The 119716-nt window shown below is 38.7% G+C and overlaps 9 protein-coding genes across 12 annotated transcripts; 3 read left to right on the plus strand and 6 right to left on the minus strand.

Moving 5' to 3' along the window:
* Window positions 1-345: 345 nt before the first annotated feature.
* On the minus strand, window positions 346-10572 carry LOC149942842 (structural maintenance of chromosomes flexible hinge domain-containing protein 1-like). Its single transcript, XM_090177582.1, has 44 exons — window positions 10297-10572; window positions 10165-10237; window positions 9936-10094; window positions 9635-9857; window positions 9445-9568; window positions 9254-9373; window positions 9024-9187; window positions 8856-8961; window positions 8569-8779; window positions 8320-8508; window positions 8147-8259; window positions 7765-8076; window positions 7542-7685; window positions 7425-7470; window positions 7263-7364; window positions 7132-7209; window positions 6807-7068; window positions 6645-6744; window positions 6323-6535; window positions 6123-6263; window positions 5902-6064; window positions 5618-5831; window positions 5423-5552; window positions 5281-5361; window positions 5058-5216; window positions 4866-4991; window positions 4675-4757; window positions 4404-4612; window positions 4232-4350; window positions 4118-4173; window positions 3960-4044; window positions 3764-3895; window positions 3542-3697; window positions 3096-3228; window positions 2911-3030; window positions 2750-2835; window positions 2509-2685; window positions 2396-2440; window positions 2255-2343; window positions 2074-2177; window positions 1938-2008; window positions 1714-1885; window positions 1478-1639; window positions 346-709 (listed from the first exon to the last, which is right to left on the minus strand). Exons 1-44 carry the CDS (start codon window positions 10414-10416, stop codon window positions 492-494), a joined length of 6090 nt encoding a protein of 2029 aa, XP_090033708.1. The 5' UTR covers window positions 10417-10572; the 3' UTR covers window positions 346-491.
* A 211-nt stretch (window positions 10573-10783) lies between these two features.
* Window positions 10784-27521, minus strand: LOC149942843 (transport and Golgi organization 2 homolog). Of its 2 annotated transcripts, none has more exons than XM_090177838.1 (7): window positions 26980-27503; window positions 21967-22086; window positions 20863-20977; window positions 20720-20793; window positions 20482-20638; window positions 11220-11327; window positions 10784-11148 (listed from the first exon to the last, which is right to left on the minus strand). In XM_090177838.1, exons 1-7 carry the CDS (start codon window positions 27119-27121, stop codon window positions 10992-10994), a joined length of 873 nt encoding a protein of 290 aa, XP_090033964.1. In that variant the 5' UTR covers window positions 27122-27503; the 3' UTR covers window positions 10784-10991. The 2 variants fall into 2 exon arrangements, with proteins under 2 accessions (XP_090033964.1, XP_090033965.1); XM_090177839.1 differs by having other exon boundaries at window positions 11006-11148; window positions 11224-11327; window positions 26980-27521.
* Window positions 27522-62146: 34625 nt separating this feature from the next.
* LOC149942844 (sialin-like) lies at window positions 62147-65475 on the plus strand. Its single transcript, XM_090178009.1, has 11 exons — window positions 62147-62477; window positions 62569-62702; window positions 63181-63276; window positions 63346-63600; window positions 63653-63836; window positions 63912-64042; window positions 64100-64249; window positions 64587-64719; window positions 64801-64956; window positions 65028-65113; window positions 65180-65475. Exons 1-11 carry the CDS (start codon window positions 62426-62428, stop codon window positions 65300-65302), a joined length of 1500 nt encoding a protein of 499 aa, XP_090034135.1. The 5' UTR covers window positions 62147-62425; the 3' UTR covers window positions 65303-65475.
* A 4569-nt stretch (window positions 65476-70044) lies between these two features.
* On the minus strand, window positions 70045-70556 carry LOC149942845 (uncharacterized). The gene is made up of 2 exons (XM_090179524.1): window positions 70407-70556; window positions 70045-70350 (listed from the first exon to the last, which is right to left on the minus strand). The coding sequence occupies exons 1-2, from the start codon at window positions 70554-70556 to the stop codon at window positions 70045-70047; spliced, it is 456 nt and encodes a 151-aa protein (XP_090035650.1).
* An 8185-nt stretch (window positions 70557-78741) lies between these two features.
* LOC149942846 (uncharacterized) lies at window positions 78742-83832 on the plus strand. Its single transcript, XM_090179526.1, has 3 exons — window positions 78742-79146; window positions 79198-83242; window positions 83366-83832. The coding sequence occupies exons 1-3, from the start codon at window positions 78742-78744 to the stop codon at window positions 83830-83832; spliced, it is 4917 nt and encodes a 1638-aa protein (XP_090035652.1).
* Window positions 83833-87525: 3693 nt separating this feature from the next.
* Window positions 87526-90369, plus strand: LOC149942847 (pyrroline-5-carboxylate reductase 3-like). The gene is made up of 7 exons (XM_090177693.1): window positions 87526-87702; window positions 87967-88031; window positions 88309-88506; window positions 88569-88619; window positions 88682-88840; window positions 88905-88997; window positions 90069-90369. Exons 1-7 carry the CDS (start codon window positions 87624-87626, stop codon window positions 90249-90251), a joined length of 828 nt encoding a protein of 275 aa, XP_090033819.1. The 5' UTR covers window positions 87526-87623; the 3' UTR covers window positions 90252-90369.
* A 55-nt stretch (window positions 90370-90424) lies between these two features.
* vtd (RAD21 cohesin complex component verthandi) lies at window positions 90425-95926 on the minus strand. Of its 3 annotated transcripts, none has more exons than XM_090177261.1 (11): window positions 95508-95926; window positions 94827-95011; window positions 94440-94767; window positions 94140-94379; window positions 93544-94074; window positions 93255-93487; window positions 93066-93186; window positions 92630-93000; window positions 91967-92566; window positions 91743-91898; window positions 90425-91669 (listed from the first exon to the last, which is right to left on the minus strand). In XM_090177261.1, the coding sequence occupies exons 2-11, from the start codon at window positions 94968-94970 to the stop codon at window positions 91547-91549; spliced, it is 2847 nt and encodes a 948-aa protein (XP_090033387.1). In that variant the 5' UTR covers window positions 94971-95011; window positions 95508-95926; the 3' UTR covers window positions 90425-91546. The 3 variants fall into 3 exon arrangements, with proteins under 3 accessions (XP_090033387.1, XP_090033389.1, XP_090033388.1); XM_090177263.1 differs by having other exon boundaries at window positions 93255-93484; window positions 95508-95925; XM_090177262.1 differs by having other exon boundaries at window positions 95764-95924.
* Window positions 95927-96266: 340 nt separating this feature from the next.
* LOC149942849 (17-beta-hydroxysteroid dehydrogenase 13-like) lies at window positions 96267-117779 on the minus strand. Its single transcript, XM_090178897.1, has 7 exons — window positions 117367-117779; window positions 111431-111501; window positions 99452-99691; window positions 98528-98634; window positions 98329-98469; window positions 97610-97735; window positions 96267-96540 (listed from the first exon to the last, which is right to left on the minus strand). The coding sequence occupies exons 1-7, from the start codon at window positions 117530-117532 to the stop codon at window positions 96471-96473; spliced, it is 921 nt and encodes a 306-aa protein (XP_090035023.1). The 5' UTR covers window positions 117533-117779; the 3' UTR covers window positions 96267-96470.
* A 177-nt stretch (window positions 117780-117956) lies between these two features.
* On the minus strand, window positions 117957-119446 carry Spf30 (survival of motor neuron-related-splicing factor 30). Its single transcript, XM_090177571.1, has 5 exons — window positions 119345-119446; window positions 119062-119127; window positions 118765-118989; window positions 118506-118697; window positions 117957-118287 (listed from the first exon to the last, which is right to left on the minus strand). The coding sequence occupies exons 1-5, from the start codon at window positions 119405-119407 to the stop codon at window positions 118075-118077; spliced, it is 759 nt and encodes a 252-aa protein (XP_090033697.1). The 5' UTR covers window positions 119408-119446; the 3' UTR covers window positions 117957-118074.
* Between the last annotated feature and the right edge of the window lie 270 nt (window positions 119447-119716).

Genomic DNA, 119716 nt, shown 5'->3' on the forward strand with positions numbered 1-119716 from the left:
GAGAACCCAGATTTCGATTAATTTTAGAAGTTAGAGCATTTATTTTAGTAGTTAAATTGGGGATGTACCATAACCCCAACGAAAAATACTCACAAAGCCAACTGCCCATAAGAGCAACTGCTCATTACACCATCCGAAATTTTTTTCTCAATATAGGATTAATTAATATGTAATAGTGACAGCTGGTCTCTTAGTTGTCTGTTTCTTTGTCATTAGAGAAAATGCTGCATGTTAATTATTTATGGAAAAGAGCTGTACTGGAAAGCTACTACAACAAAAAACTATAATAAACATTTTTTCCATCATTTTTCCATGTTTATTTTTTGTAATATTAACAAGCACTCGCAATTTTATCACCAATTTATTTTCTTTACAAAGAAAGTATGGATAAAAAATAAATTTTTACAAAAGATTGAGTTCAATCCTTAAAGTGCTTAAAGTGTTTTACTTTAAAATTAACGAAATAATATAGTTTATATAAACGCCAAAAATTATACTTTTCGCTTTTTACGAGTTTGGGGGCTAACGTCAAGTGCTTGAGATTTCAATTTGGTCATTTGACTCCTGGTTAATCCCAATCCACCTAATCCATTAAGAGTGAAATCACCGTCTTCAACTCTCTCTTTTGTAGATTCCAGCCTTTTCAAGGTTTGAGACATTGTATTACCATTTGACAGACGCTTTGACCCCTTAACTACAGGGCTTGTTTCTGCAAATTAGAGAGAGGAAATAGTAATAATAATAAGATAATTTGACGGCTTTTAAAATTCATTTTGCGCGTGACAATACCTCTACATGTTATGGTCAAAAAATCAAGCAAATAAGGCTGTGTGCCCAAGACATGTACCTGTAGTGTCGCGCGCTAAAACGTCATTTCAAAATCCGTCAATTATAAAAAGTTACGGTGTTGTCATGTTGAGTGATATTGTAAGCTAACCACTACAGAAAATTGATACCCTTACTAAATATCAACCAATTTCCAAAAGTGCCTTCTACTGTTGCAGAAATTGGTTTCAAATAATTCGTAAACATTAGGCAGCTTGAAGCTTGAAACGCTTTAGTTGAAAAGCTCAAAAATCGAGGCCTAGGCTTAACTTTCGAGTACTCAAAACCCCCCTTTATAAAGCTAAGCCTAATTATTCGAATACTGGAAACCCTTTTTTGTTTAAGCTAAGCACCTAATTATTCGAGTACTGGAAACCACTTTTAGCCTAAGCCTAAAAGCTCTATAAAATTTTAAAGCTCGGCTTGATACTCGAAAAGTAAAATTTTTCATACTCGAAGCTTGGCTCGAAAACCAAAAATCAAAGCTAGCACATGCCTAGTAAACATTGGTTAAATTATGTATTATTAACTTTTCATGATTAATGTTAAAAATCAGTAATTTTGAAGTGAACCAATTTTTCAGTAATATCACCACATCACTCGCATATTGATTTATATCTGTCATTATAAAATGTAGAAAATCAAGAAATACCCAAAAGCTTGTTTTCAATGTCCTTCAATTGTTTTTGAGCTGCGTGAAATTCTTTGACTTTCTCCAGCATAATTGAAGAGTTTTCTTGTCTCTGTTGTTCATGCAACTCTTTTCTTGTTTGTATACTTTTGGCCACTGCTATTTTCAGCGATTCAAGTAATTCTAAATTAGGTAGAAACATGAGTAAAACTATAAATCTGAATCTTCTTTATCCAAAAATATAAAATATGTATTACCTATTTGTTGCTGAATTTCTTCAAACTGATTCTGAGGTGGCTCACCAAACACAAGGCCTCTAAGTTTGTCAATTGGAGGAGCTTTATTTTGCTGACCTCCAAATTTACCATTACTACGTATGCGTTCTCCCGTGCGCGTTAAAAGTGTTGGGCAAAACATGTGTTTTACAATCTAAATCAGGAAAATTAATTCAAGTTTTAAAGTGGTACTTTTAGTTATTTACCATTTCACGATAGTGAGTAGCTTCCTCTAAAGTGTCCAAAATAATGGTGTCACCAAGTAACATTCCAAAAACTAAAAAAAATGTTAGATCTGCGTAACAACAATTTACTTATTTCTATACATAAGCAACAACTTACCAAGTTTACAATTTTCTGGTTCTTTTGAGAAAATTAGGCAATCACGAGCATAAACTGGATTGCCAGTAGGGCGATAGTTCCTGATTTTGGTGTGTATCAAAGGCCTTTAAAAATAATTAGCTCAAGATATCTGAATAATGAAAAAAAAAACCATCTAAACTTGTTGGCTGAAAATAGTTACCTTGACCAATCAGGAAGATTTCGTTTGTATATACTATCTAACGGTAAAAGTTGCATTCGTCCACCCATCCTTCTATGAAGCTCCCTTGCCTAAAACAACATATGTTAAAATTAAATCCAAAATTAAAATGCAAAATATTACCTTTTCCATAGCATGAGTTACAACGCAATCTATGTCTGACTGCATCTACAAATTAAAACAAGATAAAGATTGAAAGTGGAATAAGAGAAACAAAATAATTCTTTGAGTCTTACATGCCAAGACAATACTTTTGCCACATCATCGTCAACAATGTAAGCTAACTGACCAATCTTTCCAAGTACTCCAGGTTCATCAGGTGCAAGTGTCATTCCAAAAACTCTTTTAGGAGCCCTAATTAATTTACTCCTGTTTTGTGTTAATTTTGCTATTGTTTGATTAACTTTTTCCATCTAAAAATAAATTATTAAAAAATTAAATTTAATTATTTCGGAATAAATTAAAGTAATTTCATACTGATGTCAATGAAGTTGCATTCAAATTAACATGTCTCAACTCATCTTTGATTCTGTTCTCTTCCACTGCAGCGCTACTTGCAGCTTCTATGTAGTGAAAATTGAAAAATACAGTCTAAAACTTGCATAAATTTCTTAAATCAAAGTAATCTCGTAAATCACCTTCTAATTCTTTTAGTAGTTGTCGAGAAGTATCAAATAAGGTTTGATAAGTTTTGATTACTGATAAAAGGTTGTCTCGTTCTTTAGACATTTGGGAGAATTCAGCTTGTTTATTTGAATCTGAAAATAATAGTACAAACTAGTTAATATCACTGATGTAGAAGCACTTTTCCCCAAGAGCTTACCATTACAAAATAAGAACCTAACATCGTACGGAGCTACATCAACGTCCGAAGATGCATTTCTAAATTTTGGTGTGCAACGTAAAATGTATTCTTTTCCATCAATTCCAGGAGAATTTTCCTCAATCATTACATTCTACAAATAAAAAAATGGGGCTTGAAAATTTTATTTTAAAAATATTATTAAAGGCCAAGAGCAGAGATTCCATTTCCTCCTACAAGAATTTTAAACCCAAAATTATGGCCATACTGGATTTTTTTTGGAAATGACAGCTTAACCTACGGGTAAAACTGTTGAATAGAATATACAAATCAAACATTGACGAAAGAGGTAAGGTACAATATCCCGAACAACCTGTCTATGCAGACACTCATCAAAAAATGGGTAAGAGAGAAGAAAAGTAGGAAATCGCTCTATTCTAAGTTTTTAAAGACTGAGAATTATCTACTTGTAAATTGCATCGCCCATGTACAATAGGAACTTCAATGGAGGTAACGTTACCAGCCATTTTGGGTAATTCTAATTTTGGACTATGATCTTTGGACATAATTTGTACATGAAGGGTCCCACTGAGTTTATTTCCGGTTACATTATCTTTAGCATCCTATTAGAAAAATGCATAAAATTGTTGAATCTTGGTTTTTATATACAAAATAAACAGCGATTATACTTCAAAATGAAGTTTCAAAAGATTGATTAAACATCTACTGGCAAATTTGGCTGTGTTAGATACAGCAGGCAAACCAGGATCCTGTTCAGCTACTAATTTTCGAGCAGGACCAGGAACAACCGTGACTTGAATCTTACAAAGAAGGAAAACCAATTAATATTAGAATATAATAAATTTCAAGTTCCAATTAACTCACTTCTTCACTAGTAAGAGACAAGGTATTCGTGGTGTATGTAAAATCAATATTGTAAACTCCAACTTGGGCTGGTACATGTTTTTTCCTAAATAATGATAACAATTCAAAATGAAAATTTTTCTAAAAAAATGTTTAGTTTGAAGTTGTTAAACACATACTTAAAGAAGAATAGGGAATTACTCTCTCGTGTATCTGTTGGCGGGTATACTATAACCTATGAAAAAGGAAAAAAAATAGAGTACACTGAATTGTTAAAGACAATAAATACTTACTCTGGTAGGAGTGTTGGAGGGCTTGACTAATTTTAAAGGATTTATTCTCATTTTTAGTTGAGTATTCTTAATAATTTTAATGGGATTGCCATCCTCTGAGATTACAGAAACAACAAAATCTGAAATTTACATAGATTAAAGAATTGATTTGTAGGAAAATTTAAGACATTACCGGGAAATTCTTTGTTAACTTCAAATGTTTTATCCCTAAATTCATATTCCACTTTAATTGAAACTGCTTTACAGGGATCACAAGGTATATGTAGCTTTAGCAGAGGTCCGATTATGGGTGACTTATTGTACACAGCTTTGGCGCACAATGAGTAAACACCTCGACAGGCGCTAGGGCAGATTAAAGCGGGGCATTTTGGTAATAATTGACTGGAAACCAAATAATCAGTTTAGAATTTTAAGATAAAAAAGGTAGCTCAATTTCATTATACTTTTGCTTAAGTGCCACTTTAATTTCTCCAAAATCAACTTGTCCTAGCTCGTTGGTTTTTGATGCGTGTACTATAGGATTTATCTAAAAGTACAAGACAATAAATTTAATTAGGGCAGCCTAGACAAATGTTGAGTAGCTACAGCATGCACCAACTTGAACCTTGACCAAAATCAAATTTGATTAAAAAACCTTAAGTGCTTCGTCAGTTCCTAGTTGAACTTTAATTCCGGACATTTTAACAGGATGGTCGTGTACGTCACTAAGTTGCACAATGACTGGGTACGGCAGAAAAGAATCTCCACGCAGTGATACAAACTATGGTTGAAAGGGAAAACAATTAAAAAAATTTAACTGATTGACAGAAGTGTACTTGTGATTTACCTCTTTAGGATTGTAATTTAGATAGAAAATTTTGGAAGGAGAGCCAGCGATCACTTCCAAATGTACTGTATCTTTTAGGTCATTCCATTTAAAGAGCAATTCTTTATCACCCAGTTTTCCATCAGTAAATTTTATATTTTTAACCAAAAATGAAGATTTCTAATACAAGAAATAACAATAAAAAATGCGTAAATGAAAATTAATTTATGAAAAATTTATCTACCTTTCCTGGATATTTTTCTACACTAGTAACATCAAGATTTTCACAAATAATTTGCAAGTTTGCCAATGATTTTGATGTTATCTGTAATTAATGAATCAAAAATTAAAAAATACTTAAAATATATATATATTTTTAAATTTACCTTTGAGACTTTATTAGAATGCTTATCAAGTACATCAATTAAAATGTTAGAACAGAGTGTTTCACCTAGGCGAAGCTCAGATGTTGTTTCGCAATAAGCTTTTATCGCAAATTCAGGTCCAGGAACTGGCCTGTTGATTGAAATGTTTTAGAATTATTCCAAAATAATTAAAATAATTAGATAAAATATACCAACTTTATAGTAAAACCAAAATCAATAATATTGGCTTCTGAAAGTGTAACGTTACAAAACATCGACTGAGATACGGACATGGGGGTTGTTATTTCGGGTAATTTCCCAGCCATAAATAAGTCTTTCACTCCGCGGGAAACCCAATTAACCTTCAACTTGGATGCTATCGATTGGGTAATTTTAATTGGTCTTCCTCCTTCGTCATAAACCAAGAATTCTAAAGCCAAAATATTTTTTAGAGTTTCAAAAAAGCTAAATATCTGTAAAATAAATTTTTAACAAAATACCTAATCCTCTGATAAGTTCACCAGCCAACCAAGTCACTTCACAGTCAGGTTCCAAGTCAGTTTTGCTACCATCATCACCTGTATAGGTTATTCTCAATGAAGATGCTCGCCTACTGGGTTGAACGAGTATTTTCTTCTGAACAACTTCAATTTCTTGCCGATTCTTCAAAAATATTTACATTAAGAATGGTATATCAAAAAAGAATGTCATATAAACGTACCACAACTTGAACTTTAGCTACTACTAATTCATTTCCACTAAAATTTTGCAACAACAAGGGTGGGCCAGTTAAAACTCCTTTACCACTCGAAGAAATATCTATTTTATAACTTGGCAGATCTTTTTGATTTTTACACGCAAACTTCAAATAGATAAATAATATAACTACATGAACTATACTTATAATAGTTGCACACATACTTTGCAGGTAACAATGAGTTTAGGTTCAACTGCAACATTTGCAGATGCATCAACACAAACTATATCAAATGATATGGGACTGCCATTTTCAATTTCAATCATCTCAGATTCAGGCTTGACCATCAAAACCACAGGAGGTCCAGGAAGCAGCCTCATTTTCATAGTGTGAGATTCTTTCTCCAAACCCAAAACTTTTACAGTTAATTGAAAATTCTAAGGGAAAATTATTCAATTAACATGTATCAAGATATACAAATAAGCAAGAAGTCATTTAAAATATTCAAGGAAGTGTTGTTGTGTTCAACAACTTGCACGAACTTACTTTTCCAGTTTGGCTCTCTACTAATGCTAGAGCTGTAACTGCTTTCACAAGTAATGTGTTGCTCTTAATAGCTACACTCTCAAAATCCAAACTTGCACCACTGATTAAAAAAAACTTGCATTAATTATGTGGATATTAAAACCAAAAATAACACAAACGTACGGTGCATGGAGTAAAGGTCGAAATGTTTCATTAGGCTTTGCTGTGTTACCGTATTTATCGTGAAATTCTAATGGAATGTTAAACGGTACACCAACTTTAAAGGGGCCTTCTAGAAGTCCAATTGAAAACTTTTCTGGGGGACCTTCTGTTACGCAGAAATTTATTCCGTACGAAGGTAAAACTTTCCCGACAATCTCAGTTTCATTATCATTAACTACGGCTTGAAGAATAAGCGAATATGTACCCAATTCTTTAACATTCTCTGTAATACTAAAATTTATAAGAAAATGGTAGGAGAAATAAAAATAAATATAAGTATGCGTACCCATTTTTCTAAACCAATAAGGCCATGTCTTCGCATGTGATGAGAGGAAATGTGACAAGACAACGTCTCCCTTTGGAGCTTGAAAAAAATATTTTGAAACTATTACTCAAATATGAATTTACCCAACTTACAATGCCACTTCAATTTCAAATCAATCAGTAGTTTTTTATTGGTTCCGGGAACTTTACTGATTAATTCCCCCTTTTTGTTTGAAATTTCTACTTTTATTGCTCCTGATGAAAAAACGTTATTAGAAAATAAAATTAAAATACTAAATAATTCACAATTACTACCAATGGTTTTTCCAGCTGGTCTCCGTTCATTTGCATAGAGCTGGTCCTGAAAATTAAAATTCACTTTGTTTTAATACAAAATGTTTAAAACTGAAGTAACCAATAAAAAATATTTACTCCTTCAGGCCAATTAACAATTAATCTATGAGGAAGTTTATCTTCTTCATTTTCCAAAGCTTTTTTGATAGTTGCATCATCAGCTTTACGATCCAATTTGGATAAAGGAAAGCTTTTAGATTCGGAAAACATGGACAGTGGTTCCTATAGAGAGAGAACTTCACATCAATCAAGGTTCATACGTCACTAAAACTTAGAAAATCCAAAACACCTTAGAACTTACCAACTGAATTTCAAAATCCCCACCAGTGGCAAATACATCATTGTTGTCATATTCCCCGTAGAGATAGAACCGTCTAATTGTTCCTAGTACAACTGGCAAAGTTCTTTGGGTTCTAACTCTTTGACCTTTTGCAAACATTCGACCATCCCATTCAATTGAATTAAAAACTGCCCATGGAAATTGACGGAGTTTCGGCTGATCAGCTCTAGCAATATGTCCTTGAAAGTCCTTGAATAAGATCTGTTTATCGCACTTCTCATGACAAATTACCAACCATTCATTAAATTGCTTCTCAATAAGGCCTCTTTTCTCCTAAATATAACAATAATTGAAAGGTTTTTAACTTTTTATATACACATAGATATATTTGTATAAAATTAACCTGTCCATTAATAATACGATGAAAAACTGTGGAACTATCTTTCATCCTATTTTCCAAGTCTAAAAAGGTGAGCTTGTTAGTGCTGACCTGAAAGTCATCATTCGTCCACAAAACTAAACAACCAAAATTTATCAAAAGTTGATACATGTGATCAAAATTCATCTATTACGTGCCTCCCGAAATCCGATTGTAACATTCAGGTGGAATCTGATTACGTTGCTTTTTCGAAGGCATGCACCATTCAAAATCTCTAACGGGTGTATACGGAATAAGACGTCCATTCCAAAAACATTCAAAAATTGCTCTGCGACCTCTAGCCGGATAAATATCAGCTTGGTTCAAATTTTCATCATCCGGAATCACTGAAAAGTAAGATTTTCAATAAAATTATTTAATAAGAAATGAAAAACTGATAAAATTACTTTTCTTTTCAAAAGGATCAGAGGGATAAGTTTCCTGATCGTACAAAAACGGGTGATAGCGAATAATTCCTTCAACATATTTACAACCTTCCACAGATGCTTTAAACTCAAACGCTGAATGAGAAGTCTGGATGTATTTAGTTTGCATATCATCGTCAATATTTCTCAGATTTTTTTCTTCTGTTTCCCTTCCTTTAATCACTAACTGCACCTAAAATATTTTTAAGTAAGTTTATACAAAAATCCCAAAAATTTGATTAATACAAACTAAGTTTGAGATACTCCACCTGAATGTCTATATTCCTGAGCTGCAAAGGCAATATTTTATCGCACTCTCTGTTCGTATTTAAATCATTTCCATTGGGCCCGTGGATATAGTAATGGTAAATGTGACTAATATAATAAGTAATTCTGTTAAAAAATTATCTTAGATTCACCAATAAATATCCACTTACGCGAGTTGAGTGCATAATGTGTCATAATGCTGTTTGAGGTAAACAATGTGTTCCACAGCAATGCCAGTAATGACAACACAAGTGAAGTTTTCTTTTCCTTCTTCTTCCTCTATTATATTTTTGAGAATGACATCATCATCTGATATATGAGATGAATCAGCAGGCTACAGAGTGAATAATAAATTTAATAATTCAATTTGGAATAAACTTGTTGGAAAGAAACATTGTACTCTGCGATTTCTAATTTCTCCACTGTAAACAAACTCCTTCTGTTGTTCTTTCTGCTCAAATTGTTCTTTGGAAATGCATAATTCATGAACGTCTAATGAATCTTTTGGTTTTGTAATCATCTATGAAAATTATATGCAGAATAGTGAACTACTTCAAAACAACAACAAAACTGGAATATTAGCAGACTAACCCTAGTTCCATTTCCTATGAAAAATATAGCTTGCTTTCCACCAACACCAAAATAAGAAATTTCACTATTAAGAGATCGTGGAATTGTTTTCTTTGGACTCGTAGGAGACTGTGGAATGTCATTTCTAAGTAAATATTTTATTTTAATTAAACAAGGTCATAAAGATATATAGACGCAAATATTAACACACTGAGATTTAAAACTTTTATCTTGTCTGATAAATTTAGACAGCCTGTAAATTGCCCAATTATTGAGCTGCCAAGACGTCATACCCCGACCATTATCAATAACAAAAATTAGGCTTTTTTCTGGGTTTTGCTCATCTAACATCAGCCTAAGTCGAATATCACGATTTCCAATATTGTTGGCAGTGGCGGCCAAGGAATTATCAATCAACTCGGCAAAAGCATATGCTACATAAAAAAGGTTAAAGGTTAGTAATGAGTTAAACAATTTTGAAATTCAAAATTAAGTTCTTTAAATCATATTACGTAATGGATTCTGTCCTTCTGAGTTATAGTACTCATACATTCCACTTTTAACCAGTGTATCATAATGAGGAAGGAATTGTACTTTTTGCTTGGTTTGCGAAACCAACTCTTGGTCCAATTTATGAAGGAGATATAACATATCTCCATCATCGAGTAAAGCTTAACCAAGACAATAACTGTTACTTTACGATTAAACTTTACATTTCCAATGAGAAAAAACATCACATACAAACAACTTCATCATTAGTGATTTCATCTCGATTTGTGGTTGATATTACAAATGCAGAATCACAAGAAAAATTCTATAAAATATTAGTAACCACTTTTTAAATTCTTAAACGTTTACTTTGAAACATCTTACCTTAATAATCTCGCCCTTCAAATCCTCGTAACTAGCATTTGTTGGCAAATTAATAACTTTCACCGATTCATCTTCGTCTCTTTGATCATAAACACAAATTTCGCGGTCGCCAAGGCCCATTGTGCACCAATGTCACAAAAGAAACCAATTTTTAACTATTTGAGTCTTGTCATAATTATATTCTTTAGAATAAAGAACAAACGGATAATGTATGCCAGATCATAAAAATATTAACTTCGAAATTACTTTAAATTAATCTTACGTTGAAAAATGAGGAAAAAATCAGACTTCCGAAGTTCCGAGATTAGAACGAAAAGCGTAAACAACAAGGCTTCCATACAAATATTCAAAAAGAAGCAAAAAGAAGGCTACGTCTGAAGGGCTATAAAACGTATGATAGCATACTATTCATTCAATTCATTTAAAGAAATAAAATGAAACTGTAAAATGAGTTTATTGAATAAAATAACACCTATACTAGACTTAAAAAATAGTTACATCAATTGCTAAATTTATCACCGCGTCTGTTTCTTGGGGACATTAACCTTATAAAATCGTATAAAATAGTCAAAACAATTATCAATAATGAAAACAGCGATTATCACAGTTTCGACTTCTTTTTCCATAAATTTTGAGTACTTTTAACAGCAGATATCTAAAATAATAACAGAGCGAAAAATCGTTATTTACTATTCTTAAAGCCGGGAAACAATTTGGCTTTGTCGATCGTCAATGGTGAACTGATATCTACTGTCGACCCAGTTCTCCAGACGAGGGTTCACTGGTTCCTTCATCGTCTTTTCGACAAATTCCGCTTTGCCATTGGCATCCACCAAAATTAGGCTATGAGTCCTTAATATAAAAAGCATCGGTTACATTCCCGAAATTCCGTGATTTAGTACAAACTTTAAAAAGTACTTTACCTACTGCCAAAATCCCCGTCGATGTTGATAAAAACCGAACTAAGTCCTTTTCGATAGTCTTCGGGCCAACCGTCGGCGTCCGCTTGTAGTTGAGGATCTGGATAATATCTTCAAAACGACAAGAAATACATTTAATAAAAGTCAAACTTTGTAATTATAATGCTTGAAAAGATAGTATAAATTTTTCTATTTAAGGCGCATCACCCACATTTTAGTTCCACATCGATATATATATATATAGAGTGGGACTATTGCTATGACTATAACTATTAATGAAGTTGTAGTAGTAGTAGGCTTGTGCCGCGACAGCATTAGTGATGAGTGAATATAAATGGTTTTAAAACTAGACTCAGCGGGTTTCGATCCGCAGCCTCTCCGCGGGCGAGACGGAGAGCTTACGCTCACGGCCAAAGAGAAATAATAGCCAGGTTAAAGGGAATATAACCTCAGGTATTTGGTGTGGAACACCAACGCTTGCAGCTCTGGCCACTCTGGCCTTTGGCTTTAAAAATGTTTGGCGCCACTGTACAGGGAGATTTGAAAAATTGAATGGGTCTTCCATAAAGATTGTTTTGCAGGTTATATTCCCTTTAAGCAAAGCGCTCTAGAAGATTTAACAACAACGTCAGGAGTACCTCGACGTTCAAGGAGAACCATTTTTTTAAAATCAGTTAAGCGCGCTTTCAGAAGTTTCAGTTCGCCGGCTAACGAAATCAAGTACGTTTGCAATCGAATTTTAACTAATTACACACCTTTCGCTAACCCAGGGTACACGAATAATTAAAAATTTAGTTTTATCAATACTAAAACAGGCTTTATGAATGGGTATGACTCGTGTTGTCGAAGTACAATTACTTATTTCTTCGTGTGCCCAGGTGTACCGTGAACCGGCGAACGTCTCTCTTTATATACTCGTACTTATTTCGCCAAATTCGTCATACTTGTACAACTCCTATAGCGTATTTCAATTCAAACAACTATTTACATTTTTATCTCTCCGAGGGAATAAATTTGCGGTTGGGTTGGGTTCGGTTGGTTTTTTTTTCGTTAACGCTCACCGTCGCGACGGTTTCAACTCAGTTTTATTGGAAATTTTGTTATTGTTGAGTTTGTGTTATGGCGGTTGTGAGTGTTGAGTTTGTTGTGTTTGCGTTTTGTATGTATGGTTGTTTTCTCTCCATCTTCTTCTTATTGACTTTTGGGACGGACCGAGTGCTGAGGGTTACGGTAAACGCTTCAACGTCCAAATGGCAGGGTTTCCACCAATTGTTCACGGTATGGGAGAGTTTCGTTTGGCCGACCACAAAATACACGTTACGCCGACTTTCCATTTGACCATCTGAACATTTGGCTGACTGCCCATTTGAACGTCTGCTCATTTGGCCGACTGCTCGTTTGGCCGACTGAAAAGTCGGCAAAATGAGCTGTCGGGCAAATGGGCATTCGGAAATATGAACAGTCGGCCAAATGAGGAGTCGGCCAAAAGGAGAGTCAGCCAAATGCACCTCACCCCACGGTATTCGTCTTAGTATCATATTGCGATTGCATCGAGCGGGATCCGAACCCGAGTTCACCTGAATGACAGGCAGACGTTCTACCACAGAACCAACATTACTTGTTACGCTTTATTGAAAATTATAAACTCAGCTTAGCGGAAGAGTATATTAATACTTTTTTAAGTCTACATTTTATACGTATGAAATTTTAAAGGTCAAATATTGTTTTAGCGCAGTCAGCAGAGATAAGATGGTTAAAGGGTAGAACCCGTGGGTGGTCCACTTAGTTAGTTTTTGTAATGTATTTACGGGTTTTTACCTCTCCGAGGGGACTTTGTACCCTAGGAGGGGTTATACAACCACCGAGTCTGTGTGTGGGTGGGTCTGTCTGTCTGTCGGGCCTGCGAACGCGTTCGCATTTTCGGGGTAAAGGGTAATCACTGCGTACCCAGTTTCTTAGAATCAGGGAAAAGGTTTTTCCAAAAGCGCCCTCTTTTTTGCCATTGGGTGTAGTACAATTTTTTAATCGGCCGGGATCCGAACCCGAGCCCTCTTGCACGACAGGTGAGCGTTCTACCGCAGAACCACGGATACAGTTACGCTTCACTGAAAATTAAAAACTCTTCCGAGGAGAGGTATATTTTGGCTTGCCAACTTGTCTTATCGACTTAGATATAGTTGTATTAATGTGGTGGCGTTGGTTTAACGTTTATTGATATACGAGCTGTCGTTTAATCAAGTGGCTTTCTGTGCTTTGTTAATGGTAAGGTTTTTGCTTCTTGTTTTGTTTTGCTTACTTAACTCGTAACTTCGTAATTTATTTTACTTGTTTTCTTATCGGCTTTAAATGTGTGATACCAGGGCTGGACTGGCTAGTAGTTGGTCCCACCGGCTATGCAATCGTGTTGGCCTCATTTCCCATTAATGCCAAATTTTCCCCAAGTTTTTTCCCAATCGCCGGTCAGATCGGGGCCAGTCCGGGCCTGTGTGATACATGTTCATTAATGTGGTTACGTTGGTTTTATTTATTTTGAGGCAAATTCTTCCGAGGAGAGGTATATTTTGGCAAGCTTGCCAACTTGTTAACAAGTACGCTGCTAGATAAATAATAAGTTGTGGAAAATTATAATTATCAGTATTTTGATTTAAAAACCGCTATAGAGGGCCGCGTTGCCCAACGGGGGCGCATCTCTGATACTCGTTTTTGGAGAGAACCTTGCGCGTTGCCAACGTACGAAAACTGTCGTCCCTGTCGATAATAACGAACCGATTTTCCGGACGTACAATGTTTTGGAAATTAATTTTCAATATATTCTGTGACTCTATCATAGCCGGACACTTAACGTGCCAGGACAATCAACAGACATTGTATCATTTATGATGGTTCTTTGAACATAAATTAACTATTATACTCGTTATTAGTGCTTAATCTAATACTTAAATAGTCAAATATAATGATACAGTTTTAAACAAGTATCACTTTAATAGCTGTCATAAAACCAACCCCCAGGCAGTCCTAGAAGTCTTGCCTATCATATTTTACAATAGGTGGCGACCCCTAGTGGTAATAATTTTAACTAATAATAATATTGCTACATCTTTTCCCTTAGATTATTACTTTAACCAATAACATATTTTTCATATATATTTTAAACTTTAAAATATTTTACTTTAAACTAACATTCATTTAGTAACTTAACTTCAGAGTTATTTTAAGATTATAAATATTTAACACAATAGTCTTTAAAGGTTAAGTCTCTTCACTGGCTTAATTTGCCTTTTCGATCGTCTTGCCCCTAGGGTGCTTTCTCGTGTATTCGTCGGTGTGAGATTTTCCTGAACGTGGAATTCACCGTCTTGTAATTGTCTTGGTGAACGAATAGGAACGTTTATTTGAGATGATCCCGAATTGTTCTGAAGCTGTCCGGAAGGAGTAGCTGTTTTGTTTTCATGTCTTTTTTGAAGACTATTTGGTGGAATTATATCTTCTCTTGGCCTAAGTAAAGGAGGCGGCGTTTCTGTTGTAGGTGGTTCTAGCACGGTTCTTAGCTGCTGTCTATTCCGTCGTAGTGTGGTTCCGTCCTCAGTTTCAACAATATAAGACCTTGGCGCTGTCTCTTTTACGACTTGCGCTTTCTTATCCCATTCTCCTCTTTGGTTCTGTATACGCACTACCTCCGTTTTATGTAGTTGGGATAGCTGCTTCCTCGCTGTAGTTTGCTTGCGTTTAGAGATAGATACTGTCCCGTTGGCTTTCCCGATTTGTGGAAGACGAGTTCGCAGAGAACGTCCTATTAAAAGTTGCGCTGGCGACTTCCCATGGTCTAACGGCGTATTTCGATAACTCAAGAGACCCAAGGCTATGTCATGTTGAGCGTCTTTCGCTTTCTTTAGCAATCGTTTGGCGATTTGAACCCCCTTTTCGGCAAGCCCATTCGATTTTGGATACTTGGGACTCGAAGTGGTAGTTTCGAAATCATACATCTTAGCGAAATCTATAAAGTCATGGGAATCAAACGGTACATTGTCCGATAGCACCTCCAATGGTATTCCGTGTCGGCCAAAAAGATTTTTCAATATTTTTATGACTGTTGGAGCGCCCAAAGACGATAACTGCTCTATCTTCAAATAATTGGAGTAGGCGTCAATAAGAACAAGGTAGTCCCTATCCGCAAAGTGAAATAGATCAGTCCCGACGCGTTGCCAAGGACCTTGCGGTATATCTCGCATCAGTAGGGGCTCACTTTGTTGAGTATACTGAAATTTATTGCACGTTGGGCAACTCTTGCAAATCTTTTCCACATCGGCATTCAAATTTGGCCAATAAACGGCTTGTCGAGCTCTACGTCGACACTTTTCTATTCCAAGATGTCCATCGTGTATATATTCTAGGATTTTGGAACGTAGGGACGCTGGTACGACTATTCTTGATCCTTTGAGCACAAGACCATTTACTTCGGTGAGTTCACCTTGTAGTGTTGCGTACGTCGATGTTAAATTATTTACGGACGACCACCCTTTTCGGGTTTGGTCCTTGACTTCTGATAGAACTGGATCTTTTTCGGTTTCTTTCTTTATGAGTTCAAGAACACTGCTGCTAACTGGTAATGCTCGTACTATTGAATTTATGTGCAGCTGCAGTTCTTCGCTGACTTCCTCTTGTAAGTCCTTCTCGTCGTCAGACAACGGCAAACTTGCCCTTGATAAAGCGTCCGCGATCGTCAAATCTTTTCCAGGTTTGTATTCCATTGAATACTGATATTTTGTCAGTTTTAAAAATAACCTTTGAAGTCGTGGTGGGATTTCGGCAAGTACACGCTTCGTCATGGCCAACAAAGGCTTATGATCGGTCTCCAGTCGAAACGGTTGTCCATATATGTAATTATGGAACCTTTGGCATCCATACACAAGACCAAGAGTCTCTTTTTCCACTTGGGCGTATCTCGTCTCAGCGTCTGTCAATGCGCGTGACGCGTAAGCGACCGGTTTCCAGTCACCTCCGTGTTGCTGTAGTAAAACACAACCCAACCCACTACTTGAGGCGTCGGATGAAATTTTCGTAGAAAGAGACGGATCGTAAAATTGCAGAACTGGATTGCACGAAAGTGCGTCCTTAATGTATTTCCATTCCACGTCGTGTTCTGGAAGCCATTGTTGCGCAGACTCGTTCTTTAGTAAGCTTCGAAGGTGTTCTGTGTTTGTATATTTACCGATAAAATTGACCAATCCTAAAGCGCGTTGTACGTCAGATTTGGTCTTCGGTGTTGGCATTTCTTTAACCGCTTTGACTTTACACGGATCAGGCCTCATTCCTTCGTGTGAGATTATTTCGCCCATATATTTAACTGCTTTGGCGCGAAAAACACATTTTTTCTTGTTAAGAGTCCCGTTGGCTCGATTTAGAAGTTCCAAAGAGCATCGTAGCCGTTTGTCGTGTTCTTCCAAGGAGCGTCCAAATATCAATACGTCATCATGTAGTGTACGTGTGCCTTCTGCTGTTTCAAATATTTGACTGAAACTTTTGAAAAATATCTCAGGCACCGAGGCAATGCCAAATGGTAATCTCAAAAAACAGAATCTGCCCCATGGCGTGTTAAACGTCGTTAGTATTTGACTACTATCATCCAGAGGGATTTGGTAAAACGCCGATGCCGCGTCGAGCTTTGAAAAATAGCAGGCTCCTGCTAATTCGGCTTGGATTTCCTCTTTTGTAGGAATTTGAAAATGTTCTCTTCGAATGTTTTCGTTCAACGTTTTCGGGTCAAGACATAGACGCAAACTTCGGTCTGGTTTTTCTATAATCACAAGTGGACTAACCCATCGAGTAGGTTCACTCACTTTACGAATGATACCTATATTTTCTAATCGTGTTAACTCTTCCTTTAGCGTAAGGTATACGTCTGGGCGGAACTATTACGGGAATAGCCGCTGGTTCTAATTCAATACGGCACTCTGTTTTTAACAGCCAATTCCTTTAAACACCTTTGGAAATTCATCTATTATTTTCATCTTGAAAACCTCATCACCGTTTAACGGTACTACTTGTTTTCCAGAGTTATCACCCTTTCCCAAATGGTTCAAGTCGGTAGAATATATTCGGCTGATCAAACCCATTTCCTCGCATGTTTTTAGACCTATTATGGGAACTAGATTTTCCTCGACTAAAACAAATGCTGTATGGATTTTTCTTGATTTGAAGGATATATCCAAATGTATTGTTCCTAAACTTTTAATTGGGAATCCTCCATACGCTCTCAAACATGTTCTTCCTTTGTGTATCTTTGACTTTGGTTTTATCCCGCAATAGATATTTATAGGAAGCAGATTTGTTTGGGCTCCTGTGTCGATTTTACAAGGTACCTTTTTGTTTTGAATAGATACAACTTCGACCCAATCTTTGTCAACTTTCCCAATTGTAATTTCTCTGTTAGAAATAGATCCTATGACGAAATCGTCATCACTCGTACCAGCCTCTATTTCGACTACTGCAGTTTTAGTTTTACAAGCTTTAGCCCAATGTCCTTTACCGTGACATTTGTGACATTCATCTTTATACGCCAGACATTTTAATTTTTCATGTTTACCCAAACAACGAAAACATTTTTCCATCCATTGTTTTTTATCTTCCGGTTTGGAACGTTTTTGCTTTGTAGGTTTGCAAGTTTGGTTCTGTTTCCCTTTATCGACGACCCCTTTCCTTTCGGGTTTCGAGAATTGGACTCTATTTAAAGCATCTACTTGTACATGCGCTGATGTTGATCCATTGTCAGACCAAGTTTTTAATTGCTTCGTTAAATTTTCCGAAGCCTGACAGAGAGCCATCGCCCGTTGGTAGGTCAGATCCACTTCCGCCAATAGCTGTTTACGAACTTTATTATTGCGCACTCCAAAGACAATTTGGTCCCTTATAATGGACTCTTCCAGTGTACCGTAGTTGCACGATTTTGCTTTGAGTCGGAGGTCAACCACATACTGTTCTATAGACTCTCCTTCGTTTTGTACGCGACAACGAAATACGTAGCGTTCATGAGCCTCGTTAGTCTTCGGTGTCCAATAAGCCTTGAACTCTGCCACTACATTGTTGTAGGTCTTATCAGCAGGCGTAGCAAACGTAAATGTGTTATATACATCAATGGCCTCTTGCCCCGCAATTGTCAAAAATAAAGCCAATTTTTGCTTATCTGATCTCGGCGTCGAAGGTTCCGTGGCCATCTCGTAAAGCTCGAAACGTTGAAGAAACTCTCGCCATGCGTGATCCACGTTGCCCGATTTCAATCGTAGCTCCGGCGGATATTTTATATTTTCAGCCATTTTAATCGCGTGAATTACCTATAATTCTGGCACCATGTATCATTTATGATGGTTCTTTGAACATAAATTAACTATTATACTCGTTATTAGTGCTTAATCTAATACTTAAATAGTCAAATATAACGAGACAGTTTTAAACAAGTATCACTTTAATAGCTGTCATAAAACCAACCCCCAGGCAGTCCTAGAAGTCTTGCCTATCATATTTTACAATATGATATATATATACATATATATATATATATATATATATAAATCGCGAGTTAGTTGCGGTGGGATACACTCTTTTTTTGGGGATTTTGCTGGTCGCGTTCATGTTGAGTTTACCGCCCTTCACCCCCATTCTCCATATCCTGGGACCAAAGACCCGAGCCTAGACCCCCCCACCGGTGGTTCCAGGTAATGGCCGACTGGCGAGCGGGCAAAAAGAGGGGTCGAAAAGACCGCGAAAAAGAGTGTATAGGTCACCATTGCTACCTTATTTCTCAAAAAATTCGGAGTCCAAAATAATGTCAATTAAAGCGTTCGATTTTCGCTATCTTATTTCTAAAACCAGGTATGTAAAACAATTCAGTTTGATTAATGATCATTTAAATTTAAAAACGGCTCTGTCGCGATACCCATTGGGGCCCTAGGGGGCTTGTATATATGGGTCCTTGATTTCTCAGCGACCACTGAGTCCACAAATATAAACGATACGTCCATTTATGTGTGATTAAATTTGATCTCCATCGCGATACCCATTGGGGCCCTCGAAGGCCCTTAAATTTGGTAAATTGATTTCTTGGAAATCGCCGAGACCCCGCCCATATATAAATTTATTAGGAATAAAATTTTCTCTCGATAGCGATGCCCATTTGGGGGCCTAATTGGGAGCCCATACATTTGTCCGATGTGGAACTAATATTTACCAGAAGGGGTTACTGGCGCCAGTTCCGTTAAAACACTTCATAGCGCGTGCTAGCATGGTGTTAGCAGACAATTTTTCGATTTATAATATACTATCTTTAGAGGTCCACAGAATCGTTTGAAAATTCGGGACGAATTTCCTGTAGCTCCTTCCGTTTGAGATAACAGATCCAACGAATGATAATTGGTCATTTTACAAACTCTATGTCGGAAATTCAAATGATTCGGTGGCCATATAACTATAGTAGAAGTCGAAGTTATAACGGAAGTGTATACCGAGGGGCTAACCACTCTTAGAAAGTCTGTACACCGGATTACGCTTAGATTAGCACTGCCAAAGGCAGAGACTTCAAAGATTACGCGTAATCCCATTAGTTTACGCGGAGTGATCAGCCCCTCGGTGTATACTATATCACTACAAGAAAAGTATTCATGTTATTCGCTTGAAAGATGTACCTTTGCCAGCTTTCGTTAAACAGACATTTCAGATGGCCAAATAATGTACGGTGAAATGCATCATATATAGTGAGTTTCTAAAACAATTACATCGATAAAATATGCTTTATAAATAAGTACATATACCTAGCTATGGTAAAATTGATACATTTAAATTTGCGGCCATTGGAATCTGCGTTTCATTTTAATGGATACTTCCCTCGTAAGATATATATAGTATCATAATGAGATAGCCCTTGTTTAACACGGTATATAATCAAGAATGTATTTATTTCTACTCAGGGAGAATGAATATGTCGAGACTATCGACGGACACGTTGAGGGGGGGGGGAGGAAAAAAGGAGGGGGTCTTATTTTTTGCGTCCTCGCAGCAGCGTTAACGCGTCAAAAAACGTAATTTTTAAGAACCAATGAGATTGCAGTATTATTTGATTTTATTAAAGCGGAGGGGCATACCGGGGGGCCCAACGGGTGGAATTGGAGAAACGCTAAAAATAATCTCGACATATTCATTCTCCCTGAGTATAAATAAATACATTCTTGATATAATATAAAAAAATAAATATATAGCTGAAAAAAGGCGGGCCTACGGTTTCTTATCCATCAGGAATTCGAATAAATCGCGAATGAGTTGTTCCTTCTTCAGGACTGATTTGCTCTTGGCCACGATATGGGCGAAACGCCTTCTGGAAGCCTTGACCTTCATCCAAGGTTTCTTCGGGGAACAGTTACCGAAAGCGTGGATTCCTGGTTCGGAAGAGGAAAAAAACGGGTAATTTTCCTTCTAAACGAAAAAACCTCCGATTGTACTCGTGTGAAAAAATTTACCTTGTTTCAGTATAGTCGGTTGTTCATTCTCCACATTGGAATAATAGGAAGCTCTCGCTTGGCCAAGACTCGGGCTTTGAAGAATGTTTTCAATTGTTAGTATTTAGGGAATAGTATTTGTTTTCGTTTAAGTATGCGGCTACCTAATGTCTAAGGTTACCAACAAGAACGCACTGTAGTCGCTCGCTTCTCTTTTCAGAGATTTCAAGTAGTTAGGACCGTTGAAGCTGCTTTCTAGAAAATCCACGGCTAAAAAACCTGGTCGCAATTTAGGGTGAAATAATCTTTTTGAATTTTTATAAACAGAGGAAACCTTGCCTTAATTATCGAGTAGTTCAAAACAATAATTAGGGCTTCTAACCGACATATCAAATATTAGTTTTATTATCGAATTAAGTTATTTGATCTTGTATCATAGATTATCAGCTACACGATTGTCAGAAGCATTGACAATACGGCTGTCCCATGGCAAAACCTTTTAACCAACACGATCGTAGTTTTGAGATATTTGACTTTTTCAAAACCTAAGTTATAAGATTTTAACGTGGTTTTTAATGCGAAAATTATAAAATCCAAAACCATTTTTTAAGTCATAAATAGTTAAATATTTATAACTTTTACCTGAAACTTTTACAGTTCTTTTGTACATGTCTTAGTAATACTGATGCGTAAAAATCTAATTTTTCAAAAATTTGGTGGTTAAAAGGTTTTGCCATGGGGCAGCCGAATAATGTTTTAAATATTTTCTAGCCCGAGTTTGTAAAATTCAAGTTGCAATATATAGCTGTTAGGGAATAGCCACTTTCTAGGGATTGTTCTGGATGATTCCTATGTCGAGACGATACGAATTTCAAAGTACGTAATTCTTACTTAAAAAAACCTATAAATTATTAACCTTTTATATGAATGAACCTTTGTTTCCAATCCTTATGATTTCCGGAATCCTAATTTAATTGAGGTTAAGTAGATTGAGGTAAAGTTCAACGGGAGAGGAGATCGTAAACAATTGTACGCCCAAGACGCATTTAGTCTATAGACGCGATAAAACCCGTTGTCAATTATACAGAAGCGAGCTTAGTAGTACCAAGGGTTGTTCACCCGTTTTCATTTTGCGTTTTAAATAGCAAAGAAAGAACGTAGATAGAGCCACCGTTTCCTAAACACCTCCGCTTTCCCCCGGCACTGGAAAGTGTGCCAAACTATACCCCGGTTTTTACGTAGGAAATACAAAAAAAAACGACGCATACCTCGGCTGCGATGTCCGACGCCGTAACAATTGATCGGTCGCATGACATTGAGTAACGAACCTATTTTCCCTTCCGTACTCATGGCCAACCACGTTCCTCCTGATATCTCGGCGTCCGTACCTATACAAATGAAAAGTACACCATTTCTATGGTTTTATTTACGTACGATTTTTATCATGAAAGCGAATTGGAAATAGTTTCCGTGAGCGAATCGCGAGCTATCACTGACGGCATTCCATAGCTTATCAAGAATCTAGTTACATTTGAAAACTCACTCTTCATAGGTATCTTAAAACTCGCTCCAAAGGCGATACAAGTGTTAAAAAATTAAAAAGACATTCCAAAAAGGGTTATACCGAGTAGATTAAATATTATTAAAATCAAATCTGTACCTATGGCTGTATAAAGATCAAAATTAATTAAATTTTGAATCTTGATTATTTGGACAACCTCTAACAGAGTAATTTGCTACACGGGCTGTACCCAATAGTCATGGTTCTCAAGTGAAATTTTTAACAAAATATCTGTATATCTGTTAAAACACTCCCCTAAAATTAATTTTCATTTAATAAAATAATAAATAAAGACTATATAATAAATTTCGAACTAATTTTAATTTTTAAGAATATGCGCGGAGATTTTATGGAATGGAAATCAAATTAGAAGAAGTGTTGTAGCAGATGTTGGTAAAACATTCACTCTGTATCTAACGAAAAATGGTACCTCTTTCAGCGAATCTAGTTCATTCAAGTAGGATAAAATTTGCACTGGAATTCTGCAACTTAGAGAATTTAATTCAATTTACGGCGAAATTTTAGTTATAAGGAACATAGTGTACTCAAGCACCATCATAAGTCCTACTTCATTTCAGTTGTAATAATTATTGTCATTCTTAAGTTAAAAATTAATATTACAGAGAATAAACCCACGTAGGTAGAACGTGTAAACTGTAAACAATCGTTTTCTGGTTTAACCTCCCCGTGAGTTAGGTGCATTTAATACGTGACTTTTATATATGGGCATTATTTGCATGGTTGCACCCTTTCAGAAAGATAATACGTTATTGAATAAAGACGATGAAAATAAAAGGAAAAAGAGCCGCCCGGTACTTTTCCTTTTTTTCCGATTTTCGGTGTATAATTTTCCTGGTACGTTTCAAGTTCAGTGTTAGGAAAGTTCGACTTCCTTTGGTTTTTCGTTTCCGCCAAAGATATTTAATAAAGGGCTGACGACGGAGATCCGGGCCAAATGATTGACGATCAAGCTACGCCGAATCGCGTATAAGATTATAATCTGGGTCCTCACAAATTTCAACGCAATGAATCGAAATCGAGGTACAATAATTGGCTGGCAAATTACGACTCAATCGGACACCCAAATCTAAAAACATCAATTAAATAATTATCATAAAAAACGTAAAAATGTAATTGGGTTTTATTTTAATATCTTAGATCAAATATTTTGAACCAACTCTGCAAACATTTATAATTCAATTCGTTCGTATTTACGTATCTCCAATAATCTTTAAGCAAGAAAAATTTATTTAATTATATCTAAATTATATAATATATTTATATCTGTAAAAATACCGCTTCCTTTTCAAGTCACGCCAGCCGTGTCTACAAACGCACAAGCAGTCCCTCTAAAAATTCTTTAGTCCATTATTAGGGTAGTTTTGTGATTTTTTTTAAATTCTCAAAATTTATTTATTTGATTTATATCGGATTTTAATCGTTTTTTTTTCTCTGAAGATCGCTTGATATTTTGATTGTATTAGCCACGTAAATTGAACTTTCAATTAATCTTGATTTAATTTAATTAGTATTTGTAATTAAATTTTCATACATATAAGTATACAATAGGCGATTTAAATCGTAGATTGTTTTTTTTTTAAATCTGGCAACGCTGTCCGTGATATTCCAAAGCCATCACAGCGCAACTCCCACGAGTAACGTGCAATAAAGTATAGAATCTAAAACTTCCTAGGACGTGAAAAATTGTGGCCGATATATGTTTATAAATATCGTAGTGTTATATTTATAATCGCAATCGGCGAAGCGAGACCTCCCGAGTGAAAATGGGATTGCAAACATGGAAGACTGTTCTTTTCGGCGGAGAGAAAAAAATGAAAACTTAAAACACCGAGGCTTCCCCGCCGCTTTCTTTTTTAATTTTTAAATAAATATAAATTTAAAAGGTTTTTCTTTGTTGTATATTTAGAACGGTTCCTTCGATTAAGAAAGCAGGAAGAGACTTTCACTGACGGGCATTGTTCGGCCGCTTCTCTATTTGACGGGCTTCATTTTCTATCCGTTGCCATTATTGAGTGGTTCTCGCTTTGGGAAAAATGGAAAGTGCTTCGAAATCGGGGTCAATTCCCGTTATCGAAATAAAACTAGGAAGTGCAATCGCGGGAAAGGTCACTCGCGCAAAAACCACCTCCACCGGAGACTTATATGTCGACATTATTCACAGATTGTGATTACTGGAGACTTATTTGTTGTCATTATACACGTAGAGTGATTACTGGAGACTTATTTGTTGTCATTATACACGTAGAGTGATTACTGGAGACTTATTTGTTGTCATTATACACGTAGAGTGATTACTGGAGAGTTATTTGTTGAAATTATTGACGTAGTGATTACCGGAGAGTTATTTGTTAAAATTATTCACGTAGTGATTACCGGAGAGTTATTTGTTAAAATTATTCACGTAGTGATTACCGGAGAGTTATTTGTTGAAATTATTCACGTAGTGATTACCGGAGAGTTATTTGTTAAAATTATTCACGTAGTGATTACCGGAGAGTTATTTGTTAAAATTATTCACGTAGTGATTACCGGAGAGTTATTTGTTAAAATTATTCACGTAGTGATTACCGGAGAGTTATTTGTTAAGATTATTCACGTAGTGATTACCGGAGAGTTATTTGTTAAAATTATTCACGTAGTGATTACCGGAAAGTTATTTGTTGAAATTATTAACGTAGTGATTACTGGAGAGATATTTGTTAAAATTATTTACAAATAGTGATCATCGGAGATTTATTTATTGGCATTATTCAACTTAATTGTTGACACTCTACACCGTTAACTAGGAGACCAGACGTAACCTTGTACATAAACAAATGTGCGACTTAAAAATAGAGAGATTAGACAGGTTAAGCAAGCCTTCGCAATCGTGTAGGAGGATAAATTAAGACGATAAGAATGCTTTCATTGATGGGATTACTTCTACTCTTTAACGCTTCTTAAAGCATATGGGCTTAATAAACAGGTTAAGCTAGAGCTAGAAAACGCGTTAAGGGAACATGAAGGATAAACAGTCTGTCCTCAAGTTCCCCTTTCGAGTGTTCTGCCGCGGGCTTAATTCGTTTATTCATTCGTCTAAATTTGACCAACGTACGTTAAGTTTTCAAATGTAGTTGCAATGCCGGAATACAATAAACTTACAAGTACGTGGCTGTTAAATAAGTCTAGTAGCGTTTTTGTTTTACAGCTTTCCCGGTACGCAAACATCCAGCAGACACCTATGAGGGGGAATTACATTTTCGCAAACATACTCTAAAATTTCACCGCGAAGTGACATAGATTCTCTTCTGACTTTATCGCGTTGCACGTAGTTATTTCAACCATAAATCATCTCTGTTTTATTAATAAAATGTAAAAAACCAAAGGAGCTGGCACAGTACGGAACTGGCGTTTCGACAATCGGAGAAACGCTCCGACAGAAAGGGTAAATAAGACTAGAGTGTTATCTAGGTCTCTCTCCCTCTTTCTTCGTGGATTTAAAATAACACGAACAATAGAGCGGTACGGACGACGGTGAAACTACGTTTACTTGGTTCGCCATCCTTGTCGCGAGAACAATGCTCGGATTGGAATTGATAAATTTGTACCTGTTCCGACGCGTTAAACTAACCAAAAACCCGGCTAAGCACGAAATTATTTTATAGTAAAGCTGGTTTCACACTCGACGGAAAATTAGCAGCGTAAAGTTGAACGTTAGCGGTATATCGAATGGGAATCAATTTTCAGCTCGGCGTTTATTATCGTCTTTCCGGCATATTTTCCGTCGAGTGTGAAACCAGCTTAATGGTTATTATTAGTTGAAATATGTTAACTTGGTTATCACACGTTGTTGCGAAACAAACGTATCATTTGCCATTCTGTTTTCGGGTTAGTTTTTCTTAGTTTCCGGAGATAGATGCGAAAATCAGTTAGAAATTTAGCATAAAAAGAAAAAAAAAAACAGAAATCAACATGAAAATTGTATTCTTAAATCTCAAAATCAGTTTCGGATTTTCTATATCACTTATGAGATTCAAAATCCCGTTAACGGAATTTGCGAGAGTCAGAATTCTCAAGTTAATTTTCGAGGCATCGAGGAAGGTTGTCTACCTTTCTTTACGGGTTACGTTAATAGCAATATAGACATGATTTAACTAAGCCTTTGCAGCACGTAAAAAGCATCCTACTAACGCGTATTCTTATTTGAATATTTCCCCAAAATAATTTAATTTGGTACGTGCTTAACTATATTGACGCTAATTGTCTTAGATTATCGAGAGTGGGTTATATTAAGGTTATCCCTTTTTCCTCGCGATTGTCATCATAGTTTCCAGGTAGAAAGTAAATAATGCTATAAAACATGTCAATCAAAAGTTAAACGCGGAACAATTTCGATATAAGCAAATTATTAAATTAAACTCTCTTTAAATCAATTTAAGGTTCAACGTAATTTGGTTTTCACTTTTAGTTTTAAATAATTATTATAATAAGCTTTTTTTAAGAGTATAATGAAAAAAATTATAATTAGAAAGAATAAAAAGTCGAAACATTTATAAATTGATCATAAAAAGGGAATGGACGGGTCAAAATTCACCCGTGGGACTGTTATTGGTACTTCCATGGTACTACTGCCATAAAGTATTGAAAGACCCAAAATAAAAACCAATATCAACTCTCAAATGTTAGAAATTTTGAATCTTAGAGAAAAAAAAGGTCTTACCTCCGATGAAATTGGGATTTCGCTCCCAAAACTGGCACTGTTTACTGGGTCTCTGATAAAACTCATCGCGAACATTGGCCAAAATCAAAAGGTATCCGTCGGGCGCCGGGTTCGGGTTCAAATAGAGAAAGAGCATGCACATAATGGCTCGCTCCAATTATGACCAATCCGCGACAATCAAAATTCTTTCCAGAGTTTCGGATTTTTGTCGAGAATAACTCGCCGAGAGGCTAAAAAAGGCAGAACGATATTCCTTTAGTTTTGAGTGTTTTTTTTTAAACCGCGAAAAGGGTAGCTTCTGAAACTAAACGTAACGTCGTTTAAGCGAACTCCACCCTCCGTATCCCCTTTTTTGGACTTTTGGGGTTATTGGGAAGATTGGTGCCAACGATGGCAACTAATTACTCCCAAAAAGCGACTCTCCGGAAAAATGTTTACGGAGACTTTCTCGCTAATTCTAACGCTAGATAGCTTTGAAAAGAAGTTCGGAAACCGACAGAAGAGATTCGTATAGTAAAATCTCTAACAGTTAAGATTTTACAGCCTCGCTTATCCGAGAATCTGGAAGAAATTAAGTCGAGCGAATCTGAACGCTTGGGACTTATATACCGAGATTCACTAAATTTATTTTATGCGTTTTCACTTTTAATACATATTAATCTCTAATCTGTTTGGTTTGTCGATGACGCGATCGGTTAAGCAACCAATGAACGGTAAGACGCCGACCGAATCTCCTCCCCCCCTCCCTCCCATTGTCCTACCCGTTTGAAAGTGTATTCTAGGATCTTCATTTTTTCTCTCACCTCAATGTTATAAATAAAATTGTATATACGGCGTTGGTTACAACTTTTAAAAAAATATTTTTATTACCACAGAACACGTGGGGGATAAAATTTCATTTGAAAAGAACTAATTTCAATTGTTTTCTATATGAAATAACTCTCGAGTTAAACTTAAACATTCTAAAAGCGATATATGATATATTAAGTAATATTTGACCCAAATTTGTGGTTTTTGACAACGCGTTTCAATTAAACCATGGTTCAGGGCAAAGCCGGCGCCACGATTTTTGGGTTAGGCAGACCAGGTATAAGTAAGGCGGGGGGGATTTTTAATTTTTGGAACCTTAGAAGGGTTTTCTGGCGCCAGGGGTCCGATTCTACAACTCCTTAATTTATGATTCGTAAGAATCAAAAATTGTCCTTATAAATTGAAATAATCCTTATACTCTAAATTTCGTATTCTACACTTATCCTTGAGAACAATTGTCCTTAATTAGGAGCGAAAATAGTCCTTAAGAAAAAACGTAAGGATCAAAAATTATTTTTATTTGGCTCACATTTTAAGATGACCGTCTTGATAAATATTGAGATTTTATAATTAGCTGTTATAGCGATTACACATTGCTAACTTTACCAATTATTGAAATAAACATTGAACTCAAATAAATAAAAATTCATCAGACGTCGTGACTAGATTTTATAAATTTCCCTATATTTCGATATCTATTTTGTTCATAAATAAATGAATAAGGTATTCATGTACCAACGTTTATCCCGTAAATACTCTTCTTTCCACCGCCGTCACAAGCGATTGCTGACACTTTCCCCGGGACGTAGTCTTTCTTCGATGCCCCTTTGGTTTACCGGAATGTGAGCTTCCGCTATTCGCAACGGAGGCAAATCTGTCAACCTTTTTCCCGTTATGAAATGCGCTGGAGTTATCGGGCTGGGCTCGTTCGGGTCGCTATACGTGTAACTAATTGGTCGTGAATTAATTACCGCTTCTATTTCCGTCAAAATCGTTTCCATCTCCTGATATTTTAGCGTAGCGGGTCCGAGGACCTTCCTTAATATTGTCTTGGTCAGCGTTGCCAGAAGCCTCAAAATGAATTATCGTACGAACTTTGTAAAAATATCGTACATAATGAAAAATTATCGTACACTAGGTATATGGCGTAGCTCGCAACCGAAACGGTTCTAGGTGGCGCTGAAGGTTTCATATCACTTCTTGGGTGTGTAGCGTCTGCTAGAATGGAAAATGCGTAAATCGGGTAGTGAATGCTTTTCTTTATTGTATTGTAATAATAAAGTAAGTTATTTCAACGGATAAAAATATATTTTCATATATTTCCGCGAAAGTTTTAAAACTTTGATTGTCAGTAACGTCTGCTTATACGCTAGCTCTTACTGTAGCTAAAAGAGGGCGTATGCGTAGTAAAATCGTGCAGTCCAGGGTGAGAAATATCGATTTTTTTAAAACTGGACCTGTGGCCAGTTACCACTTTTAACCTTGCAAAATCAGGCTTTCATAATTTATGGTCAAATTACCTATTCTTGACAATATGTGCTATAGACCCGACCCGAACAAGCCTACTGAGAGAGAGACTGTTTATATTTCTTTTTGCTTACTGCTACATTCGCTTCTTCTATAATGTAGAGTAGACAGACTCCCCTAGTCAACCATGCATACACACAATTGACATAAGGCCAAGCACACAGCATAGAAGCAAAGACCAAACAATTTTAGGGATTAATATAGAATTTTTATAATGAACTAAAATCTTGAAGGGAAAAAACTTTGAATTAATAAAGTGGTCACCAGGGCGATTGGCCTGTGATAGTGCCTTATTTCTCACACTGGTGCAGGCACCCACTGACCGGTGTTTGAAAAATTCACCCAGAAAATCAGGTAGCAGACGACGTGTCGAAGCTTTCCCTATGTCCGTAATTCGCGGGAAACTGACGAAATACAAACGCCGGTGGAGCCCTTTAAGCTTGGCCTATTCGAAAGTGTCCAAATTAAGTTTATAGTGTGAACTCGGCTGTAAATTAACCTATAATATGTGGTCCACGTTCAACATTGTTAAAAGGAAAGGCACTACCAGGAGTTTCGATTGGTGCTCTAAGTGTTCAAAGAGGCTGGCCACGTTGACGCCACTCCATAGGTTTGCCCATACAGGACCATCATGACTGTATTTTTTTTTCATTAAGAAAAAGTAATCGCTACGTTCTCTGACGACCTCATGCCAAGTAAAAATTACGGAAAATATTTAGAAGAGGTTCCCTCTCGAATATTAGATAATAGAACTGGAGTTTCGATTCCATCTAGACCAGATTTGTATGAAAGTTTCAAACTCACGACCAGTGGAATTATTCGAAAAAAAATTGAAAATTAGTAGGTGCGAAATTTTTGGGGTGACATTTTTAAATTTTTCAAAAAATAAAACTTTCTACCTCTATAGGGTAACTTGCACGTGGCCTAGCGAACACTAAAGCCGGCCTAACGTTCTAGGCGTAGGCTCGTCGAGATTTGCATTGTAAATATATATTTTAATGTTATTGTTAAAATAACTAATAATATACCGTTTATCTTATTGGTTTAATTATCTAAATAAATGTTTTACTTCTTAAACGGCTTCTATGACGTTATATATGATTAACTTACCGTTGCTCAAATAAAATAGTCCGGATAAAGATCCAAGCATGGAAGTTGGGGAATTTGGTGGGGCGATGTGTAAGCCAAAACATTACCCATAAGCCTTTGGTATCCGGTAGGCGCGTGTAAGTGGCGCCACGTTTCGGAAATATCCGTACATTACCGTTTCATAGGGGTCAGCTAAAGCGCTAGGTATTCTGGGAGTTCTTCGGCATTCGGCTTCTAGATGGGGAAAGAGTTCGCGATAGACATATGGAATTTTCCCCTGCAGGCTCCATCCTTCACTGCGCGCGTAGAAAATAACGGCAACGGCAGAAGAAACACGATTATATGCCCAAGCCTTTTCTACTCCTAATTTTATCATATGTGGTGTTGTAACAGCGTAAAAATAATTTGGAAAATATAGACAAAATTATCGTACTTTCGCGTACGATAATACATTTTACATCGTACATCGTACCTGAAACGGAATTCGCGTACGTGTACGATAATTATCGTACGTCTGGCATCGCTGGACTCTTGGTAGACTATATACTTCTAGACGATGCCGCGGTCTCAGTGTTGCCAATGTTCGAGACTCGAAAATCCCACACTTACCATTTAAAAACAGCCCAATGCCCATACCCCCTTCCATTCATGAAAACCATAGAAATCTCATAGGTAACTAGAATGCTGCCGCCTACGGCCGAGCTTGACGCCAGTTCGCCTTGAACCTTCAGCCAATGAGAGGCCGTAGAGTGGTTCCGCCAAGGAGGATAATAATCCTCCTTGGATCCGCTACTATAGCGGGAGATAGGTGACGTCATTCTCTCTGGTGACATTAAATTCTTGGCAGAACCACTCTTTGAGCTCTGATTGGCTGAGATCTGGCAATCGTCTGCCACGACGTTTGGCCCATTTGCCAGTTACACGGCAGCATTCTAGTTACCTATGAGATTTCTATGATGAAAACTCCTCGGAAAATAGGCACAAGGTTTTGAGACATAAATAATTTTGGTTTTTATATAGATTTTACTTTAAAAAATTTTTATGGAATATTTTAGAGCTATGCAGTTCAAAATAACAAGGTTGTGGTTTGAAGTTGGAAAAGTTCAATTGACCCACGAAAATTCCTCAAAAAATGGAAAATCCCTTGATACCCTTTAAATTTGTTAAAAATCCCTTAATCCCATTTCCCAAAAATAGCCATTAAAATCACACGATATGGGATTTATCCCACGATTTGGCAACACTGCGTGGTCTCCGTGTGTCCGTGGTTACAGTTAGTCTCTTCTATTTCACGAGCACGTGCAGAAAGTCATTTATTAGTTTTAGTTAGATTGATATTAATTAGAGTCACGTTGAATTGAATTAAGATGTCCGAGAAAAAGAAGCATTCTGGTTCTTTTAATAAAAAAAGGAAATGGAGAGAAGCCGTTGAAGCAGAAAAGCCAGCGACAGCTTTAAAAAAGTCCATAAGTGTAGGCCTTAAAAAATCCCGCAAAATAGTGTTTTAATTAAGTTGTTAAGAACAACCCGTGAGTTAAAAATAAAAATATACATTATTATTATCTTTAACTCACGGGTTCTTCGTAAACTTAATTATTTTATTTCACATATATTAAAGTTCTAAAGTTCTAAAGTATTTTAATTCCGACAAAAGGCGATGCTCATCACGTCAGAGTAAAAGAGAAGGTCAGCTTAGAGCAGGGTTCGAATTAAAAAAACCCAGCCCAATAAAACCCATGGGTTTTTTTGGGTATTACCCACTTAAACAAACCCACTTAAAAAAACCCACATTCAAAGTTTAGAATTTTAAAAAACACGAGTGGAAAATTTTTAGATGTTTATTATTTTAGAAATTTAAAAATATTCTTACAACTTGTTAAGAGCTTAAAAAGACTAACTTACTAACAAGGAGACTACCCGAGGTGTTTATCTCCAATTTTGTTCAAACTCGGGTGGTAAGTAGACCTTCATGTAACTTGAAAATCCCTAAAAGGGTGGACAAGAATGGGCTTTCGTTTTGCCATGGCAACCAAAAATGTTTTTAACAACTTAAAAACTGATTACTCGTATTTACCCAATATATGTATATTTTCTCATATTTACCAAAATTGACGTATATTGGTCCAAAGGTACCAGATTTAGCCATGATCTGAATTATGTATCTAATTGATGAACCTTTTTTAATTTTTTGAAAAATATTGTTAGGGGGGACCCTTAAAATCTTTTCCCATGTTAATTTTCATAGAGAAAATCATTTTTTAATTTGTGAAAAACATTTTTGGTTGCCATGGCAATATGAAAGCACATTCTTGTCCACCCTTTTAGGCATTTTCAAGTTACATGAAGGTCTACTTACCACCCGAGTTTGAACAAAATTGGAGATAAACACCTCGGGTAGTCTCCTTGTAAGAGTAAGATTTTTATTACTTTTATTATCTAAACAACCTCATATCTAAATCTTTATAGAGTAATGGCACTGTGACGTCCTAGTACGTCACCCATGCTCTTTCCTATAGATAAAAATTTGCCAGTGTTTTGGTTCAGCGCGGAAATATATATAGACTTTCACAAGTTTCATTGCCTTTTCACATCTAAAATTGTAAAATTAAATTGTTTCTTGGCCATTCGCTTTATGGATGATGGAGTTTATCGCCACAAGACGTTTGATGCGGCGACGCGACGCGAGAGTGGGCCAGTTAACATTCTTAAGTTAAGTAATAATAATAATAATTATAATAATAATCAGCTAGGCTAATACCCAAGGCACCACTTTAGGCCTAAGTCATCATGCGACTTTTGAAGCCATTAATTCAGGTGGCCGGGTTACAATGCGTAGGAGGGTGGAGGCAAGCCCTGCAAGCCAACAGCTCCCTACACTAACTATTACCGTTAACCTCAACAAGGTTTTATGGAAGGGGAAACCGAAGATCTTGGGGGAAAACCCCTTAAACAAGGGGGGAGAGAACTTGCAAACTCAACGCAGAAGGAGTTGTTCCGAGTTTTCACCCAGTGCCACAAGCTGCGATCGAACCCGGCTCCGCTTGCTGCGAGGCGAAAGTGCTAACCACTCCGCCACCCCACCTATTAACTTGTGAGATATTGATGTCCCACGAATACCCGACCCATGTGGCAAAACGGATGGCTTTTTGTTGAACCATTTCGAGTTTCTGGGTTTCCGCCGCGGTGTGTGGGGACCACACGGCCGAGCAGTACTCCAAAATCGGAGTGACGTAGGTTTTTATGGCCGATGCTTTCGTGGGAAAGGAGTAGCCGCGGAGGGTTCGGCGGAGGAAGCCGAGAGCTCGGTGAGCCCTAGAGACAGTCATAGAAATGTGGACATCCCAGGAGAGCGTGGCAGTTAACTGAACACCGAGATACTTGAACTCTTGAACGTGATCGATGGCCGTGCCTTCAACTTGGTACCCGAAGGAGGTGTGTTTAAACCCTGGGCGGTGAAGGCTTAGCACTTTGCATTTTTTGGAGTTTAGTTTCAGCTTCCAGTGGCAGCCCCAGAGCATGATTTGTTCGAGGTCCAGCTGCAAGGTGTCGTGATCGCCTGGCAGCAAATTGACAGGGCGACGTCGTTGCCGTAAATGGACAAACGAAAGAATACACCAGAGCCTACGTCATTGACATAAGTTGTGAAGAGAAGAGGGCAGGCCCGTAGCCAGAGGGGCGCCAGTACGGGCGGTGCCCTTACTGGGATCTCTTTCGCCTGACCTAGCCTTTTCTGCAACTCAACTCCGACGCCCCCTTTTGGGACAATTCTCCCCTCCTAAAGTATGGTTCGCCCGCTCTATATCGATGTCCTGTTCCTGGAAGAGGGCCAAGTACTGAGCCCTGTTGTACGCCTGAAGTGACGGGATACCAATCTGACTCGGCACCAAGAAGGACTACACGGAACTCACGCCCCTCCAGGTAGGAGGCTAGCCACCGTAGAGTGGGGCCGCGTAAGCCGTAGTTTCGAAAGAAGAAGCTGATGAGGCACCGTGTCAAATGCCTTTCTGAAGTCTAGGAAGACCACATCCACTTGGAGGGCGGTCTCCAGACCGGTGGACCAAGCGTCCACGCTGGAGAGGAGCTGGGTTCGGTACTGTAACCGCGGCGGGAGCCGTGCTGGGCTGGAGTAATGGCATTATGGAGCTCCAAGTGGGTGGTGACAGAGGAGGTGACAACGTGTTCAGCAACCTTTAGGAGTTGGGTCAACAGGGAGATTTGTCTGTATTCCTCAGGATCATCTGGGGGCCCTTCCTTTGGAATCGGCGTTACATTGGCGCGCTTCCAGTCCTGGGGGAGTGTGTCTGTGGAGAGCGAGCAAGCAATCATGTCCGCCACCGGAGAGGCCAGCGGTCCCACGCAACGTTTCAGGGTTGCCGGGTGAAGTCCATCGGGCCCTGGTGCTTTATGGGGATTTAGCTGCTGAAGGAGCTTTAGGATTCCCGTGCTTGAGAGTGTGATATCTTCCATAGGGGGCAGCCCGGGGGAGAAGGGGGACACCGAATCTGGATGAGATGTTGCGTGAGGGGTGTGACGTAAGACCGCCTCAGAGAGGGTAGCCTTAACAGTGTCCCACTTGTCACACATATCTTGGTTTGGGAGGCCAAGTAACTGGAGTTCAGCGGAGATAGCTTCAGTATCCGCTTTGCCGATCGCTAGGCAGGTGCCGGGGGGTAGTCTAGGTAGTGAGTGGAGAGCTGGCAGAGGGAATTGAAGGAACTCGTGGTCTCCGAGACCTGGGTGGTGTATCACGTCGCCAATAACTCCTGCGGGAGACGAGAGCGCTAAGTCGAGAATGCTTTCACAGGAAGACAAAGTTCTGGTAGCACTAAGAAAGTGCTGCGTGTAGTTGCACGAGAGCACAAGAACTTCGAATCGAGAGTTAAAGGGGTTTGTAACAGATCCCAGTCTATGGGTTTATAGTTGAAATCGCCAACTACTAGGATATCAGAGTCACCCTGGAACAGCTTTTCAAGTAAGGCGTTGACCCGGGCGGAATAAGACTTATTGGATGAGGGGGGGGGGGCGATAGACGCAAGCGACCCTCAGACATTTGGAGCCCATAGTAAGTCGCACCACAACCGCCTCAACGGTATCCTCGGAGTGCATTGGATACGATTTTATGCTATTGGCGACCGCGATCAGGATACCACAACCGTGACGGTATACGGCAAAGTCCGAGCCAAATATTTCCGAGGAATTTATCGAGGAGTTCAGATTTGTCTCAGTTAACGCGACAATAGTAGGGCGGAGAGTTGAGAGGTAACCTTGGAAGGCAGAGCGATTCCATGTTGGCGTAAAGGAGAGTCAGTGGAGACCGTCATACGGAGGCCGGCGCCCCACAGCAGGCTACCCAATCCGCCGAGGCGGCCAGTTTGCACGGACCCTCTCCGTTAGCCTGAGCCGAAGCTCAGTATCCAGCCCCTACCTGACCGGAGGTGGAGATAGGACCATTTGACCAGAGCTAACATCTTCCAGTGCGCCACCGCCCTTATGGGTTACAAGAGCCGGACCCCGACTCCCCGGTAAAGCCACCAGTTATGGCACACTCTGACCCGTTAAGGGCCACGGTCAGGCCGACACGGTCGCTGAATTGGAAGTGTTTTTTCCGCTGATACTATTCAGTATGGACATTATAATTAATGTACTTAAGGTATACTAGTCTTGCCACCTTATCTAGAGTTTCAAGCTCCATGTAAAATGACTATGTACCATAAAGAACGTATTAAATATGTTTACACATAATATTTAGAAAGTGATTAAAGGTATTATTTATTGTTATGAAAACCGTAAATTTATATCATGGACATGGGACATGGTAATGTTTTTTTACGGGGGGGGGGGGTGAGTTTAATTTAGTTTCAAAATAACAGGGGCGCCAAAAATACCCCTTGCCCGGGTGAAACAAATTACTTGAGCCGGCCCTGCGAGCTTGTCACTCCGAATGGTACTCTGGCCATTTAAAGTACCGTGAATTCGTTTACCATGACTTTGCCCTTGGTATCTTCCTTGGCCCATAGGAATCTGACGCTGCTTTTCTCCTCTTCTTGTAATCCCACCTGGAGAAACGCCTTTTCGATGTCCGATACAATGGCTACGAGGTGGTTTCGGAATCGTAGTAGGAGTTTCAAGAGATCTGGGTTCAGATTTGGTCCACCTGACAAGCAGTCGTTGAGAGAATTTTCGCCCTTTCTTTTGGCCAACGCATCGTAAACAATTCGTAGTTTCGTCGTAGAGCTCGCTTCACGACGTATGGGCTGATGCGGTAGGTAGTACGTCCCGGGCGGCATCTGGTGTTCATTCTGGACGGGCTCCACTATTCCTAGCGTCATCTGTTCGTCGATAATCGCTTTGTACCGCGTGTAGAGGACTGGGTCTGCGTTGAACCTTCTTACTAAGCTCTGCATTATCTTGGTAGCCATAGGTAAATTGTTGGAGAGTCTCTCCTTCGGTGAATTCCAGGGAAATTTAACGTAATATCGGTTGTCTTGAAATACGACGCTGTCTCGAAATTCTTGTATTACGTCCACTTCCGCGACGTCTTGTTCTTGGTCCGTTTTTATTCCAAGCGTGTCAAGTTCCCAGAATTATTGCAGCGTTTCCGAAATTTTGACGTCTTCCACGCTAACCTTCATGACGTTTACGATATTGCTTCCGATTCCTCCGTAAGCTGTAGCTGGACCTTGTATCGCCCACCCTAACTTCGTTTCTAGGGCGACGAACGAATTTCCAAATCGCTCCATTTTTCCGCTCACGATTTCCCAATAGAAATCTCCTCCTACGAGAATGCCGATGCTTGAACTTCCGGGCGCTCCATTGGTTAGTTCTTCCGCTAACTGAATGTCTCTGGACTGGGCGAATTTCTCGATTTCTCGGCAGCTGGCTGCGGTGATGGCGTTGCAAAGGTATGGAACGACGATGGCGGATATTTCGATTCTTGATCGGGGATTCTTGGCGTTTACGATCGATACGCGGACGATTTTCCTTTTAACTTCTTCGGGCTGATTGTTGGCGAAGCTGTGGATTGAGATGACTTTCTCTCCTACGACGGGTATAGCTTTAATTTCTGGGCGATTTCTTCTTTTATGAAGGATGCTTGGCTCCCGGTGTCTAGAAAACATCGAACGCGCTCTTTGGCTTCCGGGTAGGCGGAGTTCACGGCAAATGCGTGGGCGGTTTGTAACAACACGGTTTTTTCGCACGTGACTTGGGCTACGACTCTTGCGGCGAGTTGATCCTACTGTTTTTCGCTTGATTTCGGCTCGGTATTACCCGAATTCGCGCAGTTTTTATTTTCAGGTTTATGACACCTGTTTTTAGGGCACAAGGCGACGTTGTGCTTCCTCCGGCAAATTTTACACGAGATCAATCTTTGGCCGCAATCGCGAGTTGCGTGGTTTAATCGAATACACGCGTAACATTAATAACATAAATTAAGTTAATAACATAAATTATTCTTCTCCTCTAACGTGAACCTGTCGCAATAGGAAGTGGCATGCGCGTCTGCGTTACAAAGCACACAAAATAACTTTTTCTCGCCTACTTGGGTCGCGAGAGTCGAGGTCGTTGACGGGTACACTCTACGGCACGCGCCGCTTTCGTAATCACGTTTTTCCGAATAAAGGGAATTTTGCCGAAAACCTTCTGACTCGCGGTCTCTTTTCGAATCACTATTACCCAACATGTGACAGTTTTCTCTACCTTCTACTTGTAATCTTAAAAACCTGATTTTCCGCGACGCATACTGTAATTTAGCCTGATATCATGGGGCAAACAAATTACTAAATGGGAACAAATCGAGTCGCTATTGTGAGATACATTTTCACCTATAGTTCTTTAGTTCTTTAGTTCAGTTTACGCCCAACAAAGGGTTATAAACCCATCACGTCGAGACAAGGAGGAGCTAGTCGTACAGGTTCAGGTACGCAGCAAGGGCCTTTCGGAATTGGGCCCTGTTGGGGATATCTTTGAGATAATCAGGAAGGGAATTCGACTCCTGAACGGAGGAGGGAAGAAATGAATGCTTGCGCACAGATAGTCGGAAGCCTGGAAGAATCATGGAGGCGACACGATTTCCCCTGGGAGGGCGACGCCAGTCGGACAGGGCCGCCGAGAGGGGAGCAAGCGCACCACAGGAGCGGTGAACCACACTGTTTACGATGACGATACGCTATAACCGACGTCGCAAAGAAAGAGTGTCCCATTTTTTGTTCTTGAGTACCTTGGTCATAGATGAACTCCACGCGAAACCAACACTGGCCGCGAAGCGAAGGGCACGGCGCTGTATAGTGTCAACCGCGTGGGCGCCACTCACTGTTGACGGAGACCAGACTGCTGAGAAATACTCCAAAATAGGGAATACATAAATATGAACTCCCAATGACTTTGTCGCAAAGGAACAGTGGGACAAGTGGCGGCGGATGAAGCCCAGGGCCCTGGCGGCCTTGGCAGTGACGCGAGAAATGTGGGTGGACCACTCCAGGGTTTCAGTTAGGGTCACACCGAGATACTGCTGAGAGGAGACAGAACGAAGGTCAGCCCCTAGGAGGGCATATTTCACTGGGTGAACAGGCTGCCCAACTCTGCGAAGAGAGAGAACGGAGCACTTGGCTGAATTTAGCGGAAGCTGCCACTGCTCGCTCCAGTCGCCGATGGTGTTTAGGTCAGATTGGAGGACAACGCAGTCCTGTGGTGAGAAGATCATCCTGGAGAGCGCTACATCGTCCACAAAGATGTAAAGTGTGGAGACGACATTTTCTCCGATGTCGTTAATGTAGATAATGAAGAGGAGCGGCCCCAGGACCGAGCCTTGTGGGACGCCAGAAGAAGCCGGAAGACAGTCGGTAGAGGTGCCGGGCAGCACCACTCGAAATTGCCTGTTTTCAAGGTAGGCAGATAGCCAGTTAAGGGTACGACCCCGGACTCCGTATGAGTGAAGTTTGGCCTTGAGGAGCTCATGCGGAACCGAGTCAAAGGCTTTGCGGAAGTCGAGAAATATGATGTCGACACGGCCAGCTTGTTCTAGCCCAGAAGTCCAGTCTTCGACACAACAGAGGAGCTGGGTTTCCGTACTGAACCCACTATGGAAGCCATGCTGGGACGGACTCATAAGGTTGTGCTGGATAAAGTGGGCCGAGATTGAAGAAGCATTTACGTGCTCATCAGCTTTTAGGACCTGCGACAGGAGTGCAATCGGACGGTACTCCGCTGGATTTGACTTGTCACCACCCTTCGGGATCGGCGTGACGTTTTCCCGAAGCCAGTCCTCCGGAATTTCGCCCGTATCATAGGAGAGCTGGAAAAGGGTAGTCAGAGGAGCGGCTAACGCATTAGCACACCTGCGCAGGATGACCGCATGGATGCCGTCAGGGCCCGGAGCTTTATGCGGTTTGACCTTTTTGAGGAGTTGATGAATTCTTTGAACCGAGAAACTAATGTCAGGCATTGGCAGGGCCCGGGATTTCAAGAGGGGAACGGTCTCCACAGCATATGCTGGAAAGGAGCGTTGGAAGGTGGAAGCCAGGAGATTGGCTTTATCGGTTGCAGTGGAGTAAGTTCGCCCGGAGTCGGAGAGGTCAGGAACTCCAGTCACCTTCCCTTTCTTGGTTACGAGCTGGTAGAATTGTTTCCTGTGGGTCGTGAGGTTGGAAGCCACCTTGTCCACGTGATGGGTTCGTGCAGCACGGAGGGCGTATTTGACAATGGTCCGATGCCGAGTGAAGGCTTGCGTGTTGGCAGCTTGGTAATTCGCATCAGACGCCGGAGAGCCGAGCCTACCCACGGAAGATTGTGCCTGCAGGAGAGCTGCTTCATCGGAACATGAGCCTCAACCACCCGGGCGATGGCCGAAGTTAGATCGCTCCAAGCCGCAGCAATAGAAGTGGCTTTCCTCAGGTTGACAGCCGCCAACGAGTCCGCTATCGCAGTGAAGTCGGCCTTGTTAAAATTGGGAACGGAGCGAGGGATGGTTCGAGGCTGTGGGCGAACGCCATGGATATTGAGTAAGAGAAAGTCATGATCGCTGACCCCAGGAAGATGGGAGACGTCTTCGGCGAGGCTATCATCAGAGACTAGTACCAGGTCGAGAATGTTGGCGATGGAGTCCTTGGTTCGGGTGGGTGCTGTGACACGTTGAGTGAGATGAGAGACCAAAATTGTGTGGAGAAAGCTGGAAGCCTCTGACGAGAGACTCTCGAGCGTAGGCCAGTCAATGCTGGGAAAGTTGAAGTCTCCGACTATGATGAGGTCAGACTGGCTCTCAGTGAGGCACCTAAGCAGAGAGTTAAGTCGCTTGGTGTAGGAAGCCTTGGCTGACGGGGGCCGATAGATGCAGCACAGTCTGAGGCAGGAGGGACCAATGTTCACCCTGGCGGCGACCGCTTCGACGTCGGTGTTTAGGTCCAGGGGGTAACTCTTGAAGTCCCTGCTGATTGCCAGACAAACACCACCGCCTTTCAGGTTTCTGTCCTTGCGGTACACTTCAAAATCAATAGAGATGTATCACGTCGTCTGCTCTCCCTAGCTTTACCAGTGGAAAAGGCCGCCATGTGACGTCACTAAAATATCTCTATAGCTTTTAGGCTTGGAATGTTAATTTCGACAGAATCGTAAAATTTACGCAACGCTTGAAAATTATTAGAGTTCGGAATAGGTTGCAATTGTTCTAGTCTCTTAAAAACTTTATGGCTAACCAAGTCGTTACGATCGTACCCACTCTCTAAAATGTCCAAAGCTACGTCATAATTTTCATCGGACGCGGTCATTTCGATCAACAAATATTTTGGATCTCCTTCCCAATATGAAATTAAATAGTCAAACTTATCTACCTTTGGAATGTTTTTGTTGTCGACCGCTGACTTGAATTGGCTCATGAATCCTTTACACTTGGTTACGTCACCGTTGAAGTGTTTAATCGCCAGGGTTTGTAGTCGAGACTGGAGAAGTGATGCGCTGATCGCCGCGCCGATGTCCGTCTCCGAGGTGTGGCTGCCGCTGGATCCGGTGCCTCTCGCTCCTGGTTTCCGCAACTTCCGGTTGGCTCGAGTTTTCGCCACCAAGATTTCCTCTCAAAGCGCTTGCACGATTGATACCTCCTTCTCGATCTCTTCCCCGGATGCCTCGATGAGTAATTCCCAGATGTTTTCGTCCAGATGCTCCAGGTCGACTTCCTTGATCCTCAGCAACTCTAGCTCCAATTCTATGTCGTCTTCACTTGGTCTGACCTCCGCGAAGAGTTTCTTTAATTCCCTTAAAATCCTGCACGTATTCGTACGGGTAGTCTTTCTGACCGCTACTAGTCGATTGTATTCGTTCTGCTTTTGTTTCGATAACGGCTTCGATAGAATCTGTATCTCGAAATCTGAAGAAGGCCTTTCGTCGATCCTCGTCCCGTCGCTCCTTTCCGTGGTCTTATCTGCGGGGATCTCGTTTCCCGTCATCACTTTTAGTCCGAACTTAAACTCGTTTCCGTAATCCCAATTAATTAAGCACTTCACTCAAGTTCAATGTCCCTCGTTCCCGGGTTTCGCTGCACCATGAAGAAAAGGTAGATCTACTGGGTGGGAGAGGGTTGATCTAAATTTGGGAGAGCTGATTTAATCCTAACGCCAACGGAAAAACATTAGATTTATTTTGGTTAGCGAGACTCCTTTTTAAAACGATCACAACTAAGTTTATTTCTTTACTACGACACAATACTTCGTGTCTTAAATTCCTCTAAACTTGCACTATACGGCGTGCTACAAACTTTTTTGGACTGAAAACGTGGTCTATGCGTCGACCTACGCTCCTTCAATCTTTTCGTACATACTGTATATTATTTTTTCTTTTCTTAGGGGTCTCTTCGCTGACCACTTTTCTTACATTAATTTTGGAAACTTTCCGTTGTACGTCACGGGTTTTATTTTGGGGATTTTACCCAAACGCTCGCTCTAGGCCAAGCCCTCTCCGATACAATGGAGAGAAGCTGCGATCTCGCATCTGCCAGGGGGGTCAAACCCCAATATCCTGTTTTACCATCTTTCGCTGTGATTACAACAAGGGTTGAAATGCAATACAATAAACTTTTCCCTACCCTAGATACATTTAGGGTTTTACAAGTTAAAATTTCGCTACACTGAATACAAACACTACCAAAGGTAAATCATCAAAAGTATACATAAAAAACAAGTTGGCAAGCCAAAATATACCTCTCCTCGGAGGAGTTTTTAATTTTCAATGAAGCGTAACTGTATCCGTGGTTCTGCGTTAGAACGCTCACCTGTCGTACAGGAGGGCTCGGGTTCGAATCTCAGCCTAAGAAACTATTATACTACACCCAATGGCAAAAAGAGGGTGTTTTTGGAAAAACCTTTTCCCTGATTCTAAGAAACTGCGTACGCAGCGATTACACTTTGCTCCGAAAATGCGTTCGCAGCTCAGACAGACAGACCCACAGACAGACAGACAGACACGGTGGTTGTATAACCCCTCCTAGGGTACAAAGTCCCCTCGGAGAGGTAAAAACCACAAAGAAATACAAACCAAATCAATACAATTTCGATAATAAGACATTCAAAATAACAAAAAACATAATACACTCAAAACAAACACTAATAAAATTGGAGCTACTTAGACCCAATAAGCCTATACGCGAGCTATACAAATCAAGAAATCAAATTCTAAATACCCTTAATGGGGGAAAAATAGGGGACGCGTTTCAACTTTTTAACAGTCAGGATATCGATTATGATCCACCATCCGACTACCAATACGACTAACGTCGTAAGTAAAACTAATTTCATAATCACCCTTTTTACCTCTCCGAGGGGACTATGTCCCCTAGGAGGGGTTATACAATCACCGTGTCTGTCTGTGTGTGTGTGTGTGTGTCTGTCTGTGTGTGTGTAATGTGTACGCGTTCGCAATTTTGGTGCAAAGCGTAATCACTGCGTACGCAGTTTCTTTGATTCTAAAGTGTGGCAAAACTGCCGTGACGGTGAGCGTTAACGGATGATAGTTGCGTTTTGGGTTTTTTTGGTGTTTTGTTCGTCAACGCTCACTGCCGCGACAGATGAGACTTAGTAGTCATTTTCGTTATGTTGCTATTGTAATGTTAATGTATATTGTGCATTTGTGACGTGTTGTGTTTTTGTGTGATGTTTGTGTTGCGATTATAATGTTCATGTATATAGTGCATTTGTGAAATGTCGTGTAGTGATGTTGATGTATATTGTGCATTTGTGACGTGTTGTGTTTTTGTGATGTTTGTGTTTCGTATGTATTCTACTTTCCAACGTCTATGTAATGACTTTTCGAACGGACCGAATGCTGAGGGTTACGATAAACGTCTCAACGTCCATGAGGCAGGGTTTCTATTATCAATTTGCGATTTATTGTCGCCGGCCGGGATCGAACCCGGGTCTGCTGCTGCGTCAATTTATTTTACAACATTTTATACATTGTTAAAATATATTAAACTTACAATTAATTAATTATTTTATCTTAATTTTAATCTAAATTATGAACGCGTCAAGGAATCAAACCCGGGTTCTTCGGGTAGGAAACGGACATCCTACCGTTGAGCCATTGACTCTCAAGTGACTATAATGAAAATACAACATGTCGTAGGCAAACTTTTGAAGGAAAAATAGCGATTAAAAAAAGGCCGGTAAAAGTTCAAATCTAAATTGGCTTTTTATATTTGGATATGGATCTAATAAAATGTTAGGCCTGGGAAACGACTTATTTTACCTCTGTTGACCTTTGTTTAATGATCCAGATAACGATTTGTTTTATTTTCCATTTTTTGATATGATTGTTTTTTTTTCAGCTATTCTATTAAATTGTAAAGCGAATTTATTATTTATTATTTTTTAAACGTATTTAATTTTTCCGCGAAATAACTGATTTTTGCAGAAACATTCTATTTGGCTACTTCGATATTTTTCCAGTTATCTAATCGACTTAAAATTTGTGATATAATTTTATTTTAGCGGCGAAGCGAATTATTAATGGTAAGATGTTTTTATTGAAGTTGGCTTGATTTTCAAGTATTTGAATTAATATGCTGCTTGATTGCGGTGAAGAGTCACGCTGCGGAGATGATGGAGGAACTGAGCTTTGGCGTCGTTGAGCGTGGTAACGACCAGAAAAGTTGTTTGTGTGTGCTCGAAAGGTATCTTAGACTGGACGATATCCATGGACTTGTTTCTGGGCTTGAAGATCTCGTCGGCCTTGCGAGCAGAAAAAGGGTTAAATTCAATTGTGCATTGTGTTAGTAAGTCTAACTCGCTGTTGTAACTACTTAATTTATAATATTCTGAATAAATTAAACTCGGTTGTTTCGTCTCAATAATTTAAATTAAAATTAAAACTTTATACCGGGCAGCGATTGAACCGAGAATACGTTTTTCGTAAATAACTCTGAATTGCGGAGACATCTTTGGGTGTCGTGTCGAGATATTATTACCACTAGGGACCATTCTTCCGAGGAGAGGTATATTTTGGCTTGCCAACTTGTTTATTATTTTCATCCGTATGTAATGGTAATTTAAATGTGTGTAGTTCAGATGCAGAAACTCTACCGTACGCCCCGAGTCCATCGTTCTTAGACCCCGTCCAGCATCCCATACCACCAGTTCCAAATGAGCTACCAATAAATAATATGAATGCCAATGACATAACGTATGTTCACATATTCGCTATAAGTCGTCCAAATAAATATAACAATTTGTATTTATTTATTTATTTATGTATTTTTAAATAGGCTCATAAACGCTATTATCTCGTTTATGAGACCCATGATTGGGGCACCCGGGGACAGAGTGGACGAGTCAATGCTGTCGTTAATTGCGGAAATCTCTGATATTTTAACAACTACCAGGTATGGTTTATAGTATGTCGATGTTAGGGAATACATATTAAAATTTGTTTAGTCATTTCAACAGTGTAGACGAAGCTGATGCATAAGATTTCCCACCTCCCAACGTACATGGCACATAGAATGTTTCTTAAAATAGTTATTGAAGATCCTTTTTTTAAATATTATAATACTTTTAGTGTTATTGACCATATGTGGAGGGTCATCATGGAAGGTAGGTGGTTGCTTAGACACCTGGAGGAACATATTATCGAGAGGGAAAATTGATTTGTAAAAGATAATTTCCACATTGTATATGAAAATATGATGTCAAATATTGATTTTTGAAAATAAATAGAGGATTAAATCGTAACCTCTTTTTCATATTCCATAGTTTGTAAGCCTATAGTTGTCCACTAAGTTCCGATGTAGTTGCAAAGTTCAATTATCTGTCCTCTCAGTACCGATATCAAAAACATAGTAGATTCTGTTCCCTAAGTACGACATACGCTCATAGTAAGTACTGTGCTGTATACAAAATAGACTGAAGAAATACATAAGTAACCCTATCCACATGGGGGATGACGTGAACAATCGTTTCACCAATTCGCACTGGTTTAATTTGAGTTTCAGTATCCGCCATTGCCTAATTTATCTGTCCTTTAAATCAGCCTCGTATAGGTCAAAATTCAGTTCTCTGTCCAATAAGTACCCATAAGCCACATCTTATATCAGCCTCCGAAATATTAAATATATAATTTACTCTATCCTCATGCGGGATGACGTAAACAATCGTTTCGACAAATCACACGTGTCTACTTTTAGTTTCAGTATCCTCCGCAAAATTTACCCTATCTTCAAATGGAATGACGTAAACAGTCGTTTCACCAAATCACACGCGTCTTCTTTTTGTTTTGTTATTTTCCATTAGAGTTTAGTTATCTGTCCTCTAAGTACCGATGGATATTTTGTCCATGTCCTCTAAGTACCGATGGATATTTTTCTCAGTCCTCTAACTACCGATGAAAAATTAAATGACGTTCAACCCTAATGTAGGTAAGCTATGAAAAATCCAAATAGTCGACATCCCTAAGCTCCAGTATAGGTTCGTACACGCATTTTATTCGCAGTGTAAACAAACAAGACTGACGATAAGAATAATTTACTCTATCATCAAATGGAATGTCGTAGTGGCATTTGGATTTTTTGACGTATTAGGTTTTCCCCACCCAACGCGTACGTTTCACAATGTTTATTTTGGAAATACCAGTCACGTGTTGAAAAGGTTTACAAACACTGGTTTTACCCATACGTTCTAGTTTAAGTTTCAGTATTGGTTTCAGTATAAGGTTCTTACACGCATTTTATTCGCTGTGTAAACAAAATAGACTGACGATTGTGAGGAAATACATAATTTACCCTATCCTCATATGGAATGATGTAAACAATCGTGTCGCCAAACCACACGTGACTACTTTAAGTTTCAGTATACTCCATTGCATAAGTTATCAGTCCTCTAAGTACCAATAAGCGTATTCTTATATCAGCCTCATCTAGGTCAAAGTTCAGTTCTCTGTCCTATAAGTACCATTAAACTTTATCAGTAGGGTCAACATGCCGGTCCCAGGGAGTATACAATGGGAGGCAACACCCGTCCCGACGTCCCGCCCGTTCCACCCGCACCGCCATCCCGCCCGTCCCACACGCACCGCCATCCCAACCGTCCCACCCGCACCGCCATCCCAACCGTCCCGCCCATCCCGCCCACGAGTACAGTGGTGGTGAACAGCCAAAGGTAGGGTGAACTAGCAAAGTTATGTTTAACGAAAGAGTGACGCAATACTTAGGTGGTGAACGTACAAAGGCAGGGCGAACTAGCAAAGCTATGTTTAACGAAAGAGTAACGCAATACTTAGGTGGTGAACGTACAAAGGCAGGGCGGCGTCGGCAATGAACAGCCAAAGCTACACGGTTGAGTGGTGAACGTGTAAAGGCAGCAGCCTTTTTGTGTATTAATGGTTGACGCTCATCTCTTTACCCCCTCGTCCAAAAGAAGGGTTATAATCCTGACTGACAATCCCCGCTTTCGTTGGACGGTGAACGTGTAACGCTATAGAGAGTGGTGCATAAGAAAACGTAAAGACTGTACCCCGCTAAAATGAAAGGTTTATAGAAGGTAGCAGCCTTTCTCTGTATTATAGATAGAAGGTCCCCACCTGCAGAAAGAAGAGTTTTAATCCTGATTGACAATCCCCGCTTTTTCACCACCGATATGAAACGCGTACGTTTCTCCATTACTATCATACGAGTTCTACCGTAAGAAGACCGTGTAAATTAGGAATTAAGAAATAAACATAATTTTAATATGCAAATTAGATTTTGGTCCATTCTTGGTTACACCAGAAAAGCAGTTGGAAAAACGAAGAGCCGTAATTTTACCACACCTCCACCCCAATATCTATAATTCCAAGTAATGCTTTTTCACTCTTACTTTGATCTTTCAATCCTCTCTATAATTTAGTGGATACAAGGTTATATCAAATGAATGTGAAAAAAAATGGATTGAAGGTGTGGAATAAGTAAACGTTATCTGAAACACTCCGGTAAAACGGTATATATTATTCCTTGCGAGGATAGAGTTAACAACGATATAAGAAATAAACCTTATTTTAATTTGCAAATTAAATTAAAATTTTAACCGTTAATTTCGCCAGTTTTATTTCAATGGCAAAGAAGTTACAAGGAGGCTGTGTGATTCTCCGTTACAGTGTTTAGATTGTTACTAATTCTTGCGCAATGTAATAGTATAAATAGCCGAGAAATCATTATCGAAAAAACATTCAAACGCATTCAAAGATGGAACCAACAAGCTATACATAAGTATATTTTCATTTAGATATTATATTTTCCGAAAACGTACTTGAGTGAATGTACTAAAATTTATTTTTATAGGAATAAAAAATCTATTGTTATTGACTTCGAATTTCGAATGGACGTACTGGAGAGATAGAGATAAAAGAGTCACGGTGACTTTGGTAGCTTTTAGGGTACATTTGGTACTAAAACTTGATATATTTATTTTAACAAAATGCTTGTGATGTTGGCTAAAGAGCCACTTCGGTGTATAGACACTTAATGATATTAAATGGAGTTTATGATTAATTTGATTCTCTTTAACAAAACATTTGTGCCGTAGTAGAGAGAAGGGTCTTTCAGACGACCTAAATTTCTGAACTTTTTATATTCATTATGTTTTGTTACTTATAACCATATGGATTTCAATACATTTGAAGAAGCGAGTAAAATAGTGGAAGAGTATAATGTGACGTGGCTAGATGTGCAAGAAATAAGAAAGCATTTGGAGGAAATGGAAAAGCATATTGAAGAGTGGAAATTTAAGCTAGAAGAAGCTAGTCAGAGAGAAATGGTACTGAGAAGTAAAGTTAAAGATATAAAAACAGATATAATTGGATTGAAAATATTACAAGATAGTTGGAAGAGAGCAGAAAACTAGAAAGAAAAAGTGAAACACGCGAACTAGTTTAAACAGTCTCTCAGTTCGAAACGAAATCTAGAATAATTGACATCGTGAATCAGTACCATTAGAACTTTTTGCAATGTTGTATACCATTGACTGGCTTAACTCCTGTTAAAATTGTGCGATTTAATATTAACATAATAATAATAATATATCAATATTGAAATACGTATAGAAATAAATGGTGACTATTGTAGAAAAAAAAAGATCTTATTTAAAACATTTCTTAATTTATTTATTGATTTAAAATATTATTTTGTGTAACGTCTTAGTTTGTATATGAGTTAGTGAACAATTCCTCGCTGGGTGAAATAATAATAATAATAATCAGCTAGGCTAATACCCAAGGCACCACCTTAGGCCTAAGTCATCATGCGACTTTTGAAGCCCTTAATTAAGGTGGCCGGGTTACAACGCGTAGGAGGGTGGTGGCAAGCCCTGCATGCCACGAGATCGAGCCAACAGCTCCCTACACTAACTATTACCGTTAACCTAAACAAGTTTTTATGGAAGGGGAAACCGAAGAACTCGGGGGAAAACCCCTTAAACCAGTGGGGAGAGAACTTGCAAACTCAACGCAGAAGGATTTGTTCCGAGTTTTCACCCAGTGCCACAAGCTGGGATCGAACCCGGCTCCTCTTGCTGCGAGGCGAAAGTGCTAACCACTCCGCCACCCCACCTATAGCCAATTGGAGATAATTTCTGTACAAATTTACAATATTTAAAAATTTTCCGAATGCACTTCTTCTAGGACAGCGGTTCCCATTTAATATTGGAATATTTATAGTAATAAAAGTTAACTATTCCGGAAAATAAAAGATATTTTAATTAAAACATATCTTAATTTCTTTATTGTCTTAAAATATTTACAATATTTACACATTTTATTTCGTTTAACGTCTTTCATTTTTATAAATGTAATTTCTTGACTTAAATAAAGCGTGAAAAATTATTAGTTTCAAAATGATATTTACAAATCTTATCCACACTAATTTTATTTTATTTTCATTTTTGAGTTTTTATGGTATCATTCTGACTATATTTGTGTATGAGATTTGTATTTTACCCTATTTTAAATATGGGTAAGTTGTTTATATTTATATTTACATATTGGAATTGTATTTTACGATAATAAAAGTAGAAAAAGAGATTTTTGGCGATATGTTTCCACCTATTTACATATCGGAAATAGATTTTATTGGATTTAAAGTAGAGTAATGATGTTTCTTGTGTGTAGGTTTAGGTTACTATTCTTGTTTGCACTTCAAAAAATATTTATGAATAAATTATATTAAAATAAACTTTATCGCCCGGGTTAGAAAATATTAATCGAGAAAACTTCTACTTATAGGTACTATGGGTAACGTGAATGACAGAATCTCTAAAAACGGGGAAATTTTTTCTCATTCTTTGAAAACATGCAATCAACTAACATCACACAGTGTGCGATTTCACAGAGAATAAAATGTTATTTCCAAATATACAAAAAATATTGATACGCTAAATTTTTTAAATATAAGAATTATTTTAAATAAATAATCTGTACATGAAATATAAGAATTATTTTATAGTATATAAATCGGGGTATTTTAAGAACCTTCGCGTTATTGTCAATGGGAAATACTATTTTCAACGGTAAATTGCGCAACATGGACTACTTGGGGAAATCGGGGACCTAACTCCACTGTGTTGCGACACCTTACGCCGGTTTTTCCGAGACTCACTGACCATGTCAAAGTTTAGGTATACGTAAGCTTAACAAAATGAGAGTTTAGAAAAACTATGAATCCAAAAATTGCATCATGTTGTATAAAAAGGGTCAGAATGTTATGTTAAGGACACATTCGACCTCTTGATGTTTTCCTGTACAATTTCCTTTGCCGTTTTCAACCATAAGCCAAGTCTAGTTCTCCATGTTAATTCTATACACGGTAATATAAATTTATCATGTTCCGTTTGCGTAAAGTCTTTTAAGCGAAATGATAATTGGGTTGGAGGAGTGGTAAAATTACGGTTCTTCGTTTTTCCAACTGCTTTTCTACCAAAAATGGACCAAATTGGACCAAATGTACCCTAAAAGCTACCAAAGTCACCGTGACTCTTTTATCTCTATCTCTCCAGTACGTCCATTCGAAATTCAAAGTCAATAACAATAGATTTTTTATTCCTATAAAAATAAATTTTAGTACATTCACTCAAGTACGTTTTCGAAAAATATAATCTCTAAATGAAAATATACTTATGTATAGCTTGTTGGTTCCATCTTTGAATGCGTTTGAATGTTTTTTCGATAATGATTTCTCGGCTATTTATACTATTACATTGCGAAAGAATTAGTAACAATCTAAACACTGTAACGGAGAATCACACAGCCTCCTTGTAACTTCTTTGCCATTGAAATAAAACTGGCGAAATTAACGGTTAAAATTTTAATTTAATTTGCAAATTAAAATAAGGTTTATTTCTTATATCGTAGTTAACTCTATCCTCGCAAGGAATAATATATACCGTTTTACCGGATGGTTTCAGATAACGTTTACTTATTCCACACCTTCAATCCATTTTTTTTCACATTAATTTGATATAACCTTGTATCCACTAAATTATAGAGAGGATTTAAAGATCATAGTTAGAGTGAAAAAGCATTACTTGGAATTATAGATATTAGGGTGGAGGTGTGGTAAAATTATGGCTCTTCGTTTTTCCAACTGCTTTTCTGGTGTAACCAAGAATGGACCAAAATCTAATTTGCATATTAAAATTATGTTTATTTCTTAATTCCTAATTTACACGGTCTTCTTACGGTAGAACGCGTATGATAGTAATGGAGAAACGTACGCGTTTCATATCGGTGGTGAAAAAGCGGGGATTGTCAATCAGGATTAAAACTCTTCTTTCTGCAGGTGGGGACCTTCTATCTATAATACAGAGAAAGGCTGCTACCTTCTATAAACCTTTCATTTTAGCGGGGTACAGTCTTTACGTTTTCTTATGCACCACTCTCTATAGCGTTACACGTTCACCGTCCAACGAAAGCGGGGATTGTCAGTCAGGATTATAACCCTTCTTTTGGACGAGGGGGTAAAGAGATGAGCGTCAACCATTAATACACAAAAAGGCTGCTGCCTTTACACGTTCACCACTCAACCGTGTAGCTTTGGCTGTTCATTGCCGACGCCGCCCTGCCTTTGTACGTTCACCACCTAAGTATTGCGTCACTCTTTCGTTAAACATAACTTTGCTAGTTCACCCTACCTTTGGCTGTTCACCACCACTGTACTCGCGGGCGGGACGGGCGGGACGGGTGGTAGCCTTCCACTGTATACTCCCTGGTTCCCACTGTCCTATCTAGTGGTGTGATGGGGTCACTAAAGCCTGTGGGGGGCTCCATACCCGGCTCTCAAGGTCCTGTGATCGGGGCGCTGGGTCACTGGAACCTCATGGGTGTTCCACACTCGTCATTCTGTGACCTACTAAGGAGGGTTTGCAGTGGAAGAGGAAGCCACTCTAGTCCTCAGCTGTGCGAGGGTGGGTCTCGGGCAGCCCATGGTGTCGCCTTTTGTTGGGTCGTGATGAGGGCGTTTGTTTGCTATATGTGAGGCGGTCAAAATGGCTGTCTCACTGGCCGAACGTTGTTTCTCAAAGCGCACTTTTGTCCGGGGCTGGTTGTTTTAGGTGGCCGCTGTAGTGCTTAAGGCGGAGCAGCGGGGTACAAATACATATAATTATGTATACTCCCTGGGACCGGCATGTTGACCCTACTTTTATCTATATCAACCTCGTCTAGGTAAGCTAAACAAACCAAGCTCCAATGGGCTCCAACGGCTTCAACGGCTCCAATCAGCTCCAATGGCAATGGACGACGTTAGAGGTTTTTCCCATACGTTACAACACTCTTGGGTTTTATTTCATTGTCGAAATATTGAATAATAATAATAATAATAATAATAATAATAATAATAATTGGGAACACCAGACACGTCGTAGTTTGGTATTTTTCCATTCGTTCTAGTTTCACGTTTGGTTTCAGTGTCTAAATATTTATTTAAACCACGTGGTGCTAAAATCTTAATGATTATCAACATGGTTTTTCCTCATATGTTAAAATTTTTGCTTCAGTATCGGATTTAGTATTGGTTCGTATATGCATTGTATTCGCAATTTAAACAAACAAGACTGACCAAGTACGTAATTTATCCTATCTTCGTATGGGATGATGTAAGCAGTCGTTTCACCAAATCGTAAGTGTCTACTTTTATTTTCAGGTTACACCATTGCATAAAGTTCAGTTCTACCTTTATTTATAGTAACAAATGATTTTAAAAAGAGTATACATTAATTAAATATGATATTAATTTCTTGTTATTCTTTTTCACTGAAACCTTTTAGGTTTCGCTATAACAGCTAATTATAAAATCTCAATATTTATCAAGACGGTCATCTTAAAATGTGAGCCAAATAAAAATAATTTTTGATCCTTACGTTTTTTCTTAAGGACTATTTTCGCTCCTAATTAAGGACAATTGTTCTCAAGGATAAGTGTAGAATACGAAATTTAGAGTATAAGGATTATTTCAATTTATAAGGACAATTTTTGATTCTTACGAATCATAAATTAAGGAGTTGTAGAATCGGACCCTGGCGCCAGAAAACTCTTCTAAGGTTCCAATGAGCACCAACGGCACCAATGGGCATCAACAGCACCAATGGGCATCAACGGCACCAACGGCACCAATATCGGCAAAATCTTACTACTCTCCGAGATCTATAATTTTAGTGTAATTTTCAGATAATAATAATAATAATAATGAACACATGATCAAGCTACGGGGGTAAGTTAGGGAAACGCTATTAGCTTAAAATAGGCAACGTGGTAAAGTTTTTGTTTTGGTCCTTGGTGTACATAGGCAAATGGATATTTATTAAACTAATTGTAGAAGATATTTGAGGTACCTAGTGACATCGCACCTACTGTAACCGCACCTAATACCTAGTGACATCGTATCTAGTGACATTGATGTCACTATATAATGCTTTCTGGGCCTTCTCCAATCTTCCTTGCCCCCTACATCCTCTAGCCAGGCTTAGGTAGTTAGCGCCGTCTAGTGATAGGTTAAATTAATTCTTTTTAACAATATTATAACTATTATAACAATCGTCAGGGCGAATATCTCAGAAACCGTTTTCTCTAGGAATTTAATTTTTTTATGTTAAGTAGCACGTGCAGGGGGCCAAAGAAGAATGATATCCTCGATGATCTTGAACCATGTCTTCAAGGTCATCCAGAAACTATCTCGAGAGCCGTAAGTGTTAGAAAGTTGGTTTCAATTAGAAAAGTGTTCCCCGTCACGTTGTATGTCATCGAGGTTATCATTCTTCTTTGCCCCCTGCACGTGCTACTTAACTTTAAAAAAATTCCCAGAGAAAACGGTTTCTGAGATATTCGCCCTGGGTCGTTGTTTAGTGGACACCCTGTATAACAAAATTTCAGAAAAATATTTGTTTACATAGATCAAGGCTAGATTATTAAGCACTTTTTGGCCACATGCATTACCAAGGTATTTTAGGCCATCTAGATCAGCGGTTCCCATTTTTTTTGCTATGGAACCCTAAATTATCCACCTAATTTTGGCGGAACCCCAACTAATTTTTTTTACTTATCTTAAAAGACTCTTTGACACAAACAAAGACGGGCGCGCTGCGTATTCTCGGAACCACTGTGACACTTCTACGGAACACCTTTTGGGAGCCGCTGATCTAGATAATTGAAAAAGAGCACGAAGTCAATTTTATTCCTATTTCATCTTAATGTTACCTGCATCTTCAATATCAAAATAACATCTGTAAAAAGACCGAATTCTGAGAGTGATATTATAAATTTTTCCCTGATTGCTATTTATCCCCAATTTTAATCCTGTGGGGCCTCTGCCCCCGTATGTTTTTCCCCTGTGGAGGCTCGAGCCCCGGAGCCCCCACGGGATCGCCGCCAGTGCGATCGACTAGAAAATTTGACTTAATATGCTTTAAAAATAAATAAATATCAAGGGAGCTGATACTTCATGGATATAAAATGTATTTATAAAAATTTTCGGGAGCTTTCAGACCGTGGTCCTTCGTCAGCCGTTACATCGTTAATACTCTTAATGTGGATATGTAACCGACTCTTAAATTACTATTGTCTGAATCTGAAATGACTATTGGCCGACTTCAAGTAGACACATTAACGACTCCGAAACGACGTTGGGCCGACGTCAAATCTAGCAAATTAGCAGTATTTCCTCGAGTATTTCCGACTGGGACTCAAAAAAAAATACCAATTTGATGACCTAAAAGATATTTCAGCTACGCTAACACCCAAGGCCCCACCTTAGGCCCAAGTCACCTAGCGACTTATTATGCCTTTAAACAGGTGGCCGGGTTACAATGCGTAGGAAGGTGGTAGCAAGCCTACATGCCTATAACTCCTTACACTAACTATAACCGTGTTTTAATTGTTAATACTTTTTTATGAATTTGTAAACATAAATCAACGATTTATCGTAATTCCAAAGAACTAAAATAAAAAAGACAAACTGTTTTAGTAGTGCTTGGCGAACTACATAGAATATTAATGCTCGCAATCAAAGACTATATATATAAATAAACTGGCGTGTTCAATGGCTCAACCTGCATACGATAGCAGCGGCTGGTCAAAATTTTCCCCGCGCTTCAGAGTCAAAGGCTTCTTCCGTGTTTCGAAAGTGCTCACAGATTTTTAGTATGGAGACGACTGTCTAGTAAGCATAGCAAATATAGTCTTTGCTCGCGATACATGTCCACGGCGAGCGGTCCACGGTATTACTTTCTCTTGTTAAGTCTGAAAAATAATTAAAAACATATTCTATAAACTTTTAGAAACCCTTAACCCCCCTTGCATCTTCATTAAGAATATGTTTCCCTGACATATTTAATTACGCGAATGTGACCTACGGCACTCCGAGGGGCTGATCACTCCCCGTAATCGGTGTACAGCCCTGTAGCCAGGCCCGTATTAAGGCATGAGCCCAGGGCCTCCAAATCCGAGGGGCCCGCAAAAGGTCGCCAATACCTATATAAAACACGCGTTGGTATAGGTCAATTTTCCAACTCCTATATAGGGGCCCCCTCGGCTCACCGGGGCCAGGGCCCCCAAATAGGTTAATCCGGGCCTGCCTGTAGCTTTAACTGCACTAAAATGATTACGTAAGTGAGTACCGATTTAGCACTACCAAAGGCTGTTCTCATTTTCATATTTATGTAATCGGTGTACAGATTTTCAGAGAGTGGTTAGCCCCTCGCGGCACTCAACGCTATACCGTCATATTCGGTCCATAATTCGGAGCATCCTCCTAATAACGTAATCCCGGTCCTATCCCGACAGGTAGAATATTTTTTATTATAATTAAAATAAATATTACAAATGGTATTGCCCTAAACAAATTTAAAATATCAATAGAACAAAAAACCAACTTTAGACCAGAAATGTTATAAAATTAACAAAGCAACAAAAATAAGAAATAGAAAATACAAAATTAACAATTGACGGCTTTTAAAATTTATTTTGCACGTGAAAATACCTCTACATGATATGGTCAAAAAAGCACGCAAACAAGGCTGTGTGCCCAAGACATGTACCTGTAGTGTCGCGCGCTAAAACGTCATTTCAAAATCCGTCAATTATTACAACTCTCACGAAACGTAAAATATACGTGCGAGAAACTATTTTAAAGACAAAAACCAACCCATTGTATTATAGGTCTTAAACAATCAAATTTATATGGAAAACAAAAGTGATTGCACTTTGCCCCGGTGACTAATAACCGTTTAAGAAATTAAAAAACGCGAGTTGCACATCTTATTGGGTGCATTTCCATTTTCTCAATTTTTTAGGAGTTAGTTTTTAATGTGAAAAAAACGTTTATAATTAAAATTATCTAGTGAAGCGAAATCTAATTCACTGTCACTTTCGCAGCTAGACTCCTCTTCTGACATTTTTGTTTCTCAGACACACACACACACAGCACAAACACGGAAATGTTGTCTCGTTGATTACTCAAATTTGGTTCTCTATGTTAATTTTTTCTTCTTAAATTCTTTACACATGATTTCCGAGGAATTGATATATTTCAATAGTTCTTCATCTCTATTCAAATCTGTACCCAAGTCAGACATTCCGAGTATTGCGGCTTGTTATATAAATTGTAAACGCACGTATAATTCTTTTGAGCATAATTAAAAAAAAATTAATTTGACAACACCCTTTTTTTATATGCAAAAGGTATACGGGAATATTAAATTGTACTATAATTAACGTTCGATATGTGATACACTAGTTATGTATGATTATAATATAAAAAATAATTTGAGAAAATTAATTTTATTCTAGTGAGATATTCCCATTTTTACCTCTCCGAGGGGACATAGTCCCCTAGGAGGAATATTACAATCACCGTATCTGTCGGTGTGTGTGTCTGTGGGTTCGGGCTGCGAACGCGGTCGCATTTTTGGAGCAAAGTGTAATCGCTGCGTACGCAGTTTCTTGGAATTAGGGAAGAGGTTTTTCCAAAAGCGCCCTCTTTTGTCATGGGGTGTATTATAATTTTCTTTTGCGAATTGTGATTGTACATGAATAATCTTTGAAGTTTGGGACGGACCGAGTGCTGAGGGTTAGGGTAAACGTCTCAACGTTCAAATGGCCGGGTTTCCACCAAATGTTCACGGTATACGTCTTTTTTTTCAATTTGCGATAGAATCGGGCGGGAATTGAACCCGAGCCCTCCTGCATGACAGGCGAGTTTTCTACCACAAAACCAACGATACATGTTACTCTTCATTGAAAATTATAAACTCAGCTTAGCGTAAGAGTATATTAATAGTTTTTAAAGTCTACATTTTTACGTAAAGGTCAAATCTTGTTTTAGCGCAGTCCGCAGAGATTAGAGGGTTAAAGGGTAGAACCCGTGGGTGGTCCACTTAGTTAGTTTTTTGTAATTTATTTACGGGTTTTATTATCGACTTAGATATAGTTGTATTAATTCGGTAGCGTTGGTTTGACGTTTATTGATATACGAGCTGTCGTTTAGTCAAGTGGCTTTTTGTGCTTTGTTAATGGTAAGGTTTTAGCTTCTTGTTAATACATTTTATATTGGTGTGGATATTTGGATATCTACAATTCCTAATGCAGTCATTGATTTCCTGGGTGTATGATGTTGGAAATTGGACGGCATTGGTCTTTTTCATGCGGTATGTGTCACAACGTCAACAGGAAGTCTACGAGTCGTCCACTACCAGATGTCGAATATAGCTATTCTAAGGTATCTTCATCAAGGGCGAGTGTTGAAATAAAATGAGCGTTAAAGATACGGCAAGTATTTCGTAAGCGAGAAAAATACAAATACCCTCCAGTTGTTGATTAAAATTGGCTTGGTATTATATTTAACTGATAAACTTGTACTGTAAATAGGGTTAAATTCAATTGCGCATTGTTTTAGTACGTCTAACTCACTGTTGTAAATACTTAATTGATAATATTCTGAATAAATTAAACTCGGTTGTTTCGTCTCAATTATTTTAATTATAATTAAAATTTTATAACGGGCGAGATTGAACCGGGATTACGTTTTCAGTAAATAACTCTGAATTGCGGATATATCTTTAAGGGTCATCTCGAGAATAGTTCTTTTTATAAAATAACCTTGGCCATCTTGTTGAAATGTTGCCTCCCCGCTTCAGCTGTGGATCCGTTTTCTCTCCCACTAAAGAGTTTATGAACTCATTCTTAGGCATTGGCTGAACTATTTCAGGGCAACATTTCAACAAGTTGGGCAAGCGTAAAGATATTTTATAAAATCATCTATTTAATACCACTAGGGAAATTCTTCTGAGGAGAGGTATATTTTGGCTTGCCAACTTGTTGCTTTTTACCTCTCCTAGGGGACTATAACCTCGGAGGGGTATTACAATCACCGTGTCTGTCTGGGCTGCGAACGCAGTTTCGGGGCAAAGTTAATTTTTTGGGATTTGGTAAAACACCTTTATTTCCAAAACCACGTATCTCTTTTTTTGCGGTTTGCGTACATAGTTATGCGCTTAAGTGGTTTTAGAAATACAGAAGCGCTTTTTACACACAATCCTAAGGATTTGTGTGTATTAGTTTCACGTACAGTGTAGCCGATGCCGATGCCGATGCCGCCGTGTCGCGCATATCTCTTCAACGGTTAGGGCTAGAAGAGTCAATGATATCTCGTTCGAGTGTACATATCTCGCCATTGATAGCCTTTCATAAATTTTTGAAATCGAAGCCCAAGAAGTTGGGCATTTGCCCATTTTACCGTTTTCGGTTATTTGGCTTTGTGTGGTAGATATTTTGTTAAAAATTAAGCCCGGTAACGTTAAAAAAATATTTTTGGTGAGGTTAGGATTCAGCGTAACTATCCCTTCGGTTATATCAGTAAATATTAATGTTAAATATGGTTTTCGGGGTAATTTAAGGGACTCAAATTTTCGTAGTTTTATATTTCCGCCTGAAAGTCGACATACCGTTCCTTAATTTAAGTCCGATTTTCATGAAAGTTATATTTTTGAATAGCTGTGGTTTCCATATAACCTATATTTGCAATTACGTTGCTTAATTTTAATTCTAAGTAAGGTTTTTTGGACAGCGTATACGTACCCCCTCAACTTCCAACATTGTAAATACGCGTGGTTATAGAGACTATACGAGAATTTCTCTGGCACAGAGTTGCCAGAATAATATTTTAGATCACGCACAAACCAACTTTAAAACCAGCCCAAATTCCCACACAAGTCAAAATCGGATTAACCCCAAAATAGCCCAAATTTACGCCCAAGAAAAATTACCGATTTCTGCTATAGAACGGGAATTGGCGCGTTATTTGAAAATAATTTTGGACGCGTTATTCAGTAAAAATACTAATTTATTGAAAAAAACACCGTTTGCAAAGCTGGTTCCAGCTTATGTGTAAACATCAAAATTCAGATACCAGTATCACTAAAGAATATATTCAAGTAATTATCGAATAAGTAGATTAGTCCATTATGAAAAGGGATAATAAAGCTAAACCCTAAACAAATGTGAAGAAATTTGAAAACTTACTAATAGCTCGTACCGTAATATACAAAACATAAACAGCAGAAAATTGTACTTAATTAGTTAGTTTTACAAAGAAATCATTTATTTTTCGTACATATTACTGTTAAAAGAGTTTTACAATTCTTTTGGTGGAATAAATTTGGAGGACGTCACACCCATTCTAGACAATCCAAATCTAATATAGATAATGCTATCTAATAGGGCTAGCCCCATTCGATTTCTATGTTCGTCTTTTACAATATTAACCTGGGAAAACTCCCTTTCAACATGAGCATTTCAAATTGGTAAACATAGCGTATGAAGGGCCCCTTGCGCAATTCCCCTCAAAATATATTCTCCAGAAGCATCTTTGAACATGTATTACACTTCTTTCCAGAACTCTGCCGCGTCTGTTTTATTATTCCAAACTAGGCAATTAATAATTCTAGCCTGACTTTCAGGATCTGATAAAGAACGATTTTTAAAGAACGGTTTCGGAAAGTCTTTAACACCGAGGGGACGTTTTATAAGTACGTTATCAGGAGATATGCTTTTCAATTTCCTAACCAAATTTGGTAAACGTTTTTGACATTGTGTGCAAATCTCCTTTAAATACATTTAACATCTTTGCTGAACTTCATTTTTTTTATCTTCTGGTAAATTACTTTGTTTTAAAAAAAATAAACCAAAAATCATTTAACCTAGGAAGGACGGTTTTAATTCGCATTTCCTAAGGGGAAGGGAAACCACACCTGAACTTTCCGAAATCCCAATTAATGATGCTGCTGGTGATCCAGAATACTGATTCTGATTCGCTTGATACTGATTCGTTCATGTTGTCAGAATTTATAGCCCGCTGTACTGGTAAAATCAAGAAACCACACCAGCGGAGGCCTATCATCAGAATGCCCTACGCCAGCGTCCACAAGCCCGGACAGGTGACAAAACCAGCATGGGTAGCAGAGCCCCACTACTGATGGTCGCACTGATTCGTTCAGTGGCCCTGATAGTGACGATGTGGGCGCTCCTCCCAGGGCCGTCTTTAACCTATTGGAGGCCCTGGGCACATTAGGATAATGGGGCCCCTATGACCATGACAAAGCACTATTTTTTTAGAATAGACTAGTATAATATTTCGGTAATAAATATCGGTTTTCCTTTGATGATCTGGCAGAAACTAGGGGGCCCCTATCGATCGCGGGGCCCTGGGCACGTGCCCAGAGTGCCCAGTGGGAAAGAGGGGCCTGGCTCCTCCTCATTTCAACTTCAACCTTGAACATTTATTAGGTCGTTACTACATAGAGGAATAACTGACAGAATACAATATTTTTATAGTATTTTTTTATATTAAACAGCACTTTTATATTTATTTGTTATACATTAAAATGTATAATAGTATTTTCTATTCTTTTTGTAAATAAAAATCTTTTTGTTTTTAATAAATAACCAATATATTATCTATCTCATTTATTTGCTTCATAAAAACCAAAATTTCAACTTTGATTTATAACTAGTTTAAAAAAAATTAATTTAATGTAGCTATTAAATTACTTATGGTCACACTTATTCCTTTCGCGCACTGCGGCTTTCTCTCCCTACCAACCTGCGCGATAATTATCGTTTTGTAGGGTGCTTTGGCCTTCCGTACTTTCAACACGGTGGCGCCATCTTTCATCGCGCATTGTAGTTGTAACGTAAGCTCTTGTCTAACAAAATGTCGCTGTTGTTAACCCATTTTTACACACTTTCACCAGAAGTAAATGAACCGAAGTTATTGGAATTGACCTGAAAACTGGAAGGCATTTTCCTTATGGAAATCTAGTTTAAACAAAGCTGATGTCCAGCCCCATCTTCTACCACGAGAAACTGCACTAAAGAAATAATTGTGGTTACTATAATTATTATAGCCTCTTCCAAAGCGGGAGTAAAGATAGTAGACTGATAAAATTGTCTATTTAACCAGTTTTTACATTGTATAATGGCCATCGGCAGCCAATTTGGCAAAACGTTTTTACCCCAACTCTATCTATTCGCTACCGCAGAATCGGAGTAAAATGACGTCATAGGGTTACTCTTCTAAGTTCTTATCCTTTTCCTCAATACCAGAACAGGCGGAAAGTATCCACTTATTGTAACCTTCTCTTATAACAAATATGTTATTAACTTTTGTTTACGTAAAATCGTAAATTTTGGTCACCGCTCGCTTGGTAGAGGCTGCTATAAAAATGCAGTTGAATTTAATGAAATAAATAAATAGACAACCTTGAAAATAGTTGCGCTCCCAACTAGAAATACGGTTGCAAATGGTAGGGGTACATTCGTAGGGTTTTGCTTAGTGCCTGCAATTCGGTAAACACGGCCTTGTTTAGAACAACTACTTCGATGGATACCAATAAACGCGGATTCCCAAACCGACACACGCAACGAAAGCTAAAAAACTTGCCAAGTAGATATTATTAGACAGGTGTCACGCGAAACGATTATAAGTTAGTCGAAATTCCGTCAGCATTCGTACGAATGGTGTACATTGATAACAATGGCGAATCGTAGAAAAATAGAAGACTACGGAACAGTCGATAATATTTCGGGTAATCAAATTTCAATTTCCATTATTTTTAAATTATGGTGATTAGGGAATATCCGTACTGGGTGTGAAAACTGCTGTAATTTTCCTTATAGGCGTCGAGGGCTATAATCGGCGCTGGATTTCGGTGCGATTTTCGATTTTGGTGCTGGTTTTTGTGGGGATGATTAACTACTACACCCTGAGGGTCAACATTTCAATAACAATTCTGGAAATGGTTAATCGCCAGGTACTACGATTATGGTGATTTTGTATTTGCGCGTGATGATAAGTATAGTTGAGTAACGGATAACAACTGGTTATATTATTGGGGTATTCTAAACGCATTATGTCCGAAGGATAATTATTTCTACATCTGTTTTTTACAAGGGCGTCTTTTCGCAATTTAAATCGAAAGCCAATGTTTAAAACCAAGTATAGTTTCGCGAGATATTTTCAACGTAGAAGTTAGATTTTATTTAATAGTAATTTCAAAATATATTTTGTTAATCGTGATTTTATCGACATAGCCTTTGAAGTAACATATTATAGCACCTAACATTTAAATCCTATCCTAATAATTGAAAATTACTATTATTATTTGCGATGATAATTTTACCTCGTGTTTTTCGATTTTTTTTACGGGTACTTTAAAACCCATTTATATTAACGAAATATTGCAATTTCGCGTACATAAAAAGTATTTATTTTCTATCCGATTGATGAAGTCAGTGAGCGAAGGTCATCCGACCGGAGGAGAGTGCGCGTTGCCGTCAACAGAATCAATTAACACATCAATCCAAGTCCTAAACGAAACGTATCTAGTAAGTTTATAAAATTTTCGGTGGTCCGCGTGATTTTATGACTTCAAGGTTTGTTACGGGTCACTATAGAACGAAGATGAGAATCAGGGTCCCGAACGTTTCAACTGGAACGCGCGAGATCAAGGATTGGTGTTGGGATCCTTCTTCTACGGATACGTGGTATCCAACCTTTTTGGAGGACGCGTAGCCGAAATCTTCGGCGCCAAATGGGTCTTCGGCCTGGGCATTCTCGGCACTTCGGTTCTGACTCTGCTGACGCCACTGGCAGCGTACCATTCCTTGGGATCCACCATCGTAGTTCGAATCACGCAAGGCTTTTTAGAAGTTTGTCTTCTAATCGTGATCTCCCATTAGAAATAATCGAATGTTCTCTCAGGGTTTCAGTTACCCGGCCATGAACACGATCGTCAGCAGATGGGTGCCGATCAACGAGAGGAGTTTCTCCTTCGCTTTTATTTATTCCGGATCCAGACTGGGTTCTGTCGTCGCCTACCCGATCGCCGGGGCACTGTCTCAGTACTTACCCTTGGGAGGATGGCCTACGACATTCTACTTTTTCGGCAAGTATTGGTTCTCGTTCTTTCGCTAAAAGCGATAGGACTTTAACGGAGCCTAATTTGACTTTAACGAAACAGGGACGGTGGGTATCGTTTGGGTCGTTTTCTTTTTCTTCCTGTACCACGAAATGCCAGAGGACCATCCTTACATATCCAAAGCGGAATTACAGTACATTCTCAAGAACCAGGGCGAAGAAAAAGCGCACAAAGTAAATACAATAACAATGGGGATTTTTGCTCTATACCTATGTTTATTTACATTACAGAGTGTGAAAGCTCCTTGGAAATTAATATTTACTTCCGTTGGGGTGTGGATTATCGCCTTGACTGATTTCTGCAGCGGCTGGGGATTCAATACCGTCCTGAGTGATCTTCCGACCTATATGTCTAACATATTGCACTTTGACACGAGAAAAGTTAGTTTAATCTTGGACGAATAAATTACTGGACCCGAATCCTGATGGCGCGCTTGGTTCTTTTAAAGCAGCGCAACGGTGTCTGATATTGGAAAGATTTCCACCCAATACTAAAGACGCGTGCAATATATAATAAGCCAACGACGTTAGGCGTAATATCTTTACTTTTACGCGGGTGATATGTATTTGAGTGGAAATGTTTCGCGATTATCTCGATAGGAGCACCGGTGGCCGATGCAATTTGAAAAATTTGGTTTTGGCTTACAATTCGGGTCCACTAGTTTTTTCGTCCAAGGTTTATTTGCGGACGGCGAAATTAATTATGGTTATTTTGCAGAGTGGATTAATGATGGCTCTACCGTATTTGTTGCAAGTACTTATATCGTGGCTTAGCGCCATGATGGCCGATTACATGATTACTAAGAAAGTCCTGAGTCGGACCAACATTAGAAAATTGAACACCGCTATTGGTACGAGCTGTATAAGGCTATGATAGGGTTACGGAAGGAATCGTGTTTGGGTACGAGAAAAGAACTGTACATTCATTTCAGGAGAGTTTGTCCCGGCCGCTTGCATCCTGGGGGCCATTTTCTCAAGATGCGAACAGTTGCCCAATGTCATATTTTTCATTTTGGCCGTGGGTTTCAACGGATTCTCGTCACCTGGCTACAAATGCGCCATCATCGACATGGCGCCGGACTACTCGGGTTGGTCATTACCGGCCAGAATGGCTACTAATTCGATTTCCATAAAATAGCTAATTATTTTCATTTTGAAGGTTGCATATTGGGTTTAACCAACGCGATTGGAAGTCTTCCTGGTTTTATAACACCGAGTGTAACAGGAGCTTTCACGATACACGGGGTATAAATCTTGATTTCCAATGACACTGAGCCGTTTTTACTTATCAAAACCGTTTTTCGCGCGTAGGAAACGTTGCAAAATTGGCATAAAACGTTTTGGTTGTCTTTCGCCTTTTACGTTTTAGGTGGCTTTTTATTTTTATTCGGTGGAACGGCTGAGCTTCAACCCTGGGGTGTGAACGCGAAATAATTATTTCGTTCATTCTACTTCCATAAAGAAGCGTCATTCGGTACGCCACTGTTCAAAAATACTAAAAATGGTCATTAAAAATTTTAAAGACAGACATTGATTAGAGTGGAAAACAATAGACTAAAAAATTGGTCTACACCACCGAATTAAGAAAGGGAAATAATATTTTTACACTGAAAAAATTTACTAACTAGTGTTGTTAATTTTCCGGAAAAATAAAATGCGGAAAAAAAAATTGAAACATAAAATAATTTTTAAAGGTTTTTAATGTTTTTAACTTTTTATCGATATAAAATGTCTAATATCAGTAAACATACTAAAACAGTAATAGTGTTACATTGTTAATCAATTTAAACTAGTCTAGAGGTTTAGTGTTACTTTTAGATTCGAAAAAATAAGGCGAAAATGCCGCTTTTTACACACAATCCTAAGGATTTGTGTGTATTAGTCTCACGTACAGTGTTGCCGTTGCCGATGCCGCCGTGTCACGCATACCTCTTCAACGGTTAGGGCTATAGAGTCAATGATATCTCGTTCGAATGTACAAACATCGCCCTTGATAGCCTTTCATAAAGTTTTCAAATCGGAGCCCGAGAAGTTGGGCATTTGCCCAATTTACTATTTTCGGTGATTTCCTTTATGTGGTAGATATTTTCTTTAAAATTAAGTCCGATAACGTTAAAAAAAATATTATTGGATAGGTTAGGATTCACTTGAAATACAACTTCGGTTATATCAGTAAATATTTAAGTATAGTTTTCGGGGTTATTTACCGGACCCCAATGTTCGTGGTTTTATATTTCCACCTGAAAGTCGACATAACGTTCCTTAATTTAAGTCCGATTTTCATGAAAGTTATATTTTTGAATAGCTGTGGTTTACACTTAACCTAGAATTGCAAATACGTTCCTTAAATTTAATTCTCAGTAAGGTTTTTTGGGCAGCGTTAGTGTTCGTACGGGGTCAAAATAAAGTCGGGGTCGGGGTCGGGGTCGGGGTCGGGGTGGGTCTAACCCCGCGAAAAACAAGTCGGGGTCGGGGTCGGGGATGGAAAATTCTTTGTATTTATTAAGAATAGAAAAATTATAAAAATACCCCAATTTTACGGGTTAAGATTAGATAGTGTATCTTGTGTAAGCCAGCCTTTGAGCCTAGGGACTATTAGTAATAGTCTTAGTCGATAGCTATGCCGCAAAATTTTCGTTTTCAAAACGAAAACATTTGAGAGTTGGTTGTTTTCGATCTATCGAAATCTGGCAGCCTTGCTTGCCTTCTGGCCTGTATCTCCATACCGAAAATGGCCGACGATTACGCCACCGAAAATATTTTACAAAACTGATCGGCGGCTTTTTTTACCGTTATTTTGAATTATCGACTAGGACTATACAAAAAATAGATAAGATAGGTAGATTTTAAAATAGAGGTCTCTAGCTTAGGCATTGTAATTGTTTAAATAAGTTGTTTTATAAATTCACAAGTTATTTCCAAACGTTGTAACTCCACACTCCTTAGCTGAGACTGAGAGAGTCTGAAACAACGGCAATTATGAAACTAAAACTTAAAAAAGTGACTCAAGTCGGAGTCAAGCGTCAGGCGAGAGCTACGTCAGCGGCATCAGCCGAAGGTCATTCGGATCATTCTATTGTCGCCCACGAAAAAAAAAGAGAGAAGGAACCTATCTATTTTATATTTTTAGGATTTTAGCGGGGTGCGTCGGCGCGAAAATTTAAAATTACACTACGAAAACATAACCCCGAAAAATGGAAAACCCCGACTTGATTTGCGACAGTCGGGGTCGGGGTCGGGGTCGGGGTCGGGGTCGGGGTCGGGGTCGGGGTCGGGGTCGGGGTCGGGGACAAAAGTCGGGGATCCCCGACTTTCGGGGTCGGGGTCGGGGTCCCCGTACGAACACTAGGCAGCGTATACGGACCCCCGCAATTTCCAACATTGTAAATCCGCGTGTTTATAGAGGTCAACGCGCCCGTTTCCCTCTGGCGTTTTTCAAGGCCGTTCAGAGTGGGCCCCACTTTCAACGTATGAGCAGAAGAAACAATTAAGTATGACACTGATCGGCCTAGTCTTCGGCGTATGACCAGAAGTAACAAATAAGTGTGATCAAAAGTAACTAATAAATGTGATCAGAAGTAACTAATAAGTTACTAGAAAAAATAAGTGTGATCAGAAGTAACTAATAACTTATTAGAAGAAATAAGTGTGACACTCAACGGCTGACTAGTAGTAACAAATAAGTGTGATCAGAAGTAAAAAATAAAAGTGACACTGATCGAAGAAATTTTCGATGCTTTCCAAGTATGACTAGAAGTAACAAATAAGTGTAAATATGTTTATATGTGTGACCGTGGATATATTTTGGTTGCGATACCGGCGTTGCAGGTTGCTGTGAATAGCTCAAACAAACTTAACACATTAGAAGGATTATGTGTATTCCGACCGTCGTACGTCTTGTTTAAATTTGCAAAACAATATAATCATGGAATGAAAATTTTCCGACTTACAACACTAAAATTTACAAATATCGCTTTTAGAATTGTGGAACATCAGTTATCAACAGATTAGTTATTGAAAAAGTTATTTAGTAAAAATACTCCGTGCGCATTGGCGACGGCCGCCATTTTGGAGCAATAGGGGTTTCTATAAAATACGGGAGGTCACGTGTAAATAACTAGAGCGCGCGCTCGAATCGATAAAGATTTTCGAATTTCAAGTCCACGTGTGAAACGCGAGTGTCAATAAAATTCTAAAAAGCTTAAGCTCGTGACGTGGGTAAAAACATTTTACACTTTAATTTATTTTATGAACAGCTATTCTTTTTCTCTTAATAAAAAAGGTACCGTTAAGTCATGTCACTAATAAGAACTTATTTCGTTAACTGAGAATGTTCGAGTCCGGCACGTTTACAGAAGGACGCCTGACCATATACCACTACCCCATGAGGGACATGTATCGCTAGTAGTAATTTAAAAAGCCAACGTTGAACCTAGCAGCAACGGCCTCAATCTCAATGTGCAGATCCAGCGGATAAGAGGGGAACCGATTGTCAATGGCGAGACAGACCCCACCCCCGTGCTTGTTACGGTCCTTTCGGAAAACGTTGAATAAACAACCGGAGAGTTCATTGGAAGATAATGTAGAATCCAGGTGCGTGTCCGTGAGGGCAATTATAAAGGGCTGGAGCGTGTCAGTGAAGGCTCGGAGGGCGAAATGCTTGTTTGCGAGGAACCCGAGGTTTGTGTAAAGCAGAGGTCTCCAACCAGTCCCATTATTGGTCGGGTGGACGGGGCTGGAATAGTCAGCCCGCTGCTGGTCGGGTGGTGGAGGGCTACGGTGATCCCATTGGCCTATTTGCGGCATCACTACGTTTACATACAGGCAGATAGAACGATCTTAAGTAGAACGTTCTTCGCAAGAACGATCTAGCAGCATGTAAACAGGTTGGAACGATAGTTGGATCATGATTGACAAAAACGATAAAACGAGGTAGTCCAGCGCACTTACAAGGAGAGTACCCGAGGTGTTTATTGCCGATTTTGTTAAAAGTCGGGCGTAATGTAGACCTATATGAGATATGAAATTTCCCAAAAGGAGACGTTGCACTACCCATTCGATTTACTATAGCAACCGAAAATGTTTTTGATCACTTAAAACGATAAAATCTCCATTTAAAAAAGCATGGGAAAATTTTGAAAATCACGAAATGTGTAATTTGGACCACATTTAGGTAAATTTCATCAAGTTTGGGTAAATTGAAACATTTTTAGGGTAAATTTGTAACAAATTTTGGGTAAAATAAGGAAAAAATCTTATTTTGGTTGTAAGTAATTAAAAACATTTTCGGTTGCCATGGCAAATCCAATGGGTAGTGCAACGTCTCCTTTTGGGAAATTTCATATCTCATATAGGTCCACATTACGGCCGACTTTGAACTAAATCGGCAATAAACACCTCGGGTACTCTCCTTGTTAGAACGATCTAAGAAATACATGTAAACAGCTTGGATCGTTCTTGGAAAGAAATTTAGGGGGTTTAGAGGTTTTCTTCCTCCTGTTTTCTATGATAAAATTAAAATGTGTAACAAAATAAATATAAATTATATTCTAAGCTCTATTCCACAACTAAACATTGACTAAATACTTAATTAAAATTATATTTGAATTTAGCTGGTAACTTACACCTTAGATTATTTTTAATTTATCTGTGTGATAATGAACAAGAATATTGTCTTCATTATTAAGCGGGGCTTGTTGCGCATACCAGCCCAGTAAGTGACAGAAATAATAACTCACGACTTTAAAGTACCGAACAGTAATTTATTGATTAATCATGTCTACTTCGGATATTAAACAATACTGCCCATAAATTGAAAGGCCATGATATTTATAGAGAAAATCGGAATATAAAAAATTAAGTTTAGATAACAATCATCTTACCCTACGATTAAAAAACACATGACAAATAATAAAAACGTGTAGTTGCGAACATCCCGGTGTCCCTAAAATCTCATTTTAACTATTCAGAGGACTTATCATTATTCCATTGGTAGTAAGCAAAATTTATTGATGGGTGGCTGCAGCACACGGTCAGTTGTCTTGACGGTGACCACTTCTACACAACCGTCTGCGCCAGGATGTATCTCCTGTATTCTGCACAGCTTCCATTTGTAAGTTTAGATTAACTGAAAGCCATTTAGGGCGTTGTTGTAATCGGGTGAGGTATTCATTGTTCTATCTATGCCAAAAGTACTGAATGATTTGTTGTCCCAACTGCCATCGTGTGAGACGGTTTGTTTTGTTAGTCGTTATTTCAGGTTCTGGGATTGCAGTCAAGGCGTCACCAATCAGGAAATATCCGGTTGTGAAAGCCACAAGGCTGTCGGGATCAGTTGATAATGCTGACAAGGGTCTAGAATTCAGGCACGCTTCGATTTGGCATAGTAAGGTATTCATCTCTTCGAACGTCCCACGATTCGCCTTAGAAAGAACTTCATTGATCGTACTCCAGCCTCCCAGAGACCTCCAAAGGTTGGCGCGCTGGGTGGATTAAAGTGCCAGCGAATACCTTCATTCGATGTCCACCGTGAAATTACACTGCAACTACTCGGTGTTGTCTTGAACTTTAGAAATTCCTTAAGTTCTCGATTTGCACCGTGGAAGTTGGACCCACAGTCGCTATAGATGTCGGAGCTCTTTCCTCCTAGAGCTGTGAATCGTCTCAAGGCAGCTTGGAAGGCAGTCATGTCGCTGACAATTTCAAGGTGAATCGCTCGGGTTACAAAACCAACGAAGAAAGCTACATACGCCTAGAAAGACCTCTGTCCACGAATTTTCATGGCCTTAAGGAAAATGGTCCGGCGTAATTCCCACCGCTTCGTAAGAAAGCTCTGGCTGGGTTGACGCGTGCTGCTGGTAAATCTGCCATTTGTTGCTGGAGGGTGGTCACTTTCGGTCGAACACATGGCACGCAACGTCGAATATGAAATCTGACCGCATCTCGAATGCCGAATACCCAGAAACGTCTCTGAATGACTGATATAAGCAGCTGCGATCCGGCATGTAAGTGCCTTTAATGTTCATGAACAAGTATCATATCTGTTAATTTGTTTCTTCGTGGTAAGATCATCGGATGGAGTCGATCGGTATTCATTTTTGCTCTTCGAATGCGACCTCCAACTCGAAGTAATTCATCTGGATCAAGAAATGCATTTAATTACAGTAATTTACTTTTTGACGGAATTGCTGAAGATGTCTAAAGACATCTTATTTCTTCACTGAAGTCGATTTTGTTGCAGATAACGGACCAGTTGTCCTGTTAGGTTTGGACGTTCGAGTGTTTTTCAGAAATCGATGGATGTACGTCGTAACTCGGAGAAACACGGACAATGATGAGTAATTATCAAGTAAGGACGTATCTACCTTACCCAGCGTAGAAAGTGCAGGGATAGGTCGAGCTTCGAGTAGGCACTCTTCAGTTTCGTCTGGAATGACTTGATGGTGGGATTCCGTAGCCTGATTAAGCCAAGACGGCCCATTCCACCATAATGAATAATTGTGGAGTTCAACGGCGGACATACCCCTAGAGGCGCAGTCAGCTGGGATGTGTTCACCTTTGACCTGATGCCATTGTACTCCAGTGACCGAACCTATTGGATCTCTGATACTCGGTTAGCGATAAACGTCTTCCAACGTTGTGGTGGTGAAGCAAGCCATCCCAAGACCGTCATCGAGTCTGTCCAACAGTGAGTTTCTAAGGTGGTTTTCTTAAGTGCGTCATGGATTGTCTTGACTAGACGAATGAGAAGCACGGCGCCACAAAGTTCGAGCTTCGGTAATGACACTTGTTTCAGGGGTGCTAAGTTGGTTTTTGCTGCGATCAAATGCGTTTGTACTTTAGCATCCTGATTTCTGGTCCGTAAGTATACTGACACAGCGTTAACCTTCTTGGACACATCGCAGAAACCTTGGAGACTAAATTCTTGAGCTCGCTGTTGCGAGATGTGACGCTGAACGTGTAATCGTTTGATATTCTTCAGGTCTATCTGAAACGCCTTCCAATTTTGGTTAACACCATCACAAGATGATCGTCCCAATTCAACTTGAGTTTCCATAAATCTTGAAGTAAGAGTTTCGTTTTGATGATTATCGGGGCTAAGAGTCCCATCGGATCAAAGATCTTAGCTTCTTCAGAAAGAATGACTCGTTTAGTTATAATTGGTTTGTCTGTATTTACCGTGACTGAGAACGAGAATGTATCTGTTGCCGGTGTCCATAGAAGACCTAGTGTTTTGAAGCATTCGGTGTTATCAAGCGTTAGTGGACCATGGATTTCGCACATCTGTGCAGGTAGTGCTGAAAAAAGTTCAGGGTCTTTAGAAGCCCATTTTCGAAGCTGAAATCCGGCTTCAGTTGAGGCATGCACGGGCTCGTTGTTCTAAAAACATGGTTCGCTCTTTGAATGTCGGTCTATTGGTACTCGTGAGTGATAGTTCCCATTGCTTCCTCGATTCGGAATCCAATTTTTCCTTAACTACATGGAGAAGAGGTGCGTCACAGGAAGCTACTGGTTCGTTCAGGGCTCGTAAGGATCTAACACATTCAGTAGCGGTGTCAATCAGTAAACGAATGGCTGTTGCTGATTCGTCCTTGATCTCTGGCTGATGAAACAGTCTTTTCATGTGCGCATCAATTACTTCTCTGGGCTTGTTGTAGCGGTTTAAAAGAATAGTCCAGGCTTCGTTGTAATTGGCATCGGTGATCAAAATTAATTGAATCAGAAGGGCTGCTTCTCCACGAAATGACGACTTCCGGTATTGCAGTTTTTGCGCTCCGGACAATGGTGAATTGTGCACTGTAGCGGTAAATAAGTCATGAAATTTAAACCAATCGGTATATTTACCACTAAAGATAGGCAGTTCCATTTTTGGAAGTCTGATGTCTGCTACAGTCGGTGTCGTTATTGCTGGCTAGGTTTGTAGTGCTGGTGCGGCAGTTCGCTGAGCCAAAGGATCTTTAAAGAATATGATAAGTGTCTGTGCCCTTCCGATCAGTTCGTTGAACTCAGTTTCATTTGTGTCGAAATCTATTGCAGTACTGGCTAATATAATAGACGTTTGAAGCATTTCCAACTCATGTGCAACTCTCTCCGCTTTGCCTTGGTATAGTTTTATTGCGGTGTCCGTGAGTGGTTGAATTGCGTGACCGGTGACGATTCCTTCAAGTCTTGTTAACTAACCCTTGATGCCACGTCGTTTGTTGAGAGTAAGATGACTATCACTAACCGAACTGTTCCACACGTCAGGATTAGAAGACAAGATTCCTCAGTTTGATGTAACGAGGATCCGGCTCGACGGACCAATAACGTTGCGCATACCAGCCCAGGAAGTGACAGAAATAATAACTCACGAATTAAAAGTACCGAACAGTAATTAATTGATTAATCATGTCTACTTCGAATATTAAACAATACTGCCCATAAATTGAAAGGCCATGATATTTATAGAGAAAATCGGAATATAAAAAATTAAGTTTAGATAACAATCATCTTACTCTACGATTAAAAAACACATGACAAATAATAAAAACGTGTAGTTGCGAACATCCCGGTGTCCCTAAAATCTCATTTTTACTAATAAAATAATAATCAGCTAGGCTAACAACCAAGGCACCACCTTAGGCCTAAGTCATCGAGCGACCTTTAAAGATTTTAATTCAGGTGGCCGGGTTACAATGCGTAGGACGGTGGTGGTAAGCCCTGCAAGCCCCGCGAGCCAACAGCTCCCTACATAATTAATATTAAGTTTTATTTTTATATACAATTGAAGTGTTCATAAATTAAGATTTATATTTGTGATTTTTCGAAATACGACTAATTAAGAAAATATTTTTTAATCATCAGCTAGTCCTATTCGCAACTACACGTTTTTATTATTTGTCATGTGTTTTTTAATCGCAGAGTAAGATGATTGTTATCTAAACTTAATTTTTTATATTCCGATTTTCTCTATAAATATCATGGCCTTTCAATTCATGGGCAGTATTGTTTAATATCCGAAGTAGACATGATCAATCAATCAATCAATCAATCAATCAATCAATCAATTACTGTACGGTACTTTTAATTCGTGAGTTATTATTTCTGTCACTGGGCTGGTATGTGCAACAAGCCCCGCTTAATAATCAAGACAATATTCTTGTTCATTGTCACACAGATAAATTAAAAGTAATCTAAGGTGTAAGTTACCAGCTAAATTCAAATATAATTTTAATTAAGTATTTAGTCAATGTTTAGTTGTGGAATAGAGCTTAGAATATAATTTATATTTACTTTGTTACACATTTTAATTTTATCATAGAAAACAGGAGGAAAAAAACCTCTAAACCCCCTAAATTTATTTCCAAGAACGATCCAAGCTGTTTACATGTATTTCTTAGATCGTTCTAAGTGCGTTGGACTACCTCGTTTTATCGTTTTTGCCAATCACGATCCAACTATCGTTCCAACCTGTTTACATGCTGCTAGATCGTTCTTTCGAGGAAGCATCATCGTTCGACCCCAGAAAGCCGATGGACGTTGACCTTCGTCCTTTACACTGCGGGTGACAATGGTCTCAATAGGTCACTTTTCAAGATCAAGGATAGGTAATTCGTCATTAGGAGTGACATCAGAGAATGCCGTCTGAAAAACGGTCTTTCGAAGGGTAAACAAGCGTACGTCGGACGGAGTGATGCCCAGGGTGCTCACGAAGGATTCAAAGTCGTTACTGCTGACAGCCGGATGAGATATATAGATAGTCGAGGCGGCGACCGCAGCGAGAAGGTCACTTGACATCGCCGTGGAAGCTATTCCAGTGATAGCGCTGCCCCGGGCTCTGTTTGAAGCAGACTTTTGACGGCTCGTGGCCGGCTTCGTACGTCCTATTCTGTGGGGGAGTGCTGCTGGACCCAAGAACACAAAGACGAAGAAGACTGCGCAAGTACCCCATGATCCGAAACAGCCAGTTGCGGGAGGTAGGAGGTGGGGGAGTTCGGCAGACAGATGTAACACAGTCGCGGAGGAATGCTGCGCTGATGGAGACAAGGAGGAAATAGTACGGCGAAGCTCTTTATTTTCCGCTTCATGGGCTTGAATCCTTTTAAACATGGCGGCTGGGTATTTCTCCAGCGTTGTTAGTTTTTTATTGAGTAGGAACGCATCTGTTACACGCCCAAAAGCCGTAGACGTTGACCCGCGGATGAAAACCGCTACATCAAGTTCAAGTTCAAGTTTATTGTTATTTCATGGTGAATTTACAATATTTGGTTACGGGCCAAGTCATGTCATGTGAAACCCGCGGTGGCAGTACGCACAGTGAAGCATTATGCGGGGCTTCGGCAGTTCTTAACCCACAGGTGAAACAAAACATTTCCACCCGATCGCTACGCCCCCATTTTATGCCTACAAGATTTCTGGCTTCAACGAATCACCATAATTTCCACGGTAATGAGTATAATATGAAAAAAAAATAATATTTACAATGACGGATACTAAAATTCTTTTATTTATAATAAAATCGAGGGAACATTCGAGCCGTGGGTCCTTCTCAAGCTTTAACCACGAAGTATCCGTCCTTGTATTATTTTTTATAAGTCGACATAAGTGACTTTAGAAAGAAATGAGGGAAACAACAAGGAAAAAATATGAATCGCCTCGGGTTTCTACAGTACTCATTACTCTTATTTTCCCCTTTTCTTAGTATATTATTATTAGATTATTATTGAAATTATTCTAGATGTAAAACTAACAAGTTTCTATCAAATCGAGGTTTTTAGACTGGCTTGACTTATGCTCTCAAGTAGCGCCATAGAAATCTCATAGGTAACTAGAATGCTGCCGCCTACGGCCGAGCTTGACGCCAGTTCGCCTTGAACCTTCAGCCAATGAGAGGCCGTAGAGTGGTTCCGCCAAGGAGGATAATAATCCTCCTTGGATCCGCTACTATAGCGGGAGGTAGGTGACGTCATTCTCTCTGGTGACATTAAATTCTTGGCAGAACCACTCTTTGAGCTCTGATTGGCTGAGATCTGGCAATCGTCGTTTGGCCCATTTGCAGCATTCTAGTTACCTATGAGATTTCTATGAGTAGCGCAGTGTAAAAATACGCAACTTCTGCGGTTTTTACCTCTCCGAGGGGACTTTGTACAACCACCGTGTCTGTCTGTCTGTCTGTGGGTCTGTGTGTCACGCCTGCGAACGCGTTCGCATTTTCGGGGCAAAGGGTAATCATTGCGCAGTTTCTTGGATCACTGCGTACGCAGTCGAATAACCGTTTTAGCAGTTTAAAGGTTGGCAAAACCACCGTGTGATGGTAAGCGTTAACGGCTAAATTTGTGATTACGTTGCGTTTGGTTGCATTTGTTTTTCATTAACCCTCACCGTCGCGCCAGTTGTTATGGGTTCGTTCTCTCCAACTCCTTCTTATTGACTTTGGGACGGACCGAGTGTTGAGTGTTATGGCAAACTCTCAACGTCCAATGGCAGGGTTTCCACCAATTGTTCACGGTATTCGTCTTAGTATCAATTTGCGATCGCATCGGGCGGGTTTCGAACCCGAGACCGCCTGCTTGACAGGCGGACGTTTTACCACAGAACCACCGACGCTTATTACGCTTCATTGAAAAGTAGACCTTCAGCTTTATCGGAAGCGTATTTAATAGAGTATGAAATTTTGGTTTAATTGAAATAGAACAAGATTTCGTGTAAGATTTAAATTATTTTAATATAATATGTATTTGGGTTTTAGGCAAAGGAAGGGTCGTATGTTATTTTTACTGATCGAGATAATGTTGTTTTTTGTCTATTCTTTGATCTTAAATTTTTATCTTTGGTTTTTTGAGATTATTTTGTTTCCACGAAAACGTCCAGTTTTGGAGGAGACTTTATAGTGTGTAGGTCGTGTTGTTTAGCTTATCCGGTTTCATGATAAGAACGTCGAAAATTCCTGTTTGTTAATGGTAAGGTGTCGCACTAACTATTCCGTCTACGGTCATTTATTGATATACGAGCTGTGGTTTAGTCAAGTGGCTTTCTGTGCTTTGTGAGGGTAAGTTTTTCGCTTCTTGTTAATACATTTTTTATTGGTGTGGATATTTGGACATCTACGATTCCTAATGCAGTCATTGATTTCCTGGGTGTGCGAGTCATTATATGATATTGGAAATTGGACGGTATTGGTCTTTTTCATGCGGTATGTGTCACAACGTCAACAGGAAGTCTACGAGTCGTCCACTACCATCTTCATCGAGGGCGAGTGTTGAAATAAAATGAGCGTTAAAAATGCGGCAAGTATTTCGTAAGCGAGAAAAATACAAATACCCTCTGTAGATATTTCTTTCATTAAAATTTGCTTCGTATTATTTACTGATAAACTTGTTCTGTAAATAGGGTTAAATTTAATTGTGCATTGTTTTAGTAAGTCTAACTCGCTGTTGTAACTACTTAATTTATAATATTCTGAATAAATTAAACTCGGTTGTTTCGTCTCAACTATTTAAATTAAAATTAAAATTTTATACCGGGCAGGGATTGAACCGAGATTACGTTTTTAGTAAATAACTCATAAGGGTCATCTCGAGAAATTAATACATGCACTAGGGACCATTCTTCCGAGGAGAGGTATATTTTGGCTTGCCAACTTGTTTTCTTTAGTCTGTTCCAAAACTGCCTTAAAAAATATGTAGTATTTTATAAACGTTGCTGAACATAGGTAGATATCGATGTGGAACTAAAAATTGGGCCCCAATGCAATCTGCCCTCTTTATTTACGTCACTACCAGCTAGGAGTAACAAACACAACAGCCTCACGCTTAAAACGACGTTTTTATGCTTCGTTTATATCAATGTACTCTATTACTCAGGGGCGGCTCCACTTTTCTAGTACTGTAAGTAGTATTACGGTGCATGGGTATACAAATCCACAAGTGTCCGTTTTTTATGTCTTAAAAAAATCTACGACGGTGCCCCCCCCCCCCAAATATTTGTCTGGAGCCGCTGCTATTACTTATTAAAGTTAGAAATGTCGGCCTTACATATATTATAGACAAATGTTCACTCTATCGATTGGTTATATATACGATCTTTTCTGACAACGGAATAATTAATTATGACTATCCAAATTTGATTAAATTTTTCCCTCACTTGTCAGCCTTTCATCCAGCAAATTTGTAAAACCATCAAACGAATCGGGTTGTGCAGTACGTCATTTTACTTGAAACAATTTGATGTATGATTTGAGTACTTTGTTATTCGGATATCTTTATTACTTTTAAAGATAATTAAATTTAAAGTTAAATCTAGAAAGATCTCTTATTGTCTTCGAAGTTGTTAGCGGCAGTATCAAGGTGCCGGGTACGGCCCGTGCGTAGAGCGAATTTGACCATGGCACGTTGGTGTCTGAATTCTGCGGAGTTGGCAGGGTTTAGGTGTCTCCTACTGTTTAGTATTGTATATATAACTTTATAATCTCCAAACACATGTACCTAAAGTTTTCGTATTTTTATCCACCGCGCGATCTTACATTTATATCACGCACGTTTTAAAAATGCGAGGATAAAATCGCGTGTATTTTTGGCTAACGTTTTTTAGTTTTTAAAAGAGAGACAAAATGTTTCTCTTTCAAATAAGAAGTGTAGATTTTTGATTCTCCATAAAATTCCGTTATAATTAAAGGTTTACTGTTTTATTGGCAAGGAACGCGTCTATTATTTCGCTATTCACGACATTTTTTGGTCCGTCGAGCCGGATCGTCGCCAACTAGTTTACACCATCGAACTAATCGTCGAATCGGCAAAACATTTCCGTGGGCTATAGTGAAGTACGGACGAGGATTCGCCTTTCAAGCTCTCTAAAACCAACAACGTAAATAACGATTTTTTTGGAGTTTCAACATTATGGATGCTCATGTGAGAAAAAGACAAGCTGTCAAAGGTCAAGTCACAAGAATTGAGAATGCAGTAGGTCAAACAGCGGACCATTTATCTGATGTTGCATTGAAGCTGTACGTGGATAGAGTGGAGAAGTTTTCGAAAGATTTGGACGAATCTCACGAAGGCATAGCTAAAACCATTGATCCAGCAGGTGACTTCGATCCTCACGAAACCGAGTACAACGCCATTGTCGCTCGGGTTGAGCAATTAAATGTCTTGTTGGTCACTGAAGCCAACACAAGAGCAGCCAATGCACCAGTTAGGCCAGGCAGGCCAGTTAGCGAAGTTCGATTACCGAAGTTGGAGCTTCCTACCTTCAGCGGAGGTTTCATCGATTGGTTACCGTTCCACGATCTTTTTACGGCAACCGTACACAACAACGAATCGCTAACGGGAGCTCAGAAGTTTCAATACTTGAAGTCATCATTACGAAACGAAGCAGCACTCCTCATTCAATCTATCCCGGTAACTGACGCTAATTACTTGGAAGCTTGGGATATTTTGGACAATCGTTTTAACAACAAACGAGAAATCATCGACGCACACGTAAGACGTCTTTTCAATCAACCTAACGTCTCACAAGAATCATCGTCAGCCTTGAGAACACTCATTGACACCACAGCCGAATGCATAAGAGCACTCAAGGTTCTACAAGAACCAGTTCAACATTGGGACGCCATCCTACTACACCTTATAAAAGAAAAACTCGATTCAGAATCTCGCCGACAATGGGAACTATCCCTGAAGGGGAACGGAATGCCAAATTTCGATGAACTCGTAACATTCCTGGATCAACGGGCCAGAGCGTTGGCAGCAGCCCCGCCAGCACCTACGAATATCGCAATCACCAAATCCAAGGCTCCAATACATCAGAGGCCGAGTACAAAAGCTCATCATGGTACTCTGAGTGAGTCTTGCAACTTTTGTAACGAAAACCATTCAACGTACCGATGTACAAAATTTCTGAACGCATCTTCAGCCGAGCGCTGGAACATGGTCAAGAATAATTCCATGTGTTTCAACTGCTTACGAACTGACCATCAAAGCAACGAATGCAAATCTGGCCATTGTAGAAAGTGTAAATTCAGACATAATACGCTTTTACATCCAGACGTACAAGAGAAGGAACCGCCAAAAACGAAGGCTATCTCTGGCATCGTTTCATGCCCTTCTCGAGACCTAAACGGAACCTCTCAAGTGATTTTGGCAACGGCAATAGTCCAAGTCAAGGGTTTCGGTGATCAACTATTTCCAGCCCGAGCATTGCTGGACTCAGGATCGCAAGCCAGTTTCATAACGGAACAATTCACGCAGCAACTACAGCTGAAACGAAAACGCTTCAACGCTTCAGTTGACGGAATTGGTGGAACCGGAGTGAACACCTCTCGAGGCAGTATCATATTGAACATCAGCTCAAACCTCAGCAACACATCGGAGGTGACGGTCGAGGCAATCATTCTGAACAAGATCACGGACAAGCTACCGAACAGTCCGTTCGACCCGAGAACCTGCGAGCATTTAAAGGGCTTGAATCTCGCAGACCCGACGTTTCATATCCCCGGACACGTGGATATTCTACTAGGTGCGGACGTGTACCTAAGTCTCTTGCAAGATGGAATTTGCAAGGGCAAAGAAGATCTTCCCGGTGCCTTTAACACTCGTTTCGGATGGGCAATTTCCGGTCCACTACTCATAAAAGGAAGAAGTCCGACGATAAAGGTCCACTATTGCAAATTGGAAGATGAATTGAAGAATCTTTGGGAGCTGGAAGACATCCACCCTCGAAGAATGTTAACACCAACTGAAACCCAATGCGAACAGCATTTCGAAGAATCGCATACGCGTGACTCGACAGGAAGATTCACCGTACGATTGCCAATGAAGAAGAACCCTCCAATTCTAGGGGAATCCAGGCACATGGCCGTTCGTCGGTTCTTACAAACAGAACGACGTTTACAATTCAACGCAGGCCTCTATGATGAGTACCGCAAGTTCATGGGAGAATACCTGGCTCTGGGACACATGGAAATCATTCCAGACGATGTCAAAAACAGAATCACAAATCAACCGTACTACTTACCACATCACGCGGTATTCAAAGAAGATAGTACCACCACAAAAGTCCGAGTCGTGTTCGACGCATCAGCCAAATCTACATCGGGCGTTTCATTAAACGACACGCTTCTGGTAGGACCGAAACTTCAAGATGACCTGGTCAATCTGCTTATTCGATTTCGTCAACATCGTATTGTCATGAAAGCGGATCTTACCAAGATGTTTCGGCAAATTTGGGTACACCCGGATGACAGGGATTACCAGAGAATTGTATGGCGAACTAACCCCAACGAACCTTTGCAAGATTATCGGTTGCTAACAGTCACATATGGAACCACATCAGCGCCATACTTGGCAACGAAAGTCTTAAAGCAACTCAGTCAGTACATTAAGGACGAACTCCCACTGGCGTCTTCAGCTTTGGAAAATGACTTTTACATGGATGATTTGATGTCCGGTGAAGAAACAATGCAAAAGGCCTTGAAACTTCAAGCTGAAATCATTCAAGCTACGTCTCAAGGTGGTTTTGAGATACGTAAATGGGCATCCAATGAAGCGGCATTATTGGATCCATTCCCCGCAAACCTAAAAGAGCTTCAAAAACCACTATCAATCGAGAACGACGAATCAGTGAAGACCCTTGGTCTCTTTTGGACTCCTTCTACTGACCACTTTTCGTTCGTGGTTACTTCTCCTCAATCAAGAAGTTCAATCACCAAGCGAACAATTCTATCGGATACGGCCAGAGTATTTGATCCTCTGGGACTACTCACTCCAGTTACAATTCGAGCCAAACTTCTCCTACAGGAAATGTGGCAGATCAAATTAAATTGGGACGAACCTCTTCCCCAATCACTCGAAAATAAATGGAGGTCATTTCGAACAGATTTACCAAAAATCGAAAACATAACCGTACAACGACACATTTCACAAGCGAACGCTACACAAGCTAGCTTACATGGATTTTGTGACGCTTCGGAGAAGGCCTACGCAGCGACGGTTTATCTGAAGACCTTAAACGCCCAAGGAAGCGTCAAGGTGCAAATAATCGCTGCAAAAACAAAGGTCGCTCCGTTAAAACAAATCACCCTGCCAAGGTTGGAACTTTGTGGAGCATCACTTCTCGCCTCTCTGATGCAACTTGTCAGAGAGTCTCTGAAAATGGAAATTACTGACGTTCATTGTTGGTGGGACTCAACAATCGTCCTAGCATGGTTGAAGTCTGCACCTCAACGTTGGAAAACATTCGTGGCTAATCGGGTTTCCGAAATACACGAAAAGCTACCGAAGGCTCAATGGCATCACATTGCCGGAGACAAAAACCCAGCTGACTGTGCCTCACGAGGAATCTCCGCTAACGAGCTTGCTCAAAATGAGTTGTGGTGGCATGGACCTGACGACTTGGATTCTCTTCTAACAACAAGAGAACAGAACGATAACCAACAAGAGCCAATGAACTGCTTGTCAGAAGAAAGACGAGTAGTCGCGTTGGTGACGCATTGTCAAATGGAATCAACCTTACTAACAAAATATTCGTCGCTAAGCAAACTCCTTCACGTCACCGCTTACATACTGCGGTTCATTTTCAATTGTTTCCACGTGAAAGAAGAACGAATTTCTGGTGCTCTATCAAGAGAAGAAAACGAAAAGGCCTTATTTCATTGGATTAGAGTCGTTCAAAACAACAGTTTTGGCGAAGAGATAAGCCGCCTCAAACAAAACAAGAAACTACCAACGAAAAGCAAAATTCTATCGTTACAACCATACCTCAACGAGAAAGGAATTCTACGTGTTGGTGGCCGACTGCGTCACTCCAACCTATCGTATGAACAAATGCACCCAGCAATGCTACCAAGACACAGCAAATTGACCGACCTCCTAATTCAACACGAGCACGAGAAACATTTTCACGGAGGTGCTCAGTTGCTAGCAACTACCTTGCAAAAGCGTTTTTGGATCGTTGGACTTCGCGATGCCATACGTTTCCACATTCGAAGATGTATTCCGTGCGTTCGTCAACAGGCCATCACGGCGAAACAACTAATGGGTGATCTACCCCAGGCCAGGGTAAATCCAGCACGAGCCTTTTTGAAGTGCGGCGTTGACTACGCAGGCCCATTCACCCTTAAACTCATGAAAGGACGAAGCCATCTCCGGTTTAAGGGCTACATTGCGGTTTTCGTCTGCTTTACCACGCGAGCGATTCATTTGGAATTGGTCAGCGACATGACCACCGACGCATTTCTCGCAGCCTTAAAACGCTTTGTCGCTCGACGAGGGAAATGCTCGGATATCTACAGCGACTGCGGAACAAATTTCGTTGGAGCGGACCGAGAGATGAAAGCATTCATTAAATTCATCGTCTCCGCGAACAACAACGAACAAGTGTCAAGATGGCTCGCTGACGAAGGTACGAGCTGGCACTTCAACCCGCCTACCGCTCCCCATTTTGGAGGTCTTTGGGAAGCAGGAGTGAAGTCAGTGAAGTATCACTTGAAACGAGTTCTTGGCACTACAATTCTTAACTTTGAAGAAATGCAAACGCTTCTATGCCAAATAGAAGCTTGCCTAAATTCGCGTCCATTGACGGCGTTAAGCTCGGACCCATCCGACTTCGCCGCTTTAACACCCGGACATTTCTTAATCGGAGATGCGCTTACCGCCATCCCAGAACCCGACTTGACTTCAGAAAAGGTCAATCGTCTTTCGCGTTGGCAGTTGGGCCAACAAATCCTACAACACTTCTGGAAACGCTGGAGAAGTGAATATTTGTCGCGCCTTCAACAAAGACCGAAATGGACAACACCTAAGCCAAATCTACGCGTCGATGAACTAGTGCTGCTTAAGGATGAAGACCTTCCTCCTACCAAGTGGAGAATGGGAAGAATAACGCAACTTCATCCCGGAGAAGACAACCACGTTCGAGTAGTTTCAGTCAGAACAGCTGACAAAATATTAAAAAGGCCCGTCGTAAAATTATGTCAATTGCCCCTAGACTAAATCTTTTCTTAAACATTTTTGTAAATTGAAATCAATTATTTCAAGGCGGGCGGAATGTTTAGTATTGTATATATAACTTTATAATCTCCAAACACATGTACCTAAAGTTTTCGTATTTTTATCCACCGCGCGATCTTACATTTATATCACGCACGTTTTAAAAATGCGAGGATAAAATCGCGTGTATTTTTGGCTAACGTTTTTTAGTTTTTAAAAGAGAGACAAAATGTTTCTCTTTCAAATAAGAAGTGTAGATTTTTGATTCTAAATAAAATTCCGTTATAATTAAAGGTTTACTGTTTTATTGGCAAGGAACGCGTCTATTATTTCGCTATTCACGACACCTACTGCGGCGGTAGCGGCGTTGAGTTTTGCGTATGGGTCGTTTCATTGCAGGAGTGACCCAAGGGAGGTTAAATCTGGTGGTGATAGTCCGCACCGGCGTGTGTCTGAGGACCGAGGCCGAGAGAGCAGATTTCAGTATTTCCCAGTTGGCGGATAGAGTGTTTCCGTCGTGACCCAGTAATTGCATGTCGAGGGCTATTGTATCAGTATCCTCTTTCCCGATGACAAGACAAGTGTGGGGGCAATTCGTCGCTGAGGGGCGAGGTTCGCTATAGCAATTTGCAAAAAGTCATGGTCACCAAGCCCAGGACGGTGAACCCCGTCTCTGACCACCCTCACGGGAGAAGAGAGCGCCAGGTCAAGGATACTACTACACGTTAAAGTAGTACGAGTCGGGCTAAGCACGTGCTGCGTGTAATTGCAGGAAAGGACCGTATTGAGAAATTCAGAGTCCAGAGTGATGGGAGTTTGTAGCAGAAGCCAGTCAATTGATCGGAAGTTGAAGTCGCCCACTATTAAGATGTCAGACTTGCCCTTAGAGAGCTGTTCCAGTGACGCGTTCACACGAGTAGAGTACGACCGCACTGACGAGGGGGGGGGGTATACACAAACAATCCTTAGACTGGAGGAGAAAATCACTAGGTGCACCACGACAGCTTCGACCGAGACGTCAGTGGTGACAAGGTAGGATTTTAGGTGACGTGGTAGACGAAAAGCATACTCAAAAACCTTTCATGGAATTGGTATGGTGGAAATCGGACATTTCGTCACTGAAATAATTGGTCATGAAAAACAAACAAAATTGAAACTTTCCGTCTACCATGTAGCGTTTAAAAACTAACACTTCTAAAACCGTTAAAAATTTCTCGATTTTTCAGAAATTTACAAATAACAACGATCTCCCCCGAGAGAGTACGTACTGAAAATTTCACATTTCTAGAAAGTATAGTTTTTGAGGAAAGTGCCTGGACCGATCAAATGCAGACACCCTGTATATATTTAAACCATTTGATCTTTCGGTATCTATCTGATATATAATGAACTTCAAATTAAAACAAATTAATGTTTTCGGGGATTTTAAATATTTCTATAATTTCAATATTTAGTTTCACATCGAATATATTGTAACGTCCCCCAAAGAAACACAGCCCGACCATTCAAATCCTCAAACAGAGAGAGGATTGTGCGACACTCCTCTCTCTGAGGTCCGCGCTCCGAATATAAGTAGAGGGGCTGCAGCCGAGAGTGGTCAGACGCACTCCAGTCTCAGACCTAGTCGAGTCACTCACGGAGCCGCTCTAAGTCAACGACCAGAACATAGACTAAATATGCATATTTAGTCTATGGTCCTATGGACCAGAACTACTTGACTGCTCTACGCAGCCGCCCACCGATCAAGACGTACAGCCGCCCGCCGACCCAGACGTACAGCCGCCCGCCGACCCAGACGTACAGCCGCCCGCCGACCCAGACGTACAGCCGCCCGCCGACCCAGACGTACAGCCGCCCGCCGACTCAGACGTACAGCCGACCACCGATCCAGACGTACAGCTGCCAGCCGATCAACCCGTTCGACCTGCCCGCTACAGTCTTCGGCCCCGAACCGTGCGCCCAAATTATCGCGACATTTAACCTGTAAATAGATTTGAATAAAAACCTTTGGCTTTGGAACCAAACGACTTGTTTCACTGGTGGAGGCGCCGGTTCGAACCCGAGCTACGATGTCCCTCACGCTGCACCCGTTCACGGGCGATCCTACCGACGATATCAACACATGGCTCGATGGAGCTGCGAAAAATAATTTATAATATTGACGACACCGGGATTCGAACCGAGATTTCTAACCGCGTAGTCTCCAAAACCGAGGCCTTATTCAAGTCCTCGAATTTTTGTTTGAACTTTTAGCCTTGAACACAGAACACTTTTATAGTTTGTATAGTTGGTCCAGAGATCTCGCTCTTGTCCGAAAGTTTCGTCACGTTTTTTTGTTTCAATATTTTGGCGGGAAGTTTGAATTAAACACGGGTCTCCTGCGGGTGGGCGGGTTGGTCTCATTTGATAGAACTCTTTTTTCCGCCCCCCTAAAGGGACAGTGATCGAATAAAACAGGTTGGTCTCATTCGATTGAACTCTTTGACGCGCACAATAGAACTCTTTGACGCTCAAGCAGTGCCGTTAATTTCCACCCCCTCCGACCAACCCCCTTAAAGGGAGAGTCACCGAATGGTACGATATCGTTACGATATTATCGTACGCCACGAAAATTGTAATACGCCCTATAAACCCGGATGTTTCCTCCAAAACGAAACTAAAAGTGGGCAAAAAACCTCTGACCCCCCGCAAACACGTGGAGCCAACGAAAGGCGACCTTTCTGACGCGTGAATCTCGTCATCATAGCTTCCACAGGTTGGACACCTTCTTTCCTCCAAGGGTCAAGTCTCATTTTTCGCGCCGAACGATACCCTTCCGCATCTGTATTCCAAAAATTACTACACCTATATTACTTCTGTACCTCTAAACTGTGTGCAAGTTTCAGCTCTGTCAGGTAAACAGGGGGCGCAATGTTTCAGCTCTGTCAGGTAAACAGAGGGTGCAATAGCCCCCCTTTTTCTATTTTGATTTACTTTTAAATTCTGTTTCACTTTTCTTATTACTAACATTACAAAAATTAAAACAATTGTTTTGTCGTTTCTTCAAAGTTTTATTATTTATTTAAAAAATTTATAATTCCCAACATAAATTTCATTTTACTATCGTCATTCCGTTCACGACGACCGGAGTCGTCCGGGACGCCTTTGACGGCGACGTTGGCGATGTGAGTCGTCCGGCCTTTGACGGCGAGGCCCATGTTCATCTTGACATCCATTTCGAGGTCGTTAGGATGACAATTTATATATCAAACGATAAGAAATCACGTAGCCTCAACAGCTTTTGTATTAGTTTGCCTACCTGTGTCTACTAAGGGTGTATGGGTATATAGACCTTTTCTTAAGGGGACCTTATGATAGGCTTATGGTAGCAGATCCGAGCACGCAAATGGAACATAAAATTTTGATCAGAGCGATCTAGAGCAGTCAAATGGAAAACGCTATTAGCTACGCCACTGGGCTCAGAGTAAATCGGATTTTGTCGTCTGTTAGCCAGAATTTATCTGCTAAAATGTCCACAAGCACTGGGCAGTCATTTTGGAAAAAGTTTTTTACTCCGACCCAAACTATTCGCAAAATAACGTCATAGCGTTACACTTCTTACCCTACTCCGAAATCCCAGAACAAGCGAAAAAAACCACCTTCAATGGCCTGCTTCATATTTTCAGTCAATGACACTTCGCTACGGTAGGACCACGTGGTATTGATTGAAAATCTTCTGCGGCGTAGAAAGCCTTTTACGAACAAGTATTTTGAAGTCCGCTAACTCCGCTTGGTAATTTGCTGAACCTCTCACAATGGATTGTAAAAGGAATGTAGGATTTATTGGAGCTGGAAATATGGCCACGGCACTGGCAATCGGAGTGGCCAAATCAGGTCCTATTTAAATTTTTAATTTTAACATTTTTAAGTTTTAACTTAAGTAAGTTAAAGTAACCGGCAAGTCCGAGGCTTAAATTAAAATGATTCACATATTCATTGAATAAATATAAAAAAATCGCCATTCTAACACTTGTTGATAATTTAAAATCCTTTTTCGTCTATTAAATTAATTCTGAGAAAGAAAAATGCTGACAAAACGTATCACTTATAGAAAAACTGTACTAAACAAACTTATTAAACAAAAATGAATATTTCTAGGAATTTACAAAGCAGAAAACATATGGCTGAGTGCGCCATCTGATAGAAATTTGAAAAAGCTTGAGGTACCCTAACTTTGAATATCAACTTCGCTTGACAATAGCCCTGCTAGAAAATTTTTAGGGGAACGTGTAGAGTAGCTTTATCGTGCACAAGCAGCAAAATCGTTTCTTTAACCGTTTAGTCTTGGAAGCTTCTCTACTCCAAGGTTTAGTGTCTTTTTCCTCTCCCCAATCAAATATGAAAGGGCGAAATTACTACTTCAATAGAGGGCGCTGTGCCAAGTGAAGTTGATAGATTTTATAATAATTTGGCCCAAATTTAAATAAAAATATTTTGCAGGAGCATGGTTTCACAACTACCCATTCGAATAATGATTTATGTGACAAATGCGATGTTGTATTTCTTTGCGTTAAACCTCATTTGATTGAAGCAGTTTTGAAAAAACTTCAGTCAGAAGCTACACCACAAAATTTACTCGGAGGAACTCATCTATTTATCTCAGTTATTGCTGGTGTCACATTATCAACTCTTCAACCTGTAAATGGTTTTAACCAAAATTAAATTAAAAAATAATATGAACAATTATTTTGTTTCAATAGCTATTACCAGGATGTCGTCTCATTCGGACAATGCCAAATACTCCATGCATGGTATAATAAGTCATATCAAAAATGAAAAAAAAAATTAATGTGGTAAAATTTAAATGAAATAGATTGGTTCAGGAGTAATCCTTTACACAAGGGGACGCAATGCAACGTTTTCCGATTGCGATTTGCTTTGCAAATTAATGAGGGCCAGTGCATTGTGCGAAGAAGTTCCGGAAAGCCTTATGAATACAGCGGGTGCATTGAGCGGTTGTGGACCGGCTTTTGTAATTACAATTTTTAGGGGAATTATTATAATTATACTAGATAAATGAAATATTTTTTCCTAAGGTTTTTACCGTAATACAAGGATTGGCAGATGGTGCAGTTAAATTGGGCACTCCAAGGGATCTAGCCATCAAATTAGCAGCCCAGACTTTGATTGTAAGAACTGACTGTTTATATATTATCAGAAGTAAATGAACCGAAGTTATTGAAATAGAGCTCAGAAACGGAGGGCATTTTCCTTATGAAAATGATGATAAAATCATGTCAAATAAAAGCTAATTTCCATCCCCATCCTTTGACGCGATAAATTGCACTTGGAAATTGTGGGTATAGCTATTTCTATGAATAAAAAATGGTTTCATAAAAACTAAAACGTTTCTTTTTGCCAAGGAGCGGGCAAAATTTAAAATTCGAGGTCAAAGTGTAACTTCATAAGGAAAACGCCTCCATAACTGATAACTTCGGTTCATTTACTTTTGATATTACTATCAGAAATTTATAATATATCTCGTATTAGAGAAGTATCCATATATGACCTTGAGGCAGTTTAAAATGGTTGTGTATTTTGTACTAAACCCTTTAAAAGGTGTTTCTATAAAATACGGGAGGTCAAGTGTAAATGGTTTTTTTTCTGCGTCACTAACTACAGTTTTTGAAGATAGAGAGCGCTTGCTGGAGTTGATAAAGATTTTGAAATTTGAAGTCCTCGTTTGGGTGTGTTATAATCAAAGTAATAATAAAATCAGGGTAATCATGATTTAATCGGATTTAAACATTCAAATCATGATTAAATCAGATTTAATCATTTGAGGGGTGTGACCCGGCCCTGGAGTTCATAAGTGAAACGCGCTTGCCAATTAAGTACTAAAAAGCTTAAGCTCGTGACGCAGATAAAAACATTTTATACAATTAATATTTTGGTTTATTTTATGGAAATGCCTTTTAGATAGTTTTATTTTTTATGGGAGCCTACCAAAAGCACCCATGGTACACTCTCCCCCCTTTAAATTTAATGCTGTCTACGCCATTGTGCAGAAGCTAATAATATATAGCTAACGTTACTTCATTAAATGATGAAAATTTTCAGTGTAGATTTTCTTCCCATGGCTATTTTTAAAATCAGTGGGAGTATGTTAATGTTTCAAGCAACTAACATTAGCAAGATAGATGGATTCTTCTCTCTTAAAATATCTATATACTTCAATTATTAAACTTCTATCATATAAGGGTGCTTCTAAAATGGTCTTGGACACTGGAAAGAATCCAATTGAATTAAGAGACCAAGTTTGCTCTCCTGGAGGGTCAACTATTGAAGGAGTTCAAGTTTTAGAAAATGGGGGTGTTAAGGGTGTGTTAATGAACGCGGTTGAAGCATCTGCCAAAAAAAATCTTCTTTTGGGTCAAAATTGAAAGAATCTCTCCCCCATCTATTGTTCCTATATTTTTGTACTCAAATAGGCATTTATTCATGTTTAGTATCAAAAATGAGTATACGTATTTTGATTGAAATATAATAAAATATAAACCCTGTTAATTCATAACTGGAGCTTTCTTCCATAATAGTAATTTAGAATTTTGTCGTGAAACATGAAACTTTTATTACAAAAGTACATCTCTGGTCTTCGAAGATGATTATAATTTTTTGTCCTCATAAATACACAGAACGCTTCTTAAACAATTTATAAAACACAGGTGAACGTAAGAAAGAGTAATGGGGGGATGTGTTTTGAATATAATGTTCCAAGAAATTCATAGTTTAAATCGCAGATTAACATTTTTAAGCTGAATTAAAAAACCGAGGTTTCCAAATAATCTCTAGCTTTCAATTTAACAAAAGGCTAATCAACGACTCTGTAACTTATTGCTATGTAAGAAATATTCTCAGTTAATTTTTTTGTGAAAAAGAATATTTCCAACATCGCAGAAAAACCTTTTCTCTGAAGTTATAACATTATACTTTTTTTTTAATATAATTTTAAAAACATTTTTTTGGGAAAAAGGGCATATTTACAAAGGTAACAATGCTTTATATTTACACGTGGGAGAAAAACCAGCGTCTTTCCTGAACAATTAATAGCCTTTTCCCCCGTTTAATTAAATTTTAATGGTATACACATGCACCCTTTTTTTAATATTTTTAATTATTTTAGAATTTTATGTTAAATTAAAGTCTTTCAAATTAGGTCCTAAGGACGACCCCTTCAATTTCCCTAACGCAGAATTTTGTCCTTCCATAACAGCTCAACGAGGAACCTTTTTCTATGCCAAACTACATTATTTACAATTTGCAGAGTTCTTTCTACCTAGACTTATAGCCTCAAACAAGTTTCAAAAACTGCGAAAAGTATAAACCCAATTTTTTTATTTGATTATATCAGTGCGAAATAAATTGTGGGAAAAACTAGCTTTGACTAGGCCGCATTTAATAAAGAATAAAACTTACGATATCTTAAATATATATAAAAATATGTGAGCATTGCACATATATTCTTTAAAAAAAATATAGAGACAAGCAAAAGAAAGTTACTGAACTGAAAGTGTAAGCTTTAACTCAAACTTCAACCAATAAAAATGCCAATTTTTAAGAGAAACGTTTTTAGGGGCCCTTGTTTTAAAATATACTTAAAAAAGACTAACTATCTTCCTGGTTTTCCTCCCATTATTGAAAAGTGGCGATTTTTTGCTTAGCTACATTTTCAAATGTTTTAATAGGCAGTGCTGTATTTAGCCCCTTTGGTGATAACCAGAGGTCCATAAGGTTCGTCTTGTTGCAGTTCTACAGCTTGTTGTTTCTTGAGAACCAGGAAAGTATAAAATTTTTGGGCCACCTAAAAGGAACGCAAACAAAAACTTAAAAAATTAGCATATTTCATGAAGTGGTGAGAATTTTAACATTCTTACCTGTTTTCTGTTGTTTCCTCTTACAAGATCGTGGAAATTCACTTCGGAATCCTCATCTAGCCTATGCTGAATCATATTTAACATATGTGTTGTTCTCTTGTTAATTATTCTCTCTTCAAATTGCTCATACGTTTCATCCGCCGCTTGTTCATCAGGCTAAGCCAAAATATCATTAAATTTTATAAATACTTTATATTTGAACACTCAAATATCCAAAAACCTACCAATCCAACGCTAGCGGGTGCACCATAATCATCATCATCATCATAATTGAAGTTATTTTGTTGATTTTCAATGTGATTCGTCCTATTTTCCTCATATTCTAATTGATGATTGCTAATATTAACATTTTCCAACTGTTGGTCAAAAAGTTTGTCCCGTGGGTCAACGGATGGAGGATTGTAGGCCGAGAATGATGGTGGAGGTTCTTGGATAGTTTCATCATCATCCATAACTTTAGATTGTTCCTCATGAGCCACGGAAAGGTGATTCGGTGTCCCTTGTAGCCTTTGCTCAACTTCTTCGTGAATAAGTGACTCTTCAATAGGAGCTTGGGGGGTTTCCAGGTGAGTTTCTTCCACAATCGGTGGTTGTGGTCCATGATTCATGGTGCCATCAGGTATCGTCATATTGGTTCCATCTAATAAAGTTCGTGCACCAGTCATATCTGTTGCTTCGAGCAGAGTACTTCTGGCATCAGTCATATCTTGACCAGGCCTAGCTACCGTTATATCTATAGATGGTCTACCAATAGTGATATCTAATGAAGATGTATCACTTATTGGTGGTATACTATGAAGAGTCGTATCTTGTACTGGAGGATACTAAAAAATACTTGACATTTCAATAAAAGCTCCAGCTATCATCTTTTTTTTTAACAAAATTACCATAAATGAATTTGGAAGTGGGGTTTCAGGTCCTATGGGCAATTGATGTTCCATGAGATTGTGGGGAGTCGGTTGTTGATGGCTTATGTTCATGAGTGATGGATCGGGAGTCGTAATACGGTTTTTGCTCAAGTTAATGCGGATAGGCGGTACCAACGGAACACTCGTATTCATATCATGACGAGCAATTTCTGGTTGAAGGGGTGGTAATTGTATGGGAGGAGGCAAAACCAAGCCTGATGGCCCAGAAATATTCAGTGATAAGTCATTTTGCATGTGATGAGAATTCATCATTTGATGTGGCATAGGACTCATTGGGTCTTCTTCAATAACTGGCATTGTCTTCCTTCTCTTTGGTGGTGGTTGAATGGCTAAAATGACAAGCAAATTAGGTCCAAACTGTCGCAAAATGAATAATTTCTAAGTAAAGAATTACGTTGTTGAATTTCTTCCTCCAACATCTGTTCCGTATCTTCATCCATGGCAATAACTGGTTGCTGTGGCTGTTCTTCAATTTCGTGACTAACTGGTCTGGTTATCAAATGCCGTTGATACAGCTAATAACAGAAAAATAATGTGTATAAATAAATAGGTCTTAAAATAGAAGTAATTTTTTTTATGTTACTTTGGAGAGGGTCTTGGATAAAAGTGGACGACCAGGAAGGGCAAAGAGTTTTTCAACGCCTCCCGTTTCTTTCCAATGCATTAATCGCTTAGTTGGTGGGGCCAAATCAAGAGTGGTAACAATGTCAGTTGTATCGGAGAGTTGGGACTTCATTTCTTCTCCGGAAATATTCTTAACTTCATCAACAATCAACTTCCTTTTTCTCTTGGTTTTGGTTCTTTCAACACCAACTGCTTGAAAGGGATTACCATTAACTGAGAATAACGATGATAAGTAAATTTCAACTAACCTCCAAGTGGTAAAGCTGACGAGTCTACAGGGACCAGCGCAAAACTTTCCTCTTCATTGTGGATCAAAGTGGTTTGGTCAATCGTAGACTGGGCAGGTTTGTTAAACTCTTGTTGCGTGGGCAGTGTTGGAAAAGGTGGAGGAGGCATTTCAGGAGGTGGCATGCTCATTCCCAATTGATCTGCTAAATTCATCGGTGGTGGTAGAAGATTACGTTCAACTTCTGGTCCAGGAAGAGGTTCCATAGGTGGCACTTCAGGTATATGAGGTTCCACTGGAGGAGGAATTGGATCAGATTCAGCCATAGGTGGAGATCCCGGACTGGATGGTGGAGAGGGGCATCCCATTGAAGCTGGGCCCATATCATACATGTCATCATCATCACTATCATCACGGTTCTCCATGTTGTTCAAAGGAGCTGGTTCGGCTAAGCTTGAAGGTTCTGTAGTTGTGTCTAAGGGAACACTGACGTGTACCATGGGTGCATCATTGAACAAATCACCAGGCTCAAATAAACCCGCCCCACTTGAAGCTAATATTTGAAAAGGAATTATTATAAACTAAACCAAAATAAAAATATAAATGTTTTGAACTAACCCATCAGTCCATTGTTGTCATCAGATTGATCAAACTCGTGTTCTTTCAATTGTATCGTGGCATCATCATCTTTGTGACTCGTTGAAGGCTCATCCAAATCAATTCTGGAAGATTGGGAATTTTGATTTTCCTCTTCTTGACTGTTTTTCTCTTCTCCCAATAATAGTGAGGCATGATCAAAACCCTCATCGATATTCGTAGCATCTCTTGCCATTTCAGGATCATCGAAACTCATATCACCTAAAAATATTTTAATAAAAATACCAGTCTATCTAAAATTAAATTATACATGCTAATTACCAAAATTATCATCGGCTATGAGATTTAACGTTCCGTAATCTTCTTTGAGTGTGATATCTTCAGCGCGACTTTGATTTAAAGTCAGTGGGGCATCCACATCCATTTCCGGCATTGCGGAATCAAAATCATGGAAAACCTCAGGTAACGTAATAGTCGCAACTGCCGCTTCTCTATTAGCTTCAGGCAAGTCAACAACTCCTGGCCTAAACGCAATTTTAATTTTGATGAAAGCTTCATTACAGTCTGCTAAGAGATATTTGGCTTTGCGACTGTAAATTCTGACAATGCCCAGGAGCAAATGTCCAGATGTTCTTAGAGCCATTTTTACCTGAAAAAAAATCAATCATTAAGATTTAATGTAAAAATTTTACTTTTTAAAAAACTTACTTTTGGTTGAAGAATTCCCTCCACACTGCTTTCAATGTTTGTCTCAAATACATGTGCTTTGGTTAATTTCTTATCCCAGTGGGCAGCTAACCAAATTCGAGCCAACGGCCCCTTTTTAGCAAGTACAAAATGCGCGTAAAACATCTTGAAATATGAATTTCCAGTGTTTCAATGAGAATCTGAAACTGGAGACAAATTGTTGTACAAATTTGTATTAATTTATTTATAATATTTATTTGTAACTCAATGTAGTTAAAATAAACGAAAACGAACAGTTTAAAAAAGGAGAAATAACTGTCATCTCTGCATAAAAGTATTCCCGTTTCCCGCCTATGATCCTGATCTGAAATCAGAGTATTTCCCGCTTTTTTTTTCTTTGACACTAGACACACTACCGTTACTACCCCGCAGCATTCCCTTCATTCAAAATGAAAGCCTTCAAAACTCAATATTGAAATATGCAAAGCTAAAATCATCTACAAACACTGTCTTTAAAGAAACTGAAACCATTTCTCGTAAGCGTTTTCATATTTTCGTAAAAAAACTAATATAGCCTAACTGATAGTGTTGTCGTAAAAAGCTAGATGTCATGAGTGGCTCGGCAAAAGTCGTTATTTACCAAAACAGCCCGATACCAAACGATATTTTATAAATTTTTATAAATTGTAAAGAACCGCTTACCAACAAAAAATGTGTCAGTCCCGTCTACGGAAACTCTCCTTTCGGATTTCGTCAAAATTGCCGACAAATAATCATAATAACTAGCGATTTAAACACTAAATTCATTACGAGAGTTACGAATAAACTTTCCACTCCCAAAATGGCGGCGAATTTATTTCCCTTACGATTTTCGCGCCAAATTCTCTATTCAAACCCGCCCTTTCACGCCGCTTTACATTCGCACAGTAAAATAGTTCGTCGCCAAAATTGTACTTACTCCGTTAAATGCGCATTTTGGCAACTCGGAAGATAATAATTACTTAAACGGACCTATTTATTTAGTCATTTTGCAAAAATTGCCATTCTGAATCAAAACATTATTTAATTAGATCACGTGAACGTATTAGTTTCATTCAATTCCGTCAGAGACCGCTAGTCATCCGGGAGGCCGAAAATGCGACTCTTTCGCAGACGTGTTTTAGGCTACAGTTGACCAAATGACGTCAATGGGCGGGTTTATCCTCTGAAAAACGGGGGATACTATTGGGGGACGAAAATCATTCAACAAGGAAGGGAAACGAACCCCGTAGGCCAAGGTCTGTTGGAAATTCGACGGCTTGAATCAATACTTATTCTTTTCCCCATTTTTTCAACTTACAAGCAAGGAAACAGCCAAAATTATTATTATCCGTATAATTTATTAGGAAAATACAAAAACATTACGAACTTTGTAGGCATGGTATTTCTTATGAATAAAAAATTATATTAAAAAAACATTAGTAGGGGTTAAATGTTTTATTAAAACGTATAAAAATATTTGGAAGACGAATTAAAAAAAAAACAAAAGTTGACGTTCCAAAGTGGCCGTACAAAATTATACAAAAATGGATGAATTCGAAATGATCGTGAACGTTTAGCGCCAAAATTCACTGGCTTGAAAAACAGAATTCCATTGAAATCATATTCACAACATTTTCATTAAAGTTAATTGTGCGCCATGGATTCGTAATCCATGAAATTATGTACCATCTGCTTCACGTCCTTCGGAAATAAACTGAGAAACGGGAAATTATTATAAGCATCAATTGTTCACAAAAGCTAGATAGCTAACAGGGCTGCCACTGTTATTTTAGATTCAAATACCCCGACTTTTTTTAAATCAAAATTTGAATAATTTCAAAATTTCTTTTAGTACCAAAAGTAAATTCCATATTCTTTCTACTATTCCTTGGTTGTTATAGATTTTCCAGGTATTGTGGCCACCCGGGATAAAATAGGCCCTTCAATAAAACATCTTCAAGGAAATCGCACAGAAATAATGTTTCCGAGAGCAAGGACTTGCAAGTTACCGTTTATATGGGGCTTGGTGAAATAATGGAAACTTTTCACCTGTACGGTATGCAACAAGTGTTTCCTTTTAACCAGGTAGCTTTTTTGATATATTAAGGCTTCACTCCCATGATTAAATCTGCACTCTTGGTTGATTAAATCTGATTAAATTTAATATCTGTAGCTTTGGCTGTATGAAATTTAATCCGATTACATTTTTAACCTTGATTAATTCTGCACCCTGCGAAGGAGTGAACTGCCCCTCGGTATAAACACGACTTTCTGTTTAAAGGTGAAATGTTTCCATTATTTCAACAAGCACAAAATAAACAGTATCTTGAAAGGTCCTGGCTCTTTGATATATTACTTCCTGGCGATTTCCTAGAAGATGTTTTATTGAAGCACCTATTGGGGGTTGGGTATGCAAAATAATAAATGATAAAATAGAAATTTACCGCTTTAAACTATTTAAAGTTGCCATTTGAATTAATAAACAGGTTAAGCCTACGATAGATAACGCGTACAGGTATTGTGTGGGATTGTAGACACAGCTTTAGTATGCACAGACTGTTTACCCTAGACGTTTTCCGTACGCAATTTCTATCGCGTGCTTAACTCTGTCAGTCTATCGGCGACGCAAAAATTCGCCATTTTCGGTGTGTATTAACAGCGTTGCCAGGCAAACGTTTCTCAGACAACAACAAATATTTAGCAGCGTTGGCAAATTATTTTGTTTAAAATATACAGAAAACGGCCGACTTTCGTAAGAAATTAATATTTAGTGGTGTACGTACTCTTGGAAAGTCAAAGCGGTGCCGACTCTGGCTGGAACAACCACGAGGTCCTGATTTCGGAGGACGGCTTCTACAGCCGCGGTAGCCACTTCGGAAGTTTCGAGAATGGGCATTAAGCTAGGGAACCTAGTTAAAATTTGAATAAAAACGGCACCAATAATTTAAAATTCATTGTTAGTTTTTCGTATCATAGTCTTAGTCGATAATTTAAAATAACTGAACGTTAAGTAAATTATTTTCGGCGGCGTAATCGTCGGCCATTTTAGGTCTGGAGATACCATAGAAATCGCATAGGTAACTAGAATGCTGCCGTGTAACTGGCAAATGGACCAAACGCCGTGGCAGACGATAGCCAGATCTCAGCCAATCAGAGCTCAGAGTGGTTCTGCCAAGAATTTAATGTGACCAGAGAGAATGACGTCACCCATCTCCCATTATAGTAGCAGAATCAAGAAGGATTATTATCCTCCTTGGCGGAACCACTCTACGGCCTCTCATTGGCTGAAGGTTCAAAATGAACTGGCGTCAAGCTCGGCCGTAGGCGGCAGCATTCTAGTTACCTATGAGATTTCTATGGGAGATACAGGCCGGAAGGCAGGCAAGGCTGCCAGATTTCGATAGACCGAAAACGGCCAACTCTCTCAAATGTTTTAGTTTTGAAAACGAAAATTTTGCGGCGTAGCTATCAACTAAGACTATTGGTTATGGTTTAAACGGACCTTGTTTTGGGTCTCTTAGCTAAGCCCGTGTTGAAGGTCAGGGGGCAAACGGTGGTCAAGTGGATGACCTTGCCTTTTCCCGTGGCGTGAAGTTCTTTCGATAGAGACTCCATGAAACCACGAACCCCAAATTTGGAGCCGCTGAAATCAAACAATTAATCGTCTGCGAGTTACTTTCTGAGGGATTGATCCATCTTACCAATAATCGGTCATGTTGACCTGTCCTACTAAACTGGCCACGGATCCAACGGCGACAATGTGACCGCGACCCAACTCCAGCATTCTAGGTAAAAATTGGCGAACGGTCTACGCGAGTTAATCATTTAAATATCCATTAGTTAAAATACAGTTCACTTTATCGATAACTTTATCGCAGTGGCGCACCAAAATTGTATTTATTTCTATTTATAATGACAATTTTTAGAGTTGCCCCAATCACCTCCCCCCCCCCAGAAAGATAAGATCGGGTAAAAGACATTTACCTAGACTTAAAATTTCAATTTACACACTTTTTAAATTGAAACCATTTCTCTAAATCCATTGGTTCTCGAGATAAACTTTGAATGACCTTGAACCATAAGTTGAATGCCATCCGAGTTTGCAAATTCTAAAGACTTCCTATTTGATGAGTATGTCTAGCAAATTGAGTGAATAGCCCTTCAACCTGGTCTCTGGTACATTATTTTCATCACGACCTTCCTGTTTTTGTTTCAATTCCCTAGACTTATTATTGGTCAAATTAGGTGGTATCAAGGCTATTGAGACCTCAAATGTGACGGGGAACAGTTTTCTAATTGAAACCAACTTTTTATCTCTAATGGTTGTGAGATAAATTTTAAATGACCTTGAGAACATGGAAATTTCCGTTGTCAAGTGACCCCCTGGTTTTCGAGATACATTTTAAATGACCTTGAGAACATGGTTCAAGGTCATGGAAATTTCCGTTGTCAAGTGACCCCCTGCACGTTCTATGTGTCCTGAAAATGTCAAATTCCTAGCTAAAACACAAATTGAGTTATTGGCCCTGTATCGTTTTTTGGTTAACATCCTGTAAGCCATCTGGGTTCGCCACTGCCTTATTGGATTTAGTCACTGTAATGTTATTTGGTCACTAGTTGCTTACCCAGAAATGGGCCAAGAGGTTGACCTCGAAGGTCCTGCGGATTTGTTGGTTGTTAAGGCACATGAGGGGTTGACAATGCAGAATTCCGGCGTTGTTGACCAGGATGGAGACGTCACCGACCTCTCTCCGGACCTGGGCGGCCACTCGTTCGACCATGGTTTCGTCGGTCACGTCGCAAACGTAGTGATACGCCTTGCCGCCTTCCTTCTTAATTTCGTCCGCGACATTGCGCACGTTTTCCTAAATACACCAGAATTATAAACATTTTTATGTTTTCTAAAAGAAACTTCAAGTCTTTGACGCCTATCATACACAGTAATGGGCGCGTTAAAAAAACGAAAATGTATCCACGTTAAAACAAAAGGCAAAATATGTCCGAGTTAAAACAAAAGGCAAAATGTTAAAAAAAAGAGTGAAATTTAGTTAAAATTTGACCGTTCAGAGACCAAATAGGTCAAAATAAATGTATACCTTGCTGGATTAAGGACTAGACCTACTCAGCACCGACCTATGGGGCCCCACCAACGGCAAAATTGGTTTTTGTGTACTTTAATAGAAAAAACCAGAATATCTTATTATCTGCCCTGTTTTATTTGTAGCCGACATCTCTTAGTTTTTGAAAAATCAGCGGTCTCTAACTGAAAAATCAGCGGTCTCTAACTGAAAAATCAGCGGTCTCTAACTGAAAAATCAGCGGTCTCTAACTGAAAAATCAGCGGTCTCTAACTGAAAAATCAGCGGTCTCTAACTGAAAAATCAGCGGTCTCTAACTGAAAAATCAGCGGTCTCTAACTGAAAAATCAGCGGTCTCTAACTGAAAAATCAGCGGTCTCTAACTGAAAAATCAGCGGTCTCTAACTGAAAAATCAGCGGTCTCTAACTGAAAAATCAGCGGTCTCTAACTGAAAAATCAGCGGTCTCTAACTGAAAAATCAGCGGTCTCTAACTGAAAAATCAGCGGTCTCTAACTGAAAAATCAGCGGTCTCTAACTGAAAAATCAGCGGTCTCTAACTGAAAAATCAGCGGTCTCTAACTGAAAAATCAGCGGTCTCTAACTGAAAAATCAGCGGTCTCTAACTGAAAAATCAGCGGTCTCTAACTGAAAAATCAGCGGTCTCTAACTGAAAAATCAGCGGTCTCTAACTGAAAAATCAGCGGTCTCTAACTGAAAAATCAGCGGTCTCTAACTGAAAAATCAGCGGTCTCTAACTGAAAAATCAGCGGTCTCTAACTGAAAAATCAGCGGTCTCTAACTGAAAAATCAGCGGTCTCTAACTGAAAAATCAGCGGTCTCTAACTGAAAAATCAGCGGTCTCTAACTGAAAAATCAGCGGTCTCTAACTGAAAAATCAGCGGTCTCTAACTGAAAAATCAGCGGTCTCTAACTGAAAAATCAGCGGTCTCTAACTGAAAAATCAGCGGTCTCTAACTGAAAAATCAGCGGTCTCTAACTGAAAAATCAGCGGTCTCTAACTGAAAAATCAGCGGTCTCTAACTGAAAAATCAGCGGTCTCTAACTGAAAAATCAGCGGTCTCTAACTGAAAAATCAGCGGTCTCTAACTGAAAAATCAGCGGTCTCTAACTGAAAAATCAGCGGTCTCTAACTGAAAAATCAGCGGTCTCTAACTGAAAAATCAGCGGTCTCTAACTGAAAAATCAGCGGTCTCTAACTGAAAAATCAGCGGTCTCTAACTGAAAAATCAGCGGTCTCTAACTGAAAAATCAGCGGTCTCTAACTGAAAAATCAGCGGTCTCTAACTGAAAAATCAGCGGTCTCTAACTGAAAAATCAGCGGTCTCTAACTGAAAAATCAGCGGTCTCTAACTGAAAAATCAGCGGTCTCTAACTGAAAAATCAGCGGTCTCTAACTGAAAAATCAGCGGTCTCTAACTGAAAAATCAGCGGTCTCTAACTGAAAAATCAGCGGTCTCTAACTGAAAAATCAGCGGTCTCTAACTGAAAAATCAGCGGTCTCTAACTGAAAAATCAGCGGTCTCTAACTGAAAAATCAGCGGTCTCTAACTGAAAAATCAGCGGTCTCTAACTGAAAAATCAGCGGTCTCTAACTGAAAAATCAGCGGTCTCTAACTGAAAAATCAGCGGTCTCTAACTGAAAAATCAGCGGTCTCTAACTGAAAAATCAGCGGTCTCTAACTGAAAAATCAGCGGTCTCTAACTGAAAAATCAGCGGTCTCTAACTGAAAAATCAGCGGTCTCTAACTGAAAAATCAGCGGTCTCTAACTGAAAAATCAGCGGTCTCTAACTGAAAAATCAGCGGTCTCTAACTGAAAAATCAGCGGTCTTGTTTTGCAGTGAAAATTTCACTCACTGATGAAATCAAGGGATTTTTCACTGATTCGGCTTAAGAGAAAAACATATCAGGCTTGTTGCTTTATTATTTAAAACATCATTATTCTCGTGACATAAGCTCATCTTCAGGTATCGCGAGTTTTGCGTTTTTACGCTTTCCTTACATAGGCCCCCACCAAAATCTGCCTAGGGCCCCACCTTCAGAAAATCCTGTGCTAAATGTATCGAATCAAGGCACACCTTTTGTTTATAAAATAACGCGTATTCTAACGATGTATCAAATTTGCATTCTTCGAAATAAAAATTTGTGAATTTACCTTGTACATGTACGTCACATTTTATGTTTTAAAAGATTTCAATATGTTAAATCTCGGAAATAATTTTATCAATACAGTTTATGTCAACGCGATAAAACGCGAACGGGGAAACTTGTAACTTTATTCTGTACAATCTAAACTCAGCTACAAGTTCGCCTTCTACACGTTTTCGACCGGGTGGCTTAACCTCTCCCTATGATCATAAAAGGGTTTTTAATAAAAAGAGAACTGCCAATTAAATATTTCCAACCTTTTTTTCGCATAAGCCTTAAGGTTTCAGAGTTTTAAAAGTAGTGAAATAGTAGATTATCTTCAACGGGTCATAATATTTTTACAATATATTCAATTCCAAAAATGAAATAGGAGGAAAATAGTTGCCATCTTTGAAACGCAAAATCATTTCAAAATGACCTTGTTTTTATAGACTTATCTCGTACGCAAGTTTCATTTTGTAGGTATCAATTTGTTTAGACTGATAGTCAAATGGTTAGATTGTAAGGTCCTTTCGCTCGAGCCGATAAGTGGCGGGGAGGGGGGGGGGGGGAGCCTTGACTCGTTAAATATTAATGTCCCTAGTCAAAATCCCCTTTATAAACATTTAAGACCCCCCCCCCCTAGACTGTGTCCCGCCCCTGCGCGGTTGTACCTCTCCACATTCTTACAGAGAGCGAATTATCGATTTAGGGTGAAGGAAACATCGTTTATTTCCGTCCTCGAGAGAAAGAGAAATCCAGATAGCAATGTACCCGAACGAGCTCGCTTTTCTCTCTGACTGCGAAATTTCGGATATTTTGATAGCGCGTCGCTTCGAAAATCAACAATTTAAAAAAAAAATTGGGATTAATCAAATAATATTAAAATTAAAAAATATAGAATTAAAAGAGATTCTATATCATATTAGGCCAGTAATATTAAAAACATTTTAGTTAACCTTTCCATTGCCAAAAAGGGTTTTAATATTTTAATGTTAAAATTCGGACTGAAATTTTTAATACCAGCCACGCGAAACAATGAAATTGACCAATTGAAATTAAAAAATTAAAATTTATTTCGTAAATTGGCTAAACATATTTAACTAAACATTTCGAAACAAATATATATCGAAGGTAATTTTCTTTAAAATTTCCCCTTGTTATAAGTTATTTCAATATTGAAATACACGGTAATTTTTCTTTGCGGGTAAAATAGTGTTGTAAGTCGGCAAATTTTCCGTATTTTTCCGAAAAAAAAACAAAAAAGGTTTCATTCCATGATTAGTCTAATATATTGTTTACAAATTTAAATAAATCGGTATTTTCGTCTAATTTTTTCGAATAATAAAGTAAAACTAAACCTCTAGACTAGTTTAAACTGATTAACAATGTAACACTATTAATGTTTTGTAATTTAGAAATTTCATATCGATAAAAAGTTAAAAACATTAAAAACCTTTAAAAAGTAATTTGTGTTTCAATTTTTAATTTTTCCGATTTGCGGAAAGTTTTCCAGATTTTATTTTTCCGGGAAAATTAACAACATTAGGGTAAAATAATAATCAGCTAGGCTAATACCCAAGGCACCACCTCAGGCCTAAGTCATCAAGCGACTTTTAAAGCCAATAATTCAGGTAAAATTCTTTGCGCATGGGAAAATACCCGAACAACAAAAGTGAAAATACCAAATGCTGAATCGGAAAACAACCCAGCCGAATTTCGTAACCCTTTCGTTGTCTCACTCCCCTCGAGTTACAGAGCGCAACCATTGGAAATATCTCTCTGGGATTACTTCGCGAACCTCAACCACACTCCCCCGACAAGTTTTTACTTACTGGAAAATTCTCAAATCTCCCCCACCCCCGTCTGAGATCTTTCACGTTTTATCGCCGGCTACGAATTTCAAAATGCGTCACAAAAACAAAAATGTATAAATTTAACGGAGAATACGCAGCTACATCCACGATTCCGGGAAGATAACCAGGAGCGCTTTTTCTTCCGGGAAATCACGATGTTATCCGTTAAAGGGAGTATGAACTTCTATGTTTATAATGGATCAACGCATTTCACATTACTGCCACCAGGTTTAACGGAACTTAGAGATGATTAGCGCTAGCTACGTTGACAAACAAGCCCGTAGCACGTGTTTGCAGTCGATTTTTGAATTTAGTTTTATATTCCTTTTAACCTCAATACATTCTTGACAAAAATAGTTTTTATCTAACTGTGATTCGTAGCTTGCTCGTGGGTGTGGCTTTTGTTCGTTGCCATGGTAACGCGTATAGGTCAGCCATGACATTGAGACACCCATGGCGGTCAGGTGATTATTTCCCAGGATAGTGTGGCGTTTTTCCACGTGATCTGTGACGTGAAATTAATGTCATGGTGGCCGTTTCAAGGCGGGGCTTAGTTATGACGTATGCCTACGACACTACGAGTAAGCACCCAATTTGTAGCATCCAAGTAGCTTACAAATAATTAAATTGACAATTAAAAAACCTTATTTACAAGTGATTTAGAAAGCTTTTATGGCCGCTTCCATTGCGGGGTATTCAATAGATTGAATATTTGATAATAACAATACAGGGTTGCCAGTTTTTTCACAATTAAATTCCCTGACTTATTTTGTGCCAAGACTTTGTATTTTTTAACCTATATTTTAGTAAAAGTTTCCTATTTGCAAACGAATTTAAATTTCCTGACATTACCCTGATTTTTATACCCATATTCAAATATCCTGACTTTTCCCTTATTTTTATACCCATATTCAAATTCCGACTTTTCCCTGATTTTTATACCCATATTCAAATTCCCTGACTTTTCCAGGAATTCCAGGTTCCGTGGCAATCCTGCAATAATTCCCCGGTTACAAATTCAGTTACTCCTAGCTCAGGACTGCTTCTACAAACAGTGCAAATATCGAACCAATAACGTTAGTTGATAGTTGTCTAAAACAGTTAATACATTCCCTGTCACTTTTACCACTTTCGGAAAATAATTAGGGCTGTGCGAGTAGTCGAGTACTCTAGTACTCGGCATTTTTTGAGGTCCTGTACTCGAACTCGACCTCGAATAAGTTATTGGAAAATACTCGTCGATTATCGATTAAAAAAAATTGCATAGTCGAGTACTCGATTACTAAACTCTAAACTCGTCGAGTATTTGTTTTTCTATCCTCGTTGCTTCAAAGTTCAATGAGGGGTTGTTAAAACTTTTTGGGGTGCAATAAACGGTAACTACAAAGTTGTGGAAACTGTGGTTCATTTAAATTAAAGGAATATTTTTCAGCATTGAAAGTTACTTGATACTCCTTTTAAATTTAATTTCCTAATGACTCGAATAAAACCAGCTCGTAATCAAGTACTCGATAACCCGACTCGTTCAAAATATTACTCGAGGTTTTTTTTTAGTTAATCGACTCGAATAAGAGAAAGTTTCCCCTTAATCAAGTACTCGATTACTCGACTCGACTTCAATATTACTCGACTCGCATACTCGATGAAAACAATTTGATACTCGATAACCGACTCGATTGCCTAAAACCACTAATCGCACAGCCCTAAAAATAATGTAAAGTGACAATAAAATCCGTTAGGGAGCTAACCGTTCTACATCACATGACGTCACGGTCGTCACCCATGCTTTTGCCTATTGAAAAAAATCTACCCAACATGGCGGCCACAGTTAAAGCTACGGAGTGTCAGTTGGACATGAGGATATTTTTTTAATAGTCAGTCTGACTAGTGAGCCTCCTATCTTAATTTATTTTAGTAGTCCCTGACTAGTGGGGGTAAAAATGGGGGCCATAAAAAAAGCAGGACAGCCAATATTTTGCTTTACCCGTCAGAATTAAAATATAAATTTATTATCACTCGAGTTACGTGACTTTGGCCGATCACAATTGTTTTTAAATAAAATTGGTTTGATGAATGATGAATTTATGATACGCCATATTCGCCATTATTTGTGAATATTTAGGTAAATTTTTCACAAGTCAATTCGATTAATTTTAGTAGTCAGAACATTTATTTTAGTAGTCAGAACATTTATTTTAGTAGTCAAATGCCGTGACTAGTGCCTTATGTCAGTTCCCTCTGAGAATAAAAAAGTTAAATTTTTTGTTAATGGAATTTAAACATTTTAATCGGTATTTTGGAACTACTCAACTTCCTCCTGTCTTTTCCAAAATGCAAAACAAAGCTATGTTAAAACACCCTTTTTATTTCAAAATGACTAAAGAAATGACATCACGAGAACGGACTGATCGTCTGCTAGTCTGCGGTATCGTGATTACGTGGTCCATTTCTGCTTAATTTGATTACTGCGCGACACTTTTTCCGAAGGAAGTTATTATAAACCTCTGACCTTATTAAGGGAATAGGCGCTTAAATAAAACATCTTCGTGGAAATCTTCAAGGAGTAATATTTCCGATATGACCTACGAAAATCAATCAAAAGCTCCAAGTATTATTTTTCGTTGTTGAGAAATTATTTTTGTTAAATCCCCAATAGACGCTTCAATAAAACATCTTGAAGGAAATTGCCAAGAAATAATATTTCCGAGAGCCAGGACCTTTAAGCAGTGGCGTAGCTGGGGAGGGGTGATACCCCACCGTGCAAAAATAAAAACTAGATAAATTCTAAAACACTTACACGTATTGACTAGTAAGTAGCCCACCATGATATCCGTGCTAGCTAGAAGCAACAAACACCTCACACAAGGAGAACGCAACCCTTCAAAATTCGTACATTTTAGTGCCTGATGTCGTCGGAAGGGGAAAATTCGGAAATTGTCTTCCCCCCCGCCCGTAAAACGCTCAGCGTAAACGCTCGTCCAATGAAATTCGTACACATCACCGCATTAGCGTGTTTAAAGCTAGCTGCGTTCTCCTTGTGTTTGTTGCTCCTAGATGCTAGCTACGCCACTGCCTGCAAGTTACTGTTTATATAGTACTTGTGGAAATAATGGAAACTTTATACCTGTACGGTATGCAATAAGTGTTTAATTTTAACCAGGTAGCTTTTTTGACATATTAAGGCTTAGCAAAAACACGACATTCAATTTAAAGGTGAAGAGTTTCCATCAAACTCGATCTATTTAAGAAGTTTCTTAACGTCGCCATTTGTAGGTTTAGCTTTTCGACATCGCTAGCCACTTTGAAAAAAATGTACCACAGATTTCTGATTTCCAAATATTTCCATCTGATTTCTGGTTTCCTCGAAATTTTAATTGGATTTCTGCATTCCAGAAATAATGTATCTCGAGATTTCCAATATTTGTTTATTTATGGATTTCCAGAAATCGTGGAAGTCCAGAAATATTTATTTCTACTTGTACACAATACAAGCAGGGTTGTTTTATTTAAATCAAGTGATATTTTTTAAAAAATCTTTGATTTAAATCACGTATTATACTTCGATGTATTTATGAAAATCTACGAAAATAGGTTCTTTAGAAATTTCATTTCATAGAAAATGCAATTAAATTTCATTATTAATTAATAATTCAGTTTAATAAAGATTAATTTAAATATAGTTTACGTTATCGCCGCAGTTAAATTATTTACGCCCTAAATAAAATTATTTTAATAGGCCTTTAAATAAATTCGTGACGACTGATCAAATTGTTCTTGAAATTGCGCAGTCAAACCTATGGCCGAAGTCATTCGCTCTCTTTAGTGGGAGAGCTGGGGAAGCGTTGTAGAGGTGAGAAAAAACTGCAAACAAGAGGGCCACGTTTATTTATAGAAAGGCGGCAAGGCCTATTGCCATGTGTTTCTCCCTTTTTACACACAATCCGCCAGGGATTTGTGTGTACTGGGCCCACGTACAGTGTCGCCGATGCCGCCGCTGCCGTACTCCACGTAACTCTTCAACAATTAGGCATGCCCTCGGTAGCCCGTAATTTATTTTTGGAATCTGAAGTTAATCATTTTCCCATTTTAGTAGTTTTGGGCGATTTTTGCCTTAAAAGTTACACATTTTTTAAATTAAGAGTGACTTGGTTGAATATTATATTTTTAGTTAGTACTGCTCATTTCTGAACTACGTTTTCCGTTGCATTAAGAAATTTTAATTTAAGTGACATTTCTGGCCAATAGGCCTTTCTATAAACTAACATTGGCCTTCTTGTTTTCATGTTGCTGCTGCGTCACGAGTGACGTATCGATGACGTTTTACTACAAAAGTCCGGGACATAAGAGAAAATTCGACTAGGCACCCTGTTTTTAAGCATTAACTGAACTGAACTTTTACGTATTTCGTGACGAATGAGCTACAGAAACAAGTTCAGCTTATTTGATAGGGAGGCCTATTCGCGGCACCCCACAACCCACTTACGCACTATACAGTGATTTCAGTATCACGTGACACGACGTCACCTATGCTTTTTCCCATAGAGAGAAAATCCCGAACAAAATGGCGGCCAGAGCCAAAGCTACGAACTGAAACTAGTCTGTCATATTCGCATTTCGTACAAATTGTTACAGGCGCCATTTAAGTCGTTGGCGTTTCGCTACCTTATTACCAAAACCAGGTAACTCGGAAAATTCAGTCTAAAAATGTATTTAAATTAACGTGTTCGCGTTTCGCTACCTTATTTTCAAAACCAGGTAACTCGGAAAATTCAGTCCGATTTCAAAATTTCCCCGTCCAATTTCAAAATCTCCCCGTCCAATTTCAAAATTTCCCCGTCCAATTCCAAAATTTCCCCGTCCAATTTCCAAATTTCCCCGTCCAATTTCCAAATTTCCCCGTCCGATTTCCAAATTTCCCCGTCCGATTTCCAAATTTCCCCGTCCGATTTCCAAATTTCCCCGTCCGATTTCCAAATTTCCCCGTCCGATTTCCAAATTTCCCCGTCCGATTTCCAAATTTCCCCGTCCGATTTCCAAATTTCCCCGTCCGATTTCCAAATTTCCCCGTCCGATTTCCAAATTTCCCCGTCCGATTTCCAAATTTCCCCGTCCGATTTCCAAATTTCCCCGTCCGATTTCCAAATTTCCCCGTCCGATTTCCAAATTTCCCCGTCCGATTTTCAAAATTCCCCGTCCGATTTCCAAAATTCCCCGTCCGATTTCCAAATTTCCCCGTCCGATTTTCAAAATTCCCCGTCCGATTTCCAAATTTCCCCGTCCGATTTCCAAATTTCCCCGTCCGATTTCCAAATTTCCCCGTCCGATTTCCAAATTTCCCCGTCCGATTTTCAAAATTCCCCGTCCGATTTTCAAAATTCCCCGTCCGATTTCCAAATTTCCCCGTCCGATTTTCAAAATTCCCCGTCCGATTTTCAAAATTCCCCGTCCGATTTTCAAAATTCCCCGTCCGATTTTCAAAATTCCCCGTCCGATTTTCAAAATTCCCCGTTCGATTTCAAAATTCCCCGTCCAATTTCGAGATTTTGAAGAAATCCAAGCGGGATTTTGTATTTCTTGGAAAGTGTACGGGATTTCTTTGAATGTCCGACCCTTCCTCTCTGGTCGAGCCTGTTTATGGCCTAGACTGATACTTCTCTCGTTACATATTATACACTTTTGGTACAACGTAGATTTTTCCCACAAAATTCAAAATGAACCGATCTTGAAAACGCCAAATAAGTAACCACAAAAAGAGAAACGGTAGGCTGAGCCCAAATTGACGTCATTAAAGAAGTGGCGAATCCTCGAAGAACTCTTACTTCCTCGATCGATTCTAATATTACTTCAACGTTTCTTTTTTGACCCTTCAAAAAAGGTCGTTTATCTCTCGCGTCGTCGCTTTCAAGATGGCTCGCTCTCGCTGCGCAAAATGGAGCGGAACCAAAATGGAAAATTGTTCGTCTCTACCTTTTCACCCGGTTCCGCTTTTACGGGTCAGGGTGGCGGTAAAGGCCAGGGTAACCGCTCACCTTTACAATTTAATCCCCGTTTTCCGTATATCCATTAATTTTTTTTAATTAAAAGATTAGAAATTGCAAATAATATATGAAATCCTCGTCGTGATCTGATTATTGTTTTGGAAAAATAAACTTTCTATATTGTAATGTTAAGTTAAAAGGAACCACCTATGGACTGCATTGTAACTTGGCCTTCTTGTTTTTATGTTTCTTTTACGCCACTGACTCTTACTTTTACAAGTCTAGAAGCGCGTGATTGAATGGCGAAGAATTTCGGATTTTCCGAGAGCTCTGTCTTGTGATGAAAGAGACATTTTATACTTATATTTTTTTTTATAAAAACATCTATACTCTTCTCACTTTCACGTTTTTAAAAGGGCCACAGAATTTCTCCGATTTTGAGGGCGTGGATACATAATCACTTGTTTTGGAAAGGGGATAATAATCAGGGTTGGTTTAAACCAATTTTTTTTAAGTTTAAACCAATTTTTTTTTAAGTTTAAACCAATTTTTTTTAAGTTTAAACCAATTTTTTTTAAGTTTAAACCAATTTTTTTTTAAATTTAAACCAATTTTTTTTAAGTTTAAACCAATTTTTTTTTAAATTTAAACCAATTTTTTTTTTAATTTAAACCAATTTTTTTAAAGTTTAAATCAATTTTTTTAAAATTTAAACCAATTTTTTTAAAGTTTAAACCAATTTTTTTTAAAGTTTAAACCAATTTTTTTAAAGTTTAAACCAATTTTTTTAAAGTTTAAACCAATTTTTTTAAAGTTTAAACCAATTTTTTTAAAGTTTAAACCAATTTTTTTAAAGTTTAAACCAATTTTTTTAAAGTTTAAACCAATTTTTTTAAAGTTTAAACCAATTTTTTTAAAGTTTAAACCAATTTTTTTAAAGTTTAAACCAATTTTTTTAAAGTTTAAACCAGATTTTTAAGTTTAAACCAGGGGGAGAGACAAAACGTCACCGGCGTTTGATTACCATCGCGTTAGGTGACGTAAATTTTAAGCAGCCAATGAAATACCGGGACTATTCGTTTTATTTTAAGTGGAGGAGCGTACTGGGGGGACCAACGGGTGGATTGAGAGAAAGGCTAAAAACCGTCTCGACATAGACATTCTCCCTAGGTATAAATAAATACATTCTTGGTTATTGCAATGTGGAAAATATTAGCCAAACTTTCAAGGAAATAATTGATAATCATAGAATTTTTCATAGATCTAGAGTAAAATTACCTTAAAAAAGTGTAAAGATAAAATCTAATTCCCTGACGTGTGGCAACCCTGTATTAATAATAATTTTTGGGCGATGGTCTATTAGTAGCGTCTTTTCCGCGGGGCTCTGACGAGTTCAATTTTATTATCTTCATTTTTTAGAAGTTCTTCAAACATTCTGTGTATTTGCTTCTGATTTTATATTTTAACAGGACAGTTACTGGAGCTTTCATACTTCTCCCCCGATGTAGGTGTTTATGGACTTCTGGCTGAATGAAAAACTTACCTTGTTGATATCCCAAAGAACGACCTTGGCTCCTAGTCGAGCGAATTGGTTACTGAGCTCACGTCCTAGTCCTGCAAAAATAAAAAGACATTTTATAAAAGGGTCATTGGTCGTTTTTCAAGTAATTTTAAGAAATAAATAATGTACAGTCAAAGATAAAGGATTATCCCTCTAAAAATTTCAATAATATTTTGTAGTGCAGAAACACATTTATTTAAAATTAAAAATACGGGTTCTTTTTTTGCTCGAAAAACTTCCTTTTTTTTCAAAAACTAGAATCGTTAGAATATTGAAATTTTTATGGTTCGTTATTCATGCCGGGGGACACTGTTTTCTGAAAAGTAATCGATTTCTGAAAATATTTTCACAATTTTCAAAATATTTTTTAAATTTGCCAATGAGGAAGTTGTAGAGCGTCATCTTAAACGTACGAATATCGTTAGTACGATGAAAAAAGACCAATTTTTTTAATTACACACTTAATAATTCTAATGTCACTGAGATATTTGTTTTACAAAAAATTATATTTTCATTGGTTTTGTGGGGTTTTTTTTTAAACAACGCTTCCTTTAAAATAAGTGTTCAAAAGTTAGTTCATGAAATAATTCATGAAAATATCAATGTTAATCGTATATTTAATAATCGTTTATATACAATTTTTACAAAATGTTACAACAACGGTTCAATTGACATTGGTAAAAGTATGCCACCGCATAGATTTGAAAGTGTATTTTGGCTTGCCCAACTTGACAATTTTTCAAGTCGTGTTTTTCAGTGAAAAATTGCTTTTTTCATCGTACTATTAATAGTCGTACGTTTACAATGACAATCTACAACTTTCTCATTGCCAAATTATATCTAGCACCTAGTGGTAAAAATATATTTTGAAAATTGTGAAAATATTTTCAGAAAACAGTGTCTCCCGGTAAGAATAACGAACAATGAAAATTTCAATATTCTAACGATTATAGTTTTTGAAAAAAATAAGTTTTTCGAGAAAACAAAACACCCTGTATATTAAACAACAGACTGTTTTATTTCAAATACGTTATTGTTCCTAAAACTACTCTGGATTTTAAATTATTAAATGAAATAATTTAAGTGATTTGAATTTGTTAAAATTCCAAAAGTATTATTTTCGGGGTGCAGTGCAAGTGTGCAACCAACGAACTTTTTTATATTTTTTTTTTAAAAAAGGATTAGTGTTTAATTTATAAGATTATACAAGGCACAAAACGTTATTAAAAAGGGAAATATCGGATTAAATTTCTCACCTATAGGATATAATCTGAATATAAGCCGAGATTTGAGAGGCGGCTGCGTTCGAATAGGTCTTTCAATAAAAGTTACGTCCCCCTTCCATCCCGCCCGCCGCGTAAAACCGGAAATAGGTGATTTAATTTATGTTACACGGCTACCAGATTTTATCGGGTAGTTGTACAGCCAACCCTCTTTGAAACAGCCAACTTCAATCCAAGATTTCGCTTTAAACTGTAAGCCTCGGCACACGCGTTACCGTTCTTGCTTCTTGGTGGTCCTTCGTTAAGATATTTAACGTTAGGTAAGTTAAAGTTTTAATTAAATGAAATAACTCTCATGTAAATAACTTAATAATTTCTAGTTTTCAGTTAAATAGAGAAGATATGGAGCCACTAGACGGTAACAAAACCCCAAAACCAGCAAAAGTACAGTTAATGCTCAAATCTCCGAATATATTGAAGGAAAATTCCAACTTAGGCCTAACGTTTACAGCGTTAAAAATATTTCCTTATTTCAGGCACCAAGCGACCACAAGTGACAAAGACTATACAAAAAGGAATCTGTTAGTCCAGGCGCGGAATGATAATACTCCTTGGCGAGTGCTGAACAGGTTTCATTGAAAGGCCTATAGGACGGAAATTCGCGATCGAAACGAGCATAGGTGTTTCTGTTTGCCCATGGTTTACGGTCACGAATTACGCTAACATACTAAGCGAGGGGTTCGACATTCGTACAAATCCCCTACTCTAGAGAAGAATTATTTTAGAAATTTTGAAATCAACTTGAAAATCCCTAAATCAGTTCGAAATCAGCCTAAAAAAACAGAAATCAACACGATAATTGTGCTCTGAAATTTCAAAGTCGATCTTATGGAACATTGGAAGATAGTACAGTAGAATATGGCCCGACCACCAATTTAATGGGTTAAAAAAGTCGCTAGATGACTTGGGCCTAAAGTGGTGCCTTGGGCATTAGCTTAGCTTAGTATTATATAATATAGCGTTAAAAATATAGGCATTTTGTTACCATAATTTGTAAATATTTTCTTAAATTTGTATATTTTTGTATTTGTTCAAAATCCGTGGAATTTTAAAAATAAAATCATTACGGAATTACTTCGTGAATTGTTTAGATTTAGTAAAATAAAATATACAGGTTTTTCGGTGAGAAAAATTTCAAATTAATTTAACTGAGATTTAAAATTATCATTGTCATTTTAAATTTAACCAGGGATACCGTAATTAAAGTCTAGGGATGCACCGATATGAGTACAGCCGATATATCGGCCGGCCGATATATCGGCTAATCGTGGCCGATATTAACAAAGTTACCTATCACAATATTATGCTTTTTTGTTTACTCTCGTAACCACCTGTTAAAAAATGATATGATCTATGGCTTTTGGAGTCTAAAAACCACTTATGATTCCTGACCGTTTGGGACGCGAATAATTATTTCCTACAACAGCGATCAAAAAGAAACACTAGATTGTTTTATTTGTTTACACTCTTAACCCCCTGTCAAAAAAATGGTATGATCTAGCGTGAGGTCATGCACCGAAGGAATCAAAGGTCGTTTTTACTTTTTAAGTTAAGAAATAGACTAAAGCCGAGTGTTGTGGAAGAACTGGCCTTTTTAAAAGGAAATGTAAGGTTGTGGCAATAAATGTTTTCCATTAATTAGTTAGTTGAGTATCGCCTTTTTTTAAAGTTTTTCCTGAAAATGTTTTTCTAATACCAGAAGTATCGGCTAATATCGGCCTCGCTTAAGCCGATATTGGCCGATACCGATATTTGAAAAATTAGCCGATATATCGGCCGATATATCGGTGCATCCCTAAATTAAACACAATAACTAACAAGTTTTTAACCGATTTTGGTATTTTTAAGGAGAGTTTCTCTCAATTTCATAGGGCAAAACTGGCATTCAAATCTACTTAAATTTGTTTTATTTGTAAACCTGGTTTGCGGATGGTGGTTCCACACGCACGAATCCGTTGGGAATAAGAAACTTGTCAAACCGTTTAGATGCCACGATTATTGAGACCGGTGAGAGCTAGTTATTTAGCGAGGTTTAATGCGCTTATATTCCATCCAGGGTCAACATAATAATGGAAGGGACAAGGGAGAGGATCTATAGCGGTTAGATCATCTGGTGGGCATTTGCCCCGAATGCTAAGATAGTCTATTAGATTTACCTTGATACCATTCTTGATAATACGTTGTTTCTTTTCGCCTGTTCTCGGACTAAAAGTGTACTCTTTTTACTATAAAACATTTTATTCTCCTGTTCCGGGGATGAGAATTACTCCGCCCCAGAAACTATTCGCTTGTTCCGGAGGATTAGGGCTAATATTTTTACTCCTTCTGGAAACGAGGTGTAAAGGAGTAAATCGGATTTGGTCGTCTGCTAGCCAGAATTTATCCGCTGAAAAGGGCACAGGCAGCCATTTTGGAACTCAACTAATAAACTATTCGCCAGCATAGAATCAGAGTAAAATGACGTCATACTAATAACCTTACTCTTCTTACCTTACTCCTAAATCCCAGAACCAACGAAAAGAAACCACCTAAAACCAAATGTTTGGGAATACTATACTTCTAATAAAACTAAAAATCGTTGTACTTCGGCAAGATATTAAACTAAACCTAACGTTTTCGAAAGTGTAGACACAAGACAGCTAAAAACACGTTAACAATTTATCAGAACACGATTTCCGTCATCGTGGGGTTAAAACCGGTAGCCATGTTACAAGTTCTAAACTGATTCCTGCTGATATTTCGTCGTCGCGTATCCGATTGTAACCTTTTATCTTCAATCAAACTATTTGCCTGGTGCGGTGGTAATACACCATCCACTTTTAGCTTACAAGGAGACTACCCGAGGTGGTTATCACCGATTTTGTTGAAACTCGTGGGTTAGGTAGACCTTATAGTAGTATGAAAATTACGAAAGGGAAAAGTTGCAATGGGCTTTAGTTTTCCCATGGCAACCGAAAATGTTTTTGATCTCTCAAAACAAAAAAATCTCCATTTAAAAAAGCATGGGATTTTCTCGGTTTCACAGGGTACTTAACTTACTTAAAAAATTTTAAAAAATTAAATTTTCAAAACTTACCCCAAAAGATGAATTGACTTATTTTGGGTAAAATTGATCAAGTATTTTGGGTAAAATTTATCAATTTTGGTTAAATTTTAACAAAATTTGGGTAACCGAGAAAATATCATGCTTTTTTAAATGGAGAGGTCAAAACATTTTCGGTTGCCATAGGAAAACTATAGCCCATAGGAACTTTTCCCTTTGGCAATTTCCATACAACCATAAGGTCTACCGAACCCTCGAGTTTCAACAAAATCCGTGATAATCACCTCGGGTAGTCTGCTTGTTAGTGCGGGGAATATGCACTCGAGGGGTCGGACATTCGTACAAATCCCGTAGACTCGAGAGAAAAATGATTTAAGAAATATTGAAATCAACTTCGAAAAACTGAGATCTGACGGAAAATCAGTTCCAAAATCAGTCTAAAAACCACCAATCAACACGAAAATGGTGGTTATGTCACACCGAGTGTCACACCAACCTGAACTATTCGCTAGGATTGAATTGGAGTATAGCTATTTTGTTATGCCATTAAAAACGATAATATCAAAAATTTCGTTTAAAAGATATATTTTTAATCTTATCTTTCTTTTTAAAGTACAACTGTTAAAACTGTTTACGCGTCTATATCATCCCACGTAAAATAAATTCGGTTTAAAGCGGAAGTTTTATAAGAATTGTAGATTGACGGCCATTCAAAAATTGTGTCAACCAGAAAAAGGACAAAGTTGGCTTCAGTTCAATATTAATTTAAGGAAGTTACCTTTCTAAAAATAGACCTGAAAATGTGGAGTTTTAAAATCTTACAAACAGTAAAAATTGCATTTTATTTTATGTAATACGTTTAATATCTGTCGAAAATTTATCTAGGAAAAGTTTTGGTGACATTACAAGCAAAACGCCCAAAAGGATGGTCCCAATTAGCCTAGCTGATTATTTATGTTCTGGCGATCTTTTTGAGAGAACAAAAAGTTTTAAATGTCCATTAAAAGTAACATTTTACCTACAAATGGCGCCACCACTGAAAACGGTATTTCACGGGTGAAAAAGCAGCTAATAATTAAAAGGTAGTTGAGCAAATCGGTTAGAGCAATTTAATTTTATTTTGGCCCATTTAGCAAAGGGGTCGTTCAACCCACGTAACTAAGTCTAGCTTTAGCTTGTTATTATCTAATCTATTTACAGTTCGGGAAAAATTATAATACAGAAATAGAAAACGAAACAGTGGCCCTTATTTGATTGGCAAGGCTTGAAGATAGATCACTCTAAGATAGCCTTCTTAACTAACTACCAGTCAACACTGTCACTTTTTGAAATTATACTAGCCCAGCTCTTGGTGGGGCGTAACAGTATTCCCCTATCCCAAACTATCCCCCCTCCTTAAGAAAGATAGCGATTCACAGGGCCAAGGTCATGGGCTTAAAATATTGCGATGTGTTTACACCATAGGAAAATTTTCAAAGCTCGCTTTCTGACCCTTCGAAGAGCAAGTCCAACCCCCCTCCCTCCCTCTGAAAGGTAACAACACGAAATAGGCCTATTATAATTTGTTAAATATCCAAGTGTTTAAAACTGACCATGACCCGATCCGGTAACAAGAACAACGTCTTCTTTGGAGATTGTCTTTCTCGGTGGAGGCACTATCTTCCGGAACGCCGCTTCTAATATCAAAACAAGCGACTTGACGATTAACTGAGTTAATTCGAACAAGATTAAAAAAATGTTAAATAAATATAGGAACATATCGAAGGCCGGACGCGAGAAACTGCGCGTAATGGAGTATTAACTTTCGACTCGTCCGATTAGTAGAAACGAAGCGCGTCTTCGAAGTCCACTGACCACGGTGTCATAACAGGTTAATTACGGATCTCGAGTGCGTACGCGTTTAGCACTCAAGCGCGCACCGGGGCCAACTAACTTACAAAGCGGGAAATCTCTTTAAATCGGGAAAAACATTCGCGGAGGAAACGAGAAAGCCATGTGGGGCGGGGGGAACTCAAAACAGAACTGTCAACCGCTCACAACCAATGGGAAAAATCCAATCATTTCTCGAAACGACGCACCGCTGTCGCCATCTATCCGATGATTGATGAAACGATAAGACGAAACATTGGTAAACTTATAATTTAACAATAAAACGACCAAATCAATAAATATCAATTTGGAATACATTAAAATTGTCCATTTAATATTCCTTGATGCAAACACAATACAGAAAAAACGCGACTAATAGAGAAAATGTTATTTACAGGGTAACATTTTTATATAAGCGGAAAAATCAACCGCTAATGGTACGAATGGTAATGCTGCATAGATTGGCTTTGACTTCCACTCGAACCACCGGGTCCCATTGGTTTGCGCCATTTCTCTTGCTGATGAAATTCTGTCATTGGTTTACCACCTATTCCGCACGTTCCGACACCGACCCTTCCGTTTGCATTTTCAGGAGAAGCAAATATACTTTTCTTTACGTGTCCTTTCACATTCTTAGAAAAAGCCTGCGAAGGTAATAAAATGTGAATTTTAAGAAATAATAGTTGTTTCCATAAAATACCCATCAAATTCAAATATAGTTTTGCGCAACCAAGACTGGAGAGTATTTCTTTATACTGACAAATTCGTTGTCAAGTTCTAGCATCATGCTCGAGGGCAGGGCTGGACAGTCAAGGATAATTTTATGGAAACAAGTAATGAATAATGTTCCGGGGATTCTTACCTTTTGATTAAATTGTTGCCATTTACTCTTTTCTTTTTCCCTTTCTTCTTCAACCTGCTTCATACGAGTTGCTTTTTTCTGAGCTTTCTTCTTTTTATATTCTTTCTGAGCTAAGACCATTTGTTTCTTGGATCTGTTGGTTTCCGCTACCTCTAGAGCTCTTTTCTTATCAACGGGTCTTAATTTTGTATTCTTTGAGAAAAACAATCAAGATTAAGATATCTTAAACTCAAGGTTCATCTATTATAAATTATCATACCAGGACAAAATCTTGATGTTTATAGTGAGGAAAAACAATTGTACATAGACCCTGTTCCGTTATATCAACTATTGATCCTTCGTAATATTGGCCATCTTTGGACCATGGGGCGAGACAAATATCTCCGGGTTTCCATTTTCTAACTGCTTTTGCAGTTCTTGAAGTTGAAGCTTCAGTGCCGGATTTATGAGCTTTAAGCAGTTCTGTCGTAAGATTTAGCACTTCCTACAAATTGGAATACTTTATTAAAAAAGTGAAATACTAGAAGATATAGGAAATTTTATACGGAGCCCTTACTTCTAGATCACTTTTAAGTTTCAATAATTCTTCATTATCAGGTTCACTCGTTAATGCAGCTTCCACCTAAAATCAAGTAATTCATACTTTCATATATTGTAATGACTTTCTGTTATTAGTAATCGGTTTTGGCTACTAGTATAGTTACTTATGTTTCTATCTAAACCAAGGCTTAATTGTCAAACCAACTATATCAATATCTCGCATCTGTACTTAATATTAGAACGTTTCCCAAAAAACTTTTAACTTACACAAATTAATTTAAACTAAAATATACTATTACCTGTTGAAGTTGCACTTGATAGTTTTGAAGATTTGATGATAGCTCATCCGCTTCCCCAGCCATTTTTAAACTGAAGTAATTTTCAAACAAAAAAACAATAAAAATAAACATTGTGAAATAATAATTGTAGATGGCACCAGGAGAGCAGGGTATGGGAAAACTTTATTGAGAGTGGCGGGAAATTTAAATTTAGAGACAAACAAGTTTTACCAGGAAACTATATAGGTATAGACTTGGAAATTGGAATGTCTAAGGAAGATTTTTACGGCCGTGATGAAGCTCGTAGAAATGGGCGTGTCTTAAATAGCCTAGTCATGGTTATTATATTATTAGCTTACCTGATTATCTCTTTTATAACCATACAAATACCTG

This window comes from Leiobunum rupestre, chromosome 6 (genome assembly GCF_980474605.1).
Source record: "Leiobunum rupestre chromosome 6, qqLeiRupe1.1.hap1, whole genome shotgun sequence".
NCBI lineage: Eukaryota > Metazoa > Arthropoda > Arachnida > Opiliones > Sclerosomatidae > Leiobunum > Leiobunum rupestre.

Coding starts and splice junctions, on each gene's coding strand:
- LOC149942842 (XM_090177582.1), bottom strand. CDS start 10,416: ATGGGCCTTGGCGACCGCGAAATTTGTGTTTATGATCAAAGAGACGAA. Junction 10,238..10,296: donor TGAAGGGCGAGATTATTAAG/GTAAGATGTTTC, acceptor AATATTTTATAG/AATTTTTCTTGTGATTCTGC. Junction 8,780..8,855: donor TCAGGAATATAGACATTCAG/GTGGAGTATCTC, acceptor AAAATATTTTAG/GTGCAGTTAGTGATTAAAGG.
- LOC149942843 (XM_090177838.1), bottom strand. CDS start 27,121: ATGTGCATGCTCTTTCTCTATTTGAACCCGAACCCGGCGCCCGACGGA. Junction 20,794..20,862: donor TTGGTAACCTTAGACATTAG/GTAGCCGCATAC, acceptor CATTCTTCAAAG/CCCGAGTCTTGGCCAAGCGA. Junction 11,149..11,219: donor GACGGGGATTTTGGCAGTAG/GTAAAGTACTTT, acceptor TTTTATATTAAG/GACTCATAGCCTAATTTTGG.
- LOC149942844 (XM_090178009.1), top strand. CDS start 62,426: ATGGCGAATCGTAGAAAAATAGAAGACTACGGAACAGTCGATAATATT. Junction 63,277..63,345: donor TCCTAAACGAAACGTATCTA/GTAAGTTTATAA, acceptor GGGTCACTATAG/AACGAAGATGAGAATCAGGG. Junction 63,837..63,911: donor TACGACATTCTACTTTTTCG/GCAAGTATTGGT, acceptor TTAACGAAACAG/GGACGGTGGGTATCGTTTGG.
- LOC149942845 (XM_090179524.1), bottom strand. CDS start 70,556: ATGACTGCCTTCCAAGCTGCCTTGAGACGATTCACAGCTCTAGGAGGA. Junction 70,351..70,406: donor CAACACCGAGTAGTTGCAGT/GTAATTTCACGG, acceptor TAATCCACCCAG/CGCGCCAACCTTTGGAGGTC.
- LOC149942846 (XM_090179526.1), top strand. CDS start 78,742: ATGGATGCTCATGTGAGAAAAAGACAAGCTGTCAAAGGTCAAGTCACA. Junction 79,147..79,197: donor ACGATCTTTTTACGGCAACC/GTACACAACAAC, acceptor CAATACTTGAAG/TCATCATTACGAAACGAAGC. Junction 83,243..83,365: donor AAGATGGCTCGCTGACGAAG/GTACGAGCTGGC, acceptor TTAACTTTGAAG/AAATGCAAACGCTTCTATGC.
- LOC149942847 (XM_090177693.1), top strand. CDS start 87,624: ATGGATTGTAAAAGGAATGTAGGATTTATTGGAGCTGGAAATATGGCC. Junction 88,507..88,568: donor CATTATCAACTCTTCAACCT/GTAAATGGTTTT, acceptor TTGTTTCAATAG/CTATTACCAGGATGTCGTCT. Junction 88,620..88,681: donor TGCCAAATACTCCATGCATG/GTATAATAAGTC, acceptor TAAATGAAATAG/ATTGGTTCAGGAGTAATCCT.
- vtd (XM_090177261.1), bottom strand. CDS start 94,970: ATGTTTTACGCGCATTTTGTACTTGCTAAAAAGGGGCCGTTGGCTCGA. Junction 93,187..93,254: donor TATCCAAGACCCTCTCCAAA/GTAACATAAAAA, acceptor TTCTGTTATTAG/CTGTATCAACGGCATTTGAT. Junction 93,001..93,065: donor GGAGGAAGAAATTCAACAAC/GTAATTCTTTAC, acceptor TTGTCATTTTAG/CCATTCAACCACCACCAAAG.
- LOC149942849 (XM_090178897.1), bottom strand. CDS start 117,532: ATGTTCCTATATTTATTTAACATTTTTTTAATCTTGTTCGAATTAACT. Junction 98,635..99,451: donor ACCTCTTGGCCCATTTCTGG/GTAAGCAACTAG, acceptor TAACTCGCGTAG/ACCGTTCGCCAATTTTTACC. Junction 98,470..98,527: donor GTCAACATGACCGATTATTG/GTAAGATGGATC, acceptor GTTTGATTTCAG/CGGCTCCAAATTTGGGGTTC.
- Spf30 (XM_090177571.1), bottom strand. CDS start 119,407: ATGGCTGGGGAAGCGGATGAGCTATCATCAAATCTTCAAAACTATCAA. Junction 118,698..118,764: donor AACATCAAGATTTTGTCCTG/GTATGATAATTT, acceptor TTTTTCTCAAAG/AATACAAAATTAAGACCCGT. Junction 118,288..118,505: donor GGCAACAATTTAATCAAAAG/GTAAGAATCCCC, acceptor TTACCTTCGCAG/GCTTTTTCTAAGAATGTGAA.